General features: G+C 50.8%; 1 protein-coding gene, 4 long non-coding RNA genes and 1 pseudogene across 5 annotated transcripts in view; 2 read left to right on the forward strand and 4 right to left on the reverse strand.

The window, feature by feature from the left end:
- Positions 1 to 5,274: 5,274 nt before the first annotated feature.
- Positions 5,275 to 73,706, forward strand: LOC131492399 (liprin-alpha-1-like). Its single transcript, XM_058696027.1, is given in 18 exon segments — positions 5,275 to 5,304; positions 5,938 to 6,006; positions 17,951 to 18,052; positions 28,428 to 28,486; positions 31,124 to 31,280; positions 49,484 to 49,602; positions 53,913 to 54,165; positions 58,675 to 58,798; positions 60,286 to 60,485; positions 60,757 to 60,921; positions 61,309 to 61,647; positions 63,176 to 63,322; positions 64,894 to 65,028; positions 66,585 to 66,668; positions 68,889 to 69,020; positions 70,314 to 70,376; positions 71,606 to 71,685; positions 73,466 to 73,706. Coding segments are annotated over 18 exon segments (2,499 nt in total).
- Positions 73,707 to 79,438: 5,732 nt separating this feature from the next.
- Positions 79,439 to 86,864, forward strand: LOC131492661 (uncharacterized). The gene is made up of 2 exons (XR_009252222.1): positions 79,439 to 79,538; positions 86,215 to 86,864. It is a non-coding gene; the product is annotated as an uncharacterized LOC131492661 (long non-coding RNA).
- A 12,622-nt stretch (positions 86,865 to 99,486) lies between these two features.
- LOC131492400 (src substrate cortactin-like) lies at positions 99,487 to 107,377 on the reverse strand (annotated as a pseudogene).
- Positions 107,378 to 130,899: 23,522 nt separating this feature from the next.
- LOC131492670 (uncharacterized) lies at positions 130,900 to 133,172 on the reverse strand. The gene is made up of 3 exons (XR_009252230.1): positions 133,115 to 133,172; positions 131,474 to 131,557; positions 130,900 to 131,014 (listed from the first exon to the last, which is right to left on the reverse strand). It is a non-coding gene; the product is annotated as an uncharacterized LOC131492670 (long non-coding RNA).
- A 1,222-nt stretch (positions 133,173 to 134,394) lies between these two features.
- Positions 134,395 to 134,897, reverse strand: LOC131492671 (uncharacterized). Its single transcript, XR_009252231.1, has 3 exons — positions 134,845 to 134,897; positions 134,559 to 134,615; positions 134,395 to 134,441 (listed from the first exon to the last, which is right to left on the reverse strand). It is a non-coding gene; the product is annotated as an uncharacterized LOC131492671 (long non-coding RNA).
- A 2,752-nt stretch (positions 134,898 to 137,649) lies between these two features.
- Positions 137,650 to 142,400, reverse strand: part of LOC131492657 (uncharacterized) — an 11,384-nt gene continuing 6,633 nt past the window's right edge. The window contains exon 3 of the long non-coding RNA XR_009252218.1: positions 137,650 to 137,770. This is a non-coding gene — a long non-coding RNA (uncharacterized LOC131492657). The remainder of the gene's footprint in view (positions 137,771 to 142,400) is intronic.

Raw genomic sequence — 142,400 nt, forward strand, 5'->3', positions numbered from 1 at the left:
GTCTGTCAACTACCAAAGGACTTTACTTGGGGTTTCGAGCTTGTTTTTCTAACTCTGTTTTGCTGGTTTCTCCCATGCCTCTCTGCCTGGTGCGGACTCCATCACTACACTTGCTGAAGCCAAACGATGAGCCTTTCTACTCAAGAAGGCCCACCTTGGATCCAGCCGCCGCCGCCTTTTGTAACTCCTCTGTACGTTGCCCAAGAGACCAATAAGGACCCATATAGGTAGGGACGACTCTATGCCCCTACTCAGCACAAAGAAGCTACAGAAGATGAGACCTTCCACCTTCATCCATCTTCAAGGTTTCAGGGTTGACATTATTCTGGGAGGATATGGTGAGGGAGCATAAGGCAGGCTGAGGGGTAAAGCACAAGCTAGCCCCTCTTCCCACCAAGGGTGGCATATGATTGTTATTCCTTGGACAGTCTTGACCACCCAAGTACAGAGAAAAGGGCCTTAAGCGCTTGTCATGGTAATGTGTGATGCTAAGGCAAATGAAAATTAAATTCCCTTACTGCTTATAGCCCACTGACAATCCCTGAAACGGATAGAGTGACACCCCTCTAGGAGCTTAGCTGCTCGGTGATGGTGATGACCCTTTGCTAGGGGCAAAACACAACCTAAGCCTAACATTATCCCAACCTTGAAAACATTCCAATCAACTTCTTTTATTTCAACTGCCCGAAGGCATATGCTGGCAGTATTCCTCCAAGCTTATGCACCCGCCCATATACATTGAATGGGTCTCATGACTTGGGTTTTATTATGTGGTAATAAAGGGCATTTCCTTAGCCACACCTAGCCCCTCAAGGTGCTGAAAACTTGCTTCCCCCTAACCCTAACCCTATCCTTGACACCCTGCCAACCTGATGGTGTGTAATAATGAGTTACCCGTCAGGACCCCGGTGCAGATTTTCTTGCATGTGGTTTCTGTCCCCATCGTTTAATAAAATCACCTTTTTTGTATGAAAGATGTCTTCAGGAGATCTTTCTTGGTCTTGGGCTCTGGATCACCCCCACCATCGCCCCCAATCTTCATCGGTTCGTCAGCAGAACTCCAACCACTGGAGGATACAGATGCCTTCACCATGCAGAGCAGACACTTCATCCATTGGCAATATTCTTCAGGATCTGCTACGTGCTGGACCGAGCCCACTCAAGGACTGGTGCAGCAAAGCCATTCTCCAAATACCTGAGGATTGGCCGCAAGTCAGAATCGGTTAACTAGGTGTCACTACTGGCTTCAAAGGACAGGGCAACAAAAGCCAGTGCCAGGAACTTTTCACCCCTTTCTGGAGAAACACTGCAGGAGGTTTCCCTTGGTCCTAGCCCACACATGATTCTTACTCCTGAGACAACCATCCTATCAGGAGATTGTGCTCGTCGCATCATTGTTTGCTTTATCGCATTCTCTCCTGTTAAGAAAGAACTTTGGCCTTCTCTGGATCATTCTCCATCCTGTGGCTCTTTTCCAACAAAGTTCTCTCTGTTGTCCACTCAGGGACAGTATCTCAGAGCCATTTTTTCTACTTTTAACTGGGGTGTCAGACCATTTTCTTGTCACCGTGGGATCCCTTGGGCCACAGGGTCCCTCAACAATTGCCTTTCAGCACTATGTGGACAAAGGTAAGCCCAGGGCATTTCAAAGTGCCCAGCAGCAATGGTCATGTGGAGTCAGGGTCACGGATATTGGGAAGGAGCTATCCTCCCTTCTGGGATAAGAGGAATGTGGAGGTAGACATTTCTGTCCCAGCTTGATTTCATAATTTGCTGAACTGAAACACTTTGGCCCTGTTTCTAGCCATTCTGATTTCCCTGGCCATAATGATAACCATGTCTCTGGTCTCAGGCAAGGACAATGAGACTGTCCCCTGCATAGTGAGTGCCGGCCACTCCTAACCAGCTCTGAATCTGGTCTGTGCTAACCAAGACCAATCAGTTTCTGAGATCCCAAAGGAAGGATTGCCTTCCTGAGAGCACTTGGTGTTTGGGTGGCTGGTAGAAGAAATGATGGCTAGCCAACTTGTTTCCCTCCCTGGCCATTAAAGATGCTTTCACTCTGAGGAACAGTTGGTTCACCATGGGCAGTATTCTTGAGGACCTGCTTAGCAGAGAAAGAGACCATTCATGAACTACTGCATCCAAGCCCTGGTCCAAACATTTGAGCTTAGCCTGCAGCACAAGCCTGAGACCTTGGAATCACTGTCTTCTCTATCCACTGATAGGATGGCAAGGGAAAACAGTGAACTCCAGAAGCCTTCCCTCTCTTTCTGAAGTAAGAACACAGGCATCTTGCCTTTGGGTTCCCATGGTAGACGACAGAGGCTTCCCTTTGCCCTACTCATATGTGTTTCATATCTATCCGTATCTTATTCCTGAGACCATCAGCTTGCCAGGGAGTTGTCCTAGTCATTGCATCCTAAGATTTATCTCATTTTCTGGACCACATGCTTCCCTGGGGAATTCCATCAGACATCTAAAGCAGTTAATATCTATGCTTCTCAAGCTGTACCACAGAATAGAAATGGAAGGAAATCTTCCAGACTCATTCTACGAAGCCAGCTTTACTATGATTCCCAAACCAGACAGAGATCCAGCAAAAAAAAAAAAAAAAGATGACTACAAGACAATATGCCTGATGAATAAGAATACAAAAATTCTCAACAAGATACTGGCAAATCAAATTCACAACATATGAAAAGAATTTTTCACCATGATCAAGTAGGATTCCTATCTGGGCTATAGGGCTGGTTCAATATTTGCAAATCAATCAATAGGATATATCACATTACGAAAATCACAGGTAAGAACCACATGATCCTGTCAATACAGGCAGAGAAAGCATTTGAAAAAACACAGCATCCTTTCTTAATAAAAACCCTCAAGAAAGTCGGAATAGAAGGAACATATGTAAACGTCATAAAAGCCACATATGATACAAGCCCACAGCTAATATAATTCTCCTGGGGATAAACTGAAACCTTTCCCCCTGAGATCAGGAACATGACAGGCATGTCCATTCTCACCACTGTTGTTGAACATTGTTTTGCAATTCCTAGAACCAGCAATCAGACAACAAAAGGAAATAAATGGCATCACAATGGCAAAGATGAAGTCAAACGTTCACTCTGCACAGACCACATGATACTCTACCTGGAAAACCGGGCAGAATCCACCAAAAGTCTCCTCGAACTGATACATCACTGCAGCAAAGTCGCAGGGTACAAAAGCAATGTACAGAAACCCATTGCATTTTAATATACCAAAGCAAACAAAAAGAGAAGTAAAGAAACTGATCACGTTCATAGTTGCACCAGGACCATAAAATATCTATCAATAACCTAAAAATATGAATGAACCTATCCAAAGATATAAAAGATGTGTGCGCTTAAAACTATAGAAGGTTGATGAAGTAAATTGAGGAAGACACAAAGAATGGGAAAACATTCCATGTTCATGGATTCGAAGAATGAATATTGTTAAAATGTCAATACCACCCAAAGCAATCTACACCTTCAATGCAATCCCCATCAAAATCGTGCCACCATTCTTTCCAAAGCTAGAACAAATAATGCTAACATGTGTATGGAACCACAAAAGACCCCGAATATACAAAGTAATATTCAAGAAGAAAACCAAAGCAGGAGGCATCACAGTCCCAGAATGTAGCCTCTGCTACAAACCTGTCATCATCAAGACAGTATGGAATGGGCACACAAACAGACACATAGGCCAATGGAACAGAATAGAGAACCCAGATTCAGACCCACAAATGTAGGGCCCACTAATCTTCCACAAAGCACGAAAGAGTATCCAATGGAAAAAAACCAGACTCTTTAACCACTGGTGCTGGGAGAACTGGACAGCAACATGCAGAAGAATGAACCTAGATCACTTTCTTAGGCATACACAAAAGTAAACTCAAAATGGATAAAGGACCTGAATGTGAGACACGAAACCTTTAAAACCCGAGAAGAGAAAGAAGGACAAAACCTCTCCGACCTCAGCTGTAGCAATTTCTTACATGACACGTCTCCAACGGCAAGGGAATTAAAAGCAAAAATGAACTGTAGGGACCTCATCAAGATAAAAACCTTCTGCACTGCAAAGGAAACAAGCAACAAAACAAAAAGACAACAGATGAAATGGGAAAAGATATTTGCAAATGACGTATCAGACACAGGGCTAGTATCCAAACACCTATAAAGAAGTCATCAAACCCCACACCTGAAAACAAATAATCGGGTGATGAAATGGGCACAAGAAATGAATAGGTCCTTTTCTAAAGAAGACATCCAGATGGCCAACAGACATATGACAAGATACTCAACGTCACTCCTCATCAGAGAAATACAAACCAAAACCACACTGAGATTCCACTTCACCTCGGTCAGAGTGGCGGAAATGAACAAATCAGGACACTATAGATGCTGAAGAGGATGGGGAGAAACAGGAACCCTCTGGCATTGTTGGTGGGAAGAAAAACTGGTGCAGCCACTCTGGAAACAGTGTGGAGTTTCCTCACCACATTAAAAATAGATCCACCCTATGACGCAGCAATAGCACTGCTAGAATTCAGGGGATTCAGGAGTGCTGATGCACAGGGGACTCTCGTACCCCAACGTTTATAGCAGCATTTTCAACAATAGCCACATGATGGAAAGAGCCTAAATGCCCGTCAATGGACAAATGGATAAAGGAGATGAGGTTTCTATATACAATGGAATACCACTTGGCAATGAGAAAAGATGAAATCTGGCCATTGGTAGCAACGTGGAAGGAACTGCAGGGTGTTCTGCCAAGTGAAATAAGTCAGGCAGAGAAAGACAGATACCATATGTTTTCATTCATATGTGGATCCTGAGAAACTTCACAGGAGACCAGAGGGGAGGGGAAAGTTGGAAAAAAGTTACAGCGAGGGAAGGAGGCATACCAGAAGAGACTCTTAAATACTAAAACAAACTGAGGGTTGATGGGGGGTGGGGGAGAGGGGAAAGTGGGTGATGGCCATTGAGCAGGGCACCTGTGGGGATGAGCACTGGGTGTTGAATGGAAACCAATTTGACAATAAATTATATTGAATACAAGAAAAAAGAAAAGATGCTCAAAGTCACTCCTCATCAGGGGACTACAAATCAAAACCACACTGAGATGCCACCTGACACAGATCAGAGTGTGCCTGTGGGTGGGCAGTCAGCACTGCTGCTTTGCTGGGACACAGTGTGTCCTCCAAAAGCGACAAGGGGTGGGGGGTCTCGCGCTTTGGGAAACATGGACAATCAGGAGCAGCGCGGCTCCAATGTAGCCCAGGGTGTCCCGAAGCTAGCCCAAACGTGGCCCATCAGCGGCATCGGGGCTCTTACAGGCTCCCGAGCCCCTGTCGGTGGCCGAGGAGGGGGGTGGGGGAGGGGCTTGGAAAGAGCACAGAGTTGGGTTATGATTGCACGGAGGCCCGCCCATGCATATTTTTGGGGGTGGTTTTGGCTTCTTGGCTACTTTTCTCGAGCGGTTTTAGCAAACGTGAGAGGATCCTCCAGAGATTTCACACACACTCCTGCTCTTACTGAGGCACAGCCTCTCCCCTGAGCAGGTATCCCCAACCGCCACCAGGGCGATGCCTTTGTCACAGCCCCAAACCTGTGCTGATGTGTGTCCATCGCCCAAGGTCCGCAGCTGAGATCGGGTTCGCCTCTGACGTTGTACCCGAGTGCGTTCCGGCGGGTGCGTGATGAGGAGTCTCTGCCGGTGCAGCGTCCCACCGGGTAGTGTTTCCTCCCTGACGCAGTAGTTTCCGTTGGTGCTGGCGCCACAGCCCATTTGCCAGGCGGAGAGGTGGGCGGGAGGCCAGCGGGCTCTTGACGGCGGTAGGAGCCCGCATGCGCTGTGGAGGGCGAGGGAGGTGCCCTTCTGAGCATCCGGGTTCTCCCTTGCTAGAAGTCTTCCACCTACGAAGATGTCGCCCTGGGGCCCCTGTTTCTCCGAAGACCGTCCCGATCGAGGCAGGTGAGTTCTGGTGGACCCAGCGCCGCTCGGACTCCGCAGAGGCCACAGTGCCAGCCGTGAGAGGCCGGGTGGCTCGGGGCGCCCTGGTTCTGCTCACTTGGGGGACAGCATTTGGCCACCCTCGGGAGGAAGGCCGGCCTGTCCGTGTGGACGCCCGCAGGCTCCCGTGAGTCAGTCGTGGTGGCCGCTGTGTGGCGGCGGGGTGATGTGGGGGGCGCCTCTCGTGGCAGTGCTGGCTTAACCGCTCGGCAGGCCGTCCACTCAGGTGCCCCAAAGAGTTCAGCATTTTACCAGTACATATGACACTTGCCGTGGCGTCACTCGTAGATAGTTGTATCAAAACATGAAAATTCTCCTCTATTTTTAGTTTTGCTCTGATTTTTTAACAATCATCAAAGAAATAATAATACTAAATTTTCTGAAATGTGTTTTGTGCATCTTTGGGGACAAGTGATTTGTGTAATGTTGTGGTTTAACTTAAAACAACTTTTGCCTTCTAGATTAATCCAAACCTGATGTCTATGCATTCTCTTTGCACTGGATTCCATTTGTAAATAGTGTGCTTTACATTCTTGCATGTGTATTCAAGAGAGACGTGGGTGTTCCCTTGCACCCTCTTGTGCTGTCCTTGCTGGGGTTTGGGTTTAAGGTCGTGCTGGCCTCCTAAAACAACGTAGGAAGAAGCACTCCTTGTGCTTTCCCAGAAGAGTTTTTGTGTGTGTTCTTTACTTTTGGGAAGAAGTGCTAGGCCAACAGCTGGTGTAGGGTTTTCCTTGTGAGAAGGGTTTTCATTGCAGATTCCTTTCTTAAGGGGAAATAGGATTTTTCTGATTTCCCATATCTTCTTGTGTCTATTTAGATAAGGCATTTTGTTTTCTAGGACTTTGCCCAGACCTCCCAAACTTTCCAAGGCATAAGTGTCAACTTGTGTATAATATCCCTCCTATCTGCAGCATCTGGTGTGGTATTTGCTTTAGAATTTCTTGATATTGGTACTTTGTGCTTTGTTTCTTTTTCATAGAACCTACTTGGGCTTTTTTTTTTTTTTTTTTTTTTTTTGATTTCTGTCATTTACTATTTGTTTCCTGCAGCACTGATTTCTGCCCTTTTGTTTTCCATCTACTTGGTGATTGTTTGCTGTCCCATCTGGTAGTTCTTGAACTAAATCCTTCATTTGATTTTTAGCCTTTGTTCCTTTCCAGTATGTGTATTGTATTTATTTGCTTATTAGTGTGTTGATTCATTTTAGAATGAGAGCATGAGCAGGGCAGAGGGGCAGAGGGGGAGAGAGAGAGACAGACAGAGAGAGAGAGAATCTCAAGCAGGTTCCCACTCAGTGTGGAGCCTGGCTGGGGATGGATTTGTGGCCGTGGGATCATACCCTGAGCCAAAATCAAGAGTTGGTCACCGAGCAACTGAGCTATCCCTATGATGTATGTATTCTAAAGGTATGAGTCTCCCTTTAAGCACACCTTTACTGATCTTGCAAGTTTTTTTTTAATTTTTTTTTAACGTTTATTTATTTTTGAGACAGAGACAGAGCATGAACGGGGGAGGGGCAGAGAGAGAGGGAGACAGAATCAGAAGCAGACTCCAGGCTCTGAGCCATCAGCCCAGAGCCTGACGCAGGGCTCGAACTCACGGACCACGAGATCGTGACGTGAGCTGAAGTCAGATGCTTAACTGACTGAGCCACCCAGGCGCCCCGATCTTGCAAGTTTTGATAAGCCAAATGTTTATGATCTTTTATGTGAAACTATTTTCTAACTTTCATTGTGGTATCTTTTTCTTAATTCATCACAATTTTTAGGAGCATAACACATCTTGATGTTCGGGGGATTTTCTCGTTCTCTTTGTGCTGATTTCTAGCTTAATTCCATGAAGGTATCTGTCTCAGTGTTTTTGGGTGATTGTAACAAAATTCCATCGACTGGCTGCCTAATAAGCACAGAACCTTCTTGTATAGTTGAGGAGACTGGGAAGTTCTCAAGATCAAGGCATCTGCAGATTCAGGGTCAGGTGAGAGTCAGCTTCTTGGTTCATCGACAGCCTGCTTCTCCCTGTCCTCCTGTGGTGGCAGGGGTGACGGTGCTCTCTCAGCCGCCCATGACTGGTCATCACCGGAAGTCTCCCTGTCTTCATCCCATCACTGTGGGCGTGATGAATTGTTGGGGGAAATGAACTGTGAATCTAATGCAATCCGTCAATATGCCCTGCAGTATTTCAGTCCTTTGAGATGAGCTGACTTTCCTAATGGCCTGGCATATATTCGTTTTCATGAACTGTTCCTTGGGCACGTGAAAATAATGTGTACTGGGGGGAATGCAGTATTCTCTATTTATACGTTAGATGAAGTTTGTTAATGACAGAATTCAGATTTTACTAACCACTTGAAACCAAGTCAGGAATAGGCGAGAATGAGTTTAATAATATTACTAACAGGCATATCCAAAATATCATTTCAGTGTATAGCCAGCTTGAGAAAAACTAATGAATGATTTTGCATTCTCTTTTATCACGTTGTCTTTAAAATGTGGTGTGCATTTTATACTTTGCACACGTCGCACTTTGAGGATCCGCGGTTCAAGTACTTGCAATAAAGCACGTGACCGCATACTGGACAGCCCCGTCCCAGTGCCTTGATTTTTCTGTTGTCGTCAGTTCTGTCAGATACTGAGAGATATATCTTCAAGTCTCCCATAATGCTTATGGATGTGGCTCTTTTTCCTTTTCTATGTTTGTCAATTTTTCTGTATTTCGAGATTGCGTTATTAGGTCTATGCAAGTTTAGAAGTCTTGTTTTCTTGGTAGATGGAACTTCCATCGCGAAATGTTCCTCTTTGTCTCCAGTAGAGCTTTTTGCTATAGAGGTTACTTTATTGGACGGTCCTAGCGGCCACATCAGTTTTCTGTTCGGTAGGGTTTGCCTGGGGATCTTTTACTTCCACCTGTCTGTGATCTTACGTTTTAAGGTGTACCTTTGTGACCAGCGTAGGCTTAGTTTCCTTCTAACGAATTTGAGAGTCAACCTTTTGCTTGCAGTATTTGTGCACATGTAATGACTGGTATGTTAGTTTACATGTAGTGTATTACCACTTTCTTCTTTGTCCCAGCTGTTTTTGTCTCTAGCCTTCCTTTAGAAGTAGGAAGGAGTTTTTAATTGTACACTGATCTTGTTAGGTAATTGGAATATATTTCTAGAGGCAGGTACATTTTAAACTGACTCTTGCCTGATTCAGGACTTGTACTGCTTCCCTGACACTGCTCTCTCCTTTTATCTTTTCTTTGTTTTAAAGTTTATTTGTTTTTTGAGAGAGACATAATACAATCGGGTGAGGGGCAGAGAAGAAATGGAGACACAGAATCTGATGCAGGCCCCAGGCTCTCAGCCATCAGCACAGAGTCTGACGCAGGGCTCCAACTCACAAACCGTGAGATCTTGACCTGAGCCAATGTCGGACACTCAACTCACTGAGCTACCCAGGCGCCCCTGCTCTTTCCTTTGACACTTGAACCACACTGAAATCCTCTTCACCTTTTGTTGGCTAATATTTTTAAGTTTTAGATGGATTTTGGCGTTGTTTTCATTGTTTCGTGCACTTAATGCTTGTTAAAGTTTGTTCTCATAGTTACCCTTTCTGTTGTGACGTTGTTCTGTGAGCCTTGTTTTTTCATATTTCTGTCAGAGACTACGTTTCTTTTCTGCAACGAGCTGCTTTAATATTGCTTTTAGTTCCTGTCTGTACTTGATGTGTAGTCATGGTTTTTGTGTGTGTGTATTTTGTGGTTGTTTGTTGTTGTTTCTGTTTTTGTTTTTGCTTCTGTTTTGCCTGAAAATCATCTTTATTTTGCCTTCACTTTGAAGACTGTTTCTGTTAGGTAAAGACTTCCAGGTTGGTGGCTATTTTAGTTCACCTTTCATACATGCCAATCCATCATCTGGCTTCATTTGCTTTTCTTGAAGAGTCAGCTGGTAGTGTTGTTGTTGTTGTCCCATGGAAGGCGGTCTCTTTGTCCTCTCATGACTGTTAACATCTTTTTGCCTGAGGTGTTCCTTGTGGAGTCACTGTCATGGTTCTTTTATCAGTTTTGGAATAGTTTTGATTCTTATCTTTGTAGGGATGTGTTAATATCCATTCTGTGTTTCCTCTACTTTGAGGGTTCCCATTGGACGTCTCTACTATATCTTCTGTGTCTTTTGGGCTTCTGTATTTTCTTGACGTTTTCTCTGTGTATGGTCTAGATATATTTTTACCTACCTATCTTTCAATTCACTGAGGCTATTCACCTGTGTCTAGTCTGATGTGAAGCCCATAGACTGAGTTCTTAATGCTATTAACAAGATTTTTTGCACTTTTATTTATGTTGGAGAGCTAGACAGGTTGTGAGTAAGGGAAGAACAGGGAGAGAGGGAGACACAGATGCCGAAGCAGGCTCTCGGCTCTGCGCTGTCAGCACAGAGCCCAACACGGGGTTCAAACTCCCGAATCACGAGATCATGACCTGAGCTAAAGTCAGATGCTTAAGCAAATGAGCCACTCAGGCACCTGGAGACCCTAAGTTTAGCGCTGATAATTTGCAGTTTGAGAGTCTGTTTTGAGTCTCTGAAAATTTCCCATTTGTCAAGAATGGTTTTTGGACAGTTGACTTTTGCATCCAGTAATTCCAGTCTATGTGTCTCCTCTTTGTCTGTTTCTCTTCTTTCTTCTTTGGGTCGATATGATGCAAAACCTGTTTTTTTTTTATGTATATTTTTTTATTTTGAGGGAGAAAGAAAGTGAGAGCAGGGGTGGGGGTAGAGGATGGGGGAGAGAGAGACACTGTTGAGCAGACACTCTTTTCTGTCAGTAGAGAGCCCAACACAGGGCTCAAACTCACAAACGTGAGCCGAAACCAAGTGTTGGTCACTTCAACGAGCAGACTGAGCTATCCAGGTGCCTCTCTTTTTTTGTTTGCTTGTTTGTTTCTTTCCTTTTCTTATTAAAAGAATTTTTTGTGTTAATATTATTTACTTTTGAAAGAGAGAGGGGTAGAGACAATTCTTGAGCAGGGGAGGGGGAGACAAAGTGGGAGACACAGAATCCAAAGCAGGCTCCAGGCTCTTCACTGTCAGCACAGAGCCTGACACCGGACTCAAACCATAAACCATGAGATCATGACCTGAACCAAATTGGGATGCTTACCCGACTGAGTCACCCAGACATCCCTTTTCTTTTCTTTTCTTTTCTTTTCTTTTCTTTTTTCTTTTCTTTTCTTTTCTTTTCTTTTCTTTTCTTTTCTTTTCTTTTCTTTTGTTTTTCTTTTCTTTTCTTTTCTTTTCTTTTCTTTTCTTTTGTTTTTCTTTTCTTTTCTTCTTTTCTTTTGTTTTTCTTTTCTTTTCTTCTGTTTCCTTTCATTTCCTTTTCTTTTCTCTACTCTTCTTTTCTTTCTTTTTCTTTACTTTGCTTCTTTGTTTTTAATTTTGTGTTGGACATTATGTAGAAGCATAGAGGCTCTTCGTGTGGTTGTATTTCTTCAGCATTTCATCCCACACACCCCGAGTGCGGAGGTTATTGGGCTCAGTCAGGCGTGAGTGACCTGAGACTGGGGCTCAGTCTTTGTAAGGTGCAGTGTGAGCTGGGCTCACGCTGTCCCCCACCTCCGTGTAGTCCTCCGGTGTCTCCATCTTGATGCCGGGAGTATTTCCAAGGACCCCTCCTTGGGGCTATGTCCCAAAGCCCCGTTATTTTCTCTGTAACACAATGAGATTATTGAAGGGTCAGCTTCTCAGGCAGTGCTTGTCGAGTGCCAGGCTCATTTTCTGTGCCTCCCTGTGCTGTCCACAGCTCGGTTAGCTGCAACTTTCTGCTTGCCCTTCTGTTAGGTTTCCTTTGCAGCTCATTTGTATATATTGCCTCCAATCCCTGAGGAAATTCAGAATCCTCAAATTCCTTGAGGGAGAGAGAGGACTGTGAACATTAGAGTTGGCTCAGCGGGCTTCCCTTTTGTTGGTGTCTCAGTCCTTCCAGTTGTGACTGCCTCAGTGTCTCCTTGATGCCTTCAAATATGCTTAAAATTGAACTCGTTTTTCCTAGTTCAGGATGGGTTGGCTAACTGACTACTCACACGTATAAGAGCAAGCCGGAAAAGACTGAGAAGTCATAGTGAACATTTTGGTCATCAGCATTTACAGGAGAAAACAAAACCCACTAGTCCTTGCCTACTACCCATCGTTCTTCTAAAATGACCATCCAGTTTGCCCACGCTCAGCCAGCGTCCATGGGGTGGTGATGGTGTCAGCATCCCAGCCCCACCCCCCTACACCACCGCCCTCCTCCCCTGTCAGGTGCCTGCCCAGGGCAGGCTTTGTGGTGACGGGCTGGCTGTGGCAGGGCAGGCAGAGGAAGTGGATGGCTTAATTGACACTTATTCTTTGAGTGTTTCATCAGTGTTCATTATTTTCTAATTTTCGTAATGTTTATTTACTTTTTAGAGAGACAGAGAGTGTGGCCAGGGGAGGGGCAGATGGAGGGACCCAGACTCTGAAGCAGGCTGGGGACGGGATGCACCTCAAGTGTACAGTGCAAACCCCACAACAAGGGTTTCTGTGCTGGTGCACCTGAACCATCTGCAGAGACACAAACACCCACCTTTGTGGCTCCCCTTTGTGACTCTGCACCATTGTGGTCGCCAGGCTCTGGCTTCTGTGCTCCTCGGAGATGGTGGTGGAGGCACATCTGAAAGAGTGTCTGAAAGAGTGAAGGGGTTAAGAGGAAGTGTTGCTTACTTGCGCACGGTGGTTCAGGAAAGGCCTTTTCCGGAGAGGTCGCCCGGGAGCTGAGGCTGACCGAGCACTCTCCCAGCAGTCTGACTCCGAGGCCAAAGGCCGGGGTCAAGGAGGAGCTTGGCTTTGTTGTGAGCGATGGAAGCGGAAGCGGAGCCGGGTGAGGCACCAGGGAGCTGGTGTTGGGACAGAACCTACCCCGTGAGGAGTTGGGTTTTCAGATAAGGGCCTGGGGTCATTGTGTCCTCAGGGGGAAGGACTGGCATGATGTTGTTGAATTTTTTAAAAGCTGGTGCTGGTAATGTGTGGATATGGGCTGGGGGAGGAGACAAGAATGGATGCAGTGTAGACATCATTGGGTAGAGTGGCTCCTTCTAACGTGTGGGTTGAGCTCTAAGATTCGTGCTTTAGGCAACAGGTACAAGCCCCTCCATCACCCATCACATAAAGCACAGGGCAGGGTGCGTCTTTATATCCTATACAGAACTACGTAATATTTAAAAGCAACGTGTAATTTTACGTGTGTGGGTATAAGGCGTACACTAAAGTATTCACCTGTTCCTGGAGTGCGTGGCAGGCACTGTACTAGGTGCTGAACACTGAGTATGTGCTGCAGGTACCTCGCCCAGAGACGTATGTGGTTTTACGGAGAGCAGTAGAAGGGCATGGGAGTGTGTAGTTCGGTGGAATAGGGGGAACGTGTGCACAGTGTGGCTGCAGGATGGCCGTTTTGTCCCATGGGTCGGTGTGGGTCAGACTCGGGGAGGTGGTTTTCCTTGGGAGGTTCGGCTGCCCTGTGTTCTCCTTCATGCACCCCACTCTGTCTCCCGGACGCCTTTCTAAGCACCTCGTAGTGAAGCTCCATCTGGGCGGACTGTGGGCTCTTTGAGTTCCGCACGGGCCACCACCCTCCTCCCCACACCTGTGCCTCCTCCTGGGAACAGGGCAGCTTGCTCCCTGGTCCGGTGGTCAGAAGCCAGGGAGATGGCTTTTCCTCTTTCCTGCTCTTCCGTCTCCCTGCTGGTCTGTGGGTCCTGTGGCGTGGACCTTGCCTGTTTCAGAGGCCATCTGTGAGGTCCTTGGAGATCTATACCCTATCTTCACTCGGGTGGACTCAGGGAGGGGCCAAGTACTGCAGTCTTCCCTGCTCCTGCCGCAATTGCCTGGCAGCCTCTTGTCTGGGGGGGGGGGGTGCCTCCTGCTGTGCAGAGATGCTGGCTCCCTGCCCCATCCGTGTACAATACGCCACGCTCTCTGAGAAGCCGGCCTTTCTTCCTGAACTTGTGTCCTGCCTGCTGACCCTTAGTGCTTGGTGTTGCTGAGCACCTTGGTAACTAAGTGGTTTGGGGAAACATGTTTGCCCTGTGTACAAGGACCCTCCAAACTGCTCCTATTCTGCTCCTGGGTGGCTCAGTCGGTTAAGTGACCGACTTCAGCTCGGGTCATGATCTTTGTGTTGGAGAGGTCACCCCCAAATCGGGCTCTGTGCTGACAGCCCAGAGCCTGGAGTCTCCTTTGAATTCCTTGTCTCCCTCTCTCGCTGCCCTTCCCCTGCTGCTTTCTGTCTCTGTCTCTAAGAAATAAAGAATGACATTAAAAAATTAAAACAGAAAATCTATTTCTATTTTACTCTTTTCTGTTGTTGACAATGGTCTTGCTTGCTTCGTTCTTCCCCACGGATGAGTACAGCTGACCGTAGAACAACTTGGTATTTGGGGTTCCACCCTGCCCACAATTGAAAATCCATGTAAAACTTTTGCGTCCCCAGAAAACTTAACTGTTCAAACTCTCCTGTTGTCCAGAAACCTTAGTAGAAACACAAACAGTGCATTAGCACTTGTATCTTGTGTGTGTTATATACTATATTCTTCGAGTCAAGTAAGCTAGAGAAACAGTTTTAAGTTACAGGGAAATAGGTGCACAGCTCGGCACTGTATTGATCCCTAAGTTTATTCTCCGTTTGTTTCTAGAATGAATTGTCTATCAGAATCCACATCAGTGCTGGCTTAGGTGACATACTACGCTGTTACGTGTATCATTAGCACTATGCATCAGAAATGAGAGGAATTGGAAAGATTCCTGTGTATATACGAATGTAACAATTCATGCATTACCAATGAAGGGTGAAACTTCATGATGGTCTGGTGTAATCAGTACGATTGCTTCGTCATGGCCTAGGAGATACACGGGTGAATGAATGGTTACAAAGCTTTTCTAGCCTGCAGTTTTACAGCCATATTCCTAATACAGTCTGAACACATTGTTACATTACAAAACCTGCCTGTGGTAGTAGGCTGAGAGGGATTTTCTCTGGGCAGGGACAGAGAGAGGCATGCTACAAGGTAATGTCATTATTTGAAAGCCAGGTTATGGAACAACACGTTATTCGTTGTATGTCAGATCTTACTGCCCTTATGCCCGTGTGAGGATAGGCTGTTTAAGTGCACACAAGTCTCGCACACGACGTTCCTCCTGATGACCGCTTAGGTGGTGGTGACACACATGGGTCCCAGGAGGCCTGGCTGCATGCTCCCTCGAACGCTTAACACACTGAAAAATACACAGGAACCCTGAGAAATCACTTTTACTGTGGTGCCTGAGTTACCGGAGAAAGGAACTGCTTCCCGGTTGCTGATCAGCAGATTCGTGCAACACTTGAGGGGACCTCAATAGCAACAGGAGGTGGTGCACACTTCCCCCAGAGGACAGCATCCGCTAAAGCTCACGTTGGGCGGTTAGGACTTAATCCTGCGTCTCCACATTTGTTTGCCTTTCTCTTGACTGCAAATGGCACCATGTAGGTATGGTCTGTTTACATGAGCACATTTTTGTGAGTATTACCTTGTTAGAGTAGATTTGTGTATGCTTTCGGGTAGGAAATGCTATTATAGCCTAGTATCTGCCTATATTTCATGCTCTCATGCCCTACCTTTTACTTACTATTTTTGATATTTCAAAGCTGCTCAGCTCATCTGCCAGTCTTTCCAAATGTCACACATCTCCAGAAAAGTTTCCGATGTATTTATTGGAAAAAAGAAAATCCCCACATAGAAATGGGCCTGCACAGTCCTACATCAAGGATCAGATAGGCTTCTATGGGTTCACCTTGTCAAGTCAGATTGCGAGGAACGTGGGTAGTTCTGTGGTAAAGTTCCCGTTGATTAGGAAAGGGTTAATTCATGAAGGAACTTGAAGAATGTCACCTGTTTGTACAATGATTTTCTAGAATTGACGAATCAACCACTCTCGCTATTTGGAATGTCAGTTGATAAGTGAACCTTATCCCCTCATTTGTCCTACAGAGCCAAAAGCTCTAGGGCGCCTGGGTGGCTCAGGGGGTTAAGCGTCTGACTCTTGGTTTCAGCTCAGGTCATGATGTCCTGGTTCACAGAGTGAGCCCTGCACCGGGCTCTGCGTTCGACTGACTGGAGAGTGTGCGTCCACCTCCTTGGAGCCCACTTGTACACCATGTCCTGGGTGGGTGCTGGGTATTGGCGGGAGAGAAACCCCACGCGGGGTGGTGGGCCCTGGCATCACTCTCCTCAGAAACCCTTCCTCCATAATATTTCCTGCTTGACTAAGGAAATAAGTCGTAAACTCTCCCTTTCGTCGAGTCCTACCATCATTTTTGAAAAGCCCGTTTGGTATGGTTGACTTTTATCGAGCCGGGTGTTCAGGCTACAACGGCAGCCTTTGAGTACCGTCAGCCTTTCCCCACTGCCGCTCCACAAGCCTGCTTGCCAGACGAGGCCAGAGGCTGGGGATGGGCAGCAGCCTTCTCGGCCTGTTGCTCCCGAGTCAGCAGAGTTCCTGAGTCCTAGACCTTCCAGGCACCTGAAAATGTCTGTCCCCTTGAGTGTCGGTCCCTCCGAAAATCCCCGGGATTCCTGTGGGTGGTGAGGAGGGGACTTGTGTGTGTTGCTACTTGAGGTTGGTGGGTGAGTGGACTGGGGTGAGTGGACTCTGGAGAGCCACGGAGGCCTGGTGTGCTCTGGCTCATGACCCCCTGTGACTCTCCACTTTTGTCCCCTCTCCGACCCCTGGAGTGTACAGCACTCACTGCGGAGCTCACCAGCTGTAGGAGCAGCTCTTGCAGACAGAGGAAGAGGTCGTCAAACTGAAGGCGGAGAGAAACAACATCAGGGTCAGTAGGCGCACTGCCAGTGTCTTTAAACACACGACACCATTCACTCCTCTTGTCCACATGTCCCCATGGAGTTGGCTGGGACCCATTGTTCTCAGACCTCGTTTGATCTGTGTGGAGAAGTAAGGCTCTCTTAACACATTCGTGGGGGCAGCTCCCTAACTGGGGACTGAACTGAAGGGATTCAGACTTGGTTTCGCATTTGGTGAACTTGAGGCCTGGAATTGAAGGTGTTCTTGAAACACGCTTTTCCTTTTGCCTCTCCCGCCAGCTGCTGCTGGAACATTTGGAATTCCTCATCTCCAGGCACTAGAGATCTCTTCGGAAAACAGTCATAGGGCGACAGGCGAAGACTCAGGCCGGCGTGTCCAGTGAGGCGGAGGTGCTTAAGGTCTTGAACTCCATTATGGAGAACGACAAAACGGAGGATGAAACAGTGTGCCTAGCCACAGCGGTTCTCGACCTGTGCACATGCTGTGTGTTATCAGGCATACATTGCGTGTTTGTGTGACTGGAGTTTCCTTTTAAGCTTCTTGAATTCTTGTAAGAAGACGGGTCTGTTTGGTTAAAAAGCAGTGGTTGGTGGAAATGTTGTGTGTATCGATTTGCTGGTACAAATTGCATAATGTAATTTATTTCGGGGAAGATTTGTCTCCAATGTCAAATTGAAAGCTGTTAACAAGCAAGTTTGTGAACATGAGCATCCGTGAAAGACCTTACCAGCATTCTGTCATGTTATTTAAAGCGAAGGGGACCTTAGGGTGGCTTTACAGTAAGGATTAATGAAACACCTCTGCGTACAAACTCAATCCCTTTGGTTCCAGGTGAGAGAGCAGTTATGTGTGGCACTGGAGTGGTATAGTTTCTTCGAAGAAGAATCAGGGGCCACATGCAAAGAGGTCAGCTCCAGACATCATCACAGGATATGAATGGAGGGGGTTTCCTTTTTACCCCTTGTTTTAAAAAAAAAAAAAAAAAACATATGAAGACCAGCAGTGGGGGCCATCACATGTTGCTTCCCTTTCTGGCTTTCAAAGGTGCAGAGCCAGATGAAGGAGTGCCTAGCTGCCCTCTCCACTCTCGTGGCCAAGGTGGAGGAAGACCTAGACAACGCGCGGAAGGATGTCATCATTTCACAAGTAATGAACACCATGTTACGACGAGATGTGCATGAAGCGAGAGGCGGTTGAAAAGGCCTCGCTGTCTTCAAGTCAAACGTGGGGTGTTTGATTCGGTCTTTGCCCACTGTGTCCTTCCTCTCCTACATTTTTTGAACGTTTGGAGTTTGGTAGAAGTAGCTGCAGAACGGAACGTTATTCCAGGGCCTGGCGGCTGCCTCCCCATCTGTATGGTGGAATCTGTCCTCCCTGGGCTCTCCCCTACCGAGGCCTGGTGGGTAGGCGGCGTTGTGCCCTCAGGTGTGGAGTGCGTGCCATCTGAGCTCGTCCCACGCCGTGCTCACGGTCCGTTCTGGTAACACACTCAGCACGTACGAACCACTGTGGTGGCACCTGTGTTACTGGCACTGTGTCCTGGGCTGGCTCTGGTTGTGCGTGTGCTCTATGCTCCCGTGTCACGGCCTGAAAGGGCTGCCGAGCGTTCTCCACCCAGGGCACTTAGAGTCCAGATCTGCTTGGGAGGGAGAGAGTGTCAGCTCCCTGGGGGCAGCCCTCCCCAGCAGCTGCCGGCCTGTGCTTCTCACTCGCGTGGGGCGGTGTGTCCTATGCCGAGCACACGTGGAAGATGCTCTTCCGTGCGTCACCCAGATCGACAGGCTCTCAGGATGGCCCCTTGAGCAACCTCAGCAGCATTAGCAGTAGCCAGGACTCGCTGTACGATGCCCCCAAAAAGAAGGTCATCAGTCTTCAGTGCGCTGCTTGCTAGGCAAGAAACAAAAGGTCCACCCCGGCCACGCTAGTGACAAGACCACCTGAACAGGTTGGTGTCCTTTGCATGGCTCCCGCATGCGGGAGGTCTTACTGGCATCGTTCCTCTAGATCCGCAGTCACTCGACCTGCAGACCCCTCCCCGTCGGGAGACCTTCACGTGGCTGTTGACACCCCCCGCCTCCCATTTCATCACTCTGCTTCCCCACAGCCGCTGAATTGGAGGTTGAAAACTCTTCTTCCCAGGGTGCCCTGGGACTCAGCAAATTGGGTGGACAAGCTGATAAACACAATATATTTTAAAAAATAAGCGTTGTGTTATTTGTCATCTTGCTGAGCAGTTCTCAGCTGTACCTGCTTTTGAAGCAGTGGTTGTTTGTTCAGTGTTCTATATCGCTGCAAATAGGTTATATCTCCTCCACAGTGAACCTGAGGCCCGTATTAAAGTATGGTTCCTGGAGGACGTAGAGCATGTATGAAATCTGGAAAGGACCCCCGAGGATTCCCAGTCCACCTTGAGAAGTTGTGCAGGGAGGGCGTGACCCCAGAGCACTTGACTCTGAGCCTGGCTCCTGCACAGATGAGTTTGGGGCTCTGGGGAAGCTACGTTGTAGCATTCCTGTGCTTCTTTTTAATCACTTGTAAATGGGAACAGTGGGAGCACTGCAGTCTCATGGCTTTTAAGAGTGTCTGCATCTAAATATCCACGAGATACTATGATCACAGAAGCTCCATCTCATTATGTGTAACTGCAGCCCCTGTGAGGACATGGTCAGCAGCATTCAGAAACTGTCATTCATCTGGTGGTCTCTCTGGAGTACTCACTAGGTTGCCCTCCTTTTTCCTTCCCCTGTAGTTTTTGAGTTTCTCTTAAATAAATAGACTCTGACCTTTGCCATCTATTCAGTACCTCTTATTTTTAACTGGTCTTGATCCTGACAACGAGTAACAGCAGTGGGTTTTGTTTCCTACGAAGCAGCTGAGGCACTGTGATGCCGGGATGGGGGCCCACGGGAGTGGTGCGGGCATATCTCTCTGGGACTTTCCACTGCAGAGCAGATCGCATGTGGGTTGAGCGTGTCCCAGAGCTGAATTAAGTGGATGAAGGAGGCAGGTTGAGACCACATCCCAGTGATCCGACAACTGAAAAATAAAAGTGAGCCCTCTTCAACAGAAGAGGTGGTTTGCAGTCTAGCAGGGTGGAGCAGGAGGTGGGCCAAGTGGGGACATTGGAGATGGTGGGATGACGGTACGGGGCCTTGAGGCGGGGAAGAACTCAGTGGGCTCTGCGATACTGGACAGCAGGCAACTCATGTGGCCACTCTTCAGTGCCCCGAGTGCCTGCGAGGTCTGGAGTGGGGTGCCTCATGTCCGCACTGGGCCCACAGGGCACCTTCCCGCTACAGGCCGTTTCCCCTTCAGTCCCCGGACTTGTCCGTTGGTTTCTCTTTCTGTCTGCCTCAATGTAGTCTCCTTCTCAGAACTCATAATAACGATCATGACCGGCACGCTGTCAGTTGTAGTTCAGGTGAATTGCCGTTATTTCTGTTACTGCTCACAATTCCGTAGGAACCCTCAGGCTTTTGGTTCCCTGGGAATGGAAATTTGTAGAAACTGTTTAACAGTGGTCTGATTTGAATGTCCCTATGTTTGAAGTGTATAAAAGTGTTTTACACTAACTTGGATAGTTGCCACCTGACTGTATGCAATTTGATACTGAAAGTAGACCTCTTGCTCCTGGAACCATGCTGGGAAAATTCTGTCCCTTAGATGTTGCTGATGTGTTTTCGTTCACATCCTTATACTTTCTGTAATGAAAACACTAAGATTCGTGGTAGTGCCTTCTGGTTCTCCCACCCCACCGCTCCCCGAAATGTGTATTTTTGTAAGTTCAGAGGTAACAAAAAGTGTGGGTTGGCTGCTTTCTGCGTGGAGCCTGCTTTGCGTCGTCATCCTCCTTTCTCTCTGCCCCTTTGTCCTCATACACACTCGTTCTCTCTCTCTGTCTCTCAAACTGTAAAACAGGGGCAACTGGGTGGCTCAGTCAGTGAGGCATGTGAGTCTTGGTTTCGGCACAGGCCGTGTTCTCACACTTGGTGAATTTGAGCCTCGCGTTGGGCGCAGTGCTGACAGTGGGGAGTTTGCTTAGGATTCTCTCTCCCCCTCTCTCTCTGCCCCTGCTCCACTCTTGCTGTTTCTGTCTCTTTCAAAAATGAAAAAAGAAAACTATAAGAAAATAAATAAACCAATTAGCTATTGAGACACCAATAGTTTCACAGAGATGAGGAGTTTGGTTTCTTTCATTTTTGCTATTTGACACGGATAGTCTTCAGAAATGTTTTTGACATAACACGTTGGCTGCAGCCTGGGAATAGAGCCTGTAAGTTGTGTTTTGGGGGTAGCCGGATATCTCACTGCAATCCAGGGCCTTGTGCTCTGGAGGAATGTTTCAGTTATTTATTAGAAAAGACACAAAACGTTGTATTCTCCTTCTACAAAACCAGGACTGATTTACTCCCACACCACTACTTAAGACTGTCGTGATTGCCATAAGAATGAACACATGCTTGTGAGGAGAACAGGGCAAGGGAAAGGGTGCTGTGGGACTGTTCCAGTGTGTGGCACAGTCTGCAGCTTAAAGACTATTTGGAAAGCGAAAAGGTAGTCTCTTCTATGGCAGGAAGGTGATTTCACATAGACAGTGGAGCAGGCCCAGGCAGCCCAGGACTCTGCTGACTTGTGCCCGGTCGGGGTCCTGGCACAAGTGTGGCCCTGTCTCCCTTTACCCCCTGGGACTGCCTTCTGGGCAGGGGGCCCAATGGCTGTCAGGAATGTGGGTAAATACCTGTAAACAAAATTGCAGAGCGAGGTCATTTTAAAGGGCTGGTAACTTTAGTATACACTTTTGTTTTTTAATTTCCAATCAGTCTTGATTTCTGGAGGATGACAAAACTTTAGGAAGGCACCTTCTTGGAGAAAACAGTGTAGACCCAAGGACATTTGTGACTTAGCTGCTGGGTCAGCAGAGACTCTCCCTGCAGACTTCTGGGTCACTTCCTCTCTGTCCTCTATGCAGCCAAAGAAGATGCAGCTGGTCGTCGGTCCGTGACATGCTGACCTGCCCCAGCCCCTCGGCGACGGCGCCACGGGAGGCTCTTTGACTGGAATGTGAACAATGGTGGAGAATGGCCGACTTCGTATGTAACAAGGCTGTGGCGCGCTCAGACTTCAATGATCTATGATGACTCCTAACTTCTGCTTATCTGCTTGAATATTAGTGTGCTCTTCCACCTACTACAGCTAGGCATCGTGGGTGTCCTCAGTGCGTTGGCTCTATCAGAGCCTAGTCCTGGGGGCCTGGGCAGCTTGCCTGGAGTGACCCGCAGAACCTGGGAGCTGAGGCTGCGGCAAGCCTGGGCGGGGGGGGGGACCTGGGCCAGTCCTCCCCCCACCCCTGCCCCACGCCCACCCTGAGCTCCCTGGCACCACAACTCTCAGAAGACCAATCAGGAAGCACTGGGCTCCCACCGCCGGGCAGAGTGCTGGGTGTGCACCCAGGAGGAAGACGCGAGACCCTGGAAATAATGTAGTGCAACTCTAATAAAGGTCTTACTGTTCTTACGGAAATCAACTTTTACATTTGTTTGTGAACAAGTTTAAAGAGTGGACCTCATTCCCCATTTGTAGATTTTCCTTACGTTTTTTATGTTTATTTATTATTGAGAGACAGAGAGACAGAGCATGAGCATGGGAGGGGCAGAGACAGGAGAAGACACAGATTCCGAAGCAGCCCTCACGAGGCCAACTCAGGAGGCTGTGGCACAAGATCCCTCATAGCTCAGGCGACTCTGGGATGGTTCCTTCCCTCCCCGCCACAGAGAGCTTATGGCCATTGGGTCAAGGGATGGACGCCCTGACCCGTGGGCCTTGTGTGGAGGGCACAGCTGACAATCGCTGGGATTTCCTCTTCCTGTACTGTCTCTCCCGCCAGGGCCGATCGTTTACTAACTGTGAAGGACACATAGTTACTTTCTGTGGAGTAAGACTTCCCTTCTCCTTTCTGTCAGGGCATAGTTAGGTCATTCTGTGTCTTCCTGTTGAGAACCTTTGCTGGCTGATCGTTAGTTTCTGCACTTCCTGGTCCTTAGTGTTAAGTGTGAGGTTTGGAACAACAAAGTGCTTCCCTGCGTTTTACATCTAAGATTGTTTTTTTCCCCACCAAAGCTGGGTAAGCGTTAGGCATCTGAGAGTTTCTGCAAACAGACCAATTCCCCATAGGTATATTCGGTTGCACACGGTTTATTAAAACTTGATTTGGTGAATCCAATGATGCTTAAAAAAGAAATGTCAGTTGAGAAACAGACCAAGCACCAAGCAGATGTCCGAGGGGTGTGGCCTCTCTGAGAACACGCGTTAGCCATCCTTGGCTGTGCTCGCCCCATACTGAATGTTCCGGGGCTTGCAGACCTTTCCACAGACCCGCCAGGTCCCACCGAATACCCTTGACTCTCCTCCCGCTACACACTCCTCCTTGAGGCCACTGTATACTCATCACTGCTGCCCCTAAGGTCCTTTCTTGTGGGTCACGTCGAGTGTTCTGAATGCAATTGTGACTTCACACTTTCCTCCTCGCCTTTTGCTGGTCGAGTCCTGCCACCTCCCAGGTGGGTGCTCCGCGGTACCGGGAGGGGTCTGTCCCCATGGCCTCTGCAGAGGGGCAGCAGGCGCATGCCCAAGAGGGGTTGTTGCCTCCTTCCTGATGATGTGGCTTCACTTGATGGTGTTTCTCAACATCTCTGACGTTCTGCTTTCTCTTACCCCCCTGTCGCTTGAGTCCTCGGTGGGAAGAAGTGGCGTGGATTCTTCTGATTCTCCTCCTTGTCTTCCTGCGGCACCTTTCCCCGTCCTGACTTGAGGCCAGCGCTGTGTCCACACCACCGGGTGCATGGGCAGATTTCAGCGGGAGCAGGGAGGCTCCATCCTGCCCGGCTTCGGTGCTTGCTGGGCCCCATGCCCTGTCCCTTCTCGGTGGATCTTACCTGACTCCTCTTTTAAGAACATTCCTCCGTGTACTCCCCAGCCCCCTCCCCAGGGAGTCCAGGGTGGTCTCCAGGTCCTCCACGTAGCTGCACTTACAAAGCCTGCTTTTCCAAATAAAGTCACATGCACAGGTTCCAGAGATTTGGACATAGATGGGACCACCTCCCCAGTCCACCTGTTTCTGGAGAAGGCCTGCTCTGCCTAGTCCTACCACGGAGGCATCAGGGTGGGGAGGACGGGCCCAACCCTCCCATGGGGAAGAGGACTCTCGGGTCACACGATAGGCCCTAGACTGTCCAGGCAGAAAGCAGAAGATGGAAAATTGTCAAGAGGACCTCTGGCGTGCATCAGGATTACTGCCGGTTGATCTTCTCACTCGAGTGTGCTGGACCTCTCCTAGCCACGAGCGTGCGTGGGCCTGGTGGGGGTGTGTGTTCTCTGCTTTGGTAGAAGGCACTTTCAGGGACCCCTGAGACAGGAACCACTCTGGAAAGGCACTAGGACGTGCGGGGGAGACAGTGATCCAGGAGCAAATCATCCTGCCCACACGTGAGAGGAAGCAGCATCAGGCCTGGACGCCAGGATGCCAGCCAGGCTGGGCTGTGGTGAGGGCCAGGTGCAGGGAGGCCTGTGTCCCACTGTGCCGCCTCCAAGGCCTCCGTCCGCTGTGAGCCATGGGCATGGTGGCCGCCTACAGGGTTTCGGGGCACACACACCAGAGCACATCCAGCAGTTAGAGAGTAGGTCAGCCTCTACTGCGCAACCGGTGGCTGCCGTCCCGCTTGCTTGGATTGTTTTCAGTGCATCCGGCCAGCCATCCTAAGAGGAGGCGAACAGAACCTTTCTCCACTGGTGCTGAGGGGGGGCCCACAGCCTGGCCTCCGTGCTTCAGGGCCATGGCTCTGGTTTTTAGGCCAGGATGCTCTCGGAATATTAAGTAAAAGCTATTTGTAAACATTTTCAGGAGAATAAAATAGTGTCCATTAATTGAAAATTGTTTAATTAAGGTAGCCTGGGTGGCTCAGTTGGTTGAGCGTCTGACTCTTGTCCTCGGCTCAGGTCACGATCTCATGGTTTGTGGGTTTGAGGCCCGCATCGAGCCCTGGGCTGACAGCACAGACCCTGCTTGGGATTCTCTCTCTTCCCTCCCCCACTCATGCATGTGCTCTGTCTCAGAATAAAGTTAACAAAAACAAAAAAAAATTTCACTTGTAATTAAAGCAGTGAGTAAGGCATCGTCACATTGCAAAAATAGAGGGCTAAGGTTGTCTTGGTCTCCAACATCTTATTTTCTTTTTTATTCATGTTAATTTTTAAACCCACGGGGCTGTGGGTGTGCACTTGGTGGCCCAGCTGCCCAGCCCCCCAAGCTTAGAGCTGTCACACTGTGGCCAGAGAGCTTGTTGGTGGCCTCTGAGAGCCGTTCTCCCAGGCATCCCCACCCCGGGGCCCTGCTCTTTCAGATGTGGAATCTTAGGAAGGCCACACCATGCCCATTCCCAAGGAAGAGTGGGTGCTGATGAGATCCATGGGAAACTGACCCTATTTTGTGCTATGAGTCACCAGTGTCCTTCTGTCTCCCTTTTCCCCAAAGGTGATTTTCCTCTTGTTTTCATTTGGGTTGTCTGTGTTTCTTACAATCCCCTGTGTGGGCTTCACTCCTCATTGACCACACCTTTCTGAATGATATTAGTGGAAAGGAGCAGAGATGGGGGCCAAGACCGTGAAAGTTTCTGGGCACCATGAGCACACCAAGGAAGAGACTATCTTAATGCTGGTGTGAAATTGGTCTTTTGAAAGGCAGAGACACAGACCAGGGGGACACAGCTTTCCTGTGAACCCACACTGGCACGATTTGGTCTGTCTTGGGAGCTGATGTTCCCACAACACGTGACCCTGTGCTTCTATACATGTGTTCGCGTAGGTACGTGGGGGCTTAGAATCTCCCATCACAAACAGTTCCTGTATTGATGATTCTAGCATCTTGTCTTCAAGAGCAGAGATTTCATCAGGGGACTTGGTCACCTATGCTCTCTGCTAGTGGGCGTTCCTGCCACACACCATGTCTTGGAATACTTTTGACCTTAAACTCCCCTCCACGACTCTAATTTTCCTGCTCTGTCACTGCGCGTGGGATATACTGGGGAGCTGTTTTCTAAGTCCCATATTCTCATGAGAGGCCCCAAATAGGAGAGCCGAGGGATTGTCCCGTGGGAGAGCGGGCCCTGCACCTGACTCGGCATGGCCTTACACTGCCACTTCTCCCGGTGGTGTTTCCTAGTCAGGAAGTGTAGGTAAAAGGAACCTTGAAACTGTGCTCAGAGTTTTCTTTAGGCTTCACCGGCTTCCGATTGGACCTTCCCGTCCCTACTGTGAGGGACCATCCCTCTGATCTGTTTGGTCACCTGCGGTGCTCGACTTCCTTGGCCCCAATATCTTTCAGGAAAATGAAGCTGTTCTTGGCTGAGGCAGAGCCAGGAAATCATTCCCAAAAGAGGGTGAAGTCTGTCGTGTGGGCATTTTAGACACAAGTGTAGGTTCCTCCCTGACTTGCTGAGCCCACACCTTCCACAGAAGCCACGAGAGGATGTCGAGGCCCTGGGAGCCGACTCCCGAGCCGGTGAAGTCACCATTGCTCTCATCGTCGTTTCTGTTCCCGTGGCTTTGAAACATGCTGGATGTTGGGAGAACCCCTGGGACAGTTGTGGGCACCCTGTGGCCGTTCCAGGTGTTGGAGCCGGTTCTACCCCCATCACCATTCCCAAGGACACTGGGCAGTGGCCAGGGCCGGTTTGCTTTTTCGGTATACTCTGGGATTGCCATCCAGATGTGTGGACGTGGTGACCCCTGGACAGCCCTGTGGAGTGGCCTTTGTACCATTTTGTGGTCCCCTGATTGTGACAGCTCTAAAGGGTTCTTGACCTGCCATATTTTGACCACAGCTTGGGATCTGCTTCACTATTCCCAGTGTTAATTGTAGAAAGGGGCTTTAGATGATAAATTCTGATAGTCTCTTAGGTCACCTTCGAGTATCTAAGAATATGTAAACCCAGTAGTACTTCAAGTAAAGAGATGCTGTCTAAACATTTTGCCTCACTGTCTTTGACTAGCGTCCTCAGAGTCTCTGCGATGTGGGATTGTTGACTTGCTTTCCCCCTCTGCTATGAGCTGAGGCTTGGAAAGTGCTTCTCCTAATCCCGCTACCTGATGAAAGAGAACCTTTTCACCATATGAATATAGAAAATTCCAAGTTTCGTACACCTACTGTTGGATTTGGGATGACTCACTGGCCCGGAGCACATTAGTTTCTGTTTTCCCTGTAAACTTGACTCTGAGCCCTACTGAGAAGATGCGCCTGGCAGACTAAGGGGAGACTGGCAAAGGCAGGGACTGGGGGTGTGGAGGAATGGGGCCTAGTGGTGTAGAGATCCCACCAGGTGACCTCACGTGTCACCTTACAAGGCACCGGCACCCTCCCACAATTCCCAGTTCTTTCTCTTCCCTTCCCTTCCCTTCCCTTCCCTTCCCTTCCCTTCCCTTAACTTCCCTTAACTTCCCTTCCCCTCCTTCCCTTCAAGCATACAGAAGTTGAGAGAGAATGAGTTTTAAGAACACCAGACCCTCAAGGAAAAGAGCTTGAAAGAGGAACAAAAGCCTCTCATGGTTATGGCAGGACGTTCGGCACGTGGCAGGACTGGATGGAGAAGTTCAGTGTTGGCAGCATGTGCCGTTTCACTTCGGGCACAGAGTTGGCGAAGTAGGGGCTCAGACTTCTTGCAGAAGAGCTTTGAGTCCATGCGCTGAAGGTGAGATCCTCCTCTGTTGACTGACCTTTCTCATGAGGTTTTCCTGCATTTTAGAAGCTCTTTTAGGATTCTCATGTGTGCCGGGGTGTGGGCAATGTGGCAGAAGGCCTTACTGGGGGGTGGGGGGGGGGGGCTCTGGGTGGAGGACGGAAGCCCAGAAGCATCTTGAGTGTGGGTGTTGGTGTCACTGCTGCCCCCAGTTCACCACGAGCCTAATCTGGGCCAGTGTGTAGACCAGAACCAGATCAGAGACTCTCCTTCACGGCGTAGGCGAGACTTCAGCCAGCTGGTGCCAGAACCAGACCTGAGGCTGTCCTTCAGTGTGCGGGCAAGGCTTCAGCCAGCAGGTGCTTTGCTGTCCTTCAGGCATTGACGACCTGGCCCTCTGTGTAGTCACTTCCTGTGAGTCCGGGAGAGAGCACTCACTGAGGACAGTGGGCGAGCCTCCTCTGCCATCCAGCTATAGGGCTCAGCATGGTTGACTGCACACATCAGCGTTTGGTGGCACTTTGAATCCTCTGTCCTGAGACACCCGGAGCTCTTCTGCTCTATTCCACGCCCCATGCAAGAGACTCAGGTGTAGCGGGGTGGTGTTACATGTTTCTCCAGCGAGGTACCTATATACATTCTGCAGACCTCCCTGTAGATGTGAATTTCCCAGTTTGAGCAGTGTCTCTTATTCGGACCCAAGAGATGTCTGCCTCTGTTGTGCATAGAAGGGAAGCCATCAGCTGATATGGAATTTCTGGTCTATAATTCTAACCTGTCCCTTGTAATTCCAGATGCTGCTCAGATCGGATTCAGTGTTGAGCCAAGTGCAGAACTGCACCACTGGGTCACAGTGAGCCACGCTGAACTGTGTTCACACAGAGCATATATTTGGGGCATCCTAGGGGCACCGCACACCAGGTCTGGAATTTGCCTACGCTGGGGTTGGACAAAGAGTGAGCTACAGGAAACAGACAGGGACGTTTCCTGGTGTGACTGTCATTCCCGGAGATATCTAGACATGCAGAGTGGGGAGTGGAATCATCTTTGGATTCTACAAAGTTGCCTGGTTGCCTTTTGCAGTACAGACAACCCGTCACCCCCGCGTGCTTGGGACAGTGAGAGAAACAGGTAGAGGACTTTCCTTCCTGAAACAAAGCCTGTGCCCATGGGGTTGTAGGGATTTGAAACGGAGAGAAATTCATGGTCTGTCTGGGTCTCTAGCTCTGGGTTGGCAAAATGACACATTGGGGCAAACAATGAATCTATCAAGGAGAAGCTTGATGGCAGTAACAACAAAGCTGTCACTGCTGGCTTCTCTGCTTCTGTTGTCCTCTCAACACCTTGAGCTCTGGCCTTACTGGGCCCCGAAGCTTCCCTGAGGAGCCCTCCTTCCCGCCAGCCTGTCTGCTGCTGCCTTTCCCCCGTGTCTTCTGCCTGTGGTCCTTCACTCACCCTGGACATTACTGTATATCCGTGGAGGCTCTCTGGGGCTGGGACCTGTCCTCCTTACCTCGTGCCTGGCCTGGCACCGTGCAGGCGCTCAGCGATATCTCATGAGTTACCAGCCGCTGCGGTGATGGTACCCAGACAGCTGACGGAAATGGCCAGGTGTCTACACCTGGTATAGTGGGGAGACTGCCCTTACAGATGAATTTGGTGGGGTGCTGCCATGGGCTCACAGCCCCTCTCTCCGTGCCTCCCTGCACCTGTAGGCAAGCTTGGCTTCCAGCTCTTCCAGATTGGACCAACTTGTCAGAAATCTAGGTGGCTCAGTCTATTATGTGTCTGACTCCCGGTTTCGGCTCAGGTCATGATCTCACGGTTCCTGGGTTTGAGCACTGCATCGGGCTGTCTCCTGTCAGTGCAGAGCCTCCTAGGGATTCTCTCTCTCTCAATATCTCTGCCCTCCCTGAAATGCTCTTTGTCTCACACACACAAAAAAATAAAGATGAAAAAATGAGACTCAAAAATACGTACCTCTGAAGTTCTTTGTAACCTGTCCTCTCTGAGTTGGAAAGAGCCCTGAGATCCCTGTGTTAAGATTTGAGGAGAATGTGATGGAGTCTTGGAGAGGAAAACTCTGCTCAGGCAGGCACGTGTTTGCATGAGTGTGGCCTGGGTAGGTGTGGCAGCCATCAGTCCCCAGTGTGCACTGATGTCTGGTATCCTGCCCTTGTCTGCGGGTGAGCCAGTGAGGCGGACCTCATTCCTGCTCTCGCTCCTGGGCTCCTTCCTGGCCTTGGGCCAACCCCCTGCCTGGACCATGAAACTAGGCTTCCAGACCACGCCCTCCCTGGTGCTGATGCCTAGTTATAGGCATGATTTTCTCAGTTGGATCAACCTGTTTTGATTAAAGAAAAAACTTGGTAAAATTGCCACTCTGCATCTCTGGCAGTACTCTTAGAAAAGCTCTCTTACAACTTCTTTCTGCTAAGTTTTGTGCTGGGGAGTCCCTTCCGCAGGCTGTCCTCCAGGGGAGCTTTGTCAGCACTTTTGAGTAGAAGCCTGGAGGCTGTGGGAGTCCAGGGTGCCTCAGGTCTCCAGGCAGGATGGACATCATAGCAGAGCCATGCAGGGGAGAGAGTGGCATGGCTCCGAAGTTTGGAATAAACCTCGCCGCTCTCTCCCTTGAACTGTGCTGAGAAGGGCCTCCTGATTTCCTCTTCACCCCGGCCTCTCCTGACCCAGGTATCTTGTAAGGCCCTGGAGAGACCAGGTGGAGGGGTGTGTATGTGCCGTGTCCCAGGCAGTAAGAGGGAAGGTTCAGATGCCCGCACTGGGTCACACGTCTGGGCCGTCCACACTGGGGACAGAGCCTGGTGCTGGGAGGCCAGGCAGGGCCGGGGGCTATCCTGGGAGCTCGGTAGTCCATATTTTCAGCTTTGGAGGATGTGGGACATCTGGCATTTACTGAATTTGGTGGGCAGATCTCAGAAACGGGCTTATATATAAATGCTCGGTGGGGGCTGTATTCCAGAAGCTTTGTTTACAAAGTGCTGTGGTGCCCGGTGTGGCATGGAGGCTATGGGTGGCCGACCCCGCCGATGCCAGAGTGGCGGGAAGCCTAGACTTTCCTGCGTGGCAGACCATGTATGTGGATAGAGCAGGCGTTGCAATTGCAGTTTCTGTGTAGAGTGGTGGAGTGCATGGTGTCACCAAGAGCGTGAGTCTGTCTCCGCCTGTCGCCGCAAATCTCTGGTCCTCATTCCTACGCCACACGGTAGGCAAGTGCCTTGCTTTACAGAGCTAGTGATTGTATCGCCATCTGTGGGTGCCAGGTGTCAGACTCGGCTGTGGATGGTCCCGGCCTCGTGGCCCTTTCCCCACGCCCCTCAGATCACAAGCCCCACCTGGTAGGGTCTTGGGTGGCTTCGGGGATCCCTCCTCCACCAGCTTGCACACAGAGCCTGTTCCCAGTAGGAGCCCTGGTGTGGACAAAGGTGGGGGCCTGTTCCCCGAGGACCATGCCCGGGGGTGTGTGATACAGCTGCTATGCCCGGCAGCTGACACCTTTGCTCTGTGACCTGTTTCAATCAGCTGTCGGCCACGAGTATCAGTCGAAGCTCTCCAAGCACTCGTCCCAGGTCCAGTCCATCAGGGGCATTGGAGGCAAGTTTGGTGTCCAGGTGGGCAGAGTTGACCAGGTGAGTGAGGCGTCATGGGAACCAGAGTGCAGGTGATGGAGCCCCTCCCTCTAGAGCAGGGTATGCACTGGGCCTCTCGAGATAGCACCTTGACTCAGGCCTGAGGGGTGGCCGTCCAGGTGCAGAGCTTCCAGAAGCCCCCCGACCCAGTTCCTGCTCGGAAGCTGCTTGGGAATTTTCCTTAAAGTCTCCATCCTGAGGTAACCTGAGCACAGTTGCCTCCAGTTGTAGCCCTTAACCCACGAAAAGAATGAGGGAGAGGCTCTCACATCTATCAGGCAGAGGAACAGGGAGGAAGAGTCAGCGTTCCCTTTTCAGGGATGGCCTGTGTTTCCTTCAGTGACTGAGTTTTCTCAGGAGGAGGCCTGTTTAGACATTTGTCATCAACATATCCACGGGGAGCTCACCGGCCTGGTTACTGACCAAACACATCCTGCAAGAGGCCCTTGGGCCTGGTTAGCCCTGACGGGCTGAACCTAGGCTAACAGCCGTCCATTTGCCCTGTTTAGTAAGGCCATGCAGTGTTACAGGATCAGTCCTTTCCACATTTTTCAAACCCAATTGTTTCCAGTGGGTTCAAAAGGCATCCTAAGGGAGAATCCTTGCGGACCAAAGAGGAACTCCCACGTTCCACCTAGAGAGAAAAGGAGAGAGAGAGAGAAGGTCCATTACCCCTAGAATCCATCCCGACTCCCCAGTAGCATCCCCCACACAGGATATGTCAGGGGTTCCCGAGATGTCAAAGTGACCCGAGGTATCCCTTGAACGAAATCACTATGAGTGCCAACCGGGTGGGGAAGGGCTCCTGAAGGAGGGATGCTAGCCTGCCCACCCCTACCGGCTTCCCCATTGCATTCTAGACAACAGATGGGTGCCTGACTTACAGACCTGCGTCTCCCTTGCTGAGAAGGCAGAGAAGGAACTGCCATTTTCAACCCATGGAAAATACTAGAAGAGTTTGACAAGGGGAAATGACCCAATTTTAAGTAGTAGTTAGTAGAGGACATTGAGGGAAAACAGAAGAGAAATCCATCATGATATAAGTGGCATTTCGACCCGCGTAGTCTTCACAGCGAACCTCCCTAGGAAATGGCGCCCTGTTGGGTTTTAATTCAGTCAGGTACTGGTTTCGGTCAGCTCTCAGTGGAGATCTGGCATGCAGAAGAGGCTAGCCCAGAGATATGGAGGGGGTCACATTCGACCAATGAGGAGGAATCCTCACACACGGGAGTCTTAAGATTGGCAGACATGGTAGTCACTTAGGTGGCTGTCCACTGCCCAAGACAGACAACTGTAGACACGGAAAGGAATAAAGAGAGGGCGTCAAGTTTCTGCATCTCACTGCCATTCTGCCCAAGGTCCTAACTTCCAACCAAAAGGCAGGCTTTCTCCTCCCCGTAGAGTCGCCACAGCCTAGAGGATTGCAGCCAGAGCAATCCCCACAAAAGTGTTCCCATAAGACCCTACTTCTCAAAAATCCCCTGAAATGAGAGTAAATGAGGAAAGAGAAAACATACTCACCAAATTGACACTGAAGCACAGAGTCAAGGTGAGAAGATTCGAAGCCCCACATTGGGACGCCAAAATGATGATGTTTGGGAATGATGGTGGACTGGTCCACAGCTGATGACCAACACAGAATTCTGGAAGACGTCTTTGGTGCAAAAAGGTGGTTTTCTTAATGCCTGGAGGAGCTGTGCTGGGGTCCTACAACTAACTCATCGTTATATTCCCTCAGGTTGGCAGGAGGTCAGGGATGGAATAAGTCTCTAAGGAATTGTGGAAGCAAGGTTTCCAGCACCTTCAGGGGCTAACTGTTACTAGGGAAACACTATTTATGACCCCTTAATAAAACACGAGTCATGAGATCCTTTAAATGTAGATCAGGGGCCATGAGCTTGGAGGATGATTGCCCGCATATATCTCGGCGAAACTGAGACAAAGGAAGTGGACTTACAGGGTCCTGGAGGTTGGGGTAATGTTAAGCTACAGTTCTCTTTTGCCCCCAGCAAAGAGCCATCATCTAGGCAGCTGAGCTCTTAGAGGGAGGTCATTGTGCTGGTTTCAAGGAGTTGTCGATGGCCTATAGGCATTAAGGGAATTTAATTTTTCCTGTGCCTGAGTTTCCCACATTAGCACGGCAAGGGCTTAAGCCCCTTTCCTTTGTTCTTGAGTAGCAGTGGTGCCCAGGGGATATCCCTCAGACCCACCGTGGGGTGGCAAGGGGGGTTCTAACTTGCGCTTTAGCCTCAGCCTGGCTCATGCTCCCTCGTCATGACTCTTACCATGCCAACTGCAGCCTTTTGAGCCCCGAGTGATAAGTGACAGGAGGTCAATGGATCCTTTGGTAAATCAGCCAATGATTGCTTTCAGGTAGCATGGGAGGAGAGTGGGAGCACGATTCCCCAGGGAAGCTTGGTGTCCTATGACTATGGAAAATCTGTGGGTTATAGAGAAATGGAACATATTTTAGCTACACCTAGGAGCCTGAATGTACCAAAAGAAACCCTACATCTGTCATCACACACTGTAGGGGGGTGGGAGCACTTGCCATCTTTGCAGCTTTTCCTGTCTGTAGGTAAAACATTGTTGATCTGGAGGGCAGAGTCCCCATACGAGCTGATGCCCAAGTGTGTAGGACTGGGTTCTGATTCTGTGTAGTTTTTTTTGAGTCGTTTCTTTGGCTTCACCTGCTGGCGAAACGACTGGGCATGCAATATCCCTGAGAGTCTCCGAAAGCAGGATGCTGAGGCAGTCTGTGGCGGGGGCAAAGAGCACAGTAATAGTCACTGCACAAACAAGAGACTTCAATGCCCCAGGTTTTGAGGAGCACAACACGTTTTCGTTGACATCAGAAATTAGTTGTCGGTGGGGGTTGAAAACAACCTTCACGTATGCTCACTGGGAGTTAATGGGCCCTATGTGCAATGAGAAAGAACGCAATCGTGTCATTGGCAGCAATGTGGATGGAACAGGAAGGTGGTAAGCTGAGAGAAATCAGTCAGTCACAGAAACACGCCACCCACACCTGCACAGAGGGAAAGTGCGGCCGGGACCGGTGGCTGGGGACTAGGGCTGGAGGCTGGGGGATGGGAGCGTGGGGCTGGAGAGTGGTAGCTAGGGGCTGCGGTGGAGAGTGTGGGCTGGAGTGCCTGGATACAAGGACAAAGGAGGGGCGGTAGGGACAGAGAGACCCCACACTACAACTATGCCACAGGCCAGGGCTGCCTGGGTCTGGACCTCTTCCCTCCCTCGGAGCCCTCATCCCCAGAGCCCCTGGCAATTCACAAGGTCCAGCTAGGGCAGCGGGCTTTGGTTGGTGATGTTCTCTGGGGACGCTGGGGGCTCCGGTTTGCGTTTGAGCCAGTTGGCGCAGATGGGAGGGAATGGCCAGGTGGGGGCTGCCCGAGGGTGGGGAGGAGGCGCTAAGAATCCAGGGGGCCCCTAAGGCCTGGCCTGTCGGATGCTGCTGTTCGCTCCCACCCATTTCGCAGTGAGCAGCGGGACCTGGAATGGTGTGCTGTGCTGTGGTGTGGTTTGGTGTGGTGTGGTGTGGTGTGGTGTGGTAAGTGGTGGTGTGGTGTGGTGTGCAGAGATGCTGCGATGTGCGGTGCCATGCGGTGCCGTGACCTGTGGGATGGAGGGGGAGGTTGGCGTGGGAGCAAGCCGGAGCAGCCTGCAAGAGTACCGGGATCAGAGAACACCAGGGCTTGCGCCACTCCGGGGTGCCCGGGGCCTGTTGCGTGGCCCTCGCCACCGACCCGGGGCCCTCGGAGGTCGGCAGCGGGAGGCAGCCAGTCAAGAAGGCAGGCAAGGTGGCAGGCAGGTTCACGGGTGAATGGGATATGCCCGGGGCTTGGGAGGCGAGGACAGGGATCTTTTGGAGCCCAACTGCAGCAGGTAGCATTTGGGGACAAACTAACCAGAACACGCCGGATCTCCTCTTGTGTTGGAAGCTATGTAGGGTCGGGCCTCGTTAGTACTTGGATGGGAGACCGTCTGGGAACACCGGGTGCTGTAGGATTTTCCCTTTTGCCTTTGACCTACTTGACCTCTTCTATGGTGCCAGCCCACCCCCCTCCCTCCCTGACCAGGAGAGGCGCTCCTGGGGCCAAACTCAAGCCAGCCAGTGCTCCCTCAGCACTTCCCAGTTCAGCCCAATGGCCTGGCCTGCCTTGCACACCCCACTGCATGTCACAAGGGGCCGCTCCCCATTCACGACTCCCCACACCAGGCCCAATCCCACTGCATGGGTTTGAAGCCACACCCCAGCTTTGTACATTCCCTGAAATACTACATACACCAGCACAGACTGCAGGCAGAGCCGGGTTCCGGAGTCCGGGGTCCGGAGTCCGGGATCCGGAGTCCGGGGTCCTGGAGTTAGGAGCTGGAGGGTGGGGGGTGGGCCATGATGGAGGCTTGGAGCTGGGGTGCATGGATGTGGGGACAAAAAAGGGGCGGGAGGGACACAGAGATACCACACTCCGACTGTGCCACAGGCCTGGGCTGCCTGGGAAATAGGCCTCTTCCCTCCTCGAGCCCTCATCCCCAGGGCCCCTGGCATTTCACGAGGCCCAGATAGGGCAGCGGACTGGGGCTGGTGATGTCCTCTGGGGGCGCTGGGGGCTGCGGGGTGGGTTTGCAACAGGTGGGGCAGACAGGAGGGAAAGGCCTGGTGGCTGGCTTCGCTCGCCCAAGGGCTAAGGAGGAGGCGATGAGAACCCAGCAGGGCTGGCCGGGAAGGCACGGCCGGCCGGATGCCCCACGCTCGCTTCCACCCTCTTGCCAGTGAGCAGCCCGACTGAGGGACCGGGGCTGGCACCTGAGGGCTGGAGGGTGGGGGCTGGGTGGGTGGATAAGAGAACCCAGGAGACCGCGGGCAGGTGGCCGGCGGCCGGGGCAACGACACCCCAGACACCGACTCCGCCACAGGCCTGGGCTCCCTGGGTCCTGGACCTCTTCCCTCCAGGGAGCCCTCATCCCCAGGCCCCTGTCATTTCCAGACGCCCAGCTAGGGCAGCGGGCTGGGGCTGGTGATGTTCCCCGGGGGCGCTGGGCACTCCGCTGTGGGATTGCACCAGGTGGAGCAGTCGGGAGGGAAAGGCCGGGTGGCTGGATGCGCTGGCCCTAAGGCTGCAGAGGAGGCCCTTAGAACCCGGCTGGGCGGGCCCGGAAGGCTCGACCGGCCCAATGCCCCATGCTCACTTCCACCCTCTTCCCACTGAGCAGCCCATCGTGGTGTGGTAACCGGCCCGAAGCCCCACGCTCGTTTCCACCCTCTTCCCACTGAGCAGCCCATCGTGGTGTGGTGCGGTGCGGTGTGGTGCGGGGCTGCGAGGGGCGGTGCGGTGCGGTGCGGGATGGAAGAGGTGGCGGGCGTGGGGCCAAGCAGGCAGCATCCTGCAAGAGTCCCTGCAGTGGAGAACGACGGGGCTTGGGCCACAGCGCCTTGCCAGGGTCCTCTTGCGCCCCCTCCGCCTCCCTCCCGGGACCCGCGGCGGAGGGCGGAGGCAGGCAGGCAGGCAGGCAGGCTGGCAGGCAGGATGCCAGGTGCATGGGGAAGCGCGGCAACCGCTGGGCTTGTGTGGCATGGAGCAGGCTCTTGAGACACCCAGTGCCAGCCGCTGGCGTCTATGGCCATACCAGCATGAATGTGACCGACCCCAGTCTTCTCTCAGAAGCTGAGCGGTGTTGGCCTGGTTAGAACTTGGATGGGAGAGCGCCTGGGATTACCATGTGCCATTGGCTTTTGCCTTTGGCTTCCTTCACCTCTCCTTTGGCTCCTGCCGCATCTCCCCCCTCCCTGCCTGTGTCCCTCTCTCCCCAGGGAGGGCTGCGCCTGGGACCAGACACACCCAGCCACTGCTCCTTAGCCCCCACCCAGGCCAAGAGAGCCACCACGCCTGGTCCGGCCCCGCCCCGCCCCACCCCGCCCCGACCCCGGGCCCACACACCCCAGCCCACTTCACAAGGGGCACGCTCCCCGCTCCCCGCACCCAGCCAAATCACACTGCACTGGCTGGAACCCACCCACAGCCTTGCAACTTTCCTCACACACAACCCACACCTGCACCCACACGGAGGGGGGCAGCGCTGAGGGCGGGACCGGGGGCTGGCACCTGAGGGCTGGAGGGTGGGGGCTGGGTGGGTGGATAAGAGAACCCAGGAGACTGCGGGCAGGCGGCCAGGGCAGCGACACCGAAGACTCCGACTCCGCCACAGGCCTGGGTTCCCTGGGTCCTGGACCTCTTCCCTCCCTGGAGCCCTCATCCCCAGCCCCCTGGCGTTTCAAGACGCCCAGCTAGGGCAGCGGGCTGGGGCTGGTGATGTTCCCCGGGGGCGCTGGGCACTCCGCTGTGGGATTGCACCAGGTGGAGCAGTCGGGAGGGAAAGGCCGGGTGGCTGGATGCGCTGGCCCTAAGGCTGCGGAGGAGGCCCTTAGAACCCGGCTGGGCGGGCCTGGAAGGCTCGACCGGCCTGATGCCCCACGCTAGCTTCCACCCTCTTCCCACTGAGCAGCCCATCTTGGTGTGGTGCGGTGCGGTGTGGTGCGGGGCTGCGAGGGGCGGTGCGGTGCGGTGCGGTGCGGGATGGAAGAGGTGGCGGGCTTGGGGCCAGGCCGGGAGCATCCTGCAAGAGTCCCAGGATGGGAGAACGACGGGGCTTGCGCCACAGCTCATTGCCAGGGTCTTCTTGTGCGGCCTCCGCCTCCCTCCAGGCACCCGAGGCGGAGGGCGGAGGCAGGCAGGCAGGCAGGATGCAAGGTGCATGGGGAAGCGCGGCAACCGCTGGGCTTGGGTGGCGGGGAGCAGGCTCTTGAGGCACCCAGCGCCAGCCACTGGCGTCTATGGCCATACCAGCATGAAAGTGACCGACCCCAGTCTTCTCTCAGAAACTGAGCGGTGTCGGCCTGGTTAGAACTTGGATGGGAGAGCGCCTGGGATTACCATGTGCCATTGGCTTTTGCCTTTGGCTTCCTTCACCTCTCCTTTGGCTCCTGCCGCATGTCCCCCCTCCCTGCCTGTGTCCCTCTCTCTCCAGGGAGGGCGGCGCCTGGGGCCAAACACACCCCAGGCACTGCTCCTCAGGCCCCTCCAGAGCCAAGAAAGCCAACAGGCCCGGTTCGGCCCCTCCCTGCCCCACCTGGATCCCGGGCCCACACACCCCAGGCCACTTCACAAGGGGCACGCTCCCCGCTCCCCGCACCCGGCCAAATCCCACTGCATCGGCTGGAACCCACCCACAGCTTTGCAACTTTCCTGACACACCACCGACACCCGCACCCGCACGGAGGGGGGCAACGGTGAGGGCGGGACGGGGGCTGGCACCTGAGGGCTGGAGGGTGGGGCTGGGTGGGTGGATAAGAGAACCCAGGAGAGTGTGGGCAGGCGGCCGGGGCAGCGAGAACCCAGACTCCGACTCCGCCATAGGTCTGGGCTCCCTGGGTCCTGGACCTCTTCCCTCCCAGGAGCCCTCAGCCCCAGGGCCCCTGGCATTTCCCGACGCCCAGCTAGGGCAGCGGGCTCGGGCTGGAGATGTTCCCCGCGGGTGCTGGGCTCTCCGCTGCGGGATTCCACCAGGTGGGGCGGTCGGGATGGAAGGGTCGGGTGGCTGGATTCGCTCGCCCTAAGGCTGCCGAGGAGTCCCATAGAACCCGGCTGGGAGGGCCCGGAAGGCTCCACCGGCCTGATGTCCCACACTCCCTGCCTGTTGCCGACTCCATCACTACACTTGATTGAAGCCAAATGATGAGCCTTTCTACTCAAGAAGGCCCACCTTGGATCCAGCCGCCACTGCCTTTTGTAACTCCTCTGTACGTTGCCCAAGAGACCAATAAGGATCCATATAGGTAGGGATGACTCTATGTCCCTACTCAGCACAAAGAAGCTACAGAAGTTGAGACCTTCCACCTTCATCCATCTTCAAGGTTTCAAATTTGACATTTTTCAGGGAGGATATGATGAGGGAGCATAAGGCAGGCTGAGGGGTAAAGCACAAGCTAGCCCCTCCTCCCACCCTGGGTGGGATATGATTGTTATACCTTGGACAGTCTTGACCACCTGAGTACAGAGAGAAGGGCCTTAAGCGCTTGTCATGGTAATGTGTGATGCTACGGCAAATGAAAATTAAATTCCCTTACTGATTATAGCCCACTGACAATCCCTGAAACGGATAGAGTGACATCCCTCTAGGAGTTTAGCTGCTCGGTGATGGTGATGACCCTTTGCTAGGGGCAAAACACAACCTAAGCCTAACATTATCCCAACCTTGAAAACATTCCAGTCAACTTCTTTTATTTCAACTGCCCGAAGGCATATGCTGGCAGTATTCCTCCAAGCTTATGCACCCGCCCATATACATTGAATGGGTGTCATGACTTGGGTTTTATTATGTGGTAATGAAGGCCATTTCCCTAGCCACACCTAGTCCCTCAAGGCGCTGAAAACTTGCTTCCCCCTAACCCTAACCCTATCCTTGACACCCTGCCAACCTGATGGTGTGTAATAATGAGTTACCCGTCAGGACCCCGGTGCAGATTTTCTTGCATGTGGTTTCTGTCCCCATCGTTTAATAAAATCACCTTTTTTGTATGAAAGATGTCTTCAGGAGATCTTTCTTGGTCTTGGGCTCTGGACCACCCCCACCATCGCCCCCAATCTTCATCGGTTCGTCAGCAGAACTCCAACCACTGGAGGATACAGATGCCTTCACCCTGCAGAGCAGACACTTCATCCATTGGCAATATTCTTCAGGATCTGCTACGTGCTGGACCGAGCCCACTCAAGGACTGGTGCAGTAGAGCCATTCTCCAAATACCTGAGGGTTGGCCGCAAGTCAGAATCGGTTAACTAGGTGTCACTACTGGCTTCAAAGGACAGGGCAACAAAAGCCAGTGCCAGGAACTTTTCACCCGTTTCTGGAGAAACACTGCAGTAGGTTTCCCTTGGTCCTAGCCCACACATGGTTCTTACACATGGTTCTTGGTGCTGGCGCCACAGTGCATTTGCCAGGCGGAGAGGTGGGCAGGAGGCCGGCGGGTTCTTGAAGGCGGTAGGAGCCCGCAGGTGCTGTGGAGGGCGAGGGATGTGCTCTTCTGAGCATCCGGCTTCTCCCTTGCTAGAAGTCTTCCACCTACAAGGATGTCGCCCTGGGGTCCCTGTTTCTCCGAAGACCTTCCTGTTTGAGGCAGGTGAGTTCTGGTGGACCCAGCGCCGCTCGGACTCCCGCAGAGGCCACAGTGCCAGCCGTGAGAGGCCGGGTGGCTCGGGGCGCCCTGGTTCTGCTCACTTGGGGGACAGCAATTGGCCACCCTCGGGAGGAAGGCCGTCCTGTCTGTGTGGAGGCCCGCAGGCTCACGTGAGTCAGTCGTGGTGGCCGCTCTGTGGCGGCGGGGTGTGTGTGGGGGCGCCTCCCGTGGCAGTGCTGGCTTAACCGCTTGGCAGGCAGTAAGGGCCCTTCTCACTGCAGGTAGTGGCTTCTGGGAGGTTCTCCGGGTGCCTGCCTCAACCGCAGCTGTCGTGTAAGGAGTGTGCCGCCCGCCCTCGCAGAGGCTGTCGGAGACCTTCCTGCCTTGTCCGTCCCCTGACCCCGCACAGGCTGCACACGCTCTGTCCCCCGAGGTGGCTGCCACGAACAGAGGCCGCCTTAGGCCCTTGTGTCCTGTGGGCCAGGCCTTAGAGAGTCTGGTGAGCTGGCGAAACCCTATCGAAATTGGGAAGTTGACGAGAAGAAGGGGAGAGTGTCCTTTGTTCCCTGGGTCAGTGTTTCTCAGACTCGGTGGTGTCGGGACACTTGGACATCAGGGGATTATTGAGGGCCCCAGAGAGCCTTCGTGTGTGTGGGTTGTGTCTCTGGATCTCTACTGTGGTGAGGTTAAACCGAGAATTGAAGCGGGCGCCTGGGTGGCTCTCTGTGTTAAGGGTCCGACTCTGGCTCAGGTGGTGATCTCACAGTTAATAGTTTAGAGCCCCATGCGGGGCTCTGTGCTGCCAGCTGCCAGCCTGGACTTGTCTCAGACTCTCTGTGTCCCTCTCCCTCTGCCCCTCCCCTCACATGCCCTGTGTCTCTCTCTCAAAAACAAACATTAAGGAAACCATACCAAATCCGAGCATCTCAGATGTGATGAATTCACTTAAAGACAATAAATTAGGGCAGATTAATGTACTCATACCTTTCGTGCAAAAAATACGTTCATTTTCAGAACAACACTGTGTAGAAGCGTGGCATTCGCATTGGCATTGGCTTAGTGCAAGATGTTTATTCTTCCAGCTGCTTCTGCATTCAGTGTCTTGTGGCCAATGATGTTTAGGAAGGCGATGTGGACTCCCCCAGAGGAACAGCTGGAGGCGAGTAGGGTGTGGCAGTAGCTCCTCGGGTGTCTGGATGCCCCTTCCTGACTCTGCACTCAGATGGGTGGGGCTTCCTTGCTTCTCTTGGGGGTTAGCTGCCCGCACAGAGCGGCCTAGTTGTGTGGCACGCGGTGGACGTCTGGAACATCCTAGGCCACTACTTTCAGCTGATCTTCCATATTTTTCACTCAGCGAACACATTCTTGGAACCACCACCTGGATGAAGAAATGGAACCTTACCATGCTTCCTACCTCCTACTGACTCCCACCGAACGTCCCCCAAAGGCAACCACGGTCTTGACTTTCACCGGCGATTGCTTTGGCTTGTTCTTCGCTTCATGTTGAGCCAACCCTTGAGCGCTGTGTGTGCGCAATGCACCTGCTTTCCTTGTGTGGCTGTGCTGGTCCTCCCCTGCTGTCGAAGGCCCAGTGTGTGAGCACAGCACGGTTTATTGTTTCTGCTGTGGCTGCTCCGGTTTGTGCAGAGGCTGCCTGCAGATCCACATGCATCATATTGGGTTGCCTTGGAGGAGCAGGGCGTGAGTGGCGGCACGTGTCTGTTCCCCACGAGCAACAGCGTGCGGGAGCTCGGGGCTGGCCGATGCCTGGTATTGCCTCTTCTCGTGTGTTACCTGGTTGCTGGGGCTCAGGTGCTGGGAGGTATGGTGTAATCGTGGGACCCGCCCCTGTGTGTGTCTTGGCCACTTACATGTTTCTTTTGAGAAATAATTGCCTTTTGGAAGCCACTTTGTGATTAGGTTGTGTGTTTTGTTTTCTGTTGATTTGAATGAGTTCTTTCTATGTGTGTGGAACACATCTGTGAATGGCAGAGCTTTTCACATTCTTGTGTATGTCTGCCTTACGTTCTCTGTGTTGCCTTGTGGTAAGTTTCTTTGGTTTCTATCCAATAGTATAACCATTTGTATGTTTCTTGCCTTGGATTGGCTAGGGCCTCCAGTACTGTGTTGAAGGGAAGTGGTGAGAGTAGGTGTCCTTGTCTCCTTCCAGATACGAGAGAGAAGGGTTTCATAATTTTCTGTATACTTAATATTTTTTAAAGTTTGTTTGTTTCTTTATTGATTTAGAGAGCATGCATGGGAAGGGGAGTGCGAGGCGGGAAAGAGAGTGGATCCCAAGCAGACCCCACACTGTCAGCACAGAGTCTGATGCCAGGCTTGAACTCATGAACCGTGAGATCATGGCCTGAGCTGAAATCAAGAGTCAGACGCTTCACCGACTAGAAGCCACGCAGGTGTCCCAAAGAGTTCAGTATTTGGGGCGCCTGGGTGGCGCAGTCGGTTAAGCGTCCGACTTCAGCCAGGTCACGATCTCACGGTCCGTGAGTTCGAGCCCCGCGTCAGGCTCTGGGCTGATAGCTCGGAGCCTGGAGCCTGTTTCCGATTCTGTGTCTCCCTCTCTCTCTGCCCCTCCCCCGTTCATGCTCTGTCTCTCTCTGTCCCAAAAATAAATAAACATTAAAAAAAAAAATTAAAAAAAAAAAAAAAAAAAAAAAAGAGTTCAGTATTTTACCAGTACATATGACACTTGCCGTGGCGTTACTCGTAGATAGTTGTGTCAAAACATGAAAATTCTCCTCTATTTTTAGTTTGCTCTGATATTTTAACAATCATCAAAGAAAGAATAATACTAAATTTTCTGAAATGTGTTTTGTGCATCTTTGGGGACAAGTGATTTGTGTAATGTTGTGGTTTAACTTAAAACAACTTTTGCCTTCTAGATTAATCCAAACCTGATGTCTATGCATTCTCTTTGCACTGGATTCCATTTGTAAATAGTGTGCTTTACATTCTTGCATGTGTATTCAAGAGAGAGGTGGGTGTTCCCTTGCACCCTCTTGTGCCGTCCTTGCTGGGGTTTGGGTTTAAGGTCGTGCTGGCCTCCTAAAACAACGTAGGAAGAAGCACATCTTGTGCTTTCCCAGAAAAGTTTTTGTGTGTGTTCTTTTCTTTTGGGAAGAAGTGCTAGGCCAACAGCTGGTGTAAGGTTTTCCTTGTGAGAAGGGTTTTCATTGCAGATTCCTTTCTTAAGGGGAAATAGGATTTTTCTGATTTCCCATATCTTCTTGTGTCTATTTAGATAAGGCATTTTGTTTTCTAGGAGTTTGCTCTGACCTCCCAAACTTTCCAAGGAGTAAGTGTCAACTGGTTTCTAATATCCCTCCTATCTGCAGCATCTGGTGTGATAGTTGCTTTAGAACTTCTTGATATTGGTACTTTGTGCTTTGTTTCTTTTTCATAGAACCAACTTGGGCTTTTTTGATTTCTGTGATTTACTATTTGTTTCCTGCAGCACTGATTTCTGCCCTTTTGTTTTCCATCTACTTGGTGATTGTTTGCTGTCCCATCTGGTAGTTCTTGAACTAAATCCTTCATTTGATTTTTAGCCTTTGTTCCTTTCCAGTATGTGTATTGTATTTACTTGCTTATTAGTGTGTTGATTCATTTCAGAAGGAGAGCATGAGCAGGGCAGAGGGTCAGAGGGAGAGAGAGAGAGAGAGAGAGAGAGACAGAGAGAGAGTCTCGAGCAGGCTCCTCACTCCGTGTGGAGCCAGGCTGGGGATCGATCTTGTGGCCGTGGGATCATACCCTGAGCCAAAATCAAGAGTTGGTCACCAAGCAACTGAGCTATCCTATGATATATGTATTCTAAAGCTATGAGTCTCCCTTTAAGCACACCTTTCCTGATCTCACAAGTTTTGATAAGCCAAATGTTTATTATCTTTATGTGAAACTATTTCCTAACTTTCATTGTGGCATCTTTTTCTTAATTCATCACAATGTTTAGGAGCATAACACATCTTGATGTTTCGGGGGATTTTCTCGTTCTCTTTGTGCAGATTTCTAGCTTAATTCCATGAAGGTATCTGTCTCAGTGTTTTGGGGTGGTTGTAACAAAATACCATAGACTGGCTGCCTAATAAGAAACAGAAACTTCTTTCCTATAGTTGAGGAGACTGGGAAGTTCTCAAGATCAAGGCATCTGCAGATTCCGAGTCAGGTGAGAGTCAGCTTCCTGGTTCATCGACAGCCTGCTTCTCCCTGTCCTCCTGTGGTGGCAGGGGTGATGGTGCTCTCTCAGCCGCCCATGACTGGTCATTACCGGAAGTCTCCCTGTCTTCATCCCATCATTTTGGGCGTGATAAATTGTTGGGGGAATTGAACTGTGAATCTAATGCAATCCGTCAATATGCCCTGCAGTATTTCAGTCCTCTGAGATGAGCTGACTTTCCTAATGGCCTGGCATATGTTCGTTTTCATGAACTGTTCCTCGGGCACGTGAAAATAATGTGTATTGGGGGAATGCAGTAGTCTCTATTTATAGGTTAGATGAAGTTTGTTAATGACAGAATTCAGATTTTAGTAACCACTTGAAACCAAGTAAGGAATAGGCGAGAATGAGTTTAATAATATAACTAACAGGCATATCCAAAATATCATTTCAGTGTATAGCCGGCGTGAGAAAAAATTATGAATGATTTTGCATTCTCTTTTATCACGTTGTCTTTAAAATGTGGTGTGCATTTTATACTTTGCACACGTCACACTTTGAGGAGCCGCGCGCGGTTCAAGTACTTGCAGTAAAGCACGTGACCCCATATTGGACAGCCCCGTCACACTGCCTTGAGTTTTCTGTTGTCGTCAGTTCTGTCAGATACTGAGAGATGTATCGTCAAGTCTCCCATCGTGCTTATGGATGTGGCTCTTTTTCCTTTTCTATGTTTGTCAACTTTTCTGTATTTTGAGATTGCGTTATTATATGCAAGTTTAGAAGTCTTGTTCTCTTGGTAGATGGAACTTCCATCGCGAAATGTTCCTCTTTGTCTCTAGTAGAGCTTTTTGCTATAGAGGTTACTTTACTGGAGGGTCCTAGCGGCCACATCAGTTTTCTGTTCGGTAGGGTTTGCCTGGGGATCTTTTACTTCCACCTGTCTGTGATCTTACGTTTTAAGGTGTACCTTTGTGACCAGCGTAGGCTTAGTTTCCTTCTAACGCATTTGAGAGTCAACCTTTTGCTTGCAGTATTTGTGCACATGTAATGACTGATATGTTAGTTTACACGTACCGTATTATTAGTTTCTTCTTTGTCCCAGCTGTTCTGTGTTCTTTTGGTCTCTAGCCTTCCTTTAGAAGTAGGAGGGAGTTTTTATCTGTACACTGAGTTGTTAGGTAATTGGAATATATCTATTTCTAGAGGCAAGTGCATTTTAAACTGACCCCTGCCTGATTCAGGACTTGTACTGCTTCCCTGACACTGCTCTCTCCTTTTATCTTTTCTTTGTTTTAAGATTTATTTGTTTTTTGAGGGAGACATAATATAATCGGGTGAGGGGCAGAGCAGAAAGGGAGACCCAGAATCTGAAGCAGGCTCCAGGCTCTGAGTCATCAGCACACAGTCTGATGCGGGTCTCCTTCTCACAAACCGTGAGATCTTGACCTGAGTCAAAGTCGGACACTCAACTGACTGAGCTACCCAGGCGCCCCTGCTCTTTTCTTTGACACTTGAACCACAGTGAACTCCTCTTCACCTTTCGTTGGCTAATATTTTTACGTTTTAGATGGATTTTCCCCTTGTTGTCATTCTTTCGTGCACTTAATACTTGTTAAGGTTTGTTCTCATAGTTACCCTTTCTGTTGTCACGTTGTTCTGCAAGCCTTGGTTTTTTATATTTCTTTCAGAGACTACATTTCTTTTCTGCAACAAGCTGCTTTAATATTGATTTTAGTTTGTGTCTGTAGTTGATGTGTAGTCATGGTTTGTGTGTGTGAGTGTGTGTGTGTGTGCGTTGTTTTTGTTTGTTGTTCAGTTTTTATTTTTGTTTTTGCTTCTGTTTTGCCTGAAAAACATCTTTACTTTGCCTTCACTGTGAAGAATGTTTCTGTTAGGTAAAGACTTCCAGGTTGGTGGCTATTTTAGTTCACCTTTCATACATGCCAATCCATCATCTGGCTTCATTTGCTTTTCTTGAAGAGTCAGCTGGTAGTGTTGTTGTTGTTGTCCCATGGAAGGCGGTCTCTTTGTCCTCTCATGACTGTTAACATCTTTTTGCCTGAGGTGTTCCTTGTGGAGTCACTCTCATGGTTCTTTTATCAGTTTTGATTCTTGTCTTTGTAGTGAAGTGGTACTACCCATTCTGTGTTTCCTCTACTTTGTGGGTTCCTATTGGACCTTTGTACCATATCTTCTGTGTCTTTTGGGCTTGTGTATTTTCTTGACGTTTCCTCTGTGTATGGTCTAGATATATTTTTACCTACCCATCTTTCAGTTCACTGAGGCTATTCACCTGTGTCTAGTCTGATGTGAAGCCCACGGACTGAGTTCTTAATGCCATTGACAAGATTTTTTAGTCTTTTAATTATGTTGGAGAGCTAGACAGTGGGAGTAAGGGAAGAATAGAGAGAGAGGGAGACATAGATGCCAAAGCAGGCTATAGGCTCTGCACTGTCAATACGGAGCCCAACGCAGGGCTCAAACTCCCGAATCACGAGATCATGACCCGAGCTAAAGTCAGATGCTGAGCCACTGAGCCACTCAGGCACCTGGAGCCACTCAGGCACCTGGAGTGAGTCACTGAGCCACTCAGGCACCTGGAGATCTTAATTTTAGCTCTGATAATTTGCAGTTTGAGAATCTGTTTTGAGTCTCTGAAAATTTCCCATTTGTCAAGAATGGTTTTTGGACAGTTGACTTTTGCATCCAATCACTCCAGTCTATGTGTCTCCTCTTGGTCTGTTTCTCTTCTTTCTTCTTTGGGTCGATATGATGTAAAACTTTTTTTTTTTTATGTTTATCTATTTATTTTGAGGGAGAAAGAAAGTGAGAGCAGCGGTGGGGGTAGAGGACGGGGGAGAGAGAGACACTGTTGAGGAGAGGCTCTTTTCTGTCAGTAGAGAGCCCAACACAGGGCTCAAACTCACAAACGTGAGCCGAACCCAAGTGTTGGTCACTTAAACGAGTAGGCTGAGCTATCCGGGTGCCTCTCTTTTTTTGTTTTCTTGTTTGTTTCTTTCCTTTTCTTATTAAAAGAATTTTTTTTGTTAATATAATTTACTTTTGAGAGAGAGAGAGAGGTAGAGACAAAACTTGAGCAGGGGAGGGGGAGACAAAGTGGGAGACACAAAATCCAAAGCAGGCTCCAGGCTCTTCACTGTCACCACAGAGCCCGACGTGGGACTCAAACCATAAAGCGTCAGATCATGACATGAACCAAAGTGGGATGCTTCCCCGACTGAGCCACCCAGGCCTTCCTTTCATTTCCTTGCCTTGCTTTGCCTTGCCTTGCCTTCCTTTCCTTTCCTTTCCTTTCCTTTCCTTTCCTTTCCTTTCCTTTCCTTTCCTTTCCTTTCCTTTCGTTTCCCTTCATTTCGTTTCCTTTTCATTTTTTTCTTTTCTTTTCTTTTCTTTTCTTTTCTTTTCTTTTCTTTTCTTTTCTGTCTTTTTTTTTGTCTTGTCTTATCTTGTCTTTTCATTTCTTCTTTGTTTTTATTTTTGTGCTGGACTGTATGGAGAAGCATTGAGGCTCTTCGTGTGCTTATATTCCTTCAGCATTTCATCCCACACACCCCGAGTGCGGCGGTTATTGGGCCCACTCAGGGGTGAGTGAGTTGAGACTGGGGCTCAGTCTTTGTAAGGTGCAGTGTGAGCTGGGCTAACGCTGTCCCCCACCCCCGTGTAGACCTCCAGGATCTCCATTTGGAGGCTGGAGTATTTCTGAGGACCCGTCCTTGATGCTCCCAAAGCCCAGTTATTTCCTCCACAGCACAATGAGATGATGGAAGGGTCAGCTTCTCAGGCGTGCTTGCCGAGTGCCGGGCTCATTTTCTGTGCCTCCCTGTGCTGTCCAGAGCTCGGTTAGCTGCGACTTTCTGCTTGCCTTTCTGTTAGGTTTCCTTTGCAGCTCGTTGGTATATTGCCTGCAATCCCTGAGGAAATTCAGAATCCTCACATGTCTTGAGGGAGAGAGAGGACTCTGAACATTAGAGTTGGCTCAGCGGGCTTCCCTTTTGTTGGGGTCTCAGTCCTTCCAGTTGTGACTGCCTCAGGGTCTCCTTGATGCCTTCAAACATGCTTCAAATTGAATTCATCTTTCCTAGTTCATGATGTGTTGATTAACAGGCTACTCACATGTATAAGAGTAAGCCAGGGAAGACTGAGAAGTCATAGTAAACATTTTGGTCATCAGCATTTGTTACAGGAGAAAACGAAACCCAGTAGTCCTTGCCTAGTACCCGTCGTTCTTCTAAAATGACCATCCAGTTTGCGCACGCTCAGCCAGCGTCCATGGAGTGGTGATGGTGTCAGCCTCCCAGCTCCCTATCCCCCACTGCCATGGCCGCCCTCCTCCCCCGTCAGGTGCCTGCCCAGGGCAGGCTTTGTGGTGACGGGCTGGCTATGACAGGGCAACTAGACGAAGTGGATTGCTTAAGTGACACTTATCTGGGAGTGTTTGATCAGTGTTGTTTGTTTTCTACTTTTCGTAATGTTTATTGACTATTTAGAGAGACAGAGAGTGTGGCCAGGGGAGGGGCAGACAGAGGGAGACCCGGAATCTGAAGTAGGCTGGGGGTGGGGTTTGCCTCAAGTGTACAGGGTAGCCCCCACAAAAAGGGCTTCTGTGTTGGTGCACCCGAGTCATCTGCAGAGACACAACCACCCACGCTTGTTGAGCCCTTTTGTGACTCTGCACCATTGTGGTCACCAGGCTCTGGCTGCTGTGCTCCTCGGAGACGGTGGTGGAGGCCCATCTGAGAAGAGTGTATCTGGACGAGTGAAGGGGTTAGGAGGAAATGTTGCTTACTTGCGCACTGTGGTTCCGGAACGGCCTTTTCCGGAGAGGTGGCTCGGGAGCTGAGGCTGACCGAGCACTCTCCCAGCAGTCTGACTCCGAGGCCGAAGGCCGGGGTCAAGGAGGAGCTTGGCTTTGTTGTGAGCGATGGAAGCGGAAGCGGAGCCGGGTGAGGCACCAGGCAGCTGGTGTTGGGACAGAACCTACCCCGTGAGGAGTTGGGTTTTCAGATAAGGGCCTGGGGTCATTGTGTCCTCAGGGGGAAGGACTGGCATCATGTTGTTGAATATTTTATGTTTATTTATTTTTTTTCAATATATGAAATTTATTGTCAAATTGGTTTCCATACAACACCCAGTGCTCATCCCAAAAGGTGCCCTCCTCAATACCCATCACCCACCCTCCCCTCCCTCCCACCCCCCATCAACCCCGTTTGTTCTCAGTTTTGAAGAGTCTCTTATGCTTTTGCTCTCTCCCACTCTAACCTCCTTTTTTTTTTTTTCTTCCTCTCCCCTAGAGGTTTCTGTTAAGTTTCTCAGGATCCACCTAAGAGTGAAACCATATGGTATCTGTCTTCTCTGTATGGCTTATTTCACTTAGCATCACACTCTCCAGTTCCATCCATGTTGTTACAAAGGGCCATATTTCATTCTTTCTCATTGCCACGTAGTACTCCATTGTGGATATAAACCACAATTTCTTTATCCATTCATCAGTTGAGGGACATTTACGCTCTTTCCATCATTTGGCTATTGTTGAGAGTGCTGCTATAAATATTGGGGTACAAGTGCCCCTATGCGTCAGTACTCCTGTATCCCTTGGGCAAATTCCTAGCAGTGCTATTGCTGGGTGATAGGGTAGGTGTATTTTTAATATTTTGAGGAACCTCCACACTGTTTTCCAGAGTGGCTGTACCAATTTGCATTCCCACCAACAGTGCAAGAGAGTTCCCGTTTCTGCACATCCTCTCCAGCATCTATAGTCTCTTGATTTGTTCATTTGGGCCACTCTGACTGGCGTGAGGTGATATCTGAGTGTGGTTTTGATTTGTATTTCCCTGATGGGGAGCGACGTTGAGCATCTTTACATGTGCCTGTTGGCCATCCGGATGTCTTCTTTAGAGAAGTGTCTATTCATGTTTTCTGCCCATTTCTTCACTGGGTGATTTGTTTTTTGGGTGTGGCGTTTGGTGAGCGCTTTATAGATTTTGGATACTAGCCCTTTGTCAGATATGTCATTGGGAAATATCTTTTCCCATTCCGTTGGTTGCCTTTTAGTTTTGTTGGTTGTTTCCTTTGCTGTGCAGAAGCTTTTTATCTTCATAAGGTCCCAGTAATTCATTTTTGCTTTGAATTCCCTTGCCTTTGGGGATGTGTCGAGTAAGAGATAGCTACGGCTGAGGTCAGAGAGGTCTTTTCCTGCTTTCTCCTCTAGGGTTTGGATGGTTTCCTGTCTCACATTCAGGTCCTTTATCCATTTTGAATTTATTTTTGTGAATGGTGTGAGAAAGTGGTCTAGTTTCAACCTTCTGCATGTTGCTGTCCAGTTCTCCCAGCACCATTTGTTAAAGAGACTGTCTTTTTTCCATTGGATGTTCTTTCCTGCTTTGTCAAAGATGAGTTGGCCATACGTTTGTGGGTCTAGTTCTGGGGTTTCTATTCTATTCCATGGGTCTATGTGTCTGTTTTTGTGCGCACACCATGCTGTCTTCATGATGACAGCTTTGTAGTCGAGGCTAAAGTCTGGGATTGTGATGCCTCCTGCTTTGGTCTTCTTCTTCAAAATTACTTTGGCCATTCGGGGCCTTTTGTGGTTCCATATGAATTTTAGGATTGCTTGTTCTAGTTTCGAGAAGAATGCTGGTGCAATTTTGATTGGGATTGCATTGAATGTGTAGATAGCTTTGGGTAGTATTGACATTTTGACAATATTAATTCTTCCAATCCATGAGCACGGAATGTCTTTCCATTTCTTCATATCTTCTTCAATTACCTTCATAAGCTTTCTATAGTTTTCAGCATACAGATCTTTTCCATCTTTGGTTAGAGTTATTCCTAGGTATTTTATGCTTCTTGGTGCAATTGTGAATGGGATCAGTTTCTTTATTTGTCTTTCTGTTGCTTCATTGTTAGTGTATAAGAATGCAACGGATTTCTGTACATTGATTTTGTATCCTGCCACTTTGCTGAATTCATGTATCAGTCCTAGCAGACTTTTGGGGGAGTCTATCAGATTTTCCAGGTATAGTGTCATGTCATCTGCAAAAAGTGAAAGCTTGACTTCATCTTTGCCAATGGGGATGCCTTTGATTTCCTTTTGTTGTCTGATGGCTGATGCTAGAACTTCCAACACTAGGTTAAACAACAGCGGTGAGAGTGGGCATCCCCGTCGCGTTCCTGATCTCAGGGAAAAAGCTCTCAGTTTTTCCCCATTGAGGATGATGTTAGGGGTGGGCTTTTCATAAATGGCTTTTATGATCTTTAAATATGTTCCTTCTATCCCGACTTTCTCAAGGGTTTTTATTAAGAAAGGGTGCTGAATTTTGTCAAAGGCCTTTTCTGCATCGATTGACAGGCTCAGATGGTTCTTATCTTTTCTTTTCTTACTGTGATGTATCACGTTGATTGATTTGTGAATGTTGAACCAGCCCTGCATCCCAGGAATGAATCCCACTTGATCGTGGTGGGTAATTCTTTTTATATGCTGTTGAATTCGATTTGCTAGTATCTTATTGAGAATTTTTGCATCCATATTCATCAGGGATATTGGCCTGTAGTTCTCCTTTTTTACTGGGTCTCTGCCTGGTTTAGGAATGAAAGTAATACTGGCTTCATAGAATGAGTCTGGAAGTTTTCCTTCCCTTTCTATTTCTTGGAATAGCTTGAGAAGGATAGGTATTATCTCTGCTTTACACGTCTGGTGGAACTCCCCTGGGAAGCCATCTGGTCCTGGACTCTTATTTGTTGGGAGATTTTTGATAACCGATTCAATTTCTTCGCTGGTGATGGGTCTGTTCAAGCTTTCTATTTCCTCCTGATTGAGTTTTGGAAGAGTGTGCGTGTTTAGGAATTTGTCCATTTCTTCCAGGTTGTCCAATTTGTTGGCATATAATTTTTCATAGTATTCCCTGAGAATTGTTTGTATCCTGAGGGATTGGTTGTAATAATTCCGTTTTCATTCATGATTTTATCTATTTGGGTCATCTCCCTTTTCTTTTTGAGAAGCCTGGCTAGAGGCTTGTCAATTTTGTTTATCTTTTCAAAAAACCAACTCTTGGTTTCGTTGATGTGCTCTACGGGTTTTTTTTAGATTCTATATTGTTTATTTCTGCTCTGATCTTTCTTATGTCTCCTCTTCTGCTGCGTTTAGGCTGCCTTTGCTGTTCTGCTTCTATTTCCTTTAGGTGTGCTGTTAGATTTTGTATTTGGGATTTTTCTTGTTTCTGGAGATAGGCCTGGATTGCAATGTATTTTCCTCTCAGGACTGCCTTCGCTGCATTGTTGCATTTTCATTTTCGTTTGTTTCCATGTATTTTTAAATTTCTTCTCTAATTGCCTGGTTGACCCACTCATTCTTTAGTAGGGTGTTCTTTAACCTCCATGCTTTGGGAGGTTTTCCAGGCTTTTTCCTGTGGTTCATTTCAAGCTTCATATAGCCTTGTGGTCTGAAAGTATGCATGGTATAATTTCAATTCTTGTATACTTACGAAGGGCTGTTTTGTGACCAGGATATGACCTATCTTGGAGAAGGTTCCATGTGCACTCGAGAAGAAAGTATATTCTGTTGCTTTGGGATGCAGAGTTGTAAATATATGTGTCCAGTCCATCTGATCCAATGTATCATTCAGGGCCCTTGTTTCTTTATTGACCGTGTGTCTAGATGATCTATCCATTTCTGTAAGTGGAGTGTTAAAGTCCCCTGCAATGACCACATTCTTATCAATAAGGTTGCTCATGTTTATGAGGAATGGTTTTATATATTTGGGGGCTCCTGTATTCGGCGCATAGACATTTATAATTGTTAGCTCTTCCTGACGGATAGGCCCTGTAATTATGATAAAATGCCCTTCTTCATCTCTTGTTACAGCCTTTGCTTGAAAGTCTAGTTTGTCTGATAGAAGTATGGCTACTCCAGCTTTCTTTTGGCTTCCAGTAGCATGATAAATAGTTCTCCATCCCCTCACTCTCAATCTAAAGGTGTCCTCAGGGCTAAATTGAGTCTCTTGTAGACAGCAAATAGATGGGTCTTATTTTTTTATCCATTCTGATACCCTATGTCTTTTGGTTTGCGCATTTGGTCCATTTACATTGAGTGTTATTACAGAAAGATACGGGTTTAGAGTCATTGTGATGTCTGTATGTGTACGGCGTAGCCCCCACAAAAAGGGCTTCTGTCTTGGTGCACCCGAATCATCTACAGAGACACAACCACCCACCCTTGTTGAGCCCTTTTGTGACTCTGCACCATTGTGGTCGCCAGGCTCTGGCTGCTGTGCTCCTCCGAGACAGTGGTGGAGGCCCATCTGAGAAGAGCGTATGTGGACGAGTGGAGGGGTCAGGAGGAAATGTCGCTTACTTGCGCACTGTGGTTCCGGAACGGCCTTTTCCGGAGAGGTGGCTCGGGAGCTGAGGCTGACCGAGCACTCTCCCAGCAGTCTGACTCCGAGGCCAAAGGCCGGGGTCAAGGAGGAGCTTGGCTTTGTTGTGAGCGATGGAAGCGGAAGCGGAGCCGGGTGAGGCACCAGGGAGCTGGTGTTGGGACAGAACCTACCCCGTGAGGAGTTGGGTTTTCAGATAAGGGCCTGGGGTCATTGTGTCCTCAGGGGGAAGGACTGGCATGATGTTGTTGAAGTTTTCGAAAGCTGGTGCTGGTAATGTGTGGATAGTGGGTTGGGGAGGAGACAAGATTGGATGCAGTGTAGACGTCATTGGGTAGAGTGGCTCCTTCTAATGTGTGGGTTGAGTTCTAAGACTCGTTCTTTAGGCAACAGGTACAAGCCCCTCACACCACCCATCACATAAAGCACAGGACAGTGTGCGTCTTTATATCCTATACCGAACTACGTAATGTTTAAAAGCAGCGTGTGTAATATTTACGTGTGCGGTTACAAGGCATACACTAAAGTATTCACCTTTTCTGGAGTGCCTGGCAGGCACTGTACTAGGTGCTGAACACTATGTGCTGCAGTTACCTCACCCAGAGACCTAGGCGGTTTTACGGAGAGCAATAGAAGGGCATGGGAGTGTGTGGTTCGGTGGAATAGGAGGAACATGTGCACAGGGTGGCTGCAGGATGGCCGTTTTGTCCCATGGGTCGGCGTGGGACAGACTCGGGGAGGCGGTTTTCCTTGGGAGGTTCGGCTGCCCTGTGTTCTCCTTCATGCACCCCACTCTGTCTCCCGGACACCTTTCCAAGCACCTCGTTAGTGAAGCTCCATCTGGGCGGACTGTGGGCTCTTTGAGTTCCACACCGGCCACCACCCTCCTCCCCACACCTGTGCCTCCTCCTGGGAACAGAGCAGCTTGCTCCCTGGTCCGGTGGTCAGAAGCCAGGGAGATGGCTTTGCCTCTTTCCTGCTCTTCCCTCTCCCTGCTGGTCCGTGGGTCCTGTGGCGTGGACCTTGCCTGTCTCAGAGGCCATCTGTGAGGTCTCTGGAGATCTGTACCCTGTCTTCACTTGGGCGGACTCAGGGAGGGGCCGAGTCCTGCGGTCTTCCCTGCTCCGGCCCCACTCACCTCGCAGCAGCTTGGCTGTGGGGCGGAGGGCGCCTCCTGCTGTGCAGAGATGCTGGCGTCCTGCCCCGTCCGTGTACAATACACCTCGCTCTCTGAGAAGACGGCCTTTCTTTCTGAATCTGTGTCCTGTCTGCTGGCCCTCAGTGCTGGGTGTTGCTGAGCAACTTGGTCACTAACTCCTTTGGGGAAACACGTATGCCTTGTGTACAAGGACCGTCTAAACTGCTCCTTTTCTGCTCCTAGGTTGCTCAGTCAGTTAAGCGGCTGACTTTGGCCCCGTCATGAACTCTTTCTTGGCGAGCTAACCCCCGAGACGGGCTCTGAGCTGACAGCCCAGAGCCTGGAGTCTCCTTTCAATTCCTTGTCTCCCTCTCACTCTGCCCCTCCCCTGCTGCTCTCCGTCTCTAAGAAATAAAGAATGACATTAAAAAATTAAAACAGAAAATCTATTTCTATTTTACTCTCTTCTGTTGTTCACAAAGGTCATGCTTGCTTCGTTCTTCCCCAAGGATGAGTACAGCTGACCGTAGAACAACTTGGTGTTCGGGGTTCCACCCTGCCCACAATTGAAAATCCATGTATAACTTTTGCGTCCCCAGAACAATTAACTGTTCAAACTCTCCTGTTGTCCAGAAACCTTACTAGAAACACAAACAGTGCATTAGCACTTGGATCTTGTGTGTGTTATATGCTATATTCTTCGAGTCAAGTAAGCTAGAGAAACAGTTTTACGTCACAGGGAAATAGATGCACAGCTCTGCGCTGTATTGATCCCTAAGTTTATTCTCCGTTTGTTACTAGAATGAATTGTCTATCAGAACCCACATCATTCCTGACTTAGGTGACACACTACGCTGTTGTTACGTGTATCATTAGCACTGTGCATCAGAAATGGGAGGAACCAGGGGCGCCTGGGTGGCGCAGTCGGTTAAGCGTCCAACTTCAGCCAGGTCACGATCTCGCGGTCCGTGAGTTCGAGCTCCGCGTCAGGCTCGGGGCTGATGGCTCGGAGCCTGGAGCCTGTTTCCGATTCTGTGTCTCCCTCTCTCTCTGCCCCTCCCCCGTTCATGCTCTGTTTCTCTCTGTCCCAAAAATAAATAAAAAACGTTGAAAAAAAAAAAAAAAAAGAAATGGGAGGAACTGGAAAGATTCCTGTGTATTTACGGATGTCACATTTCATGCATTACCAATGAAGGGTGAATGCTTCATGATGGCCTGGTGTAATCAGTACGATTGCTTCGTCATGGCCTAGGAGATACACGGGTGAATGAATGGTTACAAAGCTTTTCTAGCCTGCAGGTTTACAGCCATATTCCTCATACAGTCTGGACACATTCTTACATTACAAAAACGGCCTGTGATAGTAGGCTGGGAGGCATTTTCTCTGGGCGGGGACAGAGAGAGGCCTGCCAGAAGGTAATGTCATTTTTTGAAAGCCAGGTTATGGAACAACACGTTATTCGTTGTATGTCAGATCTTACTGCCCTTATGCCCGTGTGAGGATAGGCCGTCCAAGTGCACACAATTCTCCCACACGACGTTCCTCCTGATGACCGCTTAGGTGGTGGTGACACACATGCGCCCCGGGCGGCCTGGCTGCACGCTCCCTCGATTTTCACGCAGAGACCTGTGCATGGCAGGCGAAGTGGTTCACTGAGCACCTTGGTGAGGATTTGCTGTCTGGAAAGTGGGGGTGGGTCCTCACAAATGTGCTGATATGCAGACCTGCATGGGGTCGGGGGGACCCGCTAGTTGGGGCAGTCTTGGGCCTTGGGGCCTGGCGGTATGGGGGTGGAGGTGGGCACTGTCTGTGCAGCTTTCCAGAAGGGCCTTTCTGTTCCTGGCCAATGTTTCCATAGACGGCTGGCTGGCTTTAGTCCCAGCGCCCTTGTCATGGAAGGGTCCATGTGGGAAAGGAGCCGAGACGCTGGCGGATCAGTCCTGGTGGCAGCGTGCTTTCCAGCGATGCCACTTCCATGCCGCCTTCCTCGCCATACGTCTGCTTCACCAGATCTCCTCTCTGTGCTGTCTTCTTCTGTGACCTCCTCTGGGCTTTTCTCTGTGCTCTTGACCTTCTGTAGGATACGCATTTTGAATCCCTGCATCCCCCAACTCTTTTTCTTTTTCTTTTGTTTCTTTTTGCCATATGCAGAGTCTCATTCATGAGTTTCCTGATTGGCTGTGTCATAGGTCCTGGAAATCACGCACGTCGTATGGACAGTCATCTCTAGCAGGGATTTCTTGATTGTGTTGGGCTTGATGGTTTTCCCAGAGTTTTTTGTAACGTCCCTTGGCATCTTCCTGACTTTCATAATGTTCCCTCTGTGGCGGTTCTCTTTGGTAGCATTGACTGTCCTTCTTTTTTTTTTTCAACTTTTTTTTTTTTTTTTTTTTTTTTTTGGGACAGAGAGAGACAGAGCATGAACAGGGGAGGGGCAGAGAGAGAGGGAGACACAGTATCGGAAACAGGCTCCAGGCTCCGAGCCATCAGCCCACAGCCTGACGCGGGGCTCGAACTCACGGACCGCGAGATCGTGACCTGGCTGAAGTCGGACGCTTAACCGACTGCGCCACCCAGGCGCCCCTCATTGACTATCCTTCTTGTAAAGTGCCTGTGTCATGAGCCTCACAGATCCTCGTGGCCCCTGGTCCACAGGCAGACTTAGACCTGCTGCGTTCCGGAGCGAGTGAGCCGCCAAGACACGTTTGGTGGTGACCCGTGGGGTTCTGGGTGGCCAGGACATTGTCCAATGTCAGAAGAACTTTAGAGGACAGTCCCTTGCTTTCAGCGTACTTCCTGAGTTGAGGGACAGAGCCGGGATGGAACTGGTCCAGGGCAAGGGCTCTGGTTGTGCAGCCAGACCACTGGCCACTGGCACTTGTTGCCTTCAGGACCCTGGGGTGAGCTTCCTACACAGGGCCAGCCGCCCTGATCACACCCTCGCCTGTATCCGCTCAGTCGGTAGCTGCTTCACCCCTTCCTACCCAACATCTTGGTGCTCACTTGTCTTTCTCGTGAATAAATGTCGTTTGTGGCATTTTCCCCCCGACAGGGCACCTCCTTCTGCATGAAAACCTGTGCAGACAGCCATGGTCCTCTCACCTGATTTTCTTGGGTTTTCCCTTTTTGTCTTGGAGTGGTTGACATGCGGTGGATGGTGGTTCCTTCTTCTCTGCAATCTTCTCTGGGGCGTCTGGGAAACCGTGTGCTTCCTCTTCGTGGTAGAAGCTGCTTCTCCTATCGTCATGACCATTTGAAAAGCCAAACCCCTTTCTAAAATCACCAAGCTATCCTGTGCTTGCATTGAAATGTGCCAGTTTTCGATCCTTCCCTTCCTTCTGCCTTACGTCGTGATGTCAGGTCTTCACTTGTCTTGCAGTTTGAGTTGAGTCTGCAGGTGTGCCCGTCTCACAGCAGTCCTACATCCACAGAGATGCCACATCTTCCACACGAGACACAAAGATGTCTCACAAAGAGCACCAGGTTTTTGCATGTGCTGCGGTAGCCGCAGCGAGAGCTTCGAGAATTTCCCTTTCCTTGTGCCTCCATGGTCCTCACGCAGGCCGGCTGGCAGCTGCAGCTGTGGACCTCAGTACATGTCAGGCCATTCAGCCTTTTCTTGTCATACCGTGAGTCTTCTCTGCATCGCGGGAGCACGTCCAGCATCCCTGGGGACACTTCAAACGGGTCCCAGGCTGTAATTAAGGTTCATGGTATTGCCCCTAACATGGTGAAAATGACGCAGGAACCCTGAGAAATCACTTCTCCTGTGGTGCTTGATTTACTGGAGAAAGGAAGTGCTTACCAAGAGCTGAGTAGCAGATTCGTGGATTCGTGCAACACTTGAGGGGACCTCAATAGCAGCAGGAGGTGGTGCACACTTCCCCCAGAGGACAGCGTCTGCTACAGCTCGTGTTATGCAGTTAGGACTAATCCTGCGTCTCCACATTTGTTTGCCTTTCTCTTGACTGCAAATGGCACCATGTAGGTACGGTCAGTTTCTGTGTGCAAAATGATACGTTTTATCTTGTTAGAGTCGCTTTGTGTATGTTTTCGGATAGGAAATGCTATAATAGCCTAGTATCTGCGTTTATTTCATGCACCCGTGGCCTCCCTTTTACTTACTAGTTTTGATACTTCGTAGGTGCTCAGCTCATCTGCCAGTCTTTCCAAAAGTCACACATCTCCAGAAAAGTTTCCAATGTATTTATTGGAACAAAAATCCCCACATAGAAATGGGCCTGCACAGTCCTACATCAAGGATCAGATAGGCTTCTGTGGGTTCACCTTGTCAAGTCAGATTGCAAGGAACGTGGTCAGTTCTGTGGTAACATTCCCGTTGATTTGGAAAGGGTTAATTTATGAAGGAACTTGAAGTATGTCACCAGTTTGTCCTTGGATTTTCTAGAATGGCTGAAATCAACCACTCTCTCTTTGGAATGTCAGTTGTTAAGTGAACGTTTATCCCTTCGTTTGTCCTACAGAGACAAAAGCTCTGGGGCGCCTGGGTATCTCAGGGCGTTAAGCGTCTGACTCTTGGTTTCAGCTCAGGTCATGATGTCATGGTTCAGGGACTGAGCCCTGCACCGGGCTCTGCGCTCGACTGACTGGAGAGTGTGCGTCCACCTCCTTGGAGCCCACCTGTACCCCATGTCCTGGGCGGGCGCTCAGTATTGGCGGGAGAGAAGCCCCACGCGGGGTGGTGGGCCCTGGCATCACTCTCCTCAGAGACCCTTCATCCATAATATTTCCTGCTCGACTAAGGAAATAAGTCGTAAACTCGCCCTTTCGTCAAGAGTCCTACCATCATTTTTGAAAAGTCCATTGGGTATGGTTGAGTCTGATTGAGCCAGGTGTTCAGGCTAAGACAGCAGCTTTTGACTACCGTCAGCCTTTCCCCGCTGCCGCTCCACAAGCCTGCTTGCCAGACGAGGCCAGAGGCTGGGGATGGGCAGCAGGCTTCTCGGCCTGTTGCTCCCGAGTCAGCAGAGCTCCTGAGTCCTAGACCTGCCAGGCACCTGCAAACGTCTGTCCCCTTGAGTGTCTGTCCCTCCGAAAATCCCCGGGACTCCTGTGGGTGGTGAGGAGGGGACTGGTGTGTGTGATGCTACTTGAGGGTGGTGGGTGCTGGGACTCTGGAGGGCCACGGAGGCCTGGTGTGCTCTGGTAAAGACCCCCTGTGTCTCTCCACTTTTGTCCCCTCTCCGACCCCAGGAGTGTGCAGCTCTCGCTGCAGAGCTCCACACCTGCAGGGAGCAGCTCGTGCAGAGAGAGGAGGAGATCGCCAACCTGAAGGCAGAGAGAAACAACACCAGGGTCAGTAGGCGCACTGCCAGGGTCTTTCAACACAGGACACCATTCAGTCCCCTTGTCCACATGTCCCCATGGAGTTGGCTGGGACCTATTGTTCTCAAACCTTGTTTGATCCGTGAGGAGGAGTGAGGCTATTTTAACACATTCGAGGGGATGGCTCCCTACCTGGGCACTGAATTGAAGGGATTCAGACTTGGTTTTGCATTTGGTGAACTTGAGGCCCGGAATTGAAGGTGTTCTTGAAACACGCTTTTCCTTTTGCCTCTCCCGCTAGGTGCTCCTGGAACACTTGGAGTTCCTAATCTGCAGACACGAGAGATCTCTCAGGAGAACATTGGTGAGGCGACAGGCAAAGACTCAGGCCGGTGTGTCCAGTGAGGTGGAGGTGCTCAAGGTCCTCAAGTCCATATTGGACAACGACCAAACGGAGGATGAAACGGTGTGCCTAGCCACGGTGGTTCTCAATTTGTGCACATGCTGTGTGTTATACGCACGCTTTGTGTGTTTGTGTGACTGGAGTTTCCTTTTCATCTTCTTGAATTCTTGTGAGAAGACAGGTCTGTATGGTTAAAAAGCAGTAGTTGGTGGAAATGTTGTGTGTATCGATTGGCTAGTACAAATTGCATAATGTGATTTATTTCGGGGAAGATTTGTCTCCAATGTAAAATGGAAAGCTGTTAACAAGCAAGTTTGTGAACAGGAGCATCCGTGAAAAACCTTACCAGCATTCTGTCATGTTATTTGAGGCGAAGGGGATGTTAGGGTAACTGTATAGTAAGGACTAATGAAACACCTCTGTGTACAAACTCAATCCCTTTGTTTCCAGGTGAGAGAGCAGTTACGTGTGGCACTGGAGGGGTGTAGTTTCGTAGAAGAAGAATTAGGGGCCACACGCAGAGTTCAGCTCCAGACATCATCACAGGATTTGATTGGAGGGGGTTTCCTTTTTATGCATTGTTTTTAAAACATCATATGAAGACTAGCAGTGGGGGCCCTCACATGTTGCTTCCCTTTCTGAGTTTCCAAGGTGCAGAGCCAGATGAAAGAGCTCCTGGCTACCCTGTGCACTCTCATGGCCAAGCTGGAAGAGGACCTAGCCATATCAAGGAAAGACCTCATCCGTTCTGAAGCAATGAACAGCATATTACAAAGAGATGTCCGTGAAGTGAGTGTCGGTTGAAATGGCCACGCCGTCGTCTAGCCAAACGTGGGGTGTTTGGTTCGGCCTTGCCCAGTGTGTCCTTCGTCTCCCACGGGTTTTGAACGTTTGGAGTTGGGTAGAAGTAGCAGCAGAATGGGACGTGACTCCGGGGCCTGGGCGGGCTGCCTCCCCGTCTGCGCGGTGGAATCTGTCCTCCCTGGGCTCTCCCCTGCCGAGGCCTGGCGGGCAGGTGGCGGAGTGCCCTCGGGTGTGGAGTGTGGGCCACCTGAGCTTGGCCCATGCCATGCTCTTGGTCCGTTTTGGGAACACACTCGGCACGTGGGAACCAGCGTGGTGCTGCCAGGTCGCTGCCGGGGGCACGACCGTGCGAGGGCGGCTCTACCGAGGGGCCGTCACGGCCGCCTCTGCCGCCCTGCCCTCCTGCCAGGGGTTCCGTGCTCCTGGTCGTGGCGGTCAGAGTGAGCGAGGGGCAGCCCGCTGGTCCCGGTGTAAGGTCATGGAGGAGTGCGGCCGCTTCTGCACGTGTGGTCGTCGTGGATGGGAATCTGATCCTTGTCACAGAAACTAGTAAGGGTGGGATGGTTGCTCTGTGCCTCCTCCTGTCCCTGTGAGCTGCCCTTTGTGGACAGTCCCCGCACACCCCACCCCCAGCCCGTCAATGCCACCTCGGGAAGACCCTGTCAGACCCTGTCAGACCCACGTGTACGTGCACGAGCAGTCTGTTTAGTACCTTAGTGTGGGTGAGGCCGTGTCCGAATTTAAAACAAAAGTATTTGCAGAAATTATATAACCCATTCAGTGAAGTTGTTGTTTGGCAAAGGTGGGGGGAGACCCCGCAGCAGAGTTCAATATGCAGAGAGTTTAGAAAATCATTTCTTAGGACTCATCACTTTCACTCTTGAGACTGCTGACATAAATTGCTTAGTAAACACAGAGGGCTGGAAGAGGAATCTCTCGGGTGGTGGACAAGAAAGGCAGGGCAGGACGGTCTGGTTTCATTTGCAGTGTCAGATACCATGGGATACAATGTTGTTACAGGGTTAGGCTATAGAAGATGACTTCCAGTTATATGCAAGGTGGAGTTTGGCTTCCTTTTGTTAACACTGCTGCTTCAACTTTGTGGGAATTGGATGAGATTTCCCCCACCGTTTCCCCGGAGAGGGGATGGTGTCTCATGGTGCGTGCCTCCAGAGGCAAGTCGCTGTTCTGTGGAAAGCTCAACGGTGTCCGGAGGCAACCGAGGTTGTGACTTCCGGGAGATTTTATTATCCATTTGTCTTTGAACACATGGGAAAGAATAAGCCTGGGTACCTGGCCAGAATCCCGAGCAGCCTCCGCACTGTCGGCACAGAGCCTGACGCGGGGCGCCAACTCACAAAGCGTCACCGGCTGAGCCACCCAGGTGCCCCGAGGATGCTACTTTTCTGTTTGTTTGGGAAATGAGAATTTCGCCCAGTTTTTGTGTCTGGAGTGTGTTAATGTGTCGTACGCTGATTCTTTCCCTGTTTTCCCTCTGAAATACCTGCTGTAGGCCATGGCCCAGAAGGAAGACATGCAAGAGAGGATCACTACCCTTGAGAAGCGCTGCCTCAGGGCACAGCAGGAAGCCACCTCTCTGCAGGACCTCAAGGATAAACTTGAAAACGAGATCGCAAAGAAGGACTCTCTGCATCGACAGGTCGTTGGTTTCGTTGAACTTCATTCCACTTTTATTAATTACAAGTCAGGTTAAGGACCAAGTGTCAATGTCAAGGTTTTAGGATCTTAGAATCTTGTGTTGACCAGCGGGGTTACTTCAACGTCCAGGGTTTAATTCTTTCGAATTTTATGGAAGCATGTTATGGGGCTACCCTCCTTGGTTCCTTCCTTGTCTTGTCTTAAATGCACGTTATTCTGTTGCCCGTTAGCACTGTTTCCAACTGAGCAGGGAGTAGCCGGGAATGTGTAGGCACTGGCCATTTTGGTTAGTACTTGAGATCGGGGGGGATGGCAGGTGCAGAAGCACAGTCTGGTGTGAGGATGTGAGACCCTGTGTTTTGGGAAGCCGCACGGCTCTTCCTTGGTTGTCTCAGGTCATCCGGCATTGAACAGGAACACCGCATCCAGCTTCTTGGAAACAGAGTGAGTTTGCCTGGTGTGTTTGTCAAATGTGTCAGTCGACCCAAAATGATAATCAAAGTGAAAGACTAGGAAGCCATGAAAATGACATTGAGGAATGCTGTTTGATGGCACGTAAGATGTTCCAAATCATGAGTGTAAAAGGCAGATCGTGAAATACTTTGTGTACAGCATGTGATTTATATTCTGAGGGTTTTAAAGCATGAGACGCAGTCTGTATATACACACAGAGCTATATGCACTCAGAAGATGGAAGGAGTCTGTGGGAACAAACGTTAACCTGGCAAAAACCTCACCTTACACATGATTTTTAAAATGACTTTATATGTTTTTAATGCTTATTTATTTTTGAGAAAGGGAGCCAGAGTGAGAGAGAGAGAGAGAGTGAGCATGAGCAGTGGAGGGCCAGAGAGGGAGACAGGGAGACACAGAATCCCAAGCAGGCTCCAGGCTCTGAGCTGTCAGCACAGAGCACGAGGCGGGGTTGACCCCATGAGCTATGAGATCATGACCTGAGCCGAATTGGCCGCTTAACCGACTGAGCCACCTCGGCTTCCCTAAAAGTCCTTTAACAAAAAATCTCGTGTCTAAGTTTTCCACGTTGAAGTTTTCCACGTTTTTGGTCAAGAGGGAGAGTGCTTTTGTTGAATAATGGTACACTTCCAAAAAGAACTCAACTGGCATCAAGCAGGCTCTCAGAAGCTCTGTGCTGGCTGATGTGCCCACATCAGAATGTCCTATGGAGCGAGCCCTCGGACCACAGTATAAATATGTTCACGAAGGGTTAGGACCGAACCCTTCTCTCCTTAACTTGTCAGGAAGAACGAGCAAGCTCCTCCAGAAGATGGGTTTTCTTTAATGTGTGGGAACTTTGTCTTTTGAAAGACTTCTTTGAAGATACTGAAGAAGAGCAAAGAGTTTGGAAAGACATGTTTTGCGTAGTGAAACGAGGACCAAGGCAGTGGGTGACTCCTTGCAGACAGGAAAGGTTTACTCTGAAGCACCTCCCAAACTGTTGGCTTCAGTCAGAACGAACAGTAGATCTCTGCATTTAGCTTTTGTTTCACTTTATTAAAAATGGAAACGGAGAGAAGACTTGCTACACTTTGATGCTTTGCCTTCATTTCCTAGACTGCGGATCAAAACCGCCAGTTGCAAGAGCGCCTGGAGGTGGCGGAGCGGAAGCTGCAGCAGACCCCGAGGAAGGCCAAGTCGCTGCCCGAGGTGGAAGCCGAGCCGGCCCAGAGGGTGGCCACCCTCTGCAAGGTGGGGCCCGCCTTTCCTTCTGGGTCCCATGGTGGGAATGTCATTTTCATGGCGGTCCGTTCTTGTATCTCATTTCTCACCGGTAACGTCGGCGTGCCAAATTCCGCGACCCAGCTGAGATCTGTTTTCGGTGCTACTTTGTCTGAGATCGGAATGCTTTTCAAATGGCAGGCATCATCCTCAGTTTTGTTCCCTCCGGTTTTGTCCGATGTGTGCTGTGTGCCGTTGGCTGCATCTAAGACTCACTGCTTTTCAGAGTTAAGTCAGCGACTCAAAGCTCAAGGTAGTAGCCTTGGGTAAGAGAAGGACAGGGTTGCCTGGCTGGCTGAGTCAGTGGAGCTTGGGACTCTTGATCTCAGGGTCATGAGTCTGAGACCCCGTTTGGTGTAGAGCTTACTGAAGGAAAAAAAGAAACCAAAAAAGCATAGAATTTTTCCGAGAAATGAGAAAATCCTATCCTCTTTTCAACACAATCGTTTTTATTTAAAAAATTCTTAAATGTTCATTTATTTTGAGACAGACAGAGAGAGCGAGCATGGGCACATACATGAGCAGGGGAGGGGCAGAAAGAAGGAGATAGAATGCCAAGTAGGCTCCATGCTATCAGCACAGAGCGTGACACAGGGCTCGAACGCCCAAACCTTGAGTTCATGACCTGAGCTGAAGCCAAGAGTCAGAACCCGACTGACTGAGCCACCCAGACACCCCTGTAAGAAATAAATCTTTAAGGAATTCACTCGGAGGTTCAACAAATAGAGTCGAGGAACGTGCCAGACACAGTCCCTGCCCTCCCAGCTCTCATAGCCCTCACCACCCACAGAGGAAGGCAGCAGTTGAAGAGGTAGTTTCCAGACATGATGTGGTCGGTGCTGGGATCGAGTGATGCACACAGGACGAGGGAGCACATGACTGGGCAGCCAGTCCGTCCTTCCGGAACCTGGGCTGAGGGAACCTGTAGCAGGGAGCCTGTCGGTGCTTCTGTGTCACCGGTTCCAGTGCAGTGAGGGTCCCAGTGGGAAGGGGGTGGTGTCATCACGGGATGCTGACCCTCAAGGCTGCCATCAAGTCGGGCAGGCGGCATTGGGCACCCATAAGCCCAGGCTCCAACAGAGCCTCTCCTCCTTTGTGATCTGCATGTCAAGTCTCCGTTTGTTTTCTCGCCTGTCCTCTCTCCTGTCCCTGGTCAGCCGTGTAGCCCGACTGTTTGTCTTTGGACACTCTGCTGCTGAGGAAGCTAAATTGTTGGAAGTGACTTCCCAGCTTAGGAAGCTAGCACGCCTGTTTGCTCTTTCTGCTTGCTGCTTCCTCCTGTCCGTGCTGAGTGGCCAGGGGTGTCTCCCGGGGGACGAGGCACTGTCCAAGGATCCGGGACCCGGGGTGGGGACGAGACCGTTGCCTACCCCCGGTCACCAGCATGGCAGCCCACTGCTTCCCACTGGCACGCATGAGGCCTGTAGGGACTGTGAGCAGGCGGAAGGCCACTCACAGCATGTCGTGCGTAGGCACAGCGTGTGGTGTGGGGCCGCCAGCTCTTCTGACCCCGCTGTCGCCCACAGGCCGAGCAGAGGCGTGGCAACATCGAGGAAAGGCTGCGCCAGATGGAGGCCCAGCTGGAGGAAAAGAACCAAGAACTGCAGCGGGTACGTGTGCGAGCAGAGCAGCCATGCACCTGGCAGTGGTTGAGGATGAGGCACAGGCTGGGGGTGTGGGGGTAGGGAGTGGTCCCTTGTTTCCCACTTCTCCCCATGTGGACGCCAGGCCCCTTCTCGGTCCCATCAGGGGTACAGTGGACTCTTGTGCGAGTTGGATGCTACTGAACACTCCTAGCATGTGGACAATGTTCTCTGGACGCTGGGGCCCCGGAGGCAGTGCTGCCTAGGGGTGGAGGCACCCGCACAGCCCACTGTGCCCACCAGCTCATTAGCAGCTACTCACGGTTGACGCGGGACCTCGTGGGTGTCCCTTGGCCAAAGCAGAGGTACTGGCCTGGGGTAGGGCAGCCTAGAGGAGGGGTCTCCTTCCTTAGGACATGACACTGAGGTCCTGAAATCAGGTCACGGGCCTGACCTTGGTCCCCACATCCTGAATTTCTACTTGAGATGAAAGGCACAGGTCGGGGTAGATGTTCCTAAGAAGAAGAATAGCGTAATCGAGCCTTGACGAAAGGGAGGCCCGTGTCCCTTGAATCCCCTGAGATTTTTCCCTGCGGTAGCTGGTCAGACGTCAACGTGAAACACCCAGGAGACAGAGCAGGCAGCGGCCTCCCCATCTTGGGACGTCCATCCAAGGCCATCAGGTTTTGTTTTCACCAGAAAACTCGAAACACTCACCCTTAACTTACACCAGAAACTCGTGTGCTTGGCCCTCAGGGTCAGAGAATAAAACATGAGTTCTCGCGGAGTGAAGCTTCTGATGCCAGCGTGAGGGCTCGTGTTGGCCGACCCCAGCCTGCCATGCCACATGCACACAAGCGAGCACAACCAGACGCTAGCCTCTTGGGCCGAGAATTCGACCTCACCTACTTAGAGAAGCACTTCATTGCCTTTAGGACTGTATGGTAGTTTGGAGGGACAGGTGTTGAGATAAGGATTCTATTATAACTGAGACAATTCCAAGGACACTTTTAAGCTGTTTTGCTTGAAAAATACTTGGGTGCTGATCCCTTCTTGTGGGGTGACCAGGGTCTTTTCCAAGTGATGGCCGTTGCTGCGTGTTAGGTGAGGTGGTCGTGATTTCTGTTGCCTGCTCCCAAGGAAAGAGGTGCCAGCAGGTGTGGCTTAGAGATGAGGAAGCCCGAGCATGGAGGGACTGTCCATTGCCTAGCCTGCGGGTGTGTCCTGTGGGCTCTTCCTCCTCCCTGGGCCCCCCGACTGCAGGGCACATGTGTAGTCCGTACCCCACGGCCCTCCGCCCGGCAGGAGCCCCTGAATCCTGCCGGCCTGTCCTCGGCGCTTCTGTTTTGGGTTAATTCAGGAGATGCGGCAGAAACAAGTTTTTAAACCAGACGATTGATGAGAGTTGTATATAACACAGACCCGTGAACTTTGCGGTTACGTTCGGAAATTACTTGAGGTAATTTGTTATGAATTTCTAATACAAGTTCCATTACAAAACGTTCAGGAGATGTGGGAATTTCACGAAAAACAGGTGAAAGTCTTTCTCACCACTGAATCTTTCCCAAAGTGGATTTTTTTTATCTTTCGGTTTTGTCAATGGATTCATTTCTTTCCCCCTGAGGCCAGATCCGAGCTTCTGTTTCCGCCCCGGAATATTCCTCCTCCTGTGTGTAGATAAGCTGATCCCCTTAAGAATATGCTCTTTAGGGGCGCCTGGGTGGCGCAGTCGGTTAAGCGTCCGACTTCAGCCAGGTCACGATCTCGCGGTCCGTGAGTTCGAGCCCCGCGTCAGGCTCTGGGCTGATGGCTCGGGGCCTGGAGCCTGTTTCCGATTCTGTGTCTCCCTCTCTCTCTGCCCCTCCCCCGTTCATGCTCTGTCTCTCTCTGTCCCAAAAATAAATAAAAAAACGTTAAAAAAAAATTAAAAAAAGAATATGCTCTTTCCTGCATGTACATCTGCCTCCTGAGCCCATCTGAGAGCTAATAATGAGGACATTCGTGAGGGCCCATGTGTGTTTTGTTTCCCAGAAACAAAGGCACCTGCTAAGTGATGACCCCTGGGAAGCAGGTTCCTGCGTTTCTGTGTCCCGGGAGGTCAGTGCTGGCAGTGAGGCACAAGCACGCCCAAGAGTGCCGTGGGAAGGGGCAGCCGAGGATGGCGTGCGTGTGGGTCGCACCGCTGGTCATTCGCACGTCTGAGCCGATGTTCGCACTTTTGCTTCAAGCCTGCGTCTTCTCTTTCAGGTAAGGCAGAGAGAAAAAATGAATGAAGAGACTAATAAATGTCTGTCGGGCACTATTGACCAGCTCCTTTCCGAATCTGACGAGCGTCTTCAGCGTCATCTTAAGGAGAGAATGGCTGCTGTGGAAGATAAGGTAGGACATGAGAGACAGCGGCTGAGTGCCCCCGTCCTCACAGAGGAGACGCTCACGTTGTGATCCTGAGGAGCAGCGTGGAGCAGAGGCTAACAGCCACTGTAGAAAGTAGAAATGATTCTTTCACGCGGAAAACTGCAGGCTGTTACCCACTGTCTGTGTTAAGTTCCCAGTGTCCTGTCCCTGCCCGACGTATGTGTGCGGGAAGGTGCGTCTTACTGTCTAGAAGAGGAGTATGGTCTGGGGAGGGCCCGAGAGTAAGTATGTGAGGCTTTTACTAACTGAGAGGTAAGGAGTAAGCTAGCTTCATGCTAATCAAAGATGGGCCCAGAAACAGCCATAGGCAGTATATAACTAAGGGGAGGAGCCGTGTGTCGATAACCCTTTGTTGATAGGACCCGGCAGTGGCTGGATGTGGTCAGCAGGCCCTCGTTGGCCACCCCTGTGCTGGAACCTTCAGCCTGGTTCTTGTCTGGGGAGCTAATTTGTACCTCTTTTGTCCAGACGGACCGGTAGGAGTGCGCAGTTCTGTCAAGCATTTAAGCAGCTGAAAACAGAGTTTCTCCTGTTCCATCTCCTGCCTTCCCTCTTTTCATCTGGGTTGGAAAGAGTCTAAGCCTGGACTCTTACACCATCATAACGGATACACTTGAGGTGTAACGGGAGGGAAGCAGTATCATAGGATCTCTGTGAGAGAAGCTCTGGTGGTGACAGTTGGGTGCGGACCTGATACTACCGGTTCTGGTGACACCTGTGTCCCTGTAGATGAGCCCAGAATCTTCCCTAAGATGGGCACTTGGAGACACCAGTGAGCAATGCTAATTACACGACACACTTGTTTTGGGTAAAACCCATTATGAGGTGCGTTATTATACCCCACGTGAGGTTCTACCTTGATCACTGGGGCCAGCCTTTAGGTAGAATAGTTGTATGTGAGATTGGAATTCTATGTACGAAACTTAGGTCAGGTTTCCCAAGTGACTGAGGCATCACAGACCCTAAAAGCTAGTACGAACCAGTGTACCTGCTGCAAGTAAACTTAGGAACTTGTCATACTTACAGTCAGACAGTGATCCGTGAAGAAATTGTACATGGACAAAGCATGAGGAAAGGCTGTTACTGCAGTTTCACAGACAGCATTTCACTCTGTGGTCATGTGACCCTGTTCGTTGGTATGGCCATCCACTCCATGACTTTTCTGTGGTGCTGCGTTATTGTAAAGAGAAACGTAGGCGTGCTCTAGCATGTGGAACGTTTGAAAGAATCAACACTAAAGGACTGTACCTTTCTCAGAAGTCTCCGTTAGGAGAAGTGGGCAATCTGAAAAAACAGTTACAAGAAACGCAACGTGAGAAGGTATTTCCATCTCTCAATCATTCAGTGATCCCTTGAGACTGGAAAGGAGCAGGTGACCTCTGGGGCTGACACTTCCTCCAAGGCGAGCCACCACTGTGCTTTCGAGGGGCCCCACGCTCGCAAGTCTGAATGGCACGCATGTGGCGGAGTTGGAGCTGTGCAGCCTATGGGGTTCAGATTTCTGAGTCCCTTCGGGGGTCCGCTCGAAAGCTAAAATGTTCACGCAAACCTTTCGTTGAGTGCAGCGTTGCCCAGCAGGAAGGTAACAGGTGACACGGGTGTCATCCCAAGGATTCTCGCGGCTGCATTGGAAATGGTCAAACAGACGGGTGATGTTAGTTTTCATGTAGCCCGATGCAGGCAACGTGTTACTGTATCATGTAAATAGTATAGACATGAAGGAGCTACTCTACAATGTTTTTCCACATTCAGTCCTTGCAACCCACGGGCCGTCTCACAGTTCCATCCCCTGTGGTCGGGACCAGCCCCACTTTGGGCACTCAGTTAGCCACGTGCGGCGGTGTCTGCTGCCTGGGACGGCACTGCCTAGGGCGTTGTTGTGTGACCGAAGGTCCTCTTCGGTTTTGCTCCCTGGTGCTGCGTGTGCAGACGTGAGGCTGGGCTGCGGAGGGTCCACGAAGGAGCACGTGCCTATTGCACAGAAGGGCTATTCCCCCACCGCCCAGAAAGTCCTGCTCCTCTCTACATAATTAGGAACAAGTGTTAGTGGCTCGGTGTTTCTCCTCTGTAACCTTGCTAGGCCTGTGACCTAACTGTTCAGTAGGGTTTAGGACGTTCACTTGGTGATCCGGGTGTTTACTGGAGGACTCTTGGAGACAATGGTCTTGGGGTTTGTAACTGCTGAATTTCCCCATCGTGTAATGAACCTACAGTGTTGTATCAGTTTCAAGTAGACAGCATACCGTTTCACCAATTGCACGCGTAACTCTGTGCTCACCACCATCACTGTGGTCACCGTGTGTCACCATACAGAGTCCTTAGGGTATCACGGACCGTATTCCCTGTACGGTGCTTTTCATCCCCGAGACGGCCTTATTTGATATCTGGATGCTTATGCCTCCTAATCAGCATCACCTCTTTTGCCCACCGCCCCTACTCTCCTCTCCTCTGGCCACTACCAGTTTGTGCTCCGTGTTGAACGGACTCTTGAGGCAAAGAATCGTTAACCTTGCTTGCAGTGAGTGTCGTTGTCATTTGCTGCTTTGCAGGATCGGCTTCTACAGAGCATGGAAGCACTGAGGGCTGAATTAAAGCGGGCAAGACTGAGAGGCTCTTCGCTTCACCACGGGTATGACATTTCCCGGGTCACAGATGTGTTTGAGATGCGGCTGGGGGCGGCTTCCCTCTGTCACCAGTATGACCTGAACCAGCTCATGGTTCCAATGTAGAACCGTGGGTGTGCTATGGTATGACCCGAACCGGATCAGAGTTACACACAATAACCCTGAGCGTGTTGTAGTCTGATGCGATCCATTTTCCAGGTACCACCTAACTGATGATGGGGCGGGGCTGGGGGGGACACTGCCCTTCACCGTGCCTAACATGAACCACCTCACAAACACATATGTTAGCACCTGCTGTGTATCTTCCAGAGGAATCCTTTGGCCGAATGGGCAGAGTGACTGGATGTAGCTCAGGGAGCCGGTAGCTTCGTAGTTGGCAAGAAGGAGAAGTGAAACCTCATTGCAGAGGTTAGGTTTGGAATCTCAGGAGACCGGGAGGCATGACAGAGCTCACAGCCATGGGAGGAGGCGTGGAAGTTAGGGAAAGTTCTGTTCGTGTTTGGGTGGGTTTATTTGCGGCCTCCCTCCACCGAGTGTGGCAGTGATGGTGTGGGGCTAGGAGGGGTCCAGCGTGCCAGATTCGGACCCAGCGTCCCCGGAAGCTGTGGTCCCTTCGGTAACGCCAGTGGGGTCACCATGGGAGTGGACACGTGGCCATGGTTGTGAAGGTCACCTTCACATTGGTGGGGTTAGCGCAGTGCTCCCAGTTTCTTAGCTTTTTGAAAAGAGTGGAGAATGACATGTAATCGCTTTAAGTCTGTTGGGACATTGGTGAGTCGCCTGTGAGGGAGCGGGTCAGCCGGCTTGTGAGCTGCGTCCTGCAGACAGTAATTGTCAGCAGGTATTAAAAGGTTTGCTTGCTTCTTTGTAAGAAATAGGTACCAGGTGAGAGTCATTCTGGTGTGACAGTGCCTCGAGTAGCTGACTGGGCCCCCTTAGGTGCAGGCTCCTGCTCCAAAAGCAGGCCCACTCAGGCCGCACTGGGATTTGTGCAACGGAAGTCAGCTTCTCTTCTTTTCCAGAGAGCAAGGAGCCACTGGACTCCCGTGCAGGGTTCAAGTGTGGAGGGTGAGCCCGTGGCTGAGGCCGGGCACGTGGGCTGGCGGGTGCTCCTTCACAGCTGCTGACCGCTTCGTGCCCAGAGCCTTTGCTGAGGGGAGCAGCTGACAGCCCAATTAAGTGACTCCACCCTAGGGGCTCGGGGCTCCATGGAACTTTTCTGGAGACTTCTGTGGCCAAGGGGGACATTTGTCTGTTAGTCTAACTGCACAGAGGCCAGAGACGCTTTTGCCTCCTGTGTACGGGAGCTGCGAGCTGTGGTTCCCAAGGATCCTGCCGCGGATGCCCCTGGGGCGCCCGAAAGTGGCTGGTGGAGGAAAACCTGGGGTCACCTGGCATCACAGCGAGGGCCTTGGCACACGTGGTCCGATGGCAGGTGAAGGCCAGAGGGACGTATAGGAGTGCTTCCCGGTCAGTTGGGCAGGAGGTGGTGCAGACACGCTGGATGACAGCTTGACTGGGGGCAGGCGCTGCTCCACCTCGGGGACGTCTGGGCCGCGGGGATGCGTTGCACCTGCTGGGCCCGGGAGACCCTGTCTCCACAGGACCCGGCTAGCGGGCTTGCACTGGAGCCAGGGGCAAGGATGCCTTCCTTGGAGACCTTTTTCTGTGACCTCATTTTCCTAATTGACGGGTTTTGGCCTGGCTGACAAAGTCCCCTTTTCTTTAGATAACAACCTTGGTGTGTGTGTGCGTGTTTGTTGATTGTTTCCCTCCGTATTTCAGGCGGACGCACGTCGGCAGCATCCCAGCTTCCAGGTTCCGTCTGGCGGACAGCCCCACGGATGCCAGCAGCAGCAGCAGCAGCAGCGCGGTGTTGCAGCGCCGCCGGAAAGGCCGTGTGGCCCGTCTGCGACATGAGCCTTCCAAGGCAAGGACCTCCATCCTCTGGGGGCTCTCGTGGGACCCACCTGCCAGCTCCAATGTCACCTGCCTTTTCCTGTCTGTGAGGCTCTTCTGGAACTAAAGGACTGATAGGCTGCTTTCTCCTTGCCGCTTCCCCCATTCTTCTTTTGCTGCCTTAGAATTTACTTTTGAGAGCTTTTGTTCTTTCTTTGTATCAAGTAGCAATGTGGATTAAGATAGGACCTAGTGTTAAGTACAGCACAATGCAAATTAGTAAGGGTTTGAAACGCTAATGAAGGTTAAATGAACACGTGTATTCATCCTTAAACAACAAAGAATTCACCTTTGGAGTTTAAGTACTTTTGTCCTTTGTCTCTTCGGCTGCGTATATTTTTATATATTTGTGTAAGTTTTGAGCACCTGTAGTCATGGAACAAGTTTGGTGCAGACATCGTCCCAGAGCTAGGGTGCAGCATGACTGAAAAACCCAGATGAGGGGCGCCGGGTGGCTCAGTCGGTCAAGCGTCCGACTGCTGATTTCTGCTCATGTCACGATCTCTGGGTTTGTGAGATCGAGCCCCGGAGCCCCGCAGTCCCGCATGGGGCTCTGTGCTGACCGCGCCTAGAGCCTGCTTGGGATTCTCTCTCTCTCCCTCTCTCTGCTCGTCCCCCACTTGAAATAAAACAAAGAAAGCAATAAATAGATAAAAAGTCAGAGGATAGGCCTGCACCCCTATGTGTGCACAGTGTAGTGAGAAGAGACCAGCAGCGAAAGGGAAGTAAAAGGCGATATGTGTGTTAGTAATCTATTTCTGTTTGACAGATGATTGACAAGTCCCTAGGTGGGCACCTGTGGATAGCCCCAGAGTCCAAGGGTGGGTCTCTGGGCACTGCCCAGTGTGGCAGTGGAGAGAGAGACACAGAACTGGCAGAGACCAAGCGGTCACGACAAGGTGGAAGGAGCTCAGTGAGCCAGGTGCTCAGGGAAAGGGAGAGCGGTGGCCTGGTCGTGCTGGGTGGGGCCAGGCAAGGTGGAGGCCGAGGAGCACGGTGGTCTGGTCCAGGAGCCCTTGCGCTAAAGCCCACTCGCCAGAGTTCCAGAGTCTGTGTAGACACAGTAGGGGCAGCTTTCTGGAGGACTTGAACTCTGGTTGGGAGCAGAGACGCAGTGCTAGCTGGAAGGAGACACAGGGTAAAAGTTCTGTGGTTTGGGGCGCCTGGGTGGCGCAGTCGGTTAAGCGTCCGACTTCAGCCAGGTCACGATCTCGCGGTCCGTGAGTTCGAGCCCCGCGTCAGGCTCTGGGCTGATGGCTCGGAGCCTGGAGCCTGTTTCCGATTCCGTGTCTCCCTCTCTCTCTCTGCCCCTCCCCCGTTCATGCTCTGTCTCTCTCTGTCCCAAAAATAAATAAATAAAAAACATTAAAAAAAAAAAAAAAAAAGTTCTGTGGTTTGTGTTTTGTCAGTTTGCTGTTTTGCCCTGGAGCGTCTGTGGTCAGTCGTGGCTGGCTCGTGTTGTTTCTCCTGCATCTTCATTTGTCAGTAGATAGTGGGGTTTTGCCCCAATAGTGATAAATTGTCGTTAGCGTATCACTGTATAGTACAGGTGGATACGGGTTTGATCTAGGTAATAATTTGTAAACGAAGTGTTTCTTCAAAAGACATAAGGCACTGAGCATAGCTGAACGGAAGCTCGATACAGACAGCACGCTTTGCGGAGCCGACGCTCGTGTTCAGGACTCCAAATCTCATGGGCTTACTGAGCACAAGTACTGCCTTCTACACTGAAACTCAGGACTCCTACAAGTGAAGCTGTCACCTGCCCCTAAGCCCGTTTTTATCACGTACCTGCCCAGGGCACCCTCCTGTAACCAGCACAGTGATTTGTGAGAGGTTGTCACTCAAATTCTAGGTCAGGATTTCACATTCACGTCCAGCAGGGCATTAACAGAGTGGGTTTGTTTGGAGTTATACAAGGTGTTGCGGGAACTTCGGCATCCCCTAGGGTGATACTGTAAAGGTGTAACTTGGTTTTCAACAAGGAGAACAGTTACAGGAAAGTTTAGAATAGGCACCTGTTAGATGTCTTTGTTCGGCAGGATGCCATGTTTTAATGAGTTGTGTATGTTGTAATGGAGTTTTACGTCCCTGAGTGATAATTGGTAGCGTCTCTGGTAAACACACGTTTACATGTGTGGTGGCACAAAGTTCTGCTTCCAGTCGTGGTTGTTTCTAAATCTTCTCTCAATTATATCCATCCTGTTGTTCTCTTTAAAATATGTTTGCTCGTTTTGTCTTGGAAATTTTAACTTCCTAGTGTGCAGTAAATCTGATTTCTCTTCCTTTCTTTGCATGCCTCTGTCAGCCTAGTGATGTAAGGAAGCATCGGAGGAAGCGAAAGGGTTTCGTAGTGCAACCTAGCCGTGTTTGTCTGTGGTGTGGGGGAGAGTGCCCGTCTCTTCACAGTGAGCACCACAGCTGGGTAAGGACGAGCGGCTGGCGTGTGCGGGGAAGTACAGGAGCCACTGGGGACTCGAGCGTGGCGGCCGGTTTCCACGGTACCTGCGACGGCCACCAGAGCTCGCCGTTGTCTCTCGTTTGTGTCTTGCTCGCTGCGCTGCGTACTTAGTTCCATGAGACATAGAAGTTTCTAGGAAGAGAAATTACTGAAGCAGAGCCATAGAGTTTCGATTTCGGGATAACCACTTTTGACAGCCGTAGCCAGTAGCATTCAATGAGCTCTTCGGGTTCGCCACCTGGTGTGTGCAGTGGTTTAGGATCCTGTTACCTGGCCCTCACAGACATCCCCGCGAGCCACAGCTTGTGTGGTTAGCCCATTTCCAGATGTGCAACCAGAGCCCGAGAGCCGGGGTCCTGTGCATGAGGACACTTTGCAGGGCAAACACTGGCCAAGAAACCACTCTGCCACATACCCCACCTTTGCTCGGGCGCCCTTCTCCCATTTACAGTGCCCCTCACTGGGACAGGACACCTCCTGTGTCCAGGGGACAATGATGTGGGTGTGCCCATTCTCAGGGGAAGCGCCGTGCCTCAGGTCGGAACCCTCGACCAGAGAGTCCGCATCATAACTGGGATGCCTTGCTTCCTGGATCGTACCCCCATCCCAGACCTTCCCAGCCATGTGCTGACAGGGCCGTGCCTCTGATACAGAGCTGGGCGGCAGCTGGGGGAGGCCCTCCACTGCAGAGATGGTGTGTCCATTCAGTTGAATTCTCGCGTTCAAGTGCCAGTTCGGTCACTGGTTGTTTTGTGACCGGGGTGTATTAATCACCGTCTTTTTCTCCTGCCTTGCCCTCCTGGTAAGTGAGGACAGCGAAAGAATCATGGCCCTTGGGGTGTCCACACACTGCCCATCGGTGCACGGTCCTCAGAGATCAGGAGCTCACATCGGCGACGGGGCACAGGGCACGCCCTGCATTCTGCTGGCTCGTGCTGCCTTTTCCTCTGTGGCAAGCCTTTCTCAAGGAACAGAGGGTCGTGTGATGAACACCCAGGCAGGACGGCCTGCTCCCCCAGCTCACTGATGGCTACTTGGAGGGCTCTTTGGAGGTTTTGGGGGATGAAGTCTAGGTGTATGTGCAGTGGGTGTCAGGTCCATGCGGACAGGGCCAGCACGGGCATTGCACTTCCCAGCCTTGCGGGAGTCTCCCGTTTTGGCTGAGACTGAATTGGCCCATAGGCACAAGTCTGGCAGGACCCAGTGCTGGGCGGGGGCCTGTGTGTGGACTGCGCTGCGACACAGGGGAGGGTGTGCTCCCGGAACCCTCCGTCTCTGCTCACCTCATAGCCTGGTCGCTAGTGTGGCTGCCTGTCCTGTTCCGTTTTGGCGTTTGTTTTCTCCATATCCTTGCTTCCACCTGGGTATGAAATCTACTTGCGTGAAGCAAGTAGCAAGCAAACCCTGTTTGGATTTCTGTGGATAATTTGTAGCCTGTTAAGGTAGCCTTTTGTTGTCTGATGATTGTCATGGAAATCAGGAGAGGAGGCAGGTGTCTGTAATTGTTGGTTATGCTTGTGTCTTCCCTGAGCTCAGCTCCACTTGGTGCTGACCGCCATGGGTGTCCCGAGCCCCATGCAGCTTCGGAGGTCCTGGTACAAACCCAGTTGGCTGTGCCTGTCTCGCCCGTCCTACACGTGTGTCTCATGAGATCCGGCCCTGCCTCACCACCAGGACCTGTCAAGGGTCATAACGCTGGCGGGTCCGTGGCTCCACGGTCTTTTCCAGGGCCCACAGCCACATAGCCGCAGACCCACAACCTGTGACAGAAGGAAAAATGGAGTCAGAAGGGGTTCATTTGTCGTGACGGCAGCCAAGGGACACTGTGTCTCCACCGTGTCGAGCAGACTGTCTGTAAGCTGCCGATGAGTCCGTCAGTTTGTAACCTCAACCGAAATGTCCCCGAGAAGCAGAAGTCAGACCCGAGTGTGGGGTCAGGGGGTTGGGTGCCTTGTCATTTTACACACGTCCCTGTAGATTCCAGCCTTGCATCGCTACCAGAAGTGACAGTGGATTAGGCCACAAGCTCGCTCCATTTCCCCCAAACAAAGAGCTTTGCACAATCGTGCATGGGAGGGCTCCGTGCTCACCAGGGTTTGCCCTGAATGGCGTCAGGAAACAAGCACCTTCCTTCTCAGCTGGCCGTGGTGTATGGTGACATGGTCTGGGTCTCCGCCTCTACCTTCTGTGGCCGGGCTCCTGGTGGTTGGAGGTCCTGGGGAGGGTACACCCCTCGGTGCAGATGGGCTGGGGGTCTCAGTGGGCCCACTGCCCGGACGCGAATCCACCCTTTCGCCTGGTGTTATGTCGATCCTAGGAAGTCGTTTTGGACGCTGCACAAAGCACAGCTCATAGCTTTTCAAATGAGTTGCTGGCTGTCATTTCAGGGCTGTGCTCCTCTGTCTGGGTGCACGGTGAACTCATGTCACTCTCCTCTCCACCCCACAGTTGCTGCCTTTGGAGGAAGAGTCACAAGATAGTGTGGCAAGGACACGATGTGTACCATCAGCTCCTTCTTCCCAGAGGTCCCTGAGCTTGGACAGGCTGCAGCAAGGGGCACTGCCCAAGGCCAGCCACGAGGACATCAGGGACGCCACAAAGTAAGGGGCACAGGCATCGTAGGAGATATGCCTGTGGGCTGGTTTTCAGCTCTGAGAACCCTTTGATCTCTCCATGGGGGAGAAAGGGTCGGAACAGCGATTCCAAAGAAAGGCCAATGAACTGAGTTTACGTGCACGGTGTTCTTGGGATACCTGCCTGGGTGCCCTGGGTGTGGCCAGCAGGGCAAAAGGCAGGTGGGAAAGACCAGAGTCTTGTGATGCTGGTGGCTGTAGGGCAACCTCGTTTGCTCAGATCCTACACACCAGCAGTCCTGAGACCTGCCTTTTCCTCCCGGTGGATCCTGGGTGACATGCTCCCTAGGGCTCCTCTCCTGGGCTGCACTGTGCCCTGTGGGGTTGTCAGGAGCCATGCTCTCTTCCCCCCACCCCCACCAGGCAGCTTCAGCAGCCTCTCTGTTACTCGCACCACGTCCTGGGGTGGCTCAGGTGTGCATGTCCTCCGTGCTCCCGGGTCACGGCCAGGGAGGGGTGCTGAGCGTTCTCCACCCAAGGTGCTTGGACTCCAGATATACTTGGGAGGGAGACAGTGTCAGCTCCCAGGGCGCAGCCCTCCCTAGAAGCTGGGGGATTGTGCTTCTAATCACGTGGGGCGGTGTGTCGTGCGACGAGCACGCGTGGAAGATGCTCTCCTGTGCGTCCCCCAGATCCACAGCCTCTCAGGATGGCCCCTTGAGCAACCTCAGCAACACTAGCACTAACGAGGACTCACTGAACAACGCCCCCAAGAAGAAGGGCATCACAAAATCCACCCGCTGGTTGCTCGCCAGAAAACAAAAGGTCCACCCCAGCCACGCTAGCGACGAGCCTGCATGACCAGGTTGGTGTCCCCTGCGTGTTTGCAGCGTGTGGGTGGTCTTACTGGCCTCATTCCTCTAGATCCGTGGTGTCTCTGCCTGCAGACCCCTCCCCGTGTCGGGAGACCTCCCGTGGCCGTTGACACCCCCCACCTCCCCTTTCATCACTCTGCTTCCCCACAGCCACTGAATTGGAGCCACTGAATTGAGGTCACAAAAATTGGCCAAAACATTTCACTGTGTTTCCTGCGTTTATTTTGTCATCTTCAGGAGGTATGGGTTAAGTACTTGGTCATATGAGGACAGCGTTTATTGAGTTGTTTGCCCCAGCATTTGATTCAGTTTCACAGAGTGTGTGTAAGTGACTTTCTCCGGGGCTGAGATGTTCAAATTGCTCACTTGGGTTCTGTGTTATCATAGGTATAAAGCAGTGTCTGAGAGTGGATCATACTGTGGTCTCTGTGGACATGCATGGCCAGTCCCAGAAACATACGGTTGACCCTTGAACAGCCAGGGTTTGAAGATCAGGTCCACTTATAGGCAAGTTATGTGTTTCCATCCAGTAGAGTGATGTAAATGTATTTTCTTTATGGTTTTCTTAATCACATTTACCTTGTTTTATGAAGGAATGTAGCATATACACGTCACTTATAAAATATGTGTTAACCGACTGTTTCTGGTAAGGCTTCTGGGTACAGTGGGCTATGAGGAGTGAAGTTCTCAGGGAGGTGGCGGTGAGGTAGAGCCCCATAAGGCTCCACGAAAGGTGCCTAGTGTTGACAATGTCCGCCTGGGAGAATGAGTCTCAGTCACGGCCGTGGTCACGTCGTATTTGATGGCACGATTCTTGTTACGAACGACCACCTCACTGCTTCGTTTACGTCCTAACTGTGAGATGCGTGTTGTCAGTCACAGGTTAGGAGACCTCATACGTGTGCCTACTCCCTGTAGAATTCCGCAGATTTCTCAATGTCTTTGAGTGGGCTCTAACTGTAAGGCTGGGAAGCACTCACCTGAGGTTTCCATTGGAGCAGGTGATTGGAAAATCTTGTGTGGTGTCGAGAATTGAGTCCTTGAGGGAAATCGGGACCCTGTTCAGTAGGCCTGGTCCCTGGCGGCCACAGTGCTCGTCCATCTTACCGCACGGAGGAGGCAGAGTTCTGTAACCGGGAGGGGCGCAGCCACAGCAAGGAATTGGGTATCTGAAAGCTGAGGAAGGAAGTAACTAACCACAAAAGGCAGACGAGTCTTCCATGCCTCCAGGATGTGGGCTTGTAACTCTGGTTCCTCAGCACAGAGTTCGGTGCTGGGGGCCGATTGAAAATCCAGAAGCGAGGGGTGTCTGGAGGGCTCGTCCGGTTAAGGCTCCGACTTCAGCTCAGCTCATGATGTCACGGTCCGTGGGTTCGAGCCCTTTGTCGTGTTCTGCGCTGACAGTGTGGAGCCTAGGTTGGATCCTGTCCCTCCCTCCCTTCGTCTGCCACTCCCCCACTTTCTTGCTGTGTCTCTGTCTCTGTCTCTGTCTCTGTCTCTGTCTGTGTCTCTCTCAAAAATCAATAAACTTGAGAAAAAGGGGCAGCGGGGATGGCCCAGTTGAAGGATAGCCTAGCTGTGATTGAGTTATTGTGAATCACAAGAAAAGCCAGAAGCCAACCTTTGTGATACACGTTGTGTATATACATAATTTAATTATAAGGTATGTAACAGAGAAATGTAATAAGGATCTGCAAGTGTTTGAAGCGTGTCCATGCGTTTGAACAACTGCTATTTTACCTAGTGAAAGACCTTGGAAATGAATTGGGTAAATGTGTTTCCTGTAGTGTGTACTTCCTTTTAAATCTCTTCACAGTTGACAGAAGCAGTCTTTCACCAGAAGTAACTAGTGAATCATCTGGTGATTTTTCCATGTCTCCTAAAGCAAATGCAATCTTTGTTACTTTGCATGAACGTGAGGTATCCCGTCACAGTCTCTTAATATGCTGGGGAGTCTTTTCAGGTCTCTCTGATTTTCAACTGAGTCCACAAAGCGGGCTTTGCGATTAGAACTGAGACGTTTGTGTTGAAGTGACAAGGTGCCCAGGCACGGGGCCAACAGTGTTGTCTGACGGGAGGAAGGTTTTCCAGAACACCCGGAGTGTGCAGCTGAAGCATAGGCTTGGGGCACACAGCAGAGATCCTTGTCCTGCATTACAGGGTGTGGTTGTGATGGAGAGAGCTTTCGGCAGCCACCGTGGCCATGGGTGTTGACTGTCGGCAGAGGTGCTGGTTTGGAGGAAGGACCCAGTGATTCGCTGGGTCCTATCGATTGGCCTTAAAGCGGATGCCAAGAATCGCGTAGACAGTGGAGTTCACGGCACGTTGATGGCCTCAGATGGGACCTTGGATGTCACCGCCCTGGCGCTTCTGGTGCAGAACCCGACCCAGAACACACAGGTGACACCTGGCCGTCCGCACCCGCCCACTGCTCTCTTGCTGGAGACCCTGCAACCTGTATTGTAGCAAGGCAGCGCGTAGCTTCACCGCACAACTAGTCCTCTCTCCCCAGGCCCGGTCTGTGGTGTGTGGCACGGAGTCCTCGGTGCTGCCTCCTCCTGCCTGAGCTCTGCCTGTCCCTTCCCCTCACAGGCTCGTGAGACTGGCGTGCATTTAGCTCTTATGTGGAGAGGGAAACACTCTTACTTTGTGTGCCACGTGGAAGTTTCATGGCTTCTGTTTCTGATTTCCCAGTGGAATTCTGTTTGACTCATGGGCTCAATGGAGAATCAGGAATCTTTTGATCCTTCTACAGAACACTGAACACCTTTGGGAATGCCCTCAGTGTCCCCAGTGCAAATCCCCCTCCACGGCACCCTTGTCTAATTTCCCGGAGAGCATGGACCCCTCTCCCCAAAGGCCCATTCCTGTGGGCTTCCTGGGGGGCTCAGATGATTCGGCGCTCGACCCTTGCTTTGGGCTCAGGTCATGATCTCATAGTTGGTGGCGTCGAGCCCCAAGTCGGGCTCCGTGCCGACAACGTGGAGTCTGTTTGGGATTCTCTCTCTCCATCTCTCGCTGCCCCTCCCCTGCTCGTGCTGTCTCTCTGCCTCTCAAAGATAAGTAAATCAAGCCCATTAATGGACTCCACGTTAACATCTCTGATTGAAAATACACTATTAGGATTCAATGGATATTGTTTTGAGTTTGAAGTCTTGGTTTCAACGCAAGTGCAATATGTCGTCATCCTTTAGATTGACATAACTTTTGGGGTGTTTGCTCGTGATTTCAGGCTCGTGCTATCTTGGAATGGGAGTTGAACCACCTTTTGGTCATGGGGACTGACCAAAGGGTCGGTGAAATAAGTTTTCGGCCTAATGATATCTAAATTTGCGTTAACTGTTAAGTATTATATTTGGGGGTGCCTGGCTGGCTGAGTCGGAGGACAGCGTGACTCATAATCTCTAGGTTGTCACTTTGAGCCCTGTGTTGGGGGTAGAGATTTCCTGAAAGTAAAATCTTAAAAAAAAAAAAAAAAAAGTAACGTAGATTATTATGTTTGTAAGAATCATGTACCAGACTACTCTTCCAAATGTGGAGATAATTTTACCTTACAAGTTAAGCTTCACTCTTAATTTATTAACAAATGAGCTTTGGGGCGCCTGTGTGGCTCAGTTGGTTGAGTGTCTGACTTTGGCTCAGGTCAGGATCACACTGCTTGTGAGTCTGAGGCCAGCATTGGGCTGGCTGCTGTCTGCGTGGAGCCTGCTTTGGGTCCTCTGTCACCCTTTCCATCGGCCCCTCTCTCGCTCACACACAATCGTTCTCTCTTTCTCTCTCCCTCTCTCTCTGAAAATCTAACAAACAGGGGCGCCTGGTAGCTCAATCATTTAAGCATCTGAGTCTTGCTTTCAGCTCAGGTCGGGATCTCACACTTCGTGAGTTTGAGCCTCCCATTGGGCTCAGCGGTGACAATGGGGATTCTGCTTCGGATTCTCTCTCTCCCTAGCTCTCTGCCCTTCCGCAACTCATACTGTTTCTGTCTCTTTCAAAAATAAATTAATGTACCTACAAAAACTTAAAAAACTACCAAACCAATGAGCTATTGAGAAACCAATATTTTAACAGAGGTGAGGAGTTTGGTTTCTTTCCTTTTGATATTTGACTTTTGATAGTCTTGAGAAATATTTTTCACATCATAACACGTTGATGGCAGCCTGGCAATAGAGCCTGTAAGTTGTGTTTGGGGGCGGCCGGAGGTCTCTCTGCAGTCCAGGGCCCTGTGCTCTGGGGGAAGGTTACAGTCGTTTATTTAAAAAGACACGAAGTGTTGATTTCTCCTTATACAACAGCAGGACTGATTTACTCCCACACCACTACTTAAGACTGTCTTCATTGCCATAAGAACACTCAAGTGTGACGAGAATAGGACATGTGAAAGGGTGTGGTGGGACCGTCCTAGCGTGTAGCACTGTCCGCAGCTTAAAGACTGTTTTGAAAACCAAAAGGTAGTATCTTCTATAGCAGGAAGGTGATTTCACAAAGACAGTGCGGCAGGTCCAGTCAGCCCAGGAGTGTCCTGACTTGTGCCCAGTCAGTGTCCTGGCACAAATACGGCCCTGCCTCCCTTTACCGCCTGGGGCAGCCATCTGGGCAGGGGGCCCCCAATGGCTGTCAGGAATGGGGGTAAACAGGTGTAAACAAACTTGCAGAGTGCGGTCATTTTAAAGGGCTGGTAACCTTACTATATAGTTTTGGTTTTTATTTCACAATGTGTCCTGTAATTTCCCAGGATGATGATAGAAGCTTCAGGAGGGCACCTTCTTAGAGATAGCAATGTAGATCAAGACACTCTTGACTTACCTGCTGAGTCAGCAGAGACTCTCCCTGCAGACTTCTGGGTCACTTCCTCTCTGTCCTCTATGCAGCCAAAGAAGATGCTGCCGGTCTGTATGTGACGTGCTGCTCTGCCCCAGCCTCTTGGCGGAGGTATGGGAGGCTCTTGGGTTGGAATGTGAACACTGATGGAGAATGGCCGACTTAATATGTAACAAGGCGTTCAGATGCTGTGGCATGCTCAGGCTCGGATGATCTAAGATTACTCCTGACTTCTGCTTATCAAAGTTCCCCAGTGATAGAGATTTTTGTTAACATTTCTATCTGATGGAATATTAGCGTATTCTCTCCACTACTACAACTAGGCATCGTGGGTGTCCTCAGAGCTTTGGACCAGCCTCAGAGCATCACTTGCAGAGCTACGTATGTGATGGGCAGCCCTGGCCCCTCTTTCACAAGATGGCAGATGGACACGGCGAAAGTGTTTTCATGGCCTCTACTGCCCCTTTGCTATTTGAGAGTGAACTCCCGGGGACTCCCCCGGCTGCTTGCGGGTGGAGAGAACCCCACTCAGAAGTGCCCCGGGAGCCCTCAGTGGTTGCTGCTGTGGTTTAGAATGTGTGGGGCTGTATTTGTGCCCTCATGTGCTATTTTAAGACTAACCGCATGCTGCGTTTGCACGCTGCCCCTTGTGTTGCTTGGAGCAGGCATAGTATCTGCACCACAGAGGCTGGATTCAGCCAGTCGTGTCTTAATCCTGCCGACGCCTCCTGTTGGTGAGTAGAGGGCACCGTCCGTGCAGGCCACAGTCGGACACCCTGTGTCCTGTCTGCGCAATGTCCATGTGAGCCAGGAGAGCCGCAGCAGGCTCACTTAGGGACTTTCAGAAATACACAGACACGCAGACGCACATAGACTCACAAACACACACACATACACACACGCACACACACGCACACACACACACACACAAACACACACACACGAGCTTCTCTACACCTGCTAAGAGGATGCTGGTGTTTGTGTGCTTACACTTAAAGAGGTTGGTGTGTTCTCAGTTTTTCCAGAGAAAACTGTATTTCCACTCTTTTCGTAAAAAAAGAAGTTTGGGTTCAGTGTCTGCTAATGTCTTTTTTGGTAGGGAGGCAGGATTGCTGTTGGAGCAGTAGGAAATTTTCCAGGTCTGAGCTGACCTTCCCGGTCGTTCGGGAGCAAGTGGCACTGGCCTTTGCCTGGTCTGGTGGAGCTCCCGGGTCAACAGGCCCTGGCTGGCTTGTTTTACGCACACCTTCTTGAATGGACCAGGCCCAAGAGGATTCTCGTCCTCACATGAGTGACACTGGTGGCCTCTCAGTTGAGAGATTAGCTTTTGAAAGCGGAAGCACATTGCCCTCTGAGGCGCTGAGTTTGAACATGGAGATTTCGGGTGTGGGCCCCGGAGCCCGGCCCTCTTCTCCCTGCTCTGAGGACCTCCAGGGGTGGGCTTTGTTCTGCTCTCATCCTGTTTTCCTGTCTCAGCCACAGTGTTTGATTGTTGGGAGCTCCTGGCTGGAGGCCAGGTGGAGCCTATGACACTTGAACTTAGGGTAGTGAGTTTGAGCCCCATTTTGGAGTGGAGATTACTTAAAATCCTGACAAAATAAAAGAATAGTTGATTGATTCCTTCATCTTGTTTTTTTTAATTTGGGAACTTTCAGTCTTAAGCCAGTAGGAACTCAATCGAATAATTCTCATTGATAATGCAAAATGCTTCATATTTTCTCTAGATTCTCAAATCTCTTCAGCCAGGAAGGTCTTTGGGGAGGGGGGACACGCGCTAGGCCCCACCTGGGGCCCCGGAAGGTGCTTTTCGGGCTGTCTTAAGACTGATTCTTTCCTTTTATCTTGCAGTTTACCCACACTGCTTCTCCCGATGGTCTTGCAGCACGCTGAGCCCAGCAGTGACTACATTTGAAACTTCAACCAGATCTTTCATCTGTTAATCCTTGTTATATGGACCCTGAGATATTGTATTACAGTGTTTGATTACTGAAAAATTCGTGAATAGGATAGAGAAACTCATTTAGCATTTAATGTTTCGTACATTTCTGTAAATTTGTCACTCCCTATAGAGAGTTCCTGACTTTCATGTATATCCGGGCTATAAATATCCTTTGGAATCAATTGATGTTCTTATATCTCAGTTTAGTCTTTCAAATGAATGTACTGTCATGGCTGTATGTATGAATCCTACGACAAATACGGTCTTTTATAACCTGTGCATGTATTGTAATTATCATTGTTTAATTGTTTGTTAAGAAACCCTGACAGAGAAAAGGATTTTACCATGTTTGTAAAATCACCGTGACACAGCCTGCATTATCCTTTACGAATGTCCCTTAGCTCTACAACCATGGTTTTGATATAAGCAGACTTAATTTGCAGCAATTGTCGCTGTATTTTAACGACTCACCTTAACTACACTTTTTCTAGCAAGAAATGCTTTCTTGTGCAGTGTGAAGAGATTAAAAATATCTGGTGTTGACTATCAGCTAAAGAAACTTGGAGTGGAAAGCTGATTGAAACACTGTGAAAATCTCCCAGGGCCGGTATGCTCTTTCTGAGCCTGGTCCCTGGGGGCCTGGGCAGTTTGCCTGGAGTGACCCGCACAACCTGGGAGCCGAGGCCCCAGAAAGCCTGGGTGGGGCAACCTGGCCACCTCTTCCCCGGAACCCTGCCCACCCCCTTCTCTCCCCCAACCCGAACCTTAGACCCCTGGCAGCAGAACTCTCAGAGGACCAATCAGGGTGCACTGGTCTCCCACCTCGGGCCAGGGCGCTGGGTGCTCAGCACAGAGCAAGATGCAAGATCCTGGAAACGATGGAGTGCAACTCTAATAAAGGCCTTATTGTTCTTACGGAAATCAGCTGTTTAGATTTGTTTGTAAACAAGTTTAAGGAGTGGACCTCATTCTCCATTTGTAGATTTTATTTAATTTTTTTTATGTTTCTTTATTATTGAAAGACAGAGAGAGAGACAGAGCATGAGCATGGATGCCGCAGAGACAGGAGAAGACACACAATCCGAAGCAGGCTCCAGGCTCTGAGCTGTCTGTCAGCACGGGGCCGGGCGTGGGGCTCGAACTCACGAACTGTGAGATCATGACCTGAGCTGAAGTCGGACGCGTAAGTGACTGAGCCACCCAGGCGCCCCATCTCCATGTGTAGATTTTGAGGAGACAGCCATTTCAGGTTAGAGTAGCCAACGTAACTTATAATTTTGAGGTGGCATATTAAAAAGCCACCAAGGAATGTGCTCAGATCATGGAGCCTTATTTCTTATGCAGCTGGGACAGAGATAGAAACGACACGTCTCTTTACATGTCGTTTCTGCTTTTCATTGGACGTTTGACAGTTTCCCTGTGTTTTCTATTCATCTTTTGTGAACTTCCTGATTGTATGACAGAGTAGGTACCGTCTACTTTGAACTATTTTTATCACGGCATTATTTATTGCTGGCTTTCAAGGCAGTAGTGGAGCGTTTCTCACTGCCAATAAAGACTAGTGAGAATAAGCTGCCATTGACTTGAGAAGTGGCTGCCGTGGTTTTCTCTGGTGCTCGGGGCCATGAAGGCACTTCTGCCACGTGGAAGTAGTAGTGTGGAAACCAGCTGATAGAATACCACAGCTGGAAGTGGCAGTTCAGGACAGGGGTGTCCTCCACAGGAGGGCCAAGTGTCCAGACCCCAGGGTAGCGGCCCCGGAATCAGTGCAGCCAGGGGCCCAGGCAATAGGCCAACAGGGCAGGGCGACTCTTCCACGGTCAGGGCCAGCTGAGGCTGCTCTTCCTCCAGGACCCCAGGAGACTGGAGTGTGTGCGTGTGCGCATGTGTGTACAGGCGCGTGCTTTCCGCCCAGTCTCCACTCCTCTTCCACCTTCTGTGTGGGCTTTCCTGTCCTTTTGCTGTCCTCTCAAGGTCCCAAGAAGTGCCCAGGGCTGCGTCCTTCCCCATCGTCTCAGCCCCTGGAACCCACTAGGCTGCTTCTCCCGAAGCTCAGACCCAGTGCTGAGTCTTATACCAGCCAGTGTGGCAGGCGGGAGGGTCTGCCCGCACTGGGGGCTGGCAGCCACCACCAGGCCAACTCAAGAGGCTCTGGCACAAGATCCCTGTCGCTCAGGCGACCCTGGGACGGTTCCTTCCCTCCCCGCCACGGAGAGGCTGCACACGGGGTTTCGGGGACACGCACCGGGGCACATCCAGCAGTTAGAGGGTACGTTGGCCTCTCCTGTGCAACCGGTGGCCACCGTCCCACTGGCTTGGAGTGTCTTTGGTGCGTCCGGCCAGCCATCCTCAGAGGAGGCGAACAGAACCTTTCTCCACTGGTGCTGAGGGGCGGCCCACAGCCTAGCCTCCAGGCCTCAGAGCCATGGCTCTGGTTTCCAGGCCAGGATGCTCTTGGAAAATTAAGTAAAAGCTATTTTTAAACTTATAATGAGAACAAAATAATGGAAGTTGCTTTAAAAATCATTAACTAGGGGTGCCGGTGTGGCTCGGTTGGTTGAGCGTCTGCCTCTTGATCTCGGCTCAGGTCATAGTCTCATGGTTTGTGGGGTTTGAGCATGGCATCGGTCTCTGCGGTGACAGTACGGGCCCTGCTTGGCATTCTCTCTCTCCCCTGCCCTGCTCACGCAAGTGCTTGCTCTCAAAATGAACGTAAAAATAAATAAATAAATAAATAAATAAATAAATTTAACTTCTAATTAAAGCAGTGACTAAGGGATTGTCACATTGCACAAATAGAGGGTTGCGGATGTCTTCATCTCCAACACCTTATTTTCTTTTTTATGTTACCTTTAAATTTTGTAAAAGTTGTGTTCATTTTGAGAGGGACAGAGAGAGAGAGGAGCAGGGGCAGAGACCGAGGGAGAGCGAATCCCAAGCAGGTTCCTCACTGTCAGCACAAACCCGACATGGGACACAACTCTCACCAACAAAAACGATCATGATGTGAGCTGAAATCAAGAGTCAGAAGCTAAACAGACTGAGCCACCCAGGTGCCCCTAATTTCGATTTATTTTTTAAGATTTGAAGCAACGTCTGCACAGACCCATGACCCTCCTACAAGAGTTGTATACTCCCCTGAGTGTCAGCTGAGTGACCCTGGTTTTTTTACTTTTTCAAATGTTTTAATGTTTGTTTATTTTTGAGAGAGAGAGACAGACACACCCACAGAATGCGACTGGGGGAGGGGCAGAGATAGAGGGAGATATAGAATCCAAAAAAGGCTCCATGCTCTTGGCTTTCAGTACAGAGCCTGACGCAGGGCTTGAACTCACCAATGGTGAGATCATGACCTGAACGGAAGTTGGACACTCAACTAGCTGAGCCACCCAGGGGCCCCTGTTTTTAACGTTTTGCCCAAAGTGCCACCACACTCATTATTTCCAGAGAAACTGTGGCTGCCCCCACCTTGGTTTTTACTCCCCTCCCTACCCCATGTGATACTATTCTAACCGTTTCCTCCCCTTGCTTCCCTAGAAACTCATTTGTGGCCAGTGTGAGGCCTGGCACATCCACTTCAGATTTACCCGGTGGCATCTAGGTAAAGAAGCGATATGTATTGCTCAGCCACGTGGATTGCAAGGAGGACAACACAAAGGGCTCACGGTGCCACCGTATGTCCCAGTATTTACACGTGACCTCACCCACCCTCTGGGAATGCGACACCCAGGGTTAGGTCAGGGTATGCATCAATGATTAAGTGACCCTGTGGGTTGATACTGGTGGAAGATGGGTGATGCATTCATGAGGGTTTACTGTACATCTTCCTTTGGCATTTGTGCAGAAGTTTCTAGAATAGAAAACGTTAGTGGTTGTTTAGGGATCCCCTCCGTGCGATAGATGGTCTCAGCCTGGAATGACTGCTCCCTGGCCCTCATTTTGGAACGTAAAGTAGCCCGGGTTCAAACTTTGAGCTGCATCGGCAGCGGAGACACGTCTCCTATCACAAACCGGCGTGCAAGTGCCGATTCCATCTTGACGCTGCTTTCACATTTTGATTCCTGTGACATCAGGATGCGTCCTACAAGTGGTGACATGGTAGACTTGCTGAGAGGTGGCCTATGATGACATCAACGTCGCGATGGGAGGTAGGGGCTTCGCTACTACTCCCTTTGAGAGGTGGAGTCTAAGGCCTCCCCTTGAGCCTGGGTCAGCGTCAGTGATGTGCTTGTCGAAATGGATGTGTAGATGGGATGCCGGGGACCCTGGGGTTCTTGTGTGTGACAGAATGGTTCGTGGATGTAAGTGGCATATGCTTGAGACTGGCTTGTTTCTAGGCAAAGAGGGCACTTTATTTCTCTGCTCTGTAATGTCTAACCGTGGGGTGCCTGTCGAGGCTGCTGTATCATTTCTGGGAGTTGGTGGGGAGTCGGTGGCTTGACGGATTGGTGTCTTGATCTCTGGGCAGTAACCATTACTATTCATTAGAATTGCAGCCGGCCTCTCCCTTTGCTCCCAGAAGCTCCCTGCTTTTCATGGATCCAGCATTCCGTGTGCTGTGTTTGTCTCCCAGCTACAACACGGTCCCTTCAGAGAGGTTTCCTTGGGTTATGTAATTATTGATTGATTGATTGATTGATTGATTAATGTTTGTTCCTTTTTGAGAGAGGAAGACAGGGTGTGAGCAGGGGAGGAGCAGAGAGACAGGGAGACACAGAATCAGAAGCAGGCTCCAGGCTCCTAGCTTACAGCACAGAGCTGGACGAAGGGCTCGAATCCACAAACCTCGAGATCATGACCTGAGTCGAAGTCAGACGCTTAACCTACTGCGCCACCCTGCTGGCCCTTTTGTGTGCGTGTGCGTGTGCGTGTGCGTGTGCGTGTGCGTGTGTGTGTGTGTGTGTGTGTTTGCGTGTGTGAGTATGTGTTTAACTCAGTAATAGAATTTTATCACTTGTAGCAAAGTCCTCATTTACAAGGAACAAAGACTGGAGGCCATGAGGAGATGTATGCTGGCAGGTTGCAGCAATGATTTCTGTTTGCAGGAAGAGAAAACGTTATGCAGCTACAAATCTTTGGAAACGTGTTATTTTCTGTATTTTCTCAATGTGTCTGAAAACCAGTTGAGCTATTTGGTTAGTCAAATGCACTTCCTCCTTCCCTCCTTCGGATTTCTTCACAAAGCCGTGTGAAGTGTGGGAGGATGTCCTGGAGTCCTGAAAAGTTCTGCACGCCTGACGACTTGCCCTGGCGGCAGACGTCCTCCTGACGTTTTTACTCTTCATCGTGTTACACACGGATCCCTCCAGATGCCTGGGATTTCCTCAGTGGATCGCTGGGTTTCAGAGAGAGACCTGTGAACAGCCTCACCTTCCGCCTGGAAGAAAGGTCTGTGCCTTATCAAAATGAATGAAATCTTGCCATGTGCAGCTACATGGATGGAACTGGAGGATATTATGCTAAGTGAAATTCGTCAGAGATAGAAAACAATCATATGACTTCACTCATATGAGGACTTCAAGAGACAAAAGGGATGAACATCAGGGAAGGGAAACAAAAATAATATAAAAACAGGGAGGGGGACAAAACAGAAGATACTCATAAATATGGAGAACAAACAGGGATACTGGAGGGGTTGCGAGGGGGGGATGGTCTAAATGGGTAAAGGGCAGTAAGGAATGTACTCCTGAAATCATTGTTGCAGTATATGCTAACCAATTTGGACGTAAATTTTCAAAAATAAAAAAAATAAAATTATAACAAAAAGAAAACAGAAAGGTATGTCCCTTGACGCCATTGTGTTCCCTCCACTCAGAGCACAGGACTGAGTCCCTGAGCAAGGAAAGGGAGGGGATTCTCCCTTTGGGTGTGCGAAGATCAGATCAGGACAGAAATTTTCTGGGAGGATATTTTGTTGTTTGAAAGGTATAATCAAGAGGGCGCCTGGCTGGCTCTGCTGGAACAGCCTTGACTCTTGACTTCGGGGTCATACGGTCGTGAGTTTGAACCCCACGTTAGGTGTACAGATTACGTATACATTTAATAAATAAATAAATAAAACAAATAATTAATTAATTAAATAACATTTTAAAAACTCCAACACGGTTTCCAGTGATGCCTGTAGTTTCCAAAGAGAACTCTGGAGCTGGGGAGCAGGAAGCATGTGGACGGTGGGCAGGGCTGCCAGGCAGGATGTGAGGAAGGAGGCACAGGTGCTTCCCCTGTCCATTCGTGTGACCGTTTCCTCCGGCCCGAACTGCAGGTGGCTGAATTCCTGCAGTTGGGTGGCCTCTGTCCAGCTCAGGGCCGTGGGACCCACTTGACTGGAGAGGCAGAGACTGTGGGCAAATCACACAACTTTCGGTTAGCCGTTCTTTCATTCGTGAACGGGCTCCCCGGGACAACACTATCTGGGTTCCCCTCCCAGGGCTGAGAGTTGAGTCTGTTTGCTGTCTAAAAGGCAGCAAGAGCAGATTACATCTGGGAAATTCTTGCTGGTCTTGGGGCATCTAGACAGAGTGGAGCTTTGAAGTGGTGGCTTTGAAGGGACAGTGTGGATCCTGCCTTACCTGCTGGCAAACTGTTGCCCGTTCAGGGGACAGTGACAGAGGTCCCACCTGGACACTTGACAGCTGAGCCCTGATTTGCCCCTCGCTGCCATTCCGGATTTGGACTTGAATCCCAGTGGAGCTGGAGGGGGTGGGTCCAGACGGGCTATTGTTCTGGCTGAATTCAAACTACAAGAGCACAGGTGTGTCACCCCAGAAAGCACCTACTGGTGTCCCCGGATCAGACACGTGGGTGGAGCTTCAGCTTGATCGACTTCAAATAGACTTTCAGTTGCTTCCTGGCCCCGGTGGAATTTTACCAGCACTGGTGTGGAAGACGAGTCGGTTCTCATACATAGGCTTCTCTTGATACCCTTAAAAGTTCGATATTACATTTGCGCGTGGGAAAAGTCTTGTCCTGTTTAGGTGTGAGGCGGCTGTCCCTTGTCTCTGTGCCAGATGGACCCTTCCAGCTCTGATGTGCTGGTCGGAGAGCGGACAGACCATCCTCTGAGCTACCCAGTAGGAGAAAAGTCTGCATTGTACGAGCCCGATATTTCCCCAGAGGTGTTGAAGCAGCCCTCCAATAAATCACTTGAAACAATGGAGGTGCCAGAGCCCGAGTTATAGACGTCACTATTACCCTTCCAGGAAGTACTTGAAATCAAAATGGGTCCTGTTGTTTCTCTGAAGTGAGAAAGGCCATGTAATTTCGCATTCCCTCACATTGTTGGGCTCCTTCCTGTTTGGATAACACTGTTGTTATGACATAGTGAAGGCATGTATGCTTTCTTGCTTGCTTGCTTGCTTGCTTTCTTGCTTGCTTTCTTCCTTGCTGATTTCTTGCTTTCCTTTCTTTTTGAATATTTATTTTTGAAAGAGAGACAGAGAAAGAGAGAGAGAGCGCCACACGGTGGAGGGGCAGAGAGAGAGGGAGACAGAGGCTCTGAAGTGGGTTCTGCACTGATAGCACAGAGCCCGATGGGGGCCTGGGACTCATGATTGGCGAGATAATGACCTGAGCCCAAGTTGGACGCTTAACAGACCAAGCCTCACAGGTTCCCCCGGAGGGACGTATTCTTAATGGATGACTTAAATGCACGGGTGACTCTTTGTTCTCCAGAACATTTTCCCACTCGAATTGAAGCCGGAATGTTTCTGATGGTCTCAGATGCCCTTTGAGAGCAGTATTAGAAATCCCACATGATGTTGCTTTTGTGTCTGATGTAGTCATTCCCACACAGGGTTGTGCGTGTGCATTTGCTGGCCCGGCTGCCCAGCCCCCCGAGCTTAGAGCTGACAAGCTGTGGCCAGAGAGCTTGTTGGGTGGCCTCTGAGAGCCCTTCTCCCAGGCGTCCCTGACCCTGGGCCCTGCTCTTTCAGATGTGGAAAGCTTTGGCAGGCCAAACCGTGTCCAAACCCCAGGATGATGGATATGCCGATGAGACCTCTGGGAGACCAACCCGATTTTGTGGTATGAGTCACCAGTGTCCTTCTGTCTCCCTTTTCCCAAAGGTGATTTTCCTTTTGTTTTCATTTGGGTTGTCTGTGTTTCTTACAGTCCCCTGTGTGGGCTTCACTCCTCATTGGCTACACTTTTCTGAATGATGTAAGTGGAAAAGAGCAGAGATGGGGGCCAAGACCGTGAAAGTTTCTGGGCACCAGAAGCACATCTCTTAATGTTGGTGTGAAATTGGTCTTTTGAAGGGCAGAGACAGACCAGGGGGGACAGAGCTTTCCTGTGAACCCACACGGGCACGACTTGGTCTGTCTTGGGAGCTCATGTTCCCACAACACGCGACTCCGTGCTTCTATACGTGTGTTTGCATAGGTACGTGGAGGCTTAGAATCTCCCATCACAAACAGTTCCTGTATTGACGATTCTAGCATCTTGTCTTCAATGGTGGAGATTGCATCGAGGGACGTGGTCACCTACGCTCTCTGCAACGGGGGCTCCTGCCACACACGATGTTTCTGAATATCTTCGAACTTAAACACCCCTCCACGACTCTAATTTTCCCGCTTTGTCACTGAGCATGGGGTATACTGGAGAGCTGGGTTCTACGTACTGTGTTCTCATGAAAAGCCCCAAATAGGAGAGCCGAGGGATTGTCCCCTGGGAGAGCGGGCCCTGCTCCTGACTCGGCATGGCCTTACGCTGCCACCTCTCCCGGTGGTGTCTCCTAGTCAGGAAGTGTAGGTAAAAGGAACCTGAAAGTGTGCTCAGAATTTTATTTAGGCCACACCAGCTCCCGTCTTTAGCCTCCTGTCCCGACTGTGAAGGACTATCCCTCTGACCTGTGTGGGTCACCTGCGGTGCTTGTCTTCCTTGGCCCCAATATCTTTCAGGAAAATGAAGCTGTTCTTGGCTGAGGCAGTGCCAGGAAATCATCCCCAAAAGAGGGTGAAGTCTGTCGTGTGGGTATTTTAGACACAAGTGTAGGTTCCTCCCTGACTTGCTGAGCCCACACCTTCCACAGAAGCCACGTGAGGATGTCGAGGCCCTGGGAGCCGACTCCCGAGCCGGTGAAGTCACCGTTGCTCTCATCGTCGTTTCTGTTCCCGTGGCTTTGAAACATGCTGGATGTTGGGAGAACCCCTGGGACAGTTGTGGGCACCCTGTGGCCGTTCCAGGTGTTGGAGCCGATTCTACCCCCAGCACCATTCCCAAGGACACTGGGCAGTGGCCAGGGCTGGTTTGCAGGCTGGTTTGCAGAGCAGGCTGCACCCCAGGTGGTGCAGAAACAGGAGGAGGGGGAAAGAGAAGGCAGAAAAGGTGAGGTGTCTGCCTGAAGGCCAACAGAGGCACAGAGGGCAGAGAAAAGGGTTCACGTGGTTCTAAAGTGTGTCAGCTCAGTTAGATGAGCAGACACCATGTTTTGTTTTTTTGTTTGGCTTGGTTTGGTTTTCCAAAAGGGAAATTAGGCAGTCATGTCAGGCCAGAGAAGACAGGGAAGATCCCTGAAACAAAAGGGGTTTCGGCAGCAGCTTGGGAAGTTTCCTTCAAATCTTCATCCGGAGGTAGAGTAGCCAGAGACCATTTGCTCTCATCATCCTAGTTCTTAATCCAGGGAATGAATGAGAGAGAAGCCCACACATATAGGTACAGTAAGCAGAGTGTATAGGGAGAAACAGTGAGGGAGAGAGTCAGAGTCCCTATATCGTGGATGGCCTGTGGAAAATACACCGCCCAATTTCAGTGCATGGATTTATTGACAATCATTGGAAGCTGGCCTTGCTGCCTTGGTTGGGAATACTGCCCTGTAGCCGACGGTCATTCCAAAGACACCACAATAGCAGTGTCAAAGCCCTATGTGCCTTAGAAGACACTGTCACTTCCTCCAAGTTAGTCTTAGGCCACGGCAGGCATGGCAAGAGTGCCATAGCTAAGATCTCATGTAATTCACCTAGTCAATGAGTGGATAGGTCCTCATTTAATTGTCTTGCTTTTTCACAGTGTCTTTTCTGTTTTTGTTTCTTTAATGCCAGTTAGTGAATATGAAGAGTTATATTACTTTCAGGTCAACTATTCCATAGATCACTCTGTGTTCATCATGACAAGGACACCGTTCAAACACCATCACCGATTTCACCACCCCCCAGTGCATCCCACCACCCCTATGGTACTATCAGATTGTTCTCTAATCTTAAGAGTCTGTTTCTTCATTGTCTGTTCTCTCTCTCTCTGTCTCACTCTGTCTCTCAGTGTTTCCGTTTGCTTGTCTGTTACTTCAATTAAACATATGAGTAAAATTACTGGATGGTACTTGCCTTTTTCTGGTTGACTTCTTTCCCATACCATCATATTCTCTACCTCCATCTGGGTCCCATAGATGGATGTATATCTATATCAATATCTATATCTATATTTATATCTATATAATCGATATATATTGATATATGAATAAATGTATATGTTTACATATATCTATATATCTATAGATTCATATAAACATATAGAGATGTAGACACATTCATGGATATATTCATGGATATATATGTATAGGTATGTAATTATGTATATAAATATGTAAAGACGTATATGGGTATATGTGGATATATAAATATATATATACACATATATTTGGATATAAATGAATACACATATGGATATATATTTTGATATATATAAGTACATGGATATGGGTATATACAGACATATATATGAATATATATATATCAATCATATATATCCATATATATATCCATATATCCATATCCATGTATATATATACATATATATCAGTGATATATATGTATATATATATATATATATCCATGTATATCAGTGATATATATATATATATGTATATATATATATATGTATATATGTATATATATCAGCAAAAACAAGGAATGAATACTTTCCATTTGCAGGGACATGTTTGAAGTAGTTAGTATTCTGCTAAGCGAAATAAGTCTGTGAGAAAAAGACAAATCCCATGCAATACTTCCACTCATATGTAGAATTGAAGAAACAAAGAAGCACAGGGAAAAGGTAAGGGATAAATTGAAACTCTATTAGGATTCACTGCCACGGACTTTTGAGAAATTCATTACGGAAACTGTCTCTCCCCACAACAGAAACAATTCATTCGTATTTTACAGACATTGGAAAATGTGGCCAACACTATCCCCAATCAGAAAGCAATCCTGGAATCATTAATGATTACCCAGCAATACTGCCCTTGGTTCCCCACACAAGGAACTTGTGGTCTTAACAATTGGGAACAAGTAGGGAAAACATTTAAAGCTGGGCATTCTGAGGGGGTAACATTCCCCCTGAGGTCATCCTCGCTTGGTCCATTGTTGACACTGCCCCCTCCCCTTCCGTTCACAGGATGTCTATACAGATGTCAAATTACCCCGAATAGAGGAAAGACCTGAGCTTTTGGACAGTCAGCCTGTGCCTTTGGTGCCTTTGCAGACAAGAGACACTCTCCCTCCCTCAAAGGGTGGGAGGATGTGGAGCCTCTAAAAACCTCACCGAGCAGTTCTGACAAAGTCCTCGCCCCCATGCAGAAGAGAACGCACGAAGGAACCCCATAAGGCTGGTCAATTCCAGCTGTTTCCGTCGTCAAGCAACATGGGCAATAGGTCCGTGAAGGCCTGCTCTTTCCGATAGGAAAAGAATGGCAACAATCAGTTCAGCTGCATGTCCATCACAGCCCTTTTACCACGGGCAGTTTTAAAAAATACTCGTGCTACTTACTCCACGTGGCCCGGACTGGGGCTCTCTCATGAGCCTCATTTTGACTCCAGCCCAGTGTGCCGTCTGTGCCCACGAGGTTCAGGCAGCTTGTGTGGTTCCTGCCCTACCGACCTTTGATGCTGCTATTGCCGTGTCTTTCGAATGACTGTCTGCCACAGAACAGTCTAGCCAACCAAGGCAGCAAGCCCAGCTTCCACTCATTGTCAGAAACAATGCAGTGACATGGTGTGGTGTATTTTACACAGGCGGTTTCTACTCCTACATGCCACGTCGGGGAGAGAGTCTGAACAGCACTGAAGAAGATCCAAGACAAGGCCCTGACCAGCAGGGTGCACGGCGGGCAGAGGGGCGTGGGTAGCAGGCAGGGGGTGCGCACTCCAGGGCCAAGTCCACCGCCTCACGACAGACGGGCAGGCCAGTGACAGGAAGTGTCCCGCGGGAGCACCAGCAGCTTCCCTGGGCAAATGCCGAGCTGGTGGTGTTTCCAGTCGTGGGGTTTAATTCATCTTTTAAAGATCTCTGGGTTTTTAATTCATACATGAGCTCTCTATTGTTAACGGTTGGCAATGATTTTCAAAATCTGAAACGTGCACGGGCACCTGGGTGGCTCATTTGGTGAAGCATCAGACTCCTGGTTTCACTCAAGTCATGATCTCGTGGCTTGTGAGTTTAAGCACCACGTCAGGCTCTGCACTGACAGTGTGGAGCCTCCTTGGAAATCTCTCTCTCCCTCTCTCTGCCACTTCCCAGTTTATTATAAATAAATAAATAAATAAATGCATGAATACACACATACACACATACATAAATGAATAAATAAACAAACAAAGAAAGAAATAAATGAAGAAAATCACACAAAATTTAAACGTGCATGAACTCCTGGTGACTCAGGTGTGCGAGCTATTGACTTGTGATATAGGGGTTGTATGTTTGAGCAGCACACGTGTGTACGGATGACTTCAAAAAGATAAAATCTTTATGAACATTTCTAACATGCACGCGAAATAAAACATTGCAAAAGAGCCAACAATCTGCAGCCTCTGCGGGAGGGTACTGCATCTCTAACACACCCCGCATGCACACATCAGTGTATAACTGATGCCTGGCAGGGATTTTAACGAGGGACAGGAAAACCAGCAGGGCCTGCAGGGACAATCTGGCAGCATCCACCAAAATTTTACATTCCACCTTCCGTGACCCGGCAATTCCTCTTCTAGAAATTTATGCTTCTTAATAATCACTAATGTCTATGACACAAGAGAACAAGGTTTTTAACTTCAAAAACTGCATAGCGCCTGGATCCCATGGTCCAGAGAAGAAGGAAGTAGCATGGGAGACTTGGGCCCTTCACGGGACTGGGGTTGAGCTGGCATCCGAAGGACGACAATCCCCCTAAACCCATGGAAGAGACAGGAGTGCTCTCACATGTTCAGGTAAAAAGGCTGGGAGTGTAATGTGGGCCTGTCTCCCCGGGTCCTATTCTGGGGACGCAGGAGGCGTCCCACACGACGGGGCCCCAAGCGGTGAGGACGTGCTGCCACAGGCTGACCTTTCTGTGACTCGTGTCTCTCGGTCATGCCCTGGAAATTGAAGTCCACGACACTCTTGTCCACGTGCTTTGCCTTGAGGCTGTACTTGATGCCAAAGTCGCTCGAGTAATTTGAGGGGACTGGACAGGGGTCGGGGACAAAGACCGACGATGGACTGGTCTCTGGTCTATCACTCACGACAGCAACATTCCGGAATTAGGAGTCACCAGGACACGACGCACACGTATGAAAACACCACCCACGGTCACACATCAGTGAGCCGGCCTCGGCCTACAACTTGTGCCCTGGGCAGCGAGGACCCCAAGCCTGTGATGGGTACCTGCTTCTTGGGGCAGAAACGAGCCGCGTTCCCACTCGGGAAACTAACCCTTTGGAAGCTACTCACTTACCATCCCTTTCCAAAGGGACAGGAAATGCCCACACCTGGCCACAGCACCCGCGCCCTGGCTCATCTGATGACAAGCAAGAGGCGGAAGAAACCGGCTTGCTCAAGACACATCAAGTCCTCTGAGAAGGTGACACTCTTTCATTGGTAAAAAAGGTTCTACAACATGGGCACAACTGAAAGGTCAGCCAGTGACGTATTCGAGAGCGCCCGTGTCCAGTAAAAGTGAACCATCATTAATTGAAAGGCTCGGGTTTACACTGTTAGGGGAGAAGATAGGTCTTCACTGACCAGGCCCCAGAGCCGACTGTCCAGGGAACACTGCTCAGAAAGACAGCTTCCGTGGCGGTGACACAGGACCCACGCACCCGGAGAGCACAGTCTCCCCCAGAGGAGACACCGCACTCCCCAGGAAACCACCTCCGGGGACATTGGCTTCTCCCCCTGCTCGACTGGCCTCAGGCCTTACCTTTCTGAGAGGCGTGTTTCTCAGTTTTCCCCTGGTATTCAAAACCCACAACAGAGTGCAATTACCACAAGAAGGGAAACACGTTTTTAGAGGTCTCCAAAACAGGTCATCTGATCCCAGAATGCGTGTGAAAGGTTTGAAACCACAAACCGTGTTATTTTTTGACCTCTGCCTTCCTAAGCCATGGGCAGGCCTACCTCACGCGCAAAGCTCTGGGGATGGAAACTTTCGGCCAGGAAACATTCTGCAACGCCCAGTAGGCAGTGCGGGTGGACCGGTAGCCACCTGCAGGCCCTGCACGGTAAGTTGTGCTCGTGGACTTCAGCCCCGCAATGCCAACCCTCGGCGACCCCCTCCCGCCACAAGCACACCTGCTTTTCCATGAGCTCTTCCAAGAACAATACTATCATCAGTAACCACAACGGGCATGGTGGGGGGGCATCTGCGCACACGGCCCTAGGAGACATGAATCCCCGTCGCCCCGTTTTACAGGCAAGTAACGCAGAACCGCAGCTGACATGTGGTAAAGCCTGAATGCAGACAGAGGGTTAACTCCAAAACCCAACTGCTGTGATGTAAAACAGGGTATACACGGCCCTCAGTCAGAGACTGAGAGACTGAGGCCCAGAGGCGCCAGGACACCGGGCCTTAGCCCTGGAAACGGGCACGTGTGCGGCACTCTGCCATGTCTGCCCTGAACACCACCGGGTCACAGTGATACCCATGCAGGGAGCCTGGTTAGAAATGGTCCCCACGGGCACGGTCTTAGGCAGTGGAAGGCTGTCTGTCCCTGCTCTATGTGATCTGTAGATACCAATGTGGGGGATTTCTACAAGAAACAGTGTTCCTCTTCTCACTTGTTAACCTGGAACATCATCTGAGTCAGGGACTGGGGCGGGGGGCTTCTAGAAGCTCTGCACCTGGACGGCACCCCACAGGCCTGAGTCGAGGTGCTATCTCGAGAGGCCCAGTGCATTCCCTGGTCTAGAGGGAGGGGCTCCGTCACCTGCACTCTGGTTCCCATGACGCCTCACTCACCTGGTCAACTCTGCCCACCTGGACACCAAACTTGCCTCCAATGCCCCTGATGGACTGGACCTGGGACGAGTGCTTGGAGAGCTTCGACTGATACTCGTGGCCGACAGCTGACTGAAACAGGTCACAGAGCAAAGGTGTCAGCTGCCGGGCATAGCAGCTGTATCAGACACCCCCGGGCATGGTCCTCGGGGAACAGGCCCCCACCTTTGTCCACACCAGGGCTCCTCCTGGGAACAGGCTCTGTGTGCAAGCTGGTGGAGGAAGGATCCCCGAAGCCAGCCAAGACCCTACCAGGTGGGAATTGTGATCTGAGGGGCGTGGGGAAAGGGCCACGAGGCCGGGACCCTCCCCAGCCGAGTCTGACACCTGGCACCCACAGATGGCGAAACAATCGCTAGCTCTGTAAAGCGAGGCACTTGCCCACCGTGTGGCATAGGAATGAGGACCAGAGATTTGCGGCGACAGGCGGAGACAGACTCACGCTCTTGGTGACACCATGCACTCCACCACTCTACACAGAAACTGCAATTGCAACGCCTGCTCTATCCACATACAGGGTCTGCCACGCAGGAAAGTCTAGGCTTCCCGCCACTCTGGCCTCGGTGGGACCAGCTACCCGGGCATCACAGCACTTTGCAAACAAAGCTTCTGGAATGCAGCCCCCACCGAGCATTTATATACAAGCCCGTTTCTGAGATCTGCCCACCAAGTTCAGTAAATGCCAGATGTCCCACATCCTCCAAAGCTGAAAATATGGACTACCTAGCTCCCAGGCAGCCCCCGGCCCTGCCTGGCCTCCCAGCACCAGGCTCTGTCCCCAGTGTGGACGGCCCAGACGTGTGACCCAGTGCGGGCATCTGAACCTTCCCTCTTACTGCCTGGGACACGGCACATACACACCCCTCCACCTGGTCTCTCCAGGGCCGTACAAGATACCTGGGTCAGGAGAGGCCGGGGTGAAGAGGAAATCAAGAGGCCCTTCTCAGCACAGTTCAAGGGAGAGAGTGGCGAGGTTTATTCCAAACTTCGGAGCCCTGCCACTCTCTCCCCTCCCCGGCTCTGCTCTGATGTCCATCCTGCCTGGAGACCTGAGGCACACTGGCCTCCCACAGCCTCTGGGTTTCTACTCAAAAGTGCTGACAAAGCTCCCCTGGAGGACAGCCTGCGGAAGGGACTCCCCAGCACAAAACTTACCAGAAAGGAGTTGTAAGAGAGCTTTTTTAAGAGTACTGCCAGACAGGCAGAGTGGCAATTTTTCCAAGTTTTTTCTTTAATCAAAACAGGTTGATCCAACTGAGAAAATCATGCCTATAACTAGGCATCAGCACCAGGGAGGGCGTGGTCTGGAAGCCTAGTCTCATGGCCCAGGCAGTAGGTTTGGCCGAGGCCAGGAACGAGCCGAGGAGCGAGAGCAGGAATGAGGTCCAACTCACTGGCTCACCCGCAGACATGGGCAGGATGCCAGACAGCAGTGCACACTGGGCCTGGCGGCTGCCACACCTGCCCAGGCCACACTCGTGCGAACAGTGCCTGCCTGAGCAGAGTTTTCCTCTCCAAGACTCCATCACATTCTCCTCAAATCTTAACACAGGGATCTCAGGGCTCTTTCCAACTCAGAGAGGACAGGTTACAAAGAACTTCAGAGATATGTGTTTTTGAATCTCATTTTTTAAACTTTATTTTTTATTTTGACTGAGACAAAGACACAGCATTTCAGGGAGTGCAGAGATATTGAGAGAGAGAGAATCCCTAGGAGGCTCTGCACTGACAGGAGACAGCCCGATGCAGTGCTCAAACCCAGGAACCGTGAGATCATGACCTGAGCCGAAACCGGGAGTCAGACACATAATAGACTGAGCCACCTAGATTTCTGACAAGCTGGTCCAATCTGGAAGAGCTGGAAGCCAACTTGCCTACAGGTGCAGGGAGGCACGGAGAGAGGGGCTGTGAGCCCATGGCAGCACCCCACCAAATTCATCTGTAAGGGCAGTCTCCCCACTATACCAGGTGTAGACACCTGGGCAGTTCCGTCAGCTGTCTGGGTACCATCACCGCAGCGGCTGGTAACTCATGAGATATCGCTGAGCGCCTGCACGGTGCCAGGCCAGGCACGAGGTAAGGAGGACAGGCCCCAGCCCCAGAGAGCCTCCACGGAAATACAGTAATGTCCAGGGTGAGTGAAGGACCACAGGCAGAAGACACGGGGGAAAGGCAGCTGGAGACAGGCTGGCGGGAAGGAGGGCTCCTCAGGGAAGCTTCGGGGCCCAGTAAGGACAGAGCCCAAGGTGTTGAGAGGACAACAGAAGCAGAGAAGCCAGCAGTGACAGCTTTGTTGTTACTGCCATCAAGCTTCTCCTTGATAGATTCATTGTTTGCCCCAATGTGTCATTTTGCCAACCCAGAGCTAGAGACCCAGACAGACCATGAATTTCTCTCCGTTTCAAATCCCTACAACCCCATGGGCACAGGCTTTGTTTCAGGAAGGAAAGGCCTCTACCTGTTTCTCTCACTGTCCCAAGCACACGGGCGGTGACGGGTTGTCTGTTTGTACTGCAAAAGGCAACCAGGCAACTTTGTAGAATCCAAAGATGATTCCCCTCCCCACTCTGCCTGTCTAGATATCTCCGGGAATGACAGTCACACCAGGAAACGTCCCTGTCTGTTTCCTGTAGCTCACTCTTGGTCCAACCCCAGCGTAGGCAAATTCCAGACCTGGTGTTCGGTGCCCTTAGGACCCCCTAAATATCTGCTCTGTGTGAACACAGTTCAGCGTGGCTCACTGTGACCCAGTGGTGCAGTTCTGCACTTGGCTCAACACTGAGTCCGATCTGAGCAGCATCTGGAATTACAAGGGATAGGTGAGAATTATAGACCAGAAATTCCGTATCAGCTGATGGCTTCCCTTCTATGCATAACAGTGGCAGACATCTGTTGGGCCAGAATAAGAGACACTGCTCAAACTGGGAAATTCACATCTACAGGGAGGTCTGCAAATGTATACAGGTACCTCCCTGGAGAAACATGTAACACATCACCCCGCTACACCGTAGTCTCTTGCATGTGGCGTGGAATAGAGCGGACGAACTCCGGGTGTCTCAGGACAGAGGATGCAAAGTGCCACCAAAGGCTGATGTGTGCAGTCAACCATGCTGAGCCCTATAGCTGGATGGCAGAGGAGGCTCGCCCACTGTCCTCAGTGAGTGCTCTCTCCTGGACTCACGGGAAGTGACTCTACACAGAGGGCCAGGTTAGACTGTTCTGTCAAGGTCGTCACTGCCTGAAGGACAGCAAAGCACCTGCTGGCTGAAGCCTCGCCCGCACACTGAAGGACAGCCCCAGGTCTGGTTCTGGCACCAGCTGGCTGAAGGCTCTCCTATGCCGTGAAGGAGAGTCTCTGATCTGGTTCTGGTCTACAGACTGGCACAGATTAGGCTCGTGGTGAACTGGGGGCAGCAGTGACACCAACACCCACACTCAAGATGCTTCTGGGCTTCTGTCCTCCACCCAGAGCCCCCCCACCACCCCCCAGTAAGGCCTTCTGCCACATTGCCCACACCCCGGCACACATGAGAATCCTAAAAGAGCTTCTAAGACGCAGGAACACCTCATGAGAAAGGTCAGTCAAAGGAGGAGGATCTCACCTTCAGCGCATGGACTCAACGCTCTTCTGCAAGAAGTCTGAGCCCCTACTTCGCCAACTCTGTGCCCGCAGTGAAAAGGCACATGATGCCAACACTGACCTTGTCCATCCAGTCCTGCCACATGCCGAACTTCCTGCCATAACCATGAGAGGCTTTTGTTCCTCTTTCAAGCTCTTTTCCTTGAGGGTCTGGTGTTCTTAAAAATCATTCTCTCTCAACTTCTGTATGCTTGAAGGGAAGGAAGGGAAGGGAAGGGAAGGGAAGGGAAGGGAAGGGAAGGGAAGAGAAGAGAAGAGAAGGGAAGGGAAGGGAAGGGAAGGGAAGGGAAGGGAAGGGAAGAGAAGAGAAGAGAAGAGAAGAGAAGAGAAGAGAAGAGAAGAGAAGAGAAGAGAGAAGAAGAGAAGAGAAGAGACAGAACTGGGAAGGTGGGAGGCTGTCGGTGCCTTCTAAGATGACACGTGAGGTCACGTGGTGGGATCTCTACACCACTAGGCCCCATTCCTCCACACCCCCAGTCCCTGCCTTTGCCAGTCTCCCCTTAGTCTGCCAGGCCCATCTTGTCAGTAGGACTCAGAGTCAAGTTTACAGGGAAAACAGAAACTAATGTGCTCCGCCCGGAGCACAGAGGGAGTCATCCCAAATCCAAGAGTAGCTGTACTAAAATGGGAATTTTCTATATTCTTATGGAGAAAAGGTTCTCTTTCATCAGGTAGCGGGATTAGGAGAAGCACTTTGCAAGCCTCAGCTCATAGCAGAGGGGGAAAGCAAGTCAACAATCCCACATCGCAGAGACTCTGAGGACACTAGTCAAAGACAGTGAGGCAAAATGTTTAGACAGCATCTCTTTACTTGAAGTACTACTGGGTTTACATATTCTTACATATTCGAAGGTGACCTAAGAGACTATCAGAGTTTATCATCTAAAGCCCCTTTCTACATTTAACACTGGGAATAGTGAAGCAGATCCCAAGCTGTGGTCAAAATATGGCATGTCAAGAAGCCTTTAGAGCTGTCACAATCAGGGGACCACAAAATGGCACAAAGACCACCCCACAGGGCTGTCCAGGGGTCACCACGTCCACACATCTGGATGGCAATCCCAGGGTATAGCGAAAAAGCAAACCAGCCCTGGCCACTGCCCAGTGTCCTTGGGAATGGTGATGGGGGTAGAACCGGCTCCAACACCTGGAACGGCCACAGGGTGCCCACAACTGTCCCAGGGGTTCTCCCAACATCCAGCATGTTTCAAAGCCACGGGAACAGAAACGACGATGAGAGCAATGGTGACTTCACCGGCTCGGGAGTCGGCTCCCAGGGCCTCCACATTCTCACGTGGCTTCTGTGGAGGTGAGGGCTCAGCAAGTCAGGGAGGAACCTACACTTGTGTCTAAAATACCCACACGACAGACTTCGCACTCTTTTGGGGATGATTTCCTGGCTCTGCCTCAGCCAAGAACAGCTTCATTTTCCTGAAAGATATTGGGGCCAAGGAAGTCAAGCACCACAGGTGAGCAAACAGATCAGAGGGATGGTCCCTCACAGTAGGGACGGGAAGGTCCAATCGGAAGCCGGTGCAGCCTAAAGAAAAGTCTGAGCACAGTTTCAAGGTTCCTTTTACCTACACTTCCTGACTAGGAGACACCACCGGGAGAGGTGGCAGCGTAAGGCCATGCCGAGTCAGGTGCAGGGCCTGCTCTCCCACGGGACAATCCCTCGGCTCTCCTATTTGGGGCTTTTCATGAGAATATGGGGCTTAGAAAGCAGCTCCCCAGTATACCCCACGTGCAGTGACAAAGCAGGAAAATTAGAGTCGTGGAGGGGAGTTTAACTTCGAAAGTATTCAAAGACATGGTGTGTGGCAGGAACACCCACTTGCAGAGAGCGTAGGTGAACGAGTCCTTGATGAAATCTCCCCTCTTGAAGACAAGATGCTAGAATCATCAATACAGGAACTGTTTGTGATGGGAGATTCTAAGCCACCACGTACCTACGCGAACACATGTATAGAAGCACAGAGTCATGTGTTGTGGGAACATCAGCTCCCAAGACAGACCAAGTCGTGCCAGTGTGGGTTCACAGGAAAGCTGTGTCCCCCTGGTCTGTGTCTCTGCCTTTCAAAAGACCAATTTCACACCAGCATTAAGATAGTCTCTTCCTTGATGTGCTCATGGTGCCCAGAAACTTTCACGGTCTTGGCCCCCATCTCTGCTCCTTTCCACTTACATCATTCAGAAAAGTGTAGTCAATGAGGAGTGAAGCCCACACAGGGGATTGTAAGAAACACAAAACCCAAATGAAAACAAGAGGAAAATCACCTTTGGGAAAAAGGAGACAGAAGGACACTGGTGACTCATAGCACAAAATAGGGTCAGTCTCCCATGGGTCTCATCAGCACCCCCTCTCCCTGGGGAATGGACATGGTGTGGCCTTCCTAAGATTCCACATCTGAAAGAGCAGGGCCCGGGGTCAGGGACACCTGGGAGAACGGCTCTCAGAGGCCACAACAAGCTCTCTGGCCACAGTGTGACAGCTCTAAGCTTGGGGGGGCTGGGCAGCCGGGCCACCAAATGCCCACCCACAACCCCGTGCAGGAATGACTACATCAGACACAAAAGAAACATCATGTGGCATTTCTAACACTGCTTTCAAAGGGCATCTGAGACCATCAGAAACATTCCGGCTTCAATTCAGTTAAGAAAATGTTCTGGAAAACAAAAAGTCACCCATGCAGTTAAGTCATCCATTAAGAATGCACCCATCCAGGGGCACCTGGGGGCCTCAGTCTGTTAAGCATCCGACTTTGGCTGAGGTCATTATATTGCCACTCATGAGTCCCAGCCCCACATTGGGTCTGCGCTGTCAGTGCAGAACCCACTTTGGATCCTCTGTCTCCCTCGCTCCCTGCCCCTCCCCCGTTGTGGCTCTCTCTCTCTCTCTCTCTCTCTCTCTCTCTCTCTCTCATTAATAAACATCAATAAAGTAAAGAAAGCAAGCAAGTAAGAAAGAAAACATGCCTTCACTAAGTCATGACAATAGTGTTGTCCAAACATGAAGGAGCCCAACAACGTGAGCGATTCCTCGGTTCCATGGACTTTCTCACTTCAAAGAAACAACAGGAATCATTTTGATTTCAAGTACTTCCTGGAAGGGTAATAGTGACATCCCTAACTCAGGCTCTGACAATCGTGTCCGTTTTTTCAAGTGATTTCTTGGAGGGCTGCTTCACACCTCGCGGGGGAAATATCTGGCTGGTACAATGTGGACTTTTCTCCTACTGGGAATCTCAGAGGATGTGCTGTCCCCTCCACCTCCAGCACATGAGTGCTAGAAGGGTCCATCTGGCACCGAGACCAAGGACAGCAGACTCACACCTGAACAGGACAAGACTCTTCCCACCCGCAAATGTAAAATCGAACTTTCACGGGTTTCAAGAGAAACTATGTATGAGAACCGACTCGTTTTCCACACCAGTACTAGTAAGACTTCACCTGGGCCAGGAAGCAAATGAAACACTATTTTAAGTCGATCAAGGGGAAACTACACCCATGTGTCTCAACTGGGGACACCCAGTGGGTGCTTTTTGGGGTGCCACACTGGGGTGCTCCTGGGGCTTGAATTCAGCCAGAACAAAAGCCTGTGTGGACCCGCCCCCTCCAGCTCTACTGGGTCTCAAGTCCAAATCCGGGATGGCAGCGAGGGGCAAATCAGGGCACAGCTCTCAAGTGCCCAGATGCGACCCCTGTCACTGTGCCCTGAAAGGGCAACAGTTTGCTAGCAGGTAAGGCAGGATCCACACTGTCCCTTCAAGGCCACCTCAAATCTCGCTCCCGTCTCTCTAGGTATCCTAAGCCTGGCACGAATTTCCCAGATGCAATCTACTGTGGACGCGGTTTTAAACATCAGACTCAAATCTCAGTCCTGGGAGGGGAAACCAGGCAGTGTCTCGCCGGGGCGCCCATTCACAAACGAAACAATGGCAGACCGGAAGTTGTGTGATTTGTACACAGTCTCTGCCTCTCCAGTCAAGTGTGCCCCATGGCCCCGAGCTGGGAAGAGGCCACCCAACTGCATGCACGACTTAAGCTGCCTGCAGTTCGGACCAGGGGAAACTGTCACACAAAAGGACAGGGTCTCTGGGGAGGGCCGGTGAGGCTAAATCTCCCGGAGGGTGAAGGTGAAAGAGGGCTTTGCCTGTTGTTCTAGACTCATGAGGAAAACTCGGCAAGGCCACACCATTCCTGGCCCTTCTGGAAGCCAGCCTCATCAGAGGGCAGGGTGAGCACCTGTGCCTGATTCCTCACATCCTGCCTGGCAGCCATGCCCACAGTCCATATGCTCCTGCTCCCCAGCTCCTGAGTTCTCTTTGAAAACCACAGGCAACAGAGGAAACGGAGCTGGATTTTTTAAATGTCATTTATTTATATTGATTGATTGATTGATTGATTGATTGATTGATAGGTAATCTCTACACCTAACGTGGGACTCAATCTCACGACCCTGTGACCCCGAGATCAAGAGTCACATGCTGGTCCAACAGAGCCAGCCAGGCGCCCTCTTGACTTTACCTTATAAACAACAAAATATCCTCCCAGAAAAAATTTCTATCCTGATCTGATCTCCGCACACCCAAAGGGAGAATCCCCTCCCCATCCTTGCCCAGGGACTCACTGCTGTGGTCTGAGGGGAAGGAATACCATGGTGACAAGGCACAGACTTTTCTTTTTTGTTTTAATTTTCTGTTTTTGTTTTGTTTTGTTTTGTTTTATAATTTACCTCCAAATTGGTTAGCATATACTGCAACAATGATTTCAGGAGTACATTCCTTAGTGCCCTTTACCCATTTAGCCCATCCCCCCCTCACAACCCCTCCAGTATCCCTCAGTGTGTTCTCCATATTTATGAGTCTCTTCTGTTTTGTCCCCCTCCCTGTTTTTATATTAGTTTTGTTTCCCTTCCCTTATGTTCATCCCTTTTGTCTCTTGAAGTCCTCATATGAGTGAAGTCATATGATTTTTGTCTTTCTCTGACTAATTTCACTTAGCATAATATCCTCCAGTTCCATGCATGTAACTGCAAATGGCAAGATTTCATTCATTTTGATAAGGCACAGACCTTTCTTCCCGGCGGAAGGTGAGAGGCTGCTCACAGGTCTCTCTCTGAAACCCAGCGATCCACTGAGGAACTCCCAGGCATCTGGAGGGATCCGTGTGTAACATGATGAAGAGTAAAAATGTCAGGAGGACGTCTGCCGCCAGGGCAAGTCGTCAGGCGTGCAGACCTTTTCAGGACTCCAGGACATCCTTTCACACTTCACACGGCTTTGTGAAGAAATCTGAAGGAGGGAAGGAGGAAGTGCATTTGGCTAACGAAATAGCTCAACTGGTTTTCAGACACATTGAGAAAATACAGAAAATAACAAGCTTCCAAAGATTTATAGCTGCATAAAGTTTTCTCTTCGTGCCAACAGAAATCATTACTGCAACCTGCCAGCATACATCTTCTCATGGCCTCCAGTGTTTGTTCCTTGTAAATGAGGACTTTGCCACAAGTGAAAAAAATCTATTACTGTAAGTTAAACACATACTCACACTCGCAAACACACACATCCACACACACCCACCCACCCCTCCCCCCCGCCCAAACACACACAAAAGGGCCACCTGCGTGACTAACCAGATTAAGCGTCCAACTTTCGACTCAGGTCATGATCTCGAGGTTTGTGGGTTCGAGCCCTGCGTCCACCTCTGGGCTGTAAGCCGGGAGCCTGAAGCCTGCTTCTGATTCTGTGTCTCCCTCTCTCTCTGCTCCTCCCCTTCTCACATCCTATCTCCCTCTCTCAAAAATAAATAGACATGAAAAAATATATAAATAACCCAAGGAAACCTCTCTGAAGGGACTGTGATGAAGCTGAGAGACAAGCACAGCACAGGGACTGCTGTCTGGATTAGAGCAGGGTGACTCGGGGAACAAGGGAGAAGCCAGCTGCACTTCTCATGAACGGTCACTGCGACTGCAGAGAGACCAAGACACCAATTCATCAAGCCACCGACTCCCACAAATGCTACACCAACCTCGACAGGCACTGCATTGTTAGGAATTACAGAGTAGAGAAATCAAGTCCTCTCTTCCCCTAGAAACAAGCCAGTGCCAAGCACGCACCGCTTCCATCTGTGAGCAACTCTGTCACACTCAAGAACCACAGGTTCCCGGAGCATCCCATCTACTCATCCATTTGGTCAAGCATGTCACTGAGGCCGGCCCAGGCTCAAGGGGAGGCCTTAGACTCCACCTCTCAAAGGGAGTTGGAGACAAGCAACTACCTCCCATCGTGACTTTGATGTCATCATAGGCCACGTTTCAGCAGGTCTAAGACGTCACCACTTGTAGGAAGCATCCTGATGTCACACGAATCAAAATGTGAAAGCAAGGTCAAGGTGGAATCGTGACGTGTAGGACTTGCACGCCGATTTGTGATGGGAGACGTGTCTCCGCTGCCGGTGCAGCTCAAAGTTTGAACCCGGGCTACCTTACGTTCCAAAGTGAGGGCCAGGGAGCATCCAAAGTGAGGGCCAGGCTGAGACCATCTATCGCATGGAGGGGATCCCTGAACAGCTACTAACGTTTTCTATTCTAGAAACTTCTGCACAAATGCCAAAGGAAGATGTACAGTAAACCCTCATGAATGCATCACCCATCTTCCACCAGTATCAACCCACATGGTCACTTAATCATTGATGCATACCCTGACCTAACCCAGGGCGTAGAATTCCCAGAGGGTGGGTGAGTTCACGTGTCAATCCCGGAGCATAAGGTGGCACCGTGAGCCCTTTGTGTTGTCCTCCTTGCAATCCACGTGGCTGAGCAATAAATATCGCTTTAGTACCTAGATGCCACTGGGTAAATCTGAAGTGGATGTGCCAGGGCTCACACTGAGCACACATGAGTTAGCAGGTAAGTAAGGGGACAAAACGGTTAGAATACTATCGCATGGGGAAGGGAGGGGAGTAAGAACCAGGGTGGGGGCAATTCGGCCACAGTTTTCCTTGAAATGATGTGTGTGGTGGCACTTTGAGCAAAACATGAAAAACAGGGGCACCTCGGTGGCTCCCTTGGCTGAGTGTCCAACTTCGACTCAGGTCATGATCTCACGATTCATGAGTTCAAGCCCTAGGTCGGGCTGTTTGGTGACAGCTCAGAGCATGGAGCCTTTTTCGGATTCTGTGTCTCCCTGACTCTCTTCCCCTCCCCCAGTTGCGCTCTGTGTGTGTCTCTCTCTCCCTGTCAAAAATAAATAACCATTAAAAAATGTAAAAGAAACAAAAACCAGGGTCACTCAGCTGCCACAGTCAGGGGAGTATACCACTCTTGATACCTGGGTCGTGGGTCTGTGCAGAAGTTACTTAACATCTTTAAAAATAAATCGAAATTAGGAGTACCTGGGTGGCTCAGTCAATTAAGCACCTGACTCTTGATTTCAGCTCAGATCATGATCTCTCTGTTGGTGAAAAAGTTCCCATATCAGGTTTGTGCTGACATTGGAGGCCCTGCTTGGGACTCTCTCTCCCTCTCTCTGACCCTCCTCCCCTCTCCTCTCTCTCAAAAGAAATCATTTTTGAAATTTAAAAATTAACATGAATAAAAAAGAAAATAAGATGTTGGAGACTAAGACAACCTTAGCCCTCTATTTTTGCTATGTGACAATGCCTTACTCACTGCTTTAATTACAAGTGAAACATTTTTTTAATTTTTGTAACTTTATTTTTATAACTTGGAGACAGAGCACATGCATGAGTGGGGGAGGGGAGAGAGAGAATCCCAAGCAGGGTCTGTGCTGTCAGCCCAGGGCTCGAGGCGGGCCTCAAACCCATAAACCATGAGATCGTGACCTGAGCCGAGGTCAAGAGTCAGACGCTCAACCAACTGAGCCACCCAGGCTACCCTAATTAAAAAATTTTAAATTAATGGACATTATTTTATTCTCCTGAAAATGTTTACAAATAGCTTTAACTTAAGCTTCCGAGAGCATCCTGGCCTGAAAACCAGAGCCATGGCCCTGAAGCACAGAGACTAGGCTGTGGGCCTCCCCTCAGCACCAGGGGAGAAAGGTTCTGTTCGCCTCCTCTAAGGATGGCTGGCCGGACGCACTGAAAACAATCCAAGCAAGCGGGACAGCAGCCACCGGTTGCACAGGCGAGGCTGACCTACCCTCTAACTGCTGGATGTGCTCTGGTGTGTGTGCCCTGAAACCCTGTGGGCGGCCACCATGCCCATGGCTCACAGCGGACGGGGGCCTTGGAGGCGGCACAGTGGGACACAGGCCTCCCTGCACCTGGCCCTCACCACAGCCCAGCCTGGCTGGCATCCTGGCGTCCAGGCCTGATGCTGCTTCCTCTCACGTGTGGGCAGGATGGTTTGCTCCTGCATCACTGTCTCCCCCGCACGTCCTAGTGCCTTTCCAGAGTGGTTCCTGTCCAGGGGTCCCTGAAAGTGCCTTCTACCAAAGCAGAGAACACTCACCCCCACCAGGCACATGCACGCTCGTGGCTAGGAGAGGCACACCACACTCGAGTGAGAAGATCAACCGGCAGTAATCCTGATGCACGCCAGAGGTCCTCTTGACCATTTTCCATCTTCCGCTTTCTTCCTGGATAGTCTAGGGCCTGTCATGTGACCCGAGAGTCCTCTTCCCCGTGGGAGGGTTGGGCCCGTCCTCTCCACCCTGATGCCTCCGGGGTAGGACTAGGCAGAGCAGGCCTTCTCCAGAAACGGGTGGACTGGGGAGATGGTCCCTCTATGTCCAAATCTCTGGAACCTGTGCACGTGACTTTATTTGGAAAAGCAGGCTTTGTAAGTGCAGCTACGTGGAGGACCTGGAGACCACCCTGGACTCCCTGGGGAGGGGGCTGGGGAGTACACGGATGAATGTTCTTAAAAGAGGAGTCAGGTAAGATCCACCGAGAAGGGACAGGGCATGGGGCCCAGCAAGCACCGAAGCCGGGCAGGGTGGAGCCTCCCTGCTCCCGCTGAAATCTGCCCATGCACCCGGTGGTGTGGACACAGCGCTGGCCTCAAGTCAGGACGGGGAAAGGTGCCACAGGAAGACAAGGAGGAGAATCAGAAGAATCCACGCCACTTCTTCCCACCGAGGACTCAAGCGACAGGGGGGTAATAGAAAGCAGAACGTCAGGGATGTTGAGAAACACCATCAAGTGAAGCCACATCATCAGGAAGGAGGCAACAATCCCTCTTGGGCATGCGCCTGCTGCCCCTCTGCAGAGGCCATGGGGACAGACCCCTCCCGGTACCGCGGAGCACCCACCTGGGAGGTAGCAGGACTCGGCTAACAAAAGGCGAGGAGGAAAGTGTGAAGTCACAATTGCATTCAGAACACTCGACGTGACACACAAGAAAGGACCTTAGGGGCAGCAGTGATGAGGGTAGAGAGGCCTCAAGGAGGAGTGTGTAGTGGTAGGAGAGTCAAGGGTATTCGGTGGGACCTGGCGGGTCTGTGGAAAGGCCTGCAAGCCCTGGAACATTCAGTATGGGGCGAGCACAGCCAAGGATGGCTAACGCGTGTTCTCAGAGAGGCCACACCCCTCGGACATCTGCTCGGTGCTTGGTGTGTTTCTCAACTGACATTTCTTTTTTCAGCATCATTGGATTCACCAAATCAAGTTTTAATAACCGCGTGCAACCTAATGTACCTGTGGGGAATTGGTCTGTTTCCGGAAACTCGCAGATGCCGAAGGCTTGCCCAGCTTTGGTGGGGAAAAAAACAGAAGCTTAGATGGAAAACGCAGGGAAGCACTTTCTTGTTCCAAACCTCACACTTAACACTAAGGACCAGGAAGTGCAGAAACTAACGATCAGCCAGCAAAGGTTCTCAACAGGAAGACACAGAATGACCTAACTATGCCCTGACAGAAAGGAGAAGGGAAGTCTTACTCCACAGAAAGTAACTATGTGTCCTTCACAGTTAGTAAACGATCGGCCCTGGCGGGAGAGACAGTACAGGAAGAGGAAATCCCAGCGATTGTCAGCTGTGGCCTCCACACAAGGCCCACGGGTCAGGGCGTCCATCCCTTGACCCAATGGCCATAAGCTCTCTGTGGCGGGGAGGGAAGGAACCATCCCAGAGTCGCCTGAGCTATGAGGGATCTTGTGCCATAGCCTCCTGAAGTGGCCTCGTGAGGGCTGCTTCGGAATCTGTGTCTTCTCCTGTCTCTGCCCCTCCCATGCTCATGCTCTGTCTCTCTGTCTCTCAATAATAAATAAACATAAAAAACGTAAGGAAAATCTACAAATGGGGAATGAGGTCCACTCTTTAAACTTGTTCACAAACAAATGTAAAAAGTTGATTTCCGTAAGAACAGTAAGACCTTTATTAGAGTTGCACTACATTATTTCCAGGGTCTCGCGTCTTCCTCCTGGGTGCACACCCAGCACTCTGCCCCGCGGTGGGAGCCCAGTGCTTCCTGATTGGTCTTCTGAGAGTTGTGGTGCCAGGGAGCTCAGGGTGGGCGTGGGGCAGGGGTGGGGGGAGGACTGGCCCAGGTCCCCCCCCCGCACAGGCTTGCCGCAGCATCAGCTCCCAGGTTCTGCGGGTCACTCCAGGCAAGCTGCCCAGGCCCCCAGGACTAGGCTCTGATAGAGCCAACGCACTGAGGACACCCACGATGCCTAGCTGTAGTAGGTGGAAGAGCACACTAATATTCAAGCAGATAAGCAGAAGTTAGGAGTCATCATAGATCATTGAAGTCTGAGCACGCCACAGCCTTGTTACATACGAAGTCGGCCATTCTCCACCATTGTTCACATTCCAGTCAAAGAGCCTCCCGTGGCGCCGTCGCCGAGGGGCTGGGGCAGGTCAGCATGTCACGGACCGACGACCAGCTGCATCTTCTTTGGCTGCATAGAGGACAGAGAGGAAGTGGCCCAGAAGTCTGCAGGGAGAGTCTCTATGACCCAGCAGCTAAGTCACAAATGTCCTTGGGTCTACACTGTTTTCTCCAAGAAGCTGCCTTCCTAAAGTTTTGTCATCCTCCAGAAATCAAGACTGATTGGAAATTAAAAAACAAAAGTGTATACTAAAGTTACCAGCCCTTTAAAATGACCTCGCTCTGCAATTTTGTTTACAGGTATTTACCCACATTCCTGACAGCCATCGGGCCCCCTGCCCAGAAGGCAGTCCCAGGGGGTAAAGGGAGACAGGGCCACCACACTTGTGCCAGGACCCTGACCGGGCACAAGTCAACAGAGTCCTGGGCTGCCTGGGCCTGCTCCACTGTCTATGTGAAATCACCTTCCTGCCATAGAAGAGACTACCTTTTCGCTTTCCAAATAGTCTTTAAGCTGCAGACTGTGCCACACGCTGGAACAGTCCCACAGCACCCTTTCCCTTGCCCTGTTCTCCTCACAAGCATGTGTTCATTCTTATGGCAACCACGACAGTCTTAAGTAGTGGTGTGGGAGTAAATCAGTCCTGGTTTTGTAGAAGGAGAATGCAACGTTTTGTGTCTTTTCAAATAAATAACTGAAACATTCCTCCAGAGCACAGGGCCCTGGATTGCAGTGAGATATCCGGCTACCCCCAAAACACAATTTACAGGCTCTATTCCCAGGCTGCAGCCAACGTGTTATGTCAAAAACATTTCTGAAGACTATCCGTGTCAAATAGCAAAAATGAAAGAAACCAAACTCCTCATCTCTGTGAAACTATTGGTTTCTCAATAGCTAATTGGTTTATTTATTATTTTATAGTTCTTTTTTCATTTTTGAAAGAGACAGAAACAGCAAGAGTGGAGCAGGGGCAGAGAGAGAGGGGGAGAGAGAATCCTAAGCAAACTCCCCACTGTCAGCACTGCGCCCAACGCGAGGCTCAAATTCACCAAGTGTGAGAACACGGCCTGTGCCGAAACCAAGACTCACATGCCTCACTGACTGAGCCACCCAGTCGCCCCAGTTTTTAGAGTTTGAGAGACAGAGAGAGAGAACAAGTGTGTATGAGGAGAAAGGGGCAGAGAGAAAGGAGGAAGACGACCCAAAGCAGGCTCCACGCAGAAAGCAGCCAACCCACACTTTTTGTTACCTCTGAACTTACAAAAATACACATTTCGGGGAGCACTGGGGTGGGAGAACCAGAAGGCACTACCACAAATATTAGTGTTTTCATTACAGAAAATATAAGGATGTGAAAGAAAACACATCAGCAACATCTAAGGACAGAATTTTCCCAGCATGGTTCCAGGAGCAAAAGGTCTACTTTCAGTATCAAATTGCATACAGCCAGGTGGCAACTATCCAAGTTAGTGTAAAACACTTTTATACACTTCAAACATAGGGACATTCAAATCAGACCACTGTTAAACAGTTTCTACAAATTTCCATTCCCAGGGAACCAAAAGCCTGAGGGTTCCTACGGAATTGTGAGCAATAACAGAAATAACGGCAATTCACCTGAACTACAACTGAGTGTGCCAGTCAGGATCATTGTTATGAGTTCTGAGAAGGAGACTACATTGAGGCAGACAGAAGGAAACCAACGGACATGTCCGGGGGCTGAAGCGGAAACGGCCTCTACGGGGAGGGGCTCTGTGGGCCCAGTGTGGACTTGAGGCACCCCACTCCAGACCTCGCAGGCTCTCAGGGCATTGAAGAGTGGCCACACGCCTTGCCTAATGTCCAGTGTATCACAGAGCCCACTGACTTCAGCCCTGGCTCAAGGCCCCGTCCCGTCGTCCCACCATCCCCAATGTCCCCCCTTGGCCCACCTCCTGCTCCACCCCGCTAGCCTGCAAACCACCTCTTCTGTTGAAAAGAGCTCACTTTTATTTATCAGTTGTCAGATCACTGGGATATGGTTTCAACCTGCCTCCTTCACCCACTTAACTCAGCTCTGGGACACGGTCAACCCACGTGTGACATGATCTGCAGTGGAAAGTCCCAGAGAGATATGCCCGCACCACTCCTCTGGGCCCCCATCCCGGGCATCACAGCGCCTCAGCTGCTTGGTAGCAAATGAAACCCACTGCTGTTACTCGTTGTCAGAATCGAGACCAGTTGAAAATAAGATGTACTGATTAGACTGCAAAGGTCAGAGTCTATTTAAGAGAAACTCAAACACTACAGGGGAAGGAAACACAGGGGCAGCCTAGTGAGTGCGCCAGAGAGGTCACCAGCATGAAGGACAGGTTCTGAATGCTGGTGACCAGGTCCTCACAGGGGCTGCAGTTACACATAATGTGATGCAGCTTCTGTGTTGCAAGTATCTCGTGGATATTTAGATGCAGACACTCCTGAAAGCCATGTGACGGAAGTGCTCCCACTGTTCCGAGTTACAGGTGAGAAAACGGAAGCACAGGAATGCTAATATGGACTTTCCCCAGAGCCCCAAACCCAACTGTGCAGGAGCCAGGCTCAGACTCAAGTGCTCTGGGGCCACACCCTCACGTGAGCCACAACATATCCTCCCTGCACAACTTCTCAAGGTACACTGGGAATCCATGCGAGACCCTTCAAGATTTCATACGTGCTCTACGTCCTCCAGGACCCACAGTTTCAGAGGAGCCTCAGGTTCAGCGTGGAGGACATAATACTGCTTGGCAGCTATAGACTATATTGAGCAAACAAACAGCTACTGCTTTCAAAACAGGTACAGCTGAAAAGTGCTCAGCAAGGTGACAAGAAACACAATGCTTATTTTTTAAAGTTTTTGGTGTTTTTCAGCTTGTCTGCCCAATTTTCTGAGTCCCAGGGCACCTTGGGAGGGTTTTCAATTCAGTGGCTCCAATTCAGTGGCTGTGGGGAAGCAGAGTGATGAAATGGGAGGTGGGGGGTGTCAACGGCCACGTGAGGTCTCCCGACACGGGGAGGGGTCTGCAGGCAGAGACACCACGGATCTAGAGGAATGAGGCCAGTAAGACCACCCACACGCTGCAAACACGCAGGGGACACCAACCTGGTCATGCAGGCTCGTCGCTGGCGTGGCTGGGGTGGACCTTTTGTTTTCTGGCGAGCAACCAGCGGGTGGATTTTGTGATGCCCTTCTTCTTGGGGGCGTTGTTCAGTGAGTCCTCGTTATTGCTAGTGTTGCTGAGGTTGCTCAAGGGGCCATCCTGAGAGGCTGTGGATCTGGGGGACGCACAGGAGAGCATCTTCCACGCGTGCTCGTCGCACGACACACCGCCCCACGTGATTAGAAGCACAATCCCCCAGCTTCTAGGGAGGGCTGCGCCCTGGGAGCTGACACTGTCTCCCTCCCAAGTATATCTGGAGTCCAAGCACCTTGGGTGGAGAACGCTCAGCACCCCTCCCTGGCCGTGACCCGGGAGCACGGAGGACATGCACACCTGAGCCACCCCAGGACGTGGTGCGAGTAACAGAGAGGCTGCTGAAGCTGCCTGGTGGGGGTGGGGGGAAGAGAGCATGGCTCCTGACAACCCCACAGGGCACAGTGCAGCCCAGGAGAGGAGCCCTAGGGAGCATGTCACCCAGGATCCACCGGGAGGAAAAGGCAGGTCTCAGGACTGCTGGTGTGTAGGATCTGAGCAAACGAGGTTGCCCTACAGCCACCAGCATCACAAGACTCTGGTCTTTCCCACCTGCCTTTTGCCCTGCTGGCCACACCCAGGGCACCCAGGCAGGTATCCCAAGAACACCGTGCACGTAAACTCAGTTCATTGGCCTTTCTTTGGAATCGCTGTTCCGACCCTTTCTCCCCCATGGAGAGATCAAAGGGTTCTCAGAGCTGAAAACCAGCCCACAGGCATATCTCCTACGATGCCTGTGCCCCTTACTTTGTGGCGTCCCTGATGTCCTCGTGGCTGGCCTTGGGCAGTGCCCCTTGCTGCAGCCTGTCCAAGCTCAGGGACCTCTGGGAAGAAGGAGGTGATGGTACACATCGTGTCCTTGCCACACTATCTTGTGACTCTTCCTCCAAAGGCAGCAACTGTGGGGTGGAGAGGAGATTGACATGAGTTCACCGTGCACCCAGACAGAGGAGCACACGACCCTGAAATGACAGCCAGCAACTCATTTGAAAAGCTATGAGCTGTGCTTTGTGCAGCGTCCAAAACGACTTCCTAGGATCGGCCTAACGCCAGGGAAAGGGTGGTTCGCGTCCGGGCAGTGGGCCCACTGAGACCCCCAGCCCATCTGCACCGAGGGGTGTACCCTCCCCAGGACCTCCAACCACCAGGAGCCCGGCCACAGAAGGTAGAGGCGGAGACCCAGACCATGTCACCATACACCACGGCCAGCTGAGAAGGAAGGTGCTTGTTTCCTGACGCCATTCAGGGCAAACCCTGGTGAGCACGGAGCCCTCCCATGCACGATTGTGCAAAGCTCTTTGTTTGGGGGAAATGGAGCGAGCTTGTGGCCTAATCCACTGTCACTTCTGGTAGCGATGCAAGGCTGGAATCTACAGGGACGTGTGTAAAATGACAAGGCACCCAACCCCCTGACCCCACACTCGGGTCTGACTTCTGCTTCTCGGGGACATTTCGGTTGAGGTTACAAACTGACGGACTCATCGGCAGCTTACAGACAGTCTGCTCGATACGGTGGAGACACAGTGTCCCTTGGCTGCCGTCACGACAAATGAACCCCTTCTGACTCCATTTTTCCTTCTGTCACAGGTTGTGGGTCTGTGGCTATGTGGCTGTGGGCCCTGGAAAGGACCGTGGGGCCACGGACCCGCCAGCGTTATGACCCTTGGCAGGTCCTGGTGGTGAGGCAGGGCCGGATCTCATGAGACACACGTGTAGGACGGGCGAGACAGGCACAGCCAACTGGGTTTGTACCAGGACCTCTGAAGCTGCATGGGGCTCGGGACACCCATGGCGGTCAGCACCAAGTGGAGCTGAGCTCAGGGAAGACACAAGCATAACCAACAATTACAGACACCTGCCTCCTCTCCTGATTTCCATGACAATCATCAGACAACGAAAGGCTACCTTAACAGGCTACAAATTATCCACAGAAAACCAAACAGGGTTAGACTTGCTTCACGCAAGTAGATTTCATACCCAGGTGGAAGCAAGGATATGGAGAAAACAAACACCGAAAGGGAACAAGACAGGGAGCCACACTAGCGACCAGGCTATGAGGTGAGCAGAGACGGAGGGTTCCGGGAGCACACCCTCCCCTGTGTCGCAGCGCAGTCCACACACAGGCCCCCGCCCAGCACTGGGTCCTGCCAGACTTGTGCCTATGGGCCATTTCAGTCTCAACCAGAACGGGAGACTCCCGCAAGGCTGGGAAGTGCAATGCCCGTGCTGGCCCTGTCCGCATGGACCTGACTCCCACTGCACATACACCTAGACTTCATCCCCCAAAACCTCCAAAGAGCCCTCCAAGTAGCCATCAGTGAGCTGGGGGAGCAGGCCGTCCTGCCTGGGTGTTCATCACACGACCCTCTGTTCCTTGAGAAAGGCTTGCCACAGAGGAAAAGGCAGCACGAGCCAGCAGAATGCAGGGCGTGCACTGTGCCCCGTCGCCGATGTGAGCTCCTGATCTCTGAGGACCGTGCACCGATGGGCAGTGTGTGGGCACCCCAAGGGCCATGATTTTTTCGCTGTCCTCACTTACCAGGAGGGCAAGGCAGGAGAAAAAGACGGTGATTAATACACCCCGGTCACAAAACAACCAGTGACCGAACTGGCACTTGAACGCGAGAATTCAACTGAACGGACACACCATCTCTGCAGTGGAGGGGCTCCCCCAGCTGCCGCCCAGCTCTGTATCAGAGGCACGGCCCTGTCAGCACATGGCTGGGAAGGTCTGGGATGGGGGTACGATCCAGGAAGCAAGGCATCCCAGTTATGACGCGGACTCTCTGGTCGAGGGTTCCGACCCGAGGCACGGCGCTTCCCCTGAGAATGGGCACACCCACATCATTGTCCCCTGGACACAGGAGGTGTCCTGTCCCAGTGAGGGGCACTGTAAATGGGAGAAGGGCGCCCGAGCAAAGGTGGGGTATTTGGCAGAGTGGTTTCTTGGCCAGTGTTTGCCCTGCAAAGTGTCCTCATGCACAGGACCCCGGCTCTCGGGCTCTGGTTGCACATCTGGAAATGGGCTAACCACACAAGCTGTGGCTCGCGGGGATGTCTGTGAGGGCCAGGTAACAGGATCCTAAACCACTGCACACACCAGGTGGCGAACCCGAAGAGCTCATTGAATGCTACTGGCTACGGCTGTCAAAAGCGGTTATCCCGAAATCGAAAGTCTATGGCTCTGCTTCAGTAATTTCTCTTCCTAGAAACTTCTATGTCTCATGGAACTAAGTACGCAGCGCAGCGAGCAAGACACAAACGAGAGACAACGGCGAGCTCTGGTGGCCGTCGCAGGTACCGTGGAAACCGGCCGCCACGCTCGAGTCCCCAGTGGCTCCTGTACTTCCCCGCACACGCCAGCCGCTCGTCCTTACCCAGCTGTGGTGCTCACTGTGAAGAGACGGGCACTCTCCCCCACACCACAGACAAACACGGCTAGGTTGCACTACGAAACCCTTTCGCTTCCTCCGATGCTTCCTTACATCACTAGGCTGACAGAGGCATGCAAAGAAAGGAAGAGAAATCAGATTTACTGCACACTAGGAAGTTAAAATTTCCAAGACAAAACGAGCAAACATCTTTTAAAGAGAACAACAGGATGGATATAATTGAGAGAAGATTTAGAAACAACCACGACTGGAAGCAGAACTTTGTGCCACCACACATGTAAACGTGTGTTTACCAGAGACGCTACCAATTATCACTCAGGGACGTAAAACTCCATTACAACATACACAACTCATTAAAACATGGCATCCTGCCGAACAAAGACATCTAACAGGTGCCTATTCTAAACTTTCCTGTAACTGTTCTCCTTGTTGAAAACCAAGTTACACCTTTACAGTATCACCCTAGGGGATGCCGAAGTTCCCGCAACACCTTGTATAACTCCAAACAAACCCACTCTGTTAATGCCCTGCTGGACGTGAATGTGAAATCCTGACCTAGAATTTGAGTGACAACCTCTCACAAATCACTGTGCTGGTTACAGGAGGGTGCCCTGGGCAGGTACGTGATAAAAACGGGCTTAGGGGCAGGTGACAGCTTCACTTGTAGGAGTCCTGAGTTTCAGTGTAGAAGGCAGTACTTGTGCTCAGTAAGCCCATGAGATTTGGAGTCCTGAACACGAGCGTCGGCTCCGCAAAGCGTGCTGTCTGTATCGAGCTTCCGTTCAGCTATGCTCAGTGCCTTATGTCTTTTGAAGAAACACTTCGTTTACAAATTATTACCTAGATCAAACCCGTATCCACCTGTACTATACAGTGATACGCTAACGACAATTTATCACTATTGGGGCAAAACCCCACTATCTACTGACAAATGAAGATGCAGGAGAAACAACACGAGCCAGCCACGACTGACCACAGACGCTCCAGGGCAAAACAGCAAACTGACAAAACACAAACCACAGAACTTTTACCCTGTGTCTCCTTCCAGCTAGCACTGCGTCTCTGCTCCCAACCAGAGTTCAAGTCCTCCAGAAAGCTGCCCCTACTGTGTCTACACAGACTCTGGAACTCTGGCGAGTGGGCTTTAGCGCAAGGGCTCCTGGACCAGACCACCGTGCTCCTCGGCCTCCACCTTGCCTGGCCCCACCCAGCACGACCAGGCCACCGCTCTCCCTTTCCCTGAGCACCTGGCTCACTGAGCTCCTTCCACCTTGTCGTGACCGCTTGGTCTCTGCCAGTTCTGTGTCTCTCTCTCCACTGCCACACTGGGCAGTGCCCAGAGAGCCACCCTTGGACTCTGGGGCTATCCACAGGTGCCCACCTAGGGACTTGTCAATCATCTGTCAAACAGAAATAGATTACTAACACACATATCGCCTTGACTTCCCTTTCGCTGCTGGTCTCTTCTCACTACACTGTGCACACATAGGGGTGCAGGCCTATCCTCTGACTTTTTATCTATTTATTGCTTTCTTTGTTTTATTTCAAGTGGGGGACGAGCAGAGAGAGGGAGAGAGAGAGAATCCCAAGCAGGCTCTAGGCGCGGTCAGCACAGAGCCCCATGCGGGACTGCGGGGCTCCGGGGCTCGATCTCACAAACCCAGAGATCGTGACATGAGCAGAAATCAGCAGTCGGACGCTTGACCGACTGAGCCACCCGGCGCCCCTCATCTGGGTTTTTCAGTCATGCTGCACCCTAGCTCTGGGACGATGTCTGCACCAAACTTGTTCCATGACTACAGGTGCTCAAAACTTACACAAATATATAAAAATATACGCAGCCGAAGAGACAAAGGACAAAAGTACTTAGACTCCAAAGGTGAATTCTTTGTTGTTTAAGGATGAATACACGTGTTCATTTAACCTTCATTAGCGTTTCAAACCCTTACTAATTTGCATTGTGCTGTACTTAACACTAGGTCCTATCTTAATCCACATTGCTACTTGATACAAAGAAAGAACAAAAGCTCTCAAAAGTAAATTCTAAGGCAGCAAAAGAAGAATGGGGGAAGCGGCAAGGAGAAAGCAGCCTATCAGTCCTTTAGTTCCAGAAGAGCCTCACAGACAGGAAAAGGCAGGTGACATTGGAGCTGGCAGGTGGGTCCCACGAGAGCCCCCAGAGGATGGAGATCCTTGCCTTGGAAGGCTCATGTCGCAGACGGGCCACACGGCCTTTCCGGCGGCGCTGCAACACCGCACTGCTGCTGCTGCTGCTGCTGGCATCCGTGGGGCTGTCCGCCAGACGGAACCTGGAAGCTGGGATGCTGCCGACATGCGTCCGCCTGAAATACGGAGGGAAACAATCAACAAACACGCACACACACACCGAGGTTGTTATCTAAAGAAAAGGGGACTTTGTCAGCCAGGCCAAAACCCGTCAATTAGGAAAATGAGGTCACAGAAAAAGGTCTCCAAGGAAGGCATCCTTGCCCCTGGCTCCAGTGCAAGCCCGCTAGCCGGGTCCTGTGGAGACAGGGTCTCCCGGGCCCAGCAGGTGCAACGCATCCCCGCGGCCCAGACGTCCCCGAGGTGGAGCAGCGCCTGCCCCCAGTCAAGCTGTCATCCAGCGTGTCTGCACCACCTCCTGCCCAACTGACCGGGAAGCACTCCTATACGTCCCTCTGGCCTTCACCTGCCATCGGCCCACGTGTGCCAAGGCCCTCGCTGTGATGCCAGGTGACCCCAGGTTTTCCTCCACCAGCCACTATCGGCCCCAGGGGCATCCGCGGCAGGATCATTGGGAACCACAGCTCGCAGCTCCCGTACACAGGAGGCAAAAGCGTCTCTGGCCTCTGTGCAGTTAGACTAACAGACAAATGTCCCCCTTGGCCACAGAAGTCTCCAGAAAAGTTCCATGGAGCCCCCAGCCCCTAGGGTGGAGTCACTTAATTGGGCTGTCAGCTGCTCCCCTCAGCAAAGGCTCTGGGCACGAAGCGGTCAGCAGCTGTGAAGGAGCACCCGCCAGCCCACGTGCCCGGCCTCAGCCACGGGCTCACCCTCCACACTTGAACCCTGCACGGGAGTCCAGTGGCTCCTTGATCTCTGGAAAAGAAGAGAAGCTGACTTTCGTTTCACAAATCCCAGTGCGGCCTGAGTGGGCCTGCCTTTGGAGCAGGAGCCTGCACCTAAGGGGGCCCAGTCAGCTACTCGAGGCACTGTCACACCAGAATGACTCTCACCTGGTACCTATTTCCTACAAAGAAGCAAGCAAACCTTTTAATACCTTGCTGACAATTACTGTCTGCAGGACGCAGCTCACAAGCCGGCTGACCCGCTCCCTCACAGGCGACTCACCAATGTCCCAACAGACTTAAAGCGATTACATGTCATTCTCCAGTCTTTTCAAAAAGCTAAGAAACTGGGAGCACTGTGCTAACCCCACCAATGTGAAGGTGACCTTCACAACCATGGCCACGTGTCCACTCCCATGGTGACCCCACTGGTGTTACCGAAGGGACCACAGCTTCCGGGGACGCTGGGTCCGAACCTGGCACGCTGGACCCCTCCTAGCCCCACACCATCACTGCCACACTCGGTGGAGGGAGGCCGCAAATAAACCCACCCAAACACGAACAGAACTTTCCCTAACTTCCACGCCTCCTCCCATGGCTGTGAGCTCTGTCATGCCTCCCGGTCTCCTGAGATTCCAAACCTAACCTCTGCAATGAGGTTTCACTTCTCCCTCTTGCCAACTACGAAGCTACCGGCTCCCTGAGCTACATCCAGTCACTCTGCCCATTCGGCCAAAGGATTCCTCTGGAAGATACACAGCAGGTGCTAACATATGTGTTTGTGAGGTGGTTCATGTTAGGCACGGTGAAGGGCAGTGTCCCCCCCAGCCCCGCCCCATCATCAGTTAGGTGGTACCTGGAAAATGGATCGCATCAGACTACAACACGCTCAGGGTTATTGTGTGTAACTCTGATCCGGTTCGGGTCATAACATAGCACACCCACGGTTCTACATTGGAACCATGAGCTGGTTCAGGTCATACTGGTGACAGAGGGAAGCCGCCCCCAGCCGCATCTCAAACACATCTGTGACCCGGGAAATGTCATACCCGTGGTGAAGCGAAGAGCCTCTCAGTCTTGCCCGCTTTAATTCAGCCCTCAGTGCTTCCATGCTCTGTAGAAGCCGATCCTGCAAAGCAGCAAATGACAACGACACTCACTGCAAGCAAGGTTAACGATTCTTTGCCTCAAGAGTCCGTTCAACACGGAGCACAAACTGGTAGTGGCCAGAGGAGAGGAGAGTAGGGGCGGTGGGCAAAAGAGGTGATGCTGATTAGGAGGCATAAGCATCCAGATATCAAATAAGGCCGTCTCGGGGATGAAAAGCACCGTACAGGGAATACGGTCCGTGATACCCTAAGGACTCTGTATGGTGACACACGGTGACCACAGTGATGGTGGTGAGCACAGAGTTACGCGTGCAATTGGTGAAACGGTATGCTGTCTACTTGAAACTGATACAACACTGTAGGTTCATTACACGATGGGGAAATTTAGCAGTTACAAACCCCAAGACCATTGTCTCTAAGAGTCCTCCAGTAAACACCCGGATCACCAAGTGAACGTCCTAAACCCTACTGAACAGTTAGGTCTCAGGCCTAGCAAGGTTACAGAGGAGAAACACCGAGCCACTAACACTTCTTCCTAATTATGTAGAGAGGAGCAGGACTTTCTGGGCGGTGGGGGAATAGCCCTTCTGTGCAATAGGCACGTGCTCCTTCGTGGACCCTCCGCAGCCCAGCCTCACGTCTGCACACGCAGCACCAGGGAGCAAAACCGAAGAGGACCTTCGGTCACACAACAACGCCCTAGGCAGTGCCGTCCCAGGCAGCAGACACCGCCGCACGTGGCTAACTGAGCGCCCAAAATGGGGCTGGTCCCGACCACAGGGGATGGAACTGTGAGACGCCCCGTCGGTTGCAAGGACTGAATGTGGAAAAACATTGTAGAGTAGCTCCTTCATGTCTATACTATTTACATGATACAGTAACACGTTGCCTGCATCGGGCTACATGAAAACTAACATCACCCGTCTGTTTGACCATTTCGAATGCAGCCGCGAGAATCCTTGGGATGACACCCGTGTCACCTGTTACCTTCCTGCTGGGCAACGCTGCACTCAACGAAAGGTTTGCGTGAACATTTTAGCTTTCGAGCGGACCCCCGAAGGGACTCAGAAATCTGAACCCCATAGGCTGCACAGCTCCAACTCCGCCACATGCGTGCCATTCAGACTTGCGAGCGTGGGGCCCCTCGAAAGCACAGTGGTGGCTCGCCTTGGAGGAAGTGTCAGCCCCAGAGGTCACCTGCTCCTTTCCAGTCTCAAGGGATCACTGAATGATTGAGAGATGGAAATACCTTCTCACGTTGCGTTTCTTGTAACTGTTTTTTCAGATTGCCCACTTCTCCTAACGGAGACTTCTGAGAAAGGTACAGTCCTTTAGTGTTGATTCTTTCAAACGTTCCACATGCTAGAGCACACCTACGTTTCTCTTTACAATAACGCAGCACCACAGAAAAGGCATGGAGTGGATGGCCATACCAACGAACAGGGTCACATGACCACAGAGTGAAATGCTGTCTGTGAAACTGCAGTAACAGCCTTTACTCATACTTTGTCCATGTATAATTTCTTCACGGATCACTGTCTGACTGTAAGTATGACAAGTTCCTAAGTTTACTTGCAGCAGGTACACTGGTTCGTACTAGCTTTTAGGGTCTGTGATGCCTCAGTCACTTGGGAAACCTGACCTAAGTTTCGTACATAGAATTCCAATCTCACATACAACTATTCTACCTAAAGGCTGGCCCCAGTGATCAAGGTAGAACCTCACGTGGGGTATAATAACGCACCTCATAATGGGTTTTACCCAAAACAAGTGTGTCGTGTAATTAGCATTGCTCACTGGTGTCTCCAAGTGCCCATCTTAGGGAAGATTCTGGGCTCATCTACAGGGACACAGGTGTCACCAGAACCGGTAGTATCAGGTCCGCACCCAACTGTCACCACCAGAGCTTCTCTCACAGAGATCCTATGATACTGCTTCCCTCCCGTTACACCTCAAGTGTATCCGTTATGATGGTGTAAGAGTCCAGGCTTAGACTCTTTCCAACCCAGATGAAAAGAGGGAAGGCAGGAGATGGAACAGGAGAAACTCTGTTTTCAGCTGCTTAAATGCTTGACAGAACTGCGCACTCCTACCGGTCCGTCTGGACAAAAGAGGTACAAATTAGCTCCCCAGACAAGAACCAGGCTGAAGGTTCCAGCACAGGGGTGGCCAACGAGGGCCTGCTGACCACATCCAGCCACTGCCGGGTCCTATCAACAAAGGGTTATCGACACACGGCCCCTCCCCTTAGTTATATACTGCCTATGGCTGTTTCTGGGCCCATCTTTGATTAGCATGAAGCTAGCTTACTCCTTACCTCTCAGTTAGTAAAAGCCTAACATACTCTCAGGCCCTCCCCAGACCATACTCCTCTTCTAGACAGTAAGACTCACCTTCCCGCACACATACGTCGGGCAGGGACAGGACACTGGGAACTTAACACAGACAGTGGGTAACAGCCTGCAGTTTTCCGCGTGAAAGAATCATTTCTACTTTCTACAGTGGCTGTTAGCCTCTCTTCCACGCTGCTCCTCAGGATCACAACGTGAGCGTCTCCTCTGTGAGGACGGGGAGGCACTCAGCCGCTGTCTCTCATGTCCTACCTTATCTTCCACAGCAGCCATTCTCTCCTTAAGATGACGCTGAAGACGCTCATCTGATTCGGAAAGGAGCTGGTCAATAGTGCCCGACAGACATTTATTAGTCTCTTCATTCACTTTTTCTCTCTGCCTTACCTGAAAGAGAAGACGCAGGCTTGAAGCAAAAGTGCGAACATTGGCTCAGACGTGCGAATGACCAGCGGTGCGACCCACACGCACGCCATCCTCGGCTGCCCCTTCCCACGGCACTCTTGGGCGTGCTTGTGCCTCACTGCCAGCACCGACCTCCCGGGACACAGAAACGCAGGAACCTGCTTCCCGGGGCCATCACTTAGCAGGTGCCTTTGTTTCTGGGAAACAAAACACGCATGGGCCTTCACGAATGTCCTCATTATTAGCTCTCAGATGGGCTCAGGAGGCAGATGTACATGCAGGAAAGAGCATATTCTTAAGGGGATCAGCTTATCTACACACGGGAGGAGGAATATTCCGGGGCGGAAACAGAAGCTCGGATCTGGCCTCAGGGGGAAAGAAATGAATCCATTGACAAAACCGAAAGATAAAACAAAATCCACTTTGGGAAAGATTCAGTGGTGAGAAAGACTTTCACCTGTTTTTCGTGAAGTTCCCACATCTCCTGAACGTTTTGTAATGGAACTTGTATTAGAAATTCATAACAAATTACCTCAAGTAATTTCTGAACGTAACCGCAAAGTTCACGGGTCTGTGTTATATACAACTCTCATCAATCGTCTGGTTTAAAAACTTGTTTCTGCCGCATCTCCTGAATTAACCCAAAACAGAAGCGCCGAGGACAGGCCGGCAGGATTCAGGGGCTCCTGCCGGGCGGAGGGCCGTGGGGTACGGACTACACATGTGCCCTGCAGTCGGGGGGCCCAGGGAGGAGGAAGAGCCCACAGGACACACCCGCAGGCTAGGCAATGGACAGTCCCTCCATGCTCGGGCTTCCTCATCTCTAAGCCACACCTGCTGGCACCTCTTTCCTTGGGAGCAGGCAACAGAAAGCACGACCACCACACCTAACACGCAGCAACGGCCATCACTTGGCCACCCCACAAGAAGGGATCAGCACCCAAGTATTTTTCAAGCAAAATAGCTTAAAAATTTCCTTGGAATTGTCTCAGTTATACTAGATTCCTTATCTCAACACCTGTCCTTCCAAACTACCATACAGTGCTAAAGGCAATGAAGTGCTTCTCTAAGTAGGTGAGGTCGAATTCTTGGCCCAAGAGGCTAGTGTCTGGTTGTGCTCGCTTGTGTGCATGTGTCATGGCAGGCTGGGGTCGGCCAACACGAGCCGTCACGCTGGCATCAGAAGCTTCACTCCGCGGAAACTCATGTTTTAGTCTCTGACCCTGAAGGCCAAGCACACGAGTTTCTGGTGTAAGTTACGGGAGAGTGCTTTGAGTTTTCTGGTGAAAACAAAACCTGATGGCCTTGGATGGACGTCCCAAGTTGGGGAGGCTGCTGCCTGGTCTGTCTCCTGGGTGTTTCACGTTGACGTCCGACCAGCTACCCAAGGAAAAGTCTCAGGGGATTCAAGGGACAGGGGCCTCCCTTTCGTCAAGTCACGATTATGCTATTCCTCTTCTTAGGAACATCTACCCTGACCTGTGCCTTTACATCTCAACTAGAAATTCAGGATGTGGGGACCAAGGTCAGGCCCATGACCTGATTTCAGGACCTCAGTGTCATGTCCTAAGGAAGGAGGCCCCTCCTCTAGGCTGCCCTACCCCAGGCCAGTACCTCCGCTTTGGCCAAGGGACACCCACGAGGTCCCGCGTCAACCGTGAGTAGCTGCTAATGAGCTGCTGGGCACAGTAGGCTGTGTGGGTGCCTCCACCCCTAAGCGGCACTGCCTCCGGGGCCCCAGCGTCCAGAGAACATTGTCCACATGCTAGGAGTGTTAACTAGCATCCAACTCGCACAAGAGTCCACTGTACCCCTGATGGGATCGAGAAGGGGCCTGGCGTCCACAAGGGGAAAAGTAGGAAACAAGGGACCACTCCATACCCCCACACCCCAAGCCTGTGCCTCATCCTCAACCACTGCCAGGTGCGCGGCTGCTCCGCTCGGACACGTACCCGCTGCAGTTCTTGTTTCTTTTCCTCCAGCTGGGCCTCCATCTGGCGCAGCCTTTCCTCGATGTTGCCACGCCTCTGCTCGGCCTGTGGGCGACAGCGGGGTCAGAAGAGCTGGCGGCCCCACACCACACGCTGTGCCTACGCACGACATGCTGTGAGCGGCCTTCCGCCTGCTCACAGTCCCTACCGGCCTCATGCGTGCCAGTTGGAAGCAGTGGGCTTCCATGCTGGTGACCGGGGGTAGGCAACGGTCTCGTCCCCACCCCGGTTCCCGGATCCTTGGACAGTGCCTCGTCCCCCGGGAGACACCCCTGGCCACTCAGCACGGACAGGAAGAAGCAGCAAGTGGAAAGAGCAAACAGGCGTGCTGCCTTCCTAAGCTGGGAAGTCACTTCCAACAATTTAGCTTCCTCAGCAGCAGAGTGTCCAAAGACAAACGGTCGGGCTACACGGCTGACCAGGGACAGGAGAGAGGACAGGCGAGAAAACAAACGGAGACTTGACATGCAGATCACAAAGGAGGAGAGACTCTGTTGGAGCCTGGGCCTGTGGGTGCCCAATACCGCCTGCCTGAATTGATGGCAGCCTTGAGGGTCAGCATCCCGTGACGACCCCACCCCCTTCCCACTGGGACCCTCACTGCACTGGAACCGGTGACACAGAAGCACCGACAGGCTCCCTGCTACAGGTTCCCTCAGCCCAGGTTCCGGAAGGACGGACTGGCTGCCCAGTCATGTGCTCCCTCGTCCTGTGCGCATCACTCGATCCCAGCACCGACCACATCATGTTTGGAAACTACCTCTTCAACTCTTCAACTGCTGCCTTCCTCCGTGGGTGGTGAACACTGTGAGAGCTGGGAGGGCAGGGACTGTGTCTGGCACGTTCCTCGACTCTATTTGTTGAACCTCCGAGTGAATTCCTTAAAGATTTATTTCCTACAGGGGTGTCTGGGTGGCTCAGTCAGTCGGGTTCTGACTCTTGGCTTCAGTTCAGGTCATGAAGTCAAGGTTTGGGAGTTCGAGCCCTGTGTCAGGCTCTGTGCTGATAGCATGGAGCCTACTTGGCATTCTATCTCCTTCTTTCTGCCCCTCCCCTGCTCATGTATGCGCCCAAGCTCGCTCTCTCTTTCTCAAAATAAATGAACATTTAAGGATTTTTTAAATAAAAAACAATTGTGTTTAAAAGAGGATAGGATTCTCTCATTTCTCGGAAAAATTCTATTATTTTATTTTATTTTTTTTTGGTAAGTTCTACACCCAACAGGGAGCTCAAATTCATAACCCTGAGATCAAGAGTCCCAAGCTCCACTGACTCAGCCAGTCAGGTGCCCTTGTCCTTCTCTTATCCAAGGCTACTATCTTGAGCTTTGAGTCTCTGACTTAACTCTGAAAAGCAGTGAGTCTTAGATGCAGCTGCCGGCAAACAGCACACATCGGACAAAACCGGAGGGACCAAAACTGGAAATGATGACTGCTGTTTGAAAAGCATTCCAATCTCAGACATAGTAACACTGAAAACAGATCTCAGCTGGTTCGCGGAATTTGGCACGCCGACGTTACCGGTGAGAAATGAGATACAAGAACGGACCGCCATGAAAATGACATTCCCACCATGGGACCCAGAAGGAAAGGCGGGCCCCACCTTGCAGAGGGTGGCCACCCTCTGGGCCGGCTCGGCTTCCTCCTCGGGCAGCATCTTGGCCTTCCTCGGGGTCTGCTGCAGCTTCCGCTCCGCCACCTCCAGGCGCTCTTGCAACTGGCGGTTTTGATCTCCAATCTAGGAAATGAAGGCAAAGCATCAAAGTGTAGCAAGTCTTCTCTTCGTTTCCATTTTTAATAAAGTGAAACAAAAGCTAAATGCAGAGATCTACTGTTCGTTCTGACTGAAGCCAACAGTTTGGGAGGTGCTTCAGAGTAAACCTTTCCTTTCTGCAAGGAGTCACCCACTGCCTTGGTCCTCGTTTCACTACGCAAAACATGTCTTGCCAAACTCTTTGCTCTTCTTCAGTATCTTCAAAGAAGTCTTTCAAAAGACAAAGTTCCCACACATTAAAGAAAACCCATCTTCTGGAGGAGCTTGCTCGTTCTTCCTGACAAGTTAAGGAGAGAAGGATTCGGTCCTAAGCCTTCGTGAACATATTTATACTGTGGTCTGAGGGCTCGCTCCATAGGGCATTCAGAGGTGGGCACATCAGCCAGCACAGAGCTTCTGAGAGCATGCCTGATGCCAGTTAAGTTCTTTTTGGAAGTGTACCATTATTCAACAAAAGCACTCTCCCTCTTGACCAAAAACGTGGAAAACTTCAACGTGGAAAACTTAGACACGAGAGTTTTTGTTAAAGGACTTTTAGGGAAGCCGAGGTGGCTCAGTCGGTTAAGCGGCCAGTTCGGCTCAGGTCATGATCTCATAGCTCATGGGGTCAACCCCGCCTCGTGCTCTGTGCTGACAGCTCAGAGCCTGGAGCCTGCTTGGGATTCTGTGTCTCCCTCTCTCCCTCTCTGGCCCTCCACTGCTCATCCTCTTTCTGTCTCTCTCTCTCTCTCTCTCTCTCTCTCACTCTGGCTCCCTCTCTCAAAAATAAATAAGCATTAAAAATATATAAAGTCATTTTAAAAATCATGTATAAGGTGAGGTTTTTGCCAGGTTAACATTTGTTCCCACAGACTCCTTCCATCTTCTGTGTGCATATAGCTTTCTGTGTATATACAGACTGTGTATCATGCTTTAAAACCCTCAAAAATAAATCACATGCTGTACACATAGTATTTCGAGATCTGCCTTTTACACTCATGATTTGGAACATCTTACGTGCTCTCAAACAGCATTCCTCAATGTCATTTTCATGGCTTCCTAGTCTTTCACTTTGATTATCATTTTGGGTCGACTGACACATTTGACAAACACACCAGGCAAACTCACTATGTTTCCAAGAAGCTGGATGCGGTTTTCCTGTTCAATGCCGGATGACCTGAGACAACCAAGGAAGAGCCGTGCGGCTTCCCAAAACACAGGGTCTCACATCCTCACTCCAGACTGTGCTTCTGCACCTGCCATTCCACCCCACCCCCCGATCTCAGGTACTAACCAAAATGGCCAGCTGCCTACACATTCCCGGCCACTCCCTGTTCCTTTGGAAACAGTGCTAACAGGCAACAGAGTAATGTGCATGTAAGACAAGACAAAGAAGGAATCAAGGAGGGTAGCCCCATAACATGCTTCCATAAAATTCGAAAGAATTAAACCCTGGACGTTGAAGTAACCCCACTGGTCAACACAAGATTCTAAGATCCTAAAACCCTGACATTGACAGTTGGTCCTTAACCTGACTTGTAATTAATAAAAGTGGAACGTAGTACAACGAAACCAACGACCTGTCGATGCAGAGAGTCCTTCTTTGTGATCTCGTTTTCAAGTTTATCCTTGAGGTCCGGCAGAGAGGTGGCTTCCTGCTGTGCCCTGAGGCAACGCTTCTCAAGGGTAGTGATCCTCTCTTGCATGTCTTCCTTCTGGGCCATGGTCTACAGCAGGTATTTCAGAGGGAAAACAGGGAAGGAATTAGCTTACGACACATTAACACACTCCAGACACAAAAACCGGGCGAAATCCTCATTTCCCAAACAAACAGAAAAGTAGCATCCTCGGGGCACCTGGGTGGCTCAGCCGGTGACGCTTTGTGAGTTGGCTCCCCGCGTCAGGCTCTGTGCCGACAGTGCGGAGGCTGCTCGGGATTCTGGCCAGGTACCCAGGCTTATTCTTTCCCATGTGTTCAAAGACAAACGGATAATAAAATCTCCCGGAAGTCACAACCTCGGTTGCCTCCGGACACCGTTGAGCTTTCCACAGAACAGCGACTTGCCTCTGGAGGCACACACCATGAGACACCATCCTTTCTCCGGGGAAAAGGTGGGGGAAATCTCATCCAATTCCCACAAAGATGGAGCAGCAGTGTTAACAAAAGGAAGCCAAACTCCACCTTGCATATAACTAGAAGTCATCTTCTATAGCCTAACCCTGTAACAACATTGTATCCCATGGTATCTGACACTGCAAATGGAACCAGACCGTCCTGCCCTGCCTTTCTTGTCCACCACCCGAGAGATTCCTCTTCCAGCCCTCTGTGTTTACTAAGCAATTTATGTCAGCAGTCTCAAGAGTGAAAGTGATGAGTCCTAAGAAATGATTTTCTAAACTCTCTGCATATTGAACTCTGCTGCGGGGTCTCCCCCCACCTTTGCCAAACAACAACTTCACTGAACGGGTTATATAATTTCTGCAAATACTTTTGTTTTAAATTCTTACATGACCTCACCCACGCTAAGGTACTAAACAGACTGCTCGTGTACGTACACACTCGAGGGTCTGACAGGGTCTTCCCAAGGTGGCATTGCTGGGCTGGGATTGGGGTGTGTGGGGACTGTCCGCAAAGGGCAGCTCACAGTGACAGGAGGAGGCACAGAGAAACCATCCTAATCTTACTGGTTTCTGTGACAAGTATCAGATTCCCATCGATGACCACACGTGCAGAAGCGGCCGCACTCCTCCATGACCTTACACCGGGACCAGCGGGCTGCCCCTCGCTCACTCTGACCGCCACGACCAGGAGCACGGAACCCCTGGCAGGAGGGCAGGGCGGCAGAGGCGGCCGTGACGGCCCCTCGGTAGAGCCGCCCTCGCACGGTCGTGCCCTCGGCAGCGACCTGGCAGCACCACGCTGGTTCCCACGTGCCGAGTGTGTTCCCAAAACAGACCGAGAGCATGGCATGGGCCAAGCTCAGGTGGCCCACACTCCACACCCGAGGGCACTCCGCCACCTGCCCGCCAGGCCTCGGCAGGGGAGAACCCAGGGAGGACAGATTCCACCGCGCAGACGGGGAGGCAGCCCGCCTAGGCCCCGGAGTCACATCCCGTTCTGCTGCTACTTCTACCAAAATCCAAACGTTCAAAACCCGTGGGAGATGAAGGACACACTGGGCAATGACCGAACCAAACACCCCACGTTTGGCTAGACGACGGTGTGGCCATTTCATCCGACACTCACTTCATGGACATCTCTTTGTAATATGGTGTTCATTGCTTGAGAAAGGATGAGGTCTTTCCTTGAGATGTCTAGCTCCTCTTCCAGCTTGGCCACGAGAGTGCACAGGGTAGCCAGGAGCTCTTTCATCTGGCTCTGCACCTTTGAAAGCCAGAAAGGGAAGCAACATGTGAGGGCCCCCACTGCTAGTCTTCATATGTTGTTTTTAAAACAATGGATAAAAAGGAAACCCCCTCCAATCAAATCCTGTCATGAGGTCTGCAGCTGAACTCTGCGTGTGGCCTCTAATTCTTCTACGAAACTACACCTCTCCAGTGCCACACGTAACTGCTCTCTCACCTGGAAACAAAGGGATTGAGCTTGTACACAGAGGTGTTTTCACTAGGCCTTACTGTACAGTTACCCTAAGATCCCCTTTGCCTCAAATAACATGACAGAATGCTGGTAAGTTTTTTCACGGATGCTCCTGTTCACAAACTTGCTTGTTAACAGCTTTCAATTTAACATTGGAGACAAATCTTCCCTGAAATAAATTACATTATGTAATTTGTACTAGCCAATCGATACACACATTTCCACCAACTACTGCTTTTTAACCATACAGACCTGTCTTCTTACAAGAATTCAAGAAGATGAAAAGGAAACTCAAGTCACACAAACACACAAAGTGTGCCTATAACACACAGCATGTGCACAAATTGAGAACCGCCATGGCAAGGCACACCATTTCATCCTCCGTTTTGTCGTTGTCCAATATGGAGTTCAGGACCTTGAGCACCTCCACCTCACTGGACACGCCGGCCTGAGTCTTCGCCTGTCGCCTCACCAATGTTCTCCTGAGAGATCTCTCGTGTCTGCAGATTAGGAACTCCAAGTGTTCCAGGAGCACCTAGCGGGAGAGGCAAAAGGAAAAGCGTGTTTCAAGAACAACTTCAATTCCGGGCCTCAAGTTCACCAAATGCAAAACCAAGTCTGAATCCCTTCAATTCAGTGCCCAGGTAGGGAGCCATCCCCTCGAATGTGTTAAAATAGCCTCACTCCTCCTCACGGATCAAACAAGGTTTGAGAACAATAGGTCCCAGCCAAATCCATGGGGACATGTAGACAAGGGGAGTGAATGGTGTCCTGTGTTGAAAGACCCTGGCAGTGCACCTACTGACCCTGGTGTTGTTTCTCTCCGCCTTCAGGTTGGCGATCTCCTCCTCTCTCTGCACGAGCTGCTCCCTGCAGGTGTGGAGCTCTGCAGCGAGAGCTGCACACTCCTGGGGTCGGAGAGGGGACAAAAGTGGAGAGACACAGGGGGTCTTTACCAGAGCACACCAGGCCTCCGTGGCCCTCCAGAGTCCCAGCACCCACCACCCTCAAGTAGCATCACACACACCAGTCCCCTCCTCACCACCCACAGGAGTCCCGGGGATTTTCGGAGGGACCGACACTCAAGGGGACAGACGTTTTCAGGTGCCTGGCAGGTCTAGGACTCAGGAGCTCTGCTGACTCGGGAGCAACAGGCCGAGAAGCCTGCTGCCCATCCCCAGCCTCTGGCCTCGTCTGGCAAGCAGGCTTGTGGAGCGGCAGCGGGGAAAGGCTGACGGTACTCAAAAGCTGCTGTCTTAGCCTGGACCCCTGTCTCAGTCAAGTCAACCATACCAAATGGGCTTTTCAAAAATGATGGTAGGACTCTTGTCGATAGGGAGAATTTAAGACTTATTTCTTTAGTCAAGCAGGAAATATTATGGATGAAGGGTCTCTGAGGAGAGTGATGCCAGGGCCCACCACCCCACATGGGGTTTCTCTCCCGCCAATACCGAGCGCCCGCCCAGGACATGGCGTACAGATGGGCTCCAAGGAGGTGGACGCACACTCTCCAGTCAGTCGAGCGCAGAGCCTGGTGCAAGGCTCAATCCGTGAACCAGGACATCATGACCTGAGCTAAACCAAGAGTCAGACATTTAACGCCCGGAGACACCCTGGCGCCCCAGAGCTTTTGTCTCTGTAGGACAAATGAGGGCATAAAGGTTCGCTTAAAAACTGACATTCCAAATAAAGAGAGTGGTTGATTTCAGCCATTCTAGAAAATCCAAGGACAAACTGGTGACATACTTCAAGTTCCTTCATAAATTAACCCTTTCCAAATCAACGGGAATGTTACCACAGAACTGAACACGTTCCTTGCAATCTGATTTGACAAGGTGAACCCACAGACGCCTATCTGATCCTTGATGTAGGACTGTGCAGGCCCATTTTTATGTGGCGATTTTTGTTCCAATAAATACATTGGAAACTTTTCTGGAGATGTGTGACATTTGGAAAGACTGGCAGATGAGCTGAGCAGCTACGAAATATCAAAGATAGTAAGTAAAAGGGAGGCCACGGGTGCATGAAATAAACACAGATACTAGGCTATTATAGCATTTCCTATCCGAAAACATACACAAACCTACTCTAACAAGATAAAACGTATCATTTTGCACACAGAAACTGACCGTACCTACCTGGTGCCATCTGCAGTCAAGAGAAAGGCAAACAAATGTGGAGACGCAGGATTAAGTCCTAACCGCATAACACGAGCTGTAGCAGACGCTGTCCTCTGGGGGAAGTGTGCACCACTTCCTGTTGCTATTGAGGTCAACTCAAGTGTTGCACGAATCTGCTATCAGCTCTTGGTAAGCACTTCCTTTCTCCAGTAAATCAAGCACCAGAAGAAAAGTGATTTCTCAGGGTTCCTGCGTCATTTTCACCCTGTTAAGGGCAATGCCACGAACCTTATTTACACCTTGGGACCCGTTTGAAGTGTCCCCAGGGATGCTGGACGTGCTCCCGCGATGTAGAGAAGACTCATGGTATGACAAGAAAAGGCTGAATGGCCTGACATGTACTGAGGTCCACAGCTGCAGCTGCCAGCCGGCCTGCGTGAGGACCATGGAGGCACAAGGAAAGGGAAATTCTCGAAGCTCTTGCTGCGGCTACCCCAGCACATGCAAAAACCTGGTGCTATGTGTGAGACATCTTTGTGTCTCGTGTGGAAGATGTGGCATTTCTGTGGATGTAGGACTGCTGTGAGATGGGCACACCTGCAGACTCAACTCAAACTGCAAGACAAGTGAAGACCTGATTATCATGACGTAAGGCAGAAGGAAGGGAAGGATCGAAAACTGGCACATTTCAATGCAGGCACAGGATATCTTGGTGAATTTAGAAAGGGGTTTGGCTTTTCAAATGGTCATGATGATAGGAGAAGCAGCTTCTACCACGAAGAGGAAGCACACGGTTTCCCAGACGCCCCAGAGAAGATTGCAGAGAAGCAGGAACCACCATCCACCGCATGTCAACCACTCCAAGACAAAAAGGGAAAACCCAAGAAAATCAGTTGAGGAGACCATGGCTGCTTGCACAGGTTTTTCACGCAGAAGGAGATGCCCTGTCGGGGGGAAAATGCCACAAACGACATTTATTCACGAGAAAGACAAGTGAGCACCAAGATGTTGGGTAGGAAGGGGTGAAGCAGCTACCGTCTGAGCGGACACAGGCGGGGGTGTGATCAGGGCGGCTGGCCCTGTGTAGGAAGCTCACCCCAGGGTCCTGAAGGCAACAAGTGCCAGTGGCCAGTGGTCTGGCTGCACAACCAGAGCCCTTGCCCTGGACCAGTTCCATCCCGGCTCTGTCCCTCAACTCAGGAAGTACGCTGAAAGCAAGGGACTGTCCTCTAAAGTTCTTTGGCATTGGACAATGTCCTGGCCACCCAGAACCCCACGGGTCACCACCAAACGTGTCTTGGCGGCTCACTCGCTCCGGAGCGCAGCGGGTCTAAGTCAGCCTGCAGACCAGGGGCCACGAGGACCTGTGAGGCTCATGACACAGGCACTTGACAAGAAGGACATTCAATGCTACCAAAGAGAACCGCCACAGAGGGAACGTTATGAAAGTCTGGAAGATGCCAAGGGACGTTACAAAAAACTCTGGGAAAACCATCAAGCCCTGCCATAGCTAGCCCGTCACCACAAAGCCTGCCCTGGGCAGGCACCTGACAGGGGAGGAGGGCGGCCATGGCGGTGGGGATAGGGAGCTGGGAGGCTGACACCATCACCACTCCATGGACGCTGGCTGAGCGTGCGCAAACCGGATGGTCATTTTAGAAGAATGACGGGTACTAGGCAAGGACTACTGGGTTTTGTTTTCTCTTGTAACAAATGCTGATGACCAAAATGTTTACTATGACTTCTCAGTCTTCCCTGGCTTGCTCTTATACATGTGAGTAGCCTGCTAATCAACACATCATGAACTAGGAAAAATGAATTCAATTTGAAGCATGTTTGAAGGCATCAAGGAGACCCTGAGGCAGTCACAACTGGAAGGACTGAGACCCCAACAAAAGGGAAGCCCGCTGAGCCAACTCTAATGTTCAGAGTCCTCTCTCTCCCTCAAGACATGTGAGGATTCTGAATTTCCTCAGGGATTGCAGGCAATATACCAACGAGCTGCAAAGGAAACCTAACAGAAAGGCAAGCAGAAAGTCGCAGCGAACCGAGCTCTGGACAGCACAGGGAGGCACAGAAAATGAGCCCGGCACTCGGCAAGCACTGCCTGAGAAGCTGACCCTTCCATCATCTCATTGTGCTGTGGAGGAAATAACTGGGCTTTGGGACCTAGCATCAAGGACGGGTCCTCAGAAATACTCCAGGCCTCCAAATGGAGACCCTGGAGGTCTACACGGGGGTGGGGGACAGCGTGAGCCCAGCTCACACTGCACCTTACAAAGACTGAGCCCCAGTCTCAACTCACTCACGCCTGAGTGGGACCAATAACCGCCACACTCGGGGTGTGTGGGATGAAATGCTGAAGGAATAAAAGCACATGAAGAGCCTCTATGCTTCTCCATACAGTCCAGCACAAAAATAAAAACAAAGAAGAAATGAAAAGACAAGATAAGGCAAGACCAAAAAATACAGAAAAGAACAGAAAAGAAAAAAAAAGAAAAAAGAAAAGAAAAAGGAAGAAAAGAAAAGAAAGGAAAAGAAAAGAAAAAAGAAGAAAAGAAAAGAAAAGAAAAGAAAAGAAAAGAAAAAAATGGAAAGGAAAGAAAGGCAAGGAAATGAAAGGAAAGGAAAGGAAAGGAGAGGATAGGAAAGGCAAGGCAAGGCAAGACAAAGCAAGGAAAGGCAAGGCAAGGCAAGGCAAGGCAAGGAAAGGCAAGGAAAGGAAGGGAAAGGCAAGGCAAAGCAAGGCAAAGCAAGGCAAGGAAATGAAAGGAATGCCTGGGTGGCTCAGTCGGGGAAGCATCCCACTTTGGTTCATGTCATGATCTGACGCTTTATGGTTTGAGTCCCGCGTCAGGCTCTGTGGTGATAGTCAAGAGCCTGGACCATGCTTTGGATTCCGTGTCTCCCACTTTGTCTCCCCCTCCCCTGCTCAAGTTTTGTTTCTACCTCTCTCTCCCTCTCAAAAGTAAATTATATTAACAAAAAAAATTCTTTTAATAAGAAAAGGAAAGAAACAAACAAGCAAACAAAAAAAGAGACACACCTGGATAGCTCAGTCTACTCGTTTAAGTGACCAACACTTGGTTTCGGCTCACGTTTGTGAGTTTGAGCCCTGGGTTGGGTTCTCTACTGACAGAAAAGAGCGTCTGCTCAACAGTGTCTCTCTCTCCCCCATCCTCTACCCCCACCCCTGCTCTCACTTTCTTTCTCCCTCAAAATAAATAGATAAACATTAAAAAAAAAAAGGTTTTACATCATATCGACCCAAAGAAGAAAGAAGAGAAACAGACCAAGAGGAGACACATAGACTGGAGTGATTGGATGCAAAAGTCAACTGTCCAAAAACCATTCTTGACAAATGGGAAATTTTCAGAGACTCAAAACAGATTCTCAAACTGCAAATTATCGGAGCTAA

This window comes from Neofelis nebulosa, chromosome 13 (genome assembly GCF_028018385.1).
Source record: "Neofelis nebulosa isolate mNeoNeb1 chromosome 13, mNeoNeb1.pri, whole genome shotgun sequence".
Classification (NCBI taxonomy): Eukaryota; Metazoa; Chordata; class Mammalia; order Carnivora; family Felidae; genus Neofelis; species Neofelis nebulosa.